We start from the raw sequence: 144,179 nt of genomic DNA on the forward strand, positions 1-144,179 counted from the left end.
ACAAAGGTCTGTCTAGTCAAGGCTACGGTTTTTCCAGTGGTCATATATGGATGTGAGAGTTGGACTATAAGTGTTGAAGAATTGATGCTTTTGAACTATGGTGTTAGAGAAGACTCTTGAGAGTCCCTTAGACTGCAAGGAGATCCAACCAGTCCATCTTAAAGTAATCAGTTCTGAATATTCATTAGAAGGATTGATGTTGAAGCTGAAACTCCAATACGTTTGCCACCTGATGTGAAGAACTGACTCATTTGAAAAGACCTTGATGCTGGCAAAGATTGAAAGCAGGAGGAGAAGGGGACGACAGAGGATGAGATGGTTGGATGGCATCACTGACTCAATGAACTTTGAGTAAACTCCAGTAGTTGGTGATGGACAGAGAGGCTTGGCATGCTGTAGTCCACGAGGTTGCAAAGAGTTGGACAAGAACAAGAGACTGAACTGAACTGAACTGAAAGGAGAGAAGAAGCCATATGACTTTCATCGGCAGTGTTGTGCCAAGTTTTACTGGCATTTTAGTTCATTGTGTCCTGATTGACAGATATAGAAGGGGAAAAAGAGAAACAGACTAGAAGTCTCTCTGTGCAATATCAAGGCAAGGAAAAGATATTTTAATGATGTCAAAATATTTACCACAATTTTTCTGTTTAACCAGATCTAGTAACACGATTCACACATAAGGCAAAGAAGGGTTAAAATAAAAACCCCTTTGTCAGACCCTATAAGTTCCTACATTTGATGTTCAGAAGCTTTGTGTATGGCCTTAAAGTTTTTCAAGTGAATGATCAATAGATATATAGAGATACGACTTTGTTTTCAGGGTAGTGAGCACTTTCATCTTGATACAGGGTAGAGTCACTCATTCATGTACTCAACTCAATGGAGTCTCATTATAAGCATTTAAATGGGCAGGAAGGAAAAGAAGCAGAGAAGAGAAATATCTATTTAATTGATGCACTGAAGCAAATAAGAGGCTAGTAGTAGTATTTAATTGATTGTTGTTGTTGCTATTTATTTGCTAAGTTGTGTCAGACTCACTGGCAACCCCCTGGACTGTAGCCCACCAGGCTCCTTTGTCCATGGGATTTCCCAGGCAAGAATACTGGAGTGGGTTGTTGTTGTGTGCAAATATCTCAGAAGAAGCCTAAACTGAGAAGCTAGAATATACCTTCTGCCATCATCTTGGTACCCATGTCCTTCTCATAACCCAAGCATCTTATCCCATTACCCATGTTTTAAGAATTTCTCTACCTGGACTGTGTAAAGTAGCCAACTACTTTATCTGTGGTTCTATTGAACAAAGAGTGCATGATTCCAATGATGGTTGAAAAATGGACATTGCTCAACTTTGTTAAGGAAGCTCTCCTATCTAAAACCTTCCAAAGGGAGTTTCAAGGGTAATTTGATGATATGCAATTGTCTTATTTATGCTCTGACCTTAGACTCTAGCCTTCATGTAAATGGTACCTTCATTTTATTTCCTAGTCTGCTCAATTGATAAAGGTTTTGGACAGATGACAGGGGCTTCCCAGGTGGCACCAAAAATAATGAATTTGCCTGCAGTGCAGGAGATATAGGTGCAATCTCTGGGTCAGAAAGATCCTCTGTAGGGGAAATGGCAACCCACTCCAGTATTCTTGCCTGGAGAATCCCAGGACACAGGAGCCTGGTGGGTTACAGTCAATAGGGTCACCAAGAGTCAGACAAGATCAAGCACACACACAACTCAATGACAGCTCATAAATGAGATATAACTGTAAGAAGCTACTAGAGCATCAGATGCAAAATATTATGTAGATAAAAAGAAGCTTGGCGCAAAAGAGAAACAGTGCAAGAGAAAGAAAATGTAGTGCTTAGAAAATATAGAAAGGAAACTGACAATAAAAATGGAAACATGAAATGAAAATCTGTAGGCCTTCTTGTACCCTTGACTCAAGTAGCAAATAGAATTGTTTCAAATATACACTTTATCTGTATCAATGGTAGTACTTTAAAGCCTTAACTTGCAGTACTCAAGTTGATCTGAGATTTGAAATATTACTAAGTTAATTGTACTCTCAGTATTTAAATAATTATAAAAAGGTTCCATAAGTTCTTCCAAGTAGAATCACTGTTTGACTAAAGGAACTTATTCAGTTTTATTTTGGCTTCTCTTAATGAAATTATGTGGGTTTCACAGGTGGCTCAGTGGGTAAAGAATCTGCTTGCAATGCAGGAGATGTAGGAGATGTGGATTTGATCCCTGGGTGGGGAAGATCCCCATGGAGGAAGGCATGGCAACACACACTCCAGTATTCTTGCCTGGATAATCCCATGGACAGAGAAGCCTGGTGGGCTACAGTCCAGGGGATCTCAAAGAGTTGGACACAGCTGAAGCGACTTAGCACGCATGCAGAGAAATAAAGTAGGTGGAACTGAGAAACATAGGAAAAATAAATTGCACTTTTCCTTTACAATAAGAATTTCCATTACTGTTTGGTAAAAACAAAGCTGAGATAGAAGAAACAGAAAATAGAAGATTAGTATCACATTCCCTTATTATGACTTTCCTGATATGAGTGCTATAGGACTTCAAAAATGGGAGATCTTAAAGCTAGGCTCTAAGAGTCAAGATCAACTTTACGGAAGAGGTCAAATTTTGATTTGGCCTTGAAGAATGGGTAGAGTGGGAATAAGCAGAGGATGGGACGCTGGGCTTTTTAGATGGTAGACAATGGCTCAACAGTAAGTCGGGAAACAGAATGCTTATCGATAACATTTGCAGAGAGTGGGAGAGAGACAGCAGAGTCTGACTGTAATTAGGGGTTCAGGTGTGGCCCCAACAACCTGTGGGTTCTCTTTATGACAGGATAGCAACCTGTTGTGGCTACACTCTTCTTTCACATCCAAATACAATACTGTGATCTGTCTCAACTGTGAGAAGCCTACCCCCTTCCCTACCTCCTGACTATTCCCAAGGTGAGGGCACTGATGTTCTCCTTCCCTGATCATGTGCCATGCATTCCCCACCTTCTTGATTCTGAATCTCCTTGCAAATTTTTGCTTTTGAAATTCATATTAATTTCTTTATCTCCTGGACTACCTGGTAGATACAGCTAATATCTGAATTACCTCTATCTATTACCTGGTAGATAGAACTCCAACCTCTTCATTCTCAGAGGAGCCAATAAATCAAGATGGGATAGAATGTAGCATATTCTAACTGAAGATTAGAGAAACAATACAGCGGTATTTGGTTGGGTGGGGGTATTACAGTACAATGGGAAACATCCTAAAATTGATATTCAGTTCAGTTCAGTTCAATTCAGTCATTCAGTAATGTCCGATTCTTTGCAACCCCATGAATCACAGCATGCCAGGCCTCCCTGTCCATCACCAACTCCCGGAGTTCTACATGTACCTATTTAAGTGTTTCAGCCAATTCTACCCCAAGAAATTTCTTCCAGATCTTCTTTTTGCTTAAAATCCAGATGGCTATGATTTCCTGATGTCTGTGTGTAACTATGTGTGAGTGTGTGTGTGTATATATATATAAACACATACATATATATTTATACACACACAAAATATGTGTCTCTATTTCCATCTTCTCCTAGTTCTAGAATATACCACTACCCCTCAACTTCCAAAAGCAGTGGTGCACAAAAGCAAAATTCTTGACACTTGATAATGCAGAGTAATTTTGCTTTCTGTCTCCACTCCCACCCTGTACTAGTCTTGGGGGCCTAATTTCGCATAATCTAAAAATCCCACCAGCAAGTTTTTCTAAACAAAAGAGTGTCTACACCAGAGCTGAATTCTGCTGTTCCCCTCTAATGCAGAAAACAGCTGCAACCATTTCTATTTTTTAGTGGTCTTTTTTTTCCTGCTTGTTACATATTATTGAAGACTGATTAGCTAAGCAAATCATTTAGGTTCGGGAAGAGGTAAAACAAACACGGTGCTTGAGGATGACAAAGCGCATTTGAAGTAGGCTCCCAATAGTGCTTGGTTCATACGTGGAGAAAAAACAAAGAGACTTTGCTTTGCTTTTCCTTTCTTTTTTTGATCTTTCCACCATATTCAACAAAATAAACTCAGCAAATAAAAAGGAAACGGCTGTATGAAAACTAGACGATAGCACTCAAAGTGCAGAGTGGGAAAAACTGGCAATGCAGATAGCATGGCTCTTTATTTTCACAAAATATTTTGCCCTTCATTGGTGACCCTTTGCATCTGTTGCCTATGGTGCTGAGCCAGGGACATTAGGAGACTCAATGGGGATAATGTAACAGACTCAGTTCCCTAATGGGAAGTTTATGCTGGTGTAAGTGTGCATTCTAAAGACATACAAACCTGTTTGGATTTTCTGTGGCTTTTAGATTTCCCTAAAAATCACCAAACTACAATCTTCATCTGGGTAATTTTTGTCTATCTTTTGGAAATGTGTTGATATCAGTCTTTCTGAAAAGGCAGGTCTGTCTGAGTAAATCGCTTGGTTTGTCCCCTACTGGTCTCTGGTCAGAGCACCGGACTGTGAAGTTGGTTTGACAAATACCTAAGTATTTGGTTAATACAGCTTCAAGGAAGTTTTTCCTTAATTCGGCTGCCAGATTAGGACCTGGATATAAATGCAAGAGCATAAAAAATTGAGCTGCCAGAAGGCACCATACAGAAGCAGGGTCACGAACCCAGAGAAATCACATGATGCAAAGTCCATCTGCCCCTCTGTTTGTCACATAGATAAAATCTAAGTAAGATGAACCTGGCTGGCAGCCTTGATCAATGAAAGTAGAGCACAAATATCACAATCTGTTATGAGTTGGAGAGAAGTGGTGTGGGGTCAAAGCCAGTTTCCAAGAGAAGGCCCTGAGATTCACGGGCTGATGCTGAATATTATGCCAGTGATGAGTTGATAGCTATGTGTTTCACTTCTTCCCAGGTCCCCAAAACACAGAACTCATTGGAAACAGCTCTGTGGTCAAGAATGAACTTGGCATAAAAACTTTGGCCACCTGTTGCTCTCAAGGCATGTCCAAGGAGCCAAGATGGGGGGAAAGTCTAAATGCCGCCTACAGAAAAAGAACTTCACTACGTGCAGACATAGTGAGTTGTAGTTAGTGTGCTTTGTCCATTTGTTTAAGCACAGTATCAATTATCCTTTAATGTCCTGAACACATAGCTGATGCCTATGTGTATCAGCTGCTTGGCTACAACTGAAAATCTTTTGTTCTAGAGAAGGAAGTACTACCTTCTCTTGTCATTAAATGTCTTGGTCTGCGTCTTGGTGTACATGACTTCATGATGGATGCACATGTAAATTCAAACTGCATGTCTTTTATGACTTGCATGCTGTTTCTCCAGCTTTTTTTTATACAGCATCCTCCTGCTTGCAATGAAAGAAGCATATTGGATTTTATATGGTTATAAAATCCCACATAAGACAAACTATACAAAAGGCTTTCTATGTAGCTTGGGACTTCACAATGCTTATTTTCCCCCTGCCACTGCCACACCTTCTACCTCCTCATACGATTTCCTTCTTTTCTTCTCTGGTCTTGAGACCTCCTATTCAAAACACTGTGGAGCCTTCTACTTTTTTTCTGTCCATTTACTGATTGCTTTTATGAGTCAATGCCCGGGAGTTATTCTTTCACTATGAAGGAGCACACTGATGAAGGTTTGTAATGACAACATCTGTTTGTCCCAAACAGATGTTAGAATAATCCCTTGGTATACACTTAGCATGCTGGTCAGTACAAATCAACATTTATCTTGAGAGTAAGGATCCTCTGGTGTTCTGGGGGCTAAGATTGATATTGGATCATTTAAATTATAAACTACTCTGGATGATAAACATCATTTGGGGGTAAAAATTTATAAAAACACTACAGTACTAAACCCCATCCACTGAAGAACTCAACTTAGTTATCTGTATAGTACTATAAATTATTTAGTATATAAAGCTACTGCTCACAGTGTGAAATTTATTCTAAAATAATATGCATAAGTTCTGCATTGCCTTGAGACTTGTTTGTTTACACAGTAAGCCCAGATAAACATTCCACTACATTACATGCCATCCTTATTAACAGTAGTCAAATATTCCAAAAGGCTTTTTTGAGTTTAAGTTAATCCATCGTTAATCATGACCTTCAAATGAAAACTTGGCTTCAGTATTATTTTCAAAAGAAAACTCCAATATCAGCCATGCTTAGCCAGTGCCAGAATGCTTACAACATCATCAGCAAGTTGCACATGTACCCTTACAAGCAGTCAAAGGGTTATAATTTAGAAGTCAGGCAGGGAATGTACTATTATGTGAATGTAATTCAAGATGCCCAGGCAATATGAAGCCCATGTCATCCTAAACTTTACACTCAGGAAAAACAACTTTCAGAAGGAAGTGAAGCTTGAGCAGAAACCTACGTGCAAGAAAGGCACCAGTCATACAAATATCTGGGGAAGAGAACAAGAGGCATAAGAAACAGCAAGTATGAAATAATGAATGTGGGAATGTGCATGAAAATAAGAAGAAGGTCAATGTTGTTGGAGCAGAGTCAGCTGGGGAGAAGATGGAAGAAAATGAGGTCAGGAAAGTAGCCCAAGGCGAGATCACAGCCTTATAGACCATTAAAAGCCATTTGAATTTTATTCTAAATGTGAGAAGCCCAAAAAACTAAAGCCAAAGGAATGAGGAGCAATTATCAAAATAATGCAATAATTATGTTTCAATGTAATTAGTACAAGCTCTTTAAAAAATAGGAACCTAGAGAAGGAAATGCCTAAAGTTTCTTAGGATGCCAAAAAGAGTAAAATTGTTTTTTGATTTGGAAGCACTTGGCTGAGAAGGGAGAAAAGGCAATTCAGATGGAAGCAACATTTCTTTGTAGAGAGAGCAATATGCATAAAAGTGGAGGAGGGGAAATATGATATATTGAAAAATAGTTTATTTGGTTGGTGTATGGAAGGAAATGGCAGGAGATGAGGTTAGCATTAGATCTTCAAGGTCTTTGCATGTCACCCAAAGGAACTTGGACTTTAACCAGTGGGCTAGGAAGCCACTGAAATATTTTAAGCCAGGAAGTGATGCAACATGATCACAGTTTTATTTTGGAATAACAAATCTGTCAGTAGTGTGAAGAATTAATTGAAGTCCAGAGGAGTGTCTGAGGTCAACACTACCAGCTGGGTAACTTGAAATAATCCATATCAGTAAGAAGAGATGAACTAGGGTTGTGACAGTAAAGAGAAATATACTGGAGATTATGGTAGAGGCTCACAGTTATTTGGATGAATGGACAAACTGACAGTCATCAAGGATAACTTCTTGGCTTGTGGTTTGAGGAATTTGGTCAATGGTGATATCATTACCCTGGAGAAACAAGTGTGATACTAAAACATCATCTCAGATTTAATTTAAAAAATGCAATTTGTCAAATAGAAGAGGTCCCCAATGGACAAAAGACCTAAAGAAGGTAAGAGGATACAGATACATGAACATAGGTGTGACTGTTAGCTTTGGCAAAGAATGAAGGGCAACTTATCTATAAAGGAGAAAAAGATATAATAGTTGATGAGAACATGGATAAATTATGAGATGGAAGGAAAAACAAGCCAAGAGAGTTCACTCAACATTACCCTCTCTCCTCCGCTTTCTCTCAATCTCCGTTAAAGGTAGATATAGATAGATAAATAGACATAGATAAGTAATGTAACTTTATATGTGTAACAACTTAATGTGTATGTATACGTCCATACACACACTAATCGTGAGAAAGGCTTCATGCAAGATACTAATATGTAAAGCTGAGTAAAGTGAAAGTCACTTAGTCATGTTGGACTCTTTGTGACCCCATGGATTATACAGTCTCTGGAATTCTCTAGACCAGAATACTGGAGTGGGTAGCCTTTCCCTTCTCCAGGAGAATCTTCCAAACCAAGGGATTGAACCCAGGTCACCCGCATTGCAGGTGGATTCTTTACCAGCCGAGCCACAAGGGAAGCCCTTCTATATAAGCTGAAGCAGACGTAAAAGGATGAGTAGACTTTACTTAGGTCAAGAACATCAGAAACAATGCTGAAATTTCAATATTGGGTGACAAAAGTATAGCGTCAACATTTGAAGCTGAGGAAAAAATTGGGGCACTATTTTGGGCACTAGCTTGTTGGTAGGAGACAGAACAATGATTAATTTCATTCCCAAAATGTTGAATTTAAGGTGATGGTAAGAAGCCAAAGGGTATATGCTCATTCTAATTGAAATTACATGACTGGAGCACAAATGGGTGGTCTGAGCAAAATGGATAAATCGGCAAAAAAGATATGTCTGCAAAAGTTAGTGGTTAATGCAGTCAAGTTACATTGGTAGCAAAAAGTGAAAATGGTAAAGGAGAAACCCTTGGACAATGCTTTCTGTAGTCAGCAAAGAGAAAGAATCAAAGAGGGAGCTGTGCTTGTCTGTAGTCTCCAGGATCTCACCCCTCTAAAGCCTCTTATACTGGTTCTGAACTGGCTAATTACTTGAGAAGGGGAAACCTCTCCTAAAAGGCAGGTGTTTTACCCCTAAATAATTCTCTAATAAGAACTGATGAAAATGGATGGACAATGCCTGCTTACAGAGAATATGATCAGAACATCACTAGAAAGATCTGTGCAGGACAATTAAAATATGAAGTAAAAATAGAAATTTTGCATAGGTTAGACGAAAAACAAAGACATCTTAGATAACTCCTGGAGACTGAGACCACCGACATTTGCAAGTTGCTGAATTTTGAAAGAAAAACAAGACAGGAAATTGACACTTAATGGGAGAAAACACACTATGTACACATATATGTCTACCCCATCATAGATAAATTGGCAGGGTTAACAGTAATTTTTTGTTCAAAGTTTTCTCCAATCAGAGTATAAGGACTGTGCATTCTAGAAAAAGAACTAACCAGCATTCAGAGATGCCAACATGCTGACATCCAATTTTCTTTATCTCTCTCTCCTACCCCAATGCTACCAAGTCTCTGCTAGTCTCTGACAATACAGATCTAGGTTCTTGGAATGTGATTTTGCCTGGGATAACTACCCTTGAGGAAGAGGATTGCCTCATTCCCCAATGTGATGGTTGTGGGGCTAGTGCTGTGAAAACTCACGTGTCCCATTAATTCTCTGTAATCTTTAAAGGTTAGAAACATCAGAGCCTTGGAAATAAGTTAACACATCTGACACTCTGAAGAAACTACACAGATCTTTTTGAAAGACAGTCCAGGTTACAGCTGCTTCTGAAACCTCCATGCCACCAGGTTGAAAATATCTCTGACTGAAAACCATGCAGAATATGAAACTGTGGAAAACAAAACTCTTTGAACTTTAAACACACAAAGAAAAAGAATTAGATTTTTTCTTTCACTTTTAACTTACAAAGTGCTGCTATATTTGTAGCTTTATTTCTTTTCAAAATTGTTATTGTAATGAGGTGGGGCTTACACTCAAATTGAGATAATTCTGGTCATGCTATAATTCTATTACACATTTTACTATTGGAATATCTTACTGGTGTTATTTAATTGATTGATGAATTTATGATATGCTGCATTGAATGATGTGACTGGCCAAAATAGAGAAACAGAACAAGAAGTGAATTTTCAACTCTGGCTAAAGACTGATCTTAAAAAAAGAAAAAGACTGATATTAAAGTTAATTATGTGTGTATGTGTGTGTGTGCTCAGTAGCTCAATCACGTCTGACTCTTTGCAACCTTATGGACTATAGCCCATCTGGCTCCTCTGTCCATGAAATTTTCCAGGCAAGAATACTGGAGTGGGTTGTCCACTCCAGGGGATCTTTCCAACCCAGGGATTGAAACTGTGTCTCTTGCATCTCCTGCATTGGCAGGCAGATTCTTTACCACTAAGCTACCTGGGAAGTCTCAAAGTTTGATTATATAACATATAATTCTTACCAGTTATATACATTTATGCGGAGTCTCAACACACACAGTTGGCCCAAGGACAAACACAAAAGAGTTCCAGTTGCCATTGAAACAGCAACTTCATGGGTGCAAGAACAGAGTAATGCTGATAGAGGCCAAATTGCTCCTTTGCAGCCACCAGTCAGTCACATCTTTAATTGACAGAAGGCTTAAGAGTTAAACTCAGTGGGTAAAAAAAACAAAAAGATGGGGAATTTTAGAGAAGGGCCTATCCTGTCCATCCTTTCACTCCTGGTTTCTATAAAAGGAGATGTGGTGAGCGGATTAATGTCCCCTTTTTCCCAAAGGTATCTATCTATAAACTAATCTTCAGAACCTAAGTATGCTACATTACAGAACAAAAAGGGACTTTTCAGATGTAATTCAGTTTAGGATCTGAGAGAGAAAGACCACTCCGAATTATTACAGTGAGCCCAACATAACCACAAGAGCCCTTGACTCAAAGAGGGGTGCAGAAAAGTCAGTGTCAGAGTCAGAAAATAAGATGTGATGGAGAAGCAGAGGTTGGGGTGAGGCAATTGTTGGCTGGGGGCTACAACTTAAGGGATGCAATTAGCTACTTAGAAGAGGAAAAAGAAGAAAAAAGAGAGCTTCCAGAAGGAATATAGCCCTGCTGACACCTTTATTTTAGTCCAATGACATTCATTTTAGACCTGTTACCTCCAAATATGTAAGCTAAATTAATGTTGTTCAAGCTACTAAGTCTGTGGTGCTTTGGCATATTATATTAGCAAGAGGAAAGGAATACAGAAGGTTTTACCTATATCTGTGGACTATTTTTAGCATTGCTCATACTTCCTGGAAGGAGAAATCCCTCCCTAGATTTGTATATTTAGGAAGTTAAAACAGAAATGTTAGGCTTAGCTCCTCTGTTTCTCTTCTAGCAAGTGTGCCTTCACAGGTTCCTCTTTGGTATTCCAGGCGTGCATCTTATCTGGGTACTTGGGTGGCCTGTCCTTATCCATGATGGACTGTGATATCTGGAGCTCAGTGAACAGAACTGTTTGCTCTCACACTTAGTCTTTATCAATAATTAAAGTACTATCTCGATATCTTCCTGGCATTTCTTTCTGGTTTTTAATTTTTAAAATCTGGGTGAGGAAGTGGGCTATGATTCACTGGGTCTTGAACTCCCAATAAATATAAAAAAGTCAGTGGCAAAACATATACAACATTGTGGGAAATGTTGAGACTAGTAAGGAAGACTAAAAAAGTCTGTTGGATTTGGTAATGAGGTTACTATAACACAATACAAACTTATCACCTTCAACCTGAAAAACAGCATTGCAATTAAAAAATGCTAGAAGCACTTACATTGATGTCAGAAGACATGAGTATCACCTTAGGCTACTATTACATAGCATTATTCTCGAGATTGTAGCCAACTCTATTAAAGAACAAAAATAAATTAGAAGTATAGAAATTACAAAATGTGAAAATCTATAAAAACTGAAACTATTACAATTTGCTGATCATATGATTAAGTACCTAAAAAAAGGAAAAAATTAAAATGATTAAGAACAATTGGTATTTTGAAATTTTAGATTTTATATATTTGCAAGCATATCTTGTGTAATATATATATCATTTCATTCCAACAATTATACTATTTTTCTCTTAATTGCATTGCCTAGGAGCTTAGTACAATGTTGAATAATGATGATCAAAATTTTTTTGTCGTATTCCTAACTTAAACAGCCAGTAAGTATGATATTGTTATGTTATTTTAGGAGTACTCTTCATGAGGTAAAGGAAGTTTACTTCTATGTAACTGTGTTTAATGGATTGTATACACTTCTGGATGTGATTTATTACCTGTGTAAGCAGATTATTGAAGCTATAAGTATGACTGGTCTCTGTACATATTTCCATTAACTGTTCTTGCCTGATTTTGATATTATGAGTTACACCAATTCATAAAATGTTTTCCTTCTTCCCTAGTCAATGAAATATTTTATTTAAAAAGAGGATTATTTTTTACTTAATATTTTAAGTAAAAAGAGCCTATGATCATATCTGAACTTAGAGATTGGGGTAGTAACATTTCTATTACAAGTCAATTTCATTGTTATGCTTTCCATATTTTAAATTACTTATTCATATTTTTATTTCTTTGTATTTCTGATTTAGACTTTGGACATATTCTTCAATAATTCATTCAATCACATTTTATTTCTTTAAATTTCTCTTGAACAGTATCACACTAGAATTGATGTAGAATATTGAGATTTTAAATTTTCAATGAACATATTTCCATTTCTATAATTTTATGTATACCTATTCACAATTCACTTGTGCTCTAATATATTATTTTTTCTTTAGACATATTTTTGTTTTATTTCCTTGAGGATCTTACATTACTTATATTTAAGGTATTTTAAGAGAGCTTTTTATTTTCATTTTTAGAAGTCATTTTAATTCTGATTTTTTTTTTCTAGTTTCAAACAAAATCCTTCAAAAACTTTTGAATTTCCAACCTTATCTAATATTACACCCTTATAACTACCCTTCTGTCTCCACTTAGCCTTCCCTTTATACCAGGTCCCTAGGTTCATTTACTCATATTCCTGTAGCTCCAGTCAAACATTTGGTGTTGTGTCCAAGTCTTTGAAACTCTGTTCCATGGTGCTGCCCAGTTACGGAGACAGTGAGAAGCTTGATCGAGGTCTTGGTTTTTGGACTGTTTGCTTCTGTTCCAAACATGGTGCTTGTAGCTAAGACTCACAATCCCACTAAATTTTTTATTTCAATTCTTCAGCGAGGATGCAAACTACAGGTAAACAGTTTTAGGCAGTGTGACTTGCTCTATTCTCTAAAACAAATGGAAGTCCACCTTTCTGCCATTTCAGCATTCTCTGATACCTTGAGGCCAGCACATCCAAAGCATTAGTCTTTTCTCACTATAGACCTTTGCTGCAGGGGTATTTATTTTTTAAGGATGGCTATGTATTTTTATAATGTATATTACAAATAATTAATTAATTAAGGAAAATTTGAAAATGTAAGCATATTTTTGACTTCAAATATTTTTTCAGAAAAGATATGTTTAATTTTTGTAGTTAATTCACATTTTTTTGCCTTTTATTCCAAATTGCATCATTATTTCTCCCTTTACTGTTATAATTGACACATCAAAATTAGTCTTTATAAAGATAAGTACTGTTGTGGTTGTATACTTTACATATGAATGTGCCTGTGTTTTCCTTCTTTTACTTTCAACTACTCAGAACTGTTGAATTTAGGCATGTCTCTTTAAATCATTATATGATTACATTTTGTTTTATTATTCAATCTGAAAATTCTTATATTTCACAGCAGTATTGATATATTTATATTTTATGTAATATAGATATATTTGGTTTAAATCTGCCATTTTAATATTTATATATATAAATGTATGAAGTATATAAAAGAATGATGATATTTATGAATGAAAGATTATATTTTATAAATTCATAAATTTTATTGTATATTATGTAAAATAATTTTATATTATATATGTATTTAAACATTTATATATAGACACTATATAGATACAAAAATATACATGTATACATATATCTTTATAATCTTTCTATTATTTAGTGTTATTTTATTGAAATCATAGCACAAATCCTTATGTTAATACAGTCTAATATAAATTAGTACTTTTACCACTTCCAGAATAATGCAAATGCTTTAAAATATTTTAACTCCACTTCTCCCCTTCTTGATCTATAGGCAGACACTGTCATTCTATGTATAAAATCCAACAATATTTATTTTATTGTCTTAAATAGTCAAAGTCCATTTGTATCTAGAAATACTTATACTCATTTTATTTGTTTTTGTTTATTCTGGGATAATTTTCTTTCTGATTGACTTTCAGTATTTCCTTTCCTGGATGATGAAGGCTGCCAATTCTTTGGCTTGTTTCTGAAAATATCTTATTTTTTAAAAAAATATCAAACACTGAATATTGAATTTTAGATCTGCAGCTATTTTCTTTTTCCTCTGGCTTCTTTTAAGACTTTTTGTTTGGTTTTCAACAATTTTACTGTAATATACCTGAGTGTTTTTCTTGTAAGTATGAGTGTGTGTATGTGTGGTTTTTGTTTTTTCACATTCGTCCTGTTTGAGGGTTTTAATTCTTCTATCATTTATATGTAATATCTTTTGTAAGATTCTTGGCCCTTTGTCATCAAATATGCTTCTTCTTTAATCTCTTTCTCATTTCCTTTTGATATTCCAAATACATGTATGTTAGGTTTTTCATTTTCCTCTTTTATTTTCTCTATCTTTTATACATTTATCTCTTCCGAGTTCAATTTGTATATTTTCTTCAACAGACCTTCCAGTTTATTAATTTTCTCATCAGCTGTCATTTCTCAAAACATCTACTAAGTTCATCTTTTAATTATTCTATTTTCAGTCCTATAATTTTTATTTTATTTTCAATTATATCTGTATTTTTCTAAAGTAGATCTCTATCTTGTTATATATTTACTTGAACTTAGAAATTATAGATATATTTAAGTCTCTGCTAATAATTTCAATTTGTGCATCTCACATGGATCTACTTCCAGTTCTCATTTTATTCTTTTCAGTTTTCAGTGAATTATTGCTTTTCAATATAATATATTATATTTTTTTGGAAAAGGAAATGGCAACCCACTCAGTATTCTTGTCTGGAAAAATCCATGGACAGAGGAGCCTGGCAGGCTACAGTCCAAGGGGTTGTAAAGAGTTGGACATGACTGAGCCACTATTACTCATTACTCACTCATATTTAGTTATCACCATTGCATAAAAATTGCAGTAAAAATGATTTTGGGACTAAATTATATTTTTCCTAATAGGATTTACATTTTCTTCTTCCTAGCAGTATATTGGGTTTCCCAGGAGGCGCTAATGGTAAAGAACCCAAGAGACACGGGTTTGATCCCTGGGTGGTGAAGATCCCCTGAAGGAGGAAATGTCACCCTACTCCAGCATTCTTGCCTGGGAAATCACACGGACAGAAGAGCCTGGAGGACTACAGTCCATGGGATCCCAAGAGTTGGACACAACTAAGCATCTGAGCACAGCTGCTATATTAGGTGTAAATCACCTTAACTCAATTAGTAATTGAAGTGATTAGAAATCTGGCTTTAGTCTTGATGATTATTCTGTTTCTGTTTCACATTATTTCTAGGATTTAGACAGTCTTCTCGGCCTTTGACCATCAAATGGCTTTCAGAATTGGTGATAAATCAAGGACGAAAATGCTCCCAAATCTTTATTCACCTTTCTGAACTTTCCTTATTTAAAAATTTTTGATCCTGAAAATTCTCACTGCCTTGATAAGCTTGCTAGTAATTTCAAAGTCATTTTTTACATAAATAATTCACACCGTTTTATTGTTTATCAATAAGAGAGTTGGTTCAGAACAATATTCCCTCATTTTTTGAAAGAAAATGCTTAAAACTTTTGTGTGGAGTCTCATTTTATCTTCAAATTCATAAAATATTTTTACTATTTGCAAATAATATCTATACATACCTATGTTTGTGTGTTTGTATAACTGCAACCCTATGGACTATAGCCTGCCAGGCTCCTCTGTCCATGGGATTATCCAGGCAAGAATACTGGAGTTGGTTGCCATTTCCTCCTCCAGGGGTACTTTCTGACCCAAGCATCAAACCCAAATCTCTTGCATTGCAGGCAGATTCTTTACCACTGAGCCACCAGGGAAACCCATATGTAGGTATATGTACATATGTAGGTATACGTTTATATATATATACATATGCTCTTTATATAGTAGCATTAATGACTAGAAAGATGCTGCCATTTAATCCTGTGGCTTCCCCTCCTCACAAACACACCAATACATATCTCCAGGAACCAAAATATCCCATTTCCTGAAGTCAGTAAATTAAGTGAAGAGTTAAGTGAGCAATGAGTGTGTTTATCTCAAAGTGTTGCATACCAGTTTTATAGTTTGAAGTTGAGTACTACAGAAATGATAATGGATTAGATTAAATTATCCTTTGTAAATATTACCTTTCCATGTCTTTTGTTAAGCTCATCAACTCAGTTGTCTACTTCTGCCTAATTATTCACATCTTAGGACTGACTCAGGGAGGAGAGAAGATCCGGAATTCACAGAGGCTGGAAGAGAGAATCAGAATATAAATAAAAATTGCATTCAATTAAACTATATGCTATGATAAATGACATTAGAGAGTTGTAGACTCTTGCAAGATATAATCTACTTCATTTGACATAATTTATGAAATTAATTTAGCACTAGATGTTGGCACATGAATAACAGTGTCATTTATTGCATGCTTAGAAGTTCCCTTTGAAAATGAAAGGGAAAACTGGGCAAAACAAATGATCTAACATGGTATTTTCCAAAATGTAGGTCAGGTGTTTCCAAAGTATGGAATTAAATAATATTAAATCACAGAATAAAGAGTTATTCCATTTGGAATTTTTTTCCAATACTGATTATCTCAAGAAAAAATCTTGGTTTAATTTTTGTCATCTGAATCTAACTGCCATCCCTCCTCTTAACAAAGAAAGTGCAGACTTCCAGCTCTGAGCATTTGGCAGGCTGAAGTATCTAGCTAGAGATTAATGGCATTGACCTTTCCTGTTTTGTTTTTATTGCATTTGTCTGTTATGTTACATTTTATTTATCACAAGCAGTACAAGTTTTCCTTTGGTGGCCGTGTTGTTGTTATTTTTTTCTTTTCACTTTTAAAGATAGTATGTTAGGTAAAAAGGGAATGGATAGAATATTAACAGATTGAACTATATAAAATTATCAGTATTCAACCATTGTGAGACATGAAAATGTCAATATTATGTCATTCAAACTAATATAATATTATAGATATTATAATACTATAATGTTATAAACCTGTTATACTATAGGTAAGAAACAATTTGTGTCAATGTTATGGGAATGTCTGAAATCTGGGAATACCGCTATCATAATGAGTTCTAGCAATGGACAAGAAGAGCTTCTTTTGACCTCTTCTTCATGCGTTCAAATCATTTTTTAACAAGAAGAGTAATGCTCACTTTGATTCTAGCCTTGGAGCCAGCAATGACTCATATAATTTCATTCTCTAATCTATCATATTAATTCAGCAGATATTAAAAAGAACTAGCCAAGTTAGAGGTTGAACTTTGTACCATGGGCCATGAGCCCAAACACGACTTCAATAGATAATTGGCTGGCATATCCAAAACTTTGAGATTATTGAGTGAATGTTACCTTATAATACAAAAGGCATAATAACCTAATTAAAACCACCATGTAAACTGTGCAAAGACCAGAGAAAAAATAAATTTGTTACCAAAGTTTATCATCATCAATTATCAAACTTCCACAAGCAAAAGCCTATTTCTATTATAATTCATCTGCTTAGTCTTATTGTTAGATGAGTTATGTCAAGAAGTTGTAGAACTTGATTCAACAACCAAAAAGCCTGGCACAGAATACAAATGGAAATAATTCAGAGCTATCAATATATTATCTCTGAAAGTGAGAATTCAGTGCTAAAATTCAAAAAGTGATGAGATTAAAAATAAAATTATAAATGCATTCCAAAAACATGAGAAAATGAAAATGGAAGAGAACTCGAGAAGTTTCTTAGAAGGGAAATAATTAACTCCTCTATCACTAGACCATCTTTTCTTGTCCATAGAATTCACCCTGCCCTTTCACCCATGGCCATGAAAATTGATGCAGTGTTACCTATACATTTTAAATGTAAAATAAAGGAAGAAAATAAATAACCAAGGCCACAGTTTCCAAACCAACAGGAAAGAGAAAATGGAACATCATAAAACTATACAAGCAAAGAGAAAAATCAATAAAATTCAGTGCAGCACATCTTCTTGCTTACTTCTGAGCACACAAAGTCTGCTCATCTGGAATGCTCCAGGGGTATGGTATGCGTTATGAATCTTTCAAGTCGTCAGAAATATGATCTATCATTAGAAGCACTGAAAAATACCAGTTGGCTTCACTAATTCTGTTCTTTGCTTTCTTCCAAACTTGGATATTGACCACCCTGGGGGCTTTGGATCCATCTTAGAGTCAACAGCACTCAAGAGAAAAGGTAGACTAAGAACAGTGTTCTTCACAAAAATTGTTTGGTCTCATTCTCTCAATCCTGATTCAATCTTCCTGATGGTAAAAGAGTTTATCATCTCTTTTACTCCTCTTGTAGGTAGATCAGTGCCATTTTTATACCCGGATATTAAGGTACCACCACCTCACTCCATCCCTGGTGATTGAATATTTTCATGATCTTAAAATTACTCAGAAGAGTGATTCTCAGGATTAATTTTCCATCAGCTTCATCCAGAAAGCTTTTTTTAAAATTAATGTAAATTTCTGGGGAAGATGGCGGAGGAATAAGACAGGGCGGCCACTTTCCCCCCTACAAAATCAACAAAACATTTGAACGCTGAGTAAATCCCACAAAAAATCTTCTGAGTACCGGCAGAGGACATCAGGCACTCAGAAAAGCAGCCCATAGTCGTCGAAAGGAGGTAGGAAATAGATAAAAAGAGAGACAAAAGAGGGAGGGACGGAGCTCCCTCCCGGGAAGGGAGGCTTAAAAAAAAAAAAAAAAAAAAAGAGAGAGAAGTTTCCAAACACCTGGAAACACTGGCGAGTGGATCCTCAGAGGGCCGCATAACTGGGAGACAAAAGACATAAATAATTAAAACTCACAGACTAAGTGCCCAGAGGAAACTCTCAGCGGAGAAGCGGCGCAGACTCCCGCGCCCCTCACTAGCAGGCGGGAGCTGGGCAGGGAGGCGCCGGCAGCAGCGCTCAGAGGGAGAGCCAGCGGCGGCGGCGCTTAGAGGGAGAGCAGGCGCCCGCGCTTGGAGGGAGAGCCGGCGCCCGCGCGTAGAGGGAGAGCCGGCGCCCGCGCTTGGAGGGAGAGCCGGCGCCCGCGCGTAGAGGGAGAGCCGGCGCCCGCGCTTGGAGGGAGAGCCGGCGCCCGCGCTTGGAGGGAGAACCGGGCTTGGGCGCCCCAGCCCCCGCCAACGCGGGCGGGGAGGGCAGCCAGCGCCGGGGCGGGGGCAGCCGCGGCCCCAGAGAGGCTTCCCGTACCAAGCTGCAGGCAAGCTTCCTTGCTGGCCAGGACTTCTTGGGTTCCGGCCGGTCGATATCCACCTGAGAAACTGCACCGGTTGTACTCCCAGAAAACCGAGCGGCGGGGACCGGGAAGGCGATAAGTCGCAGCGACTGCGCTCGCCAAACGCCTGGTCACCTGAGCTGCTAGGACCGGGGAAGGCACAAAACGCAGGCCCAGCCAAGTCTGCCTTTGTCGAGTACCCGAGGACCTGAACCTGAGCCAATCAGACCTGGGAAGTGCATGCAACCCAGCGCCAGCCGCGGACAGCTTGCAGCAGAGCAAACTAAAGCCTAAGCAGCATAAACAGGGAAAGCACACAGGCCTCGAGCGGGAGCATTCCCAGTGTAGCCGAGACACCGCGAGCACTCCCCACAGACACCAGGGGTATTTGTTAGTTGTTCCTCCCTCCCTACAGCAGGACTGAATAGGAGAGCCTGGGGAAAAAAAAAAAAAAAGTGTCCACCACCGCATCCTGGAGTCAGGACGGTAATTAGACACTGAGGAGACCAGAAAACAGAAGAGGGAGAAGCCTTGAGCCTCCTGCAAGAATAAGACTGAAAACCAGAGGCAGAGGCTTAAGGCCAAATCCTGAGAACACCAGAGATCTCCGGTTCCAGAGAACATTAATTGATAGGTACTCATCAAAGGCCTCCATACATACACTGAAACCAGGCACCACCCAAGGGTCAACAAGTTTCAGTGAAAGACATACTACGCAAGCTATCCAGCAACACAGGAGAATAGCACTGAACTTCAATATACAGGCTGCCCAAAGCCACCCCAAACCCACGGACATCTCAAACTCATTATTGGACACTTCCTTGAACTCCAGAGAGAAGAAATCCAGTTCCACCCACCAGAACATCTACTCAAGCTTCCCTAACCAGGGAACCTTGGCAAGTCACCCATCCAACCCCACACATAACGAGGCAACTACATAATAAACAGAACTCCACAGACTGTCAGAAGACAGAAAGGCCACCCGAACACAGCAATATAAGCAAGATGAAGAGGCAGAGAAATACCCAACAAGTAAAGGAACAGGATAAATGCCCACCAACACAAACAAAAGAGGAAGATATAGGGAACCTACCCGATAAAGAATTTCGAATTTTAATTGTGAAAATGATTCAAAATCTGGAAAGCAAAATGGAGTTACAGATAAATAAACTGGAGAAAAGGATGGAGAAGATGGAAGAAATGTTCAATAAAGAATTAGAGGAAATAAAAAAGAGTCAATATACAATGAATAATACAATAGACGAGATCAAAAACACTCTCGAGGGCACAAACAGTAGAATAACGGAGGCAGAAGACAGGATAAGCGAGCTAGAAGATAGAATTGTAGAAATAAATGAAACAGAGACGGAAAAAGAAAAACGAATTAAAAGAAATGAGCACAATATTAGAGACATATGGGACAATATTAAACGCCCCAACATTCGAATCATAGGAGTCCCAGAAGAAGAAGACAAAAAGAAAGACCATGAGAGAATACTCGAGGAGATAATAGTTGAAAATTTCCCTAAAATGGGGAAGGAAATAATCACCCAAGTCCAAGAAACACAGAGAGTCCCTAACAGGATAAACCCAAGGCGAAATACCCCAAGGCACATATTAATCAAATTAACAAAGATCAAACACAAAGAAAAAATATTACAAGCAGCAAGGGAAAAACAACAAATAACACACAAGGGGATCCCCATAAGGATAACAGCTGATCTTTCAGCAGAAACTCTTCAGGCCAGGAGGGAATGGCAAGACATATTTAAAGTGATGAAAGAAAATAACCTACAGCCCAGATTACTATACCCAGCAAGGATCTCATTCAAATGTGAAGGAGAAATCAAAAGCTTTACAGACAAGCAAAAGCTGAGAGAATTCAGCATCACCAAACCAGCTCTCCAACAAATACTAAAGGAGCTTCTCTAGACTGGAAACACAGAAAGGGTATATAAACTTGAACCCAAACAATAATGAAAATGGCAACAGGATCATACTTATCAATAATCACCTTAAACGTAAATGGGTTGAATGCCCCAACCAAAAGACAAAGGCTGGTTGAATGGATACAAAAACAAGACCCCCTTATATGTTGTCTACAAGAGACCCACCTCAAATCGAGGGACACATACAGACTGAAAGTGAAGGGCTGGAAAAAGATATTCCATGCAAATAGAGACCAAAAGAAAGCAGGAGTAGCAATACTCATATCAGATAAAATTGATTTTAAAACAAAGGCTGTGAAAAGAGACAAAGAAGGAAACTACATAATGATCAAAGGATCAATCCAAGATGAAGATATAACAATTCTAAATATTTATGCACCCAACATTGGAGCACCGCAATATGTAAAACAATTACTAACAATTATGAAAGGGGAAATTAACAATAACACAATAATAGTGGGAGACTTTAATACCCCACTTACATCTATGGATAGATCAACTAAACAGAAAATTAACAAAGAAACACAAACTTTAAATGATACAATAGACCAGTTAGACCTAATAGATATCTATAGGACATTTCACCCCAAAACAATGAACTTCACCTTTTTCTCAAGCGCACACGGAACCTTTTCCAGGATAGATCACATCCTGGGCCATAAATCCAGCCTTGGTAAATTCAAAAAAATTGAAATCATTCCAAGCATCTTTTCTGACCACAATGCAGTAAGACTAGATCTCAATTACGGGAGAAAAACTATTAAAAATGCCAACATATGGAGGCTGAACAACACGCTGCTGAATAATGAACAAATCATAGAAGAAATCAAAAGAGAAATCAAAATATGCATAGAAATGAATGAAAATGAAAACACAACAACCCAAAACCTCTGGGACACTGTAAAAACAGTGCTAAGGGGGAAGTTCATAGCAATACAGGCACACCTCAAGAAACAAGAAAAAAGTCAACTAAATAACCTAACTCTACATCTAAAGAAACTAGAAAAGGAAGAAATGGAGAACCCCAGGGTTAGCAGAAGGAAAGAAATCATAAAAATTAGGGCAGAGATAAATGCAAAAGAAACAAAAGAGACCATAGCAAAAATCAACAAAGCCAAAAGCTGGTTCTTTGAGAAGGTAAATAAAATTGACAAACCACTAGCCAGACTTATCAAGAAAGAAAGGGAGAAGAACCAAATCAATAAAATTAGAAATGAAAAGGGAGAAATCACAACTGACAACACAGAAATACAAAGGATTATTAGAGAATACTATCAGCAATTATATGGCAATAAAATGAATAACTTGGAAGAAATGGACAAATTCCTAGAAAAGTACACCTTGCCAAAACTGAACCAGGAAGAAATAGAAAATCTGAACAGACCCATCACAAGCACGGAAATAGAGGAAGTAATCGGAAAGCTTCCAGCAAACAAAAGCCCAGGTTCAGACAGCTTCACAGCTGAATTCTACCAAAAATTTAGTGAAGAGCTAACACCTATTCTACTCAAACTCTTTCAGAAAATTGCTGAGGAAGGAAAACTTCCAAACGCATTCTATGAGGCCACTATCACCCTAATCCCAAAACCTGGTAAAGATCCCACAAAAAAAGAAAACTACAGGCCAATATCACTGATGAACATAGAAGCAAAAATCCTTAACAAAATTCTAGCAATCAGAATCCAACAACATATTAAAAAGATCATACATCATGACCAAGTGGGCTTTATCCCAGGAATGCAAGGATTCTTCAATATCCGCAAATCAATCAACGTAATACACCACATTAACAAACTGAAAAATAAAAATCATATGATTATCTCAATAGATGCAGAGAAAGCCTTTGACAAAATACAACATCCATTTATGATAAAAACCCTCCAGAAAGTGGGAATAGAAGGGACATATCTCAACATAATAAAAGCTATATACGACAAACCCATAGCAAACATTATCCTCAATGGTGAAAAACTGAAAGCATTTCCCCTAAAGTCAGGAACAAGACAAGGGTGCCCACTGTCACCACTACTATTCAACATAGTTCTGGAAGTTTTGGCTACAGCAATCAGAGCAGAAAAAGACATAAAAGGAATCCAAATTGGAAAAGAAGAAGTAAAACTTTTACTGTTCGCTGATGACATGATCCTCTACACAGAAAACTCTAAAGACTCTACCAGAAAACTACTAGAGCTAATCAATGAATACAGTAAAGTTGCAGGATATAAAATCAACACACAGAAATCCCTTGCATTCCTATACACTAATAATGAGAAAATAGAAAGAGACATTAAAGAAACTATTCCATTCACTGTTGCAATGAAAAGAATTAAATACTTAGGAATATATCTACCTAAGGAAACAAAAGACTTGTACATAGAAAACTACAAAACACTAGTGAAAGTAATCAAAGAGGACACTAATAGATGGAGAAATATACCGTGTTCGTGGATTGGAAGAATAAATATTGTGAAAATGAGTATACTACCCAAAGTAATTTATACATTCAATGCAATCCCTATCAAGCTACCAACGATATTTTTCACAGAATTAGAACAAATAATCTCACAGTTTGTATGGAAATACAAAAAACCTCGAATAGCCAAAGCAATCTTGAAGAAGAAAAATGGAACTGGAGGAATTAACCTGCCAGACTTCAGGCTCTACTACAAAGCCACAGTCATCAAGACAGTATGGTACTGGCATAAAGACAGAAATATAGATCAATGGAACAAAATAGAAAGCCCAGAGATAAACCCACGCACCTATGGACACCTCATCTTTGACAAAGGAGGCAAGAATATTAAATGGACAAAAGACAGTCTCTTTAACAAGTGGTGCTGGGAAAACTGGTCAGCCACTTGTAAAAGAATGAAATTAGAACACTTCCTAACACCATACACAAAAATAAACTCAAAATGGATTAGAGAGCTAAATGTAAGGCCAGATACTATAAAACTCCTAGAGGAGAACGTAAGCAAAACACTCTCTGACATAAATCACAGCAGGATCCTCCAAGACCCACCTCCCAGAATATTGGAAATAAAAGCAAAAATAAACAAATGGGACCTAATTAAAATCAAAAGCTTCTGCACAGCAAAAGAAACTCTAAGCAAGGTGAAAAGACAGCCTTCAGAATGGGAGAAAATAATAGCAAATGAAGCAACTGATAAAGGATTAATCTCCAAAATATACAAGCAGCTCCTGCAGCTCAATTCCAGAAAACTAAGTGACCCAATCAAAAAATGGGCCAAAGAACTAAACAGACATTTCTCCAAAGAAGACATTAAGATGGCTAACAAACACATGAAAAAATGCTCAACATCCCTCATAATCAGAGAAATGCAAATCAAAACCACAATGAGATACCATTTCACACCAGTCAGAATGGCTGCTATCCAAAAGTCTACATGCAATAAATGCTGGAGAGGGTGTGGAGAGAAAGGAACCCTCTTACACTGTTGGTGGGAATGCAAACTAGTACAGCCACTATGGAGAACAGTGTGGAGATTCCTTAAAAAACTGGAAATAGAACTGCCATATGATCCAGCAATTGCACTCCTGGGCATACACACCGAGGAAACCAGAATTGAAAGAGACACATGTACGCCAATGTTCATTGCAGCACTGTTTATAATAGCCAGGACATGGAAGCAACCTAGATGTCCATCTGCAGATGAATGGATAAGAAAGCTTTGGTACATATACACAATGGAGTATTTTTCAGCCATCAAGAAAAATGCATTTGAATCAGTTTTAATGAGGTGGATGAAATTGGAGCCAATTATACAGAGTGAAGTAAGCCAGAAAGAAAAACATCAATATAGTATACTGACGCATATATATGGAATTTAGAAAGATGGAAACCTGAAACCTGTGTACGAGACTGCAAAAGAGACATAGACATATAGAACAGTCTTTGGGACTCTGTGGGAGAGGGTGAAGGTGGGATGATTGGGGAGAATGGCATTGTAGCATGTATATTAGCATATGTGACCAGTCCAGGTTTGACGCATGATGCAGGATGCCTGGGGCTGGTGCACGGGAATGACATGGGGGGAGGATATGGGGAGGAGGGAGGTGGGAGGGGGGTTCGGGAGGGAGAGCACATGTACACCCGGGGCGGATTCATGTCAATGTATCGCAAAACCAACCAATATATTAATGAAAGGTAATTTGCCTCCAATAAAATAAATTAAAATTAAAAAAATAATAATAAAATTAATGTAAATTTCTAAGCACCATCTTCAGCCTGAAGGTGAATGTGAATTTTTATATGAATTTTATATGAATTTCTTGGAATTTATATGGATGAGTATTTTTTAAAAATAGGATATTCTGATATAACCAGGTGGTCTTAGTGGTAAAGAACCTGTCTGTCAATGCAGGAGACGTAAGAGACAGAGGTTTGATCCTTGGACCATAAAGATCTCCTGGAAGAGGGCATGGCAACCCACTCCGGTATTCTTGCCTGGAGAATCCCATGGACAGAGGAGCCTGGCTGATGACAGTCCATAGGGTTGCAAAGAGTCAGACATGACTGAAGCACCTTAGCACGCATGCACACATTATATAACCAGTCATAGAACGACATTTGAGCAACATTATATAAAGGTATTCATCTCTTCCCTTTGTCTTTATAGTAGGCAAGATTTAATAGCATTCTTCTCTACCTTTAGGTAAAAAGCTCCATAAAACCTTCCTCCATACCCCCCAAAATATGTGAAAATACCCCATGTTAGTCTTAACTTTATCAAATATATTCTTAGAATATCTGATTCATTTCCTTTGAATGTTTTTCTAAATCCTAATGTCATGTGTTAAGTTCCTTTATAAATATTGTGCTATATAAGTAATCCCTAGTAGTGAAGGCTGGCTAGCCCTTACTGGCATATTTCTCCTAGTCTAAATATATAGCAGGAAAACTAGAAACATATTTTTACTATTGAGTCTAATAGAAAAAAAAACCTGTTTTAAAATTCTTAGCCATTGAGCATTATGAAAAAAGGCAATATTCCAAATTTCCCAAGTGGCTCATTATAAGCATTTCCCCATGTTACTTAGAGGCATTATAGTGAATTCCAATACTATTCTTGTGTTTGGATCAAGACCCTAACAGAGTTTGTTGCAATGTTTTCTGCTGCCTTCAATTTTGTCTAGTAAAGATGCTTTAGTGGGATGCTCTGTTTTGTGGTCCAGGGGGAAGTTATCAAATCTTTCCATGGTTAAGTTTTTGATCAAACTTACTGCTTTCGTGGCCCCCTCCTATTTTATCCTACCTTAAGGATAGATCATGATGGATTCAAGGTTGCAAATCATGTTTTTACTATACCCCACATTATATCCTTGGCTAGGTAGAAAATGGTATGCACGACTCAGGTGTTCTGGACTCATCTCTGTTAGTAGTGACCTATATAGCAGTGTATGTTTAACTGTCAATAGATGGCGTTGGTAAAAGGACAAGTAGCTTTAAATTATTCCTTTAGATATATAGAATAATGTATCAAACACTCCTGAAATGGAACACTAGCAAATCAATAAAAAATTCTTTCATATCCCAAACCCTTTCCCTCCCATTAGAATAGCAGCAGAGGTAATCATAATCTATCTTGAATTATTGTATATAATTATCTTGTTTGCTTTTAGAGTTTTTAAACCTGTATTTCTATCTTTTAAATTATGTATATTCTTAGTTTTATACATTTAACATTTTATATAAACAGTTTCATAATATATATTCTCACAAGACTGGTTTCCATCCATCAGTATCATTGTATCAATAGAGTCCAAAATGTAAATATCCATTCCCCTGTTGATAAATATTTGGTTTGTGTCCAAATACTGCCACAAAAATTTTTATACACCTCTCTTGGTGGCCAAGTATTTATTATTTAAAAAGTTTTAGAATCTTAGAATATACTTATCTTCAAATTTACCAATTAATGCCAAGCTACTTCTGAAAAAGGTTGTATCAATATATAATCCAAACAGAAGGGGGTAAAAATCCCTGCTATTCTAAATCTCACCAATACTTATTTTCTAGGTTTATTTTTTCAGTTTGCTTGGTTAATATTTTATCTTTCCTGCACTATATCGGTGGCAATTAGACACATTTTATTGCAAATGAAGAGTCACAGAACTCAAAATAATAATACTTACAAATCTATATTTTTAGAGAGAAAAGTAATACACAATAGCAGGACAATTAAAATAAGGATATCCATCAAAGTCAAAGGCTGCTTAACAATAAGTCCTGTGAGGTAGAATGAATTCCAATTGTCCTCCCCCTGTAAGGATCATGACAAATGCCCTTTTCTTCTAAACCAGGAACAACAAACCTGTACATACCATACCCCGAAAAAGAGAGCCCAAGATAGAGTTTCACTTCAGTTCAGTTCAGTTGCTCAGTCATGTCTGACTCTTTGCGACCCTATGAACCGCCACATGCCAGGCCTCTCTGTCCATCACCAACTCCCGGAGTTTACCCAAACTCATGACTATTGAGTCGGTGATGCCATCCAGCCATCTCATCCTCTGTTGTCCCCTTCTCCTCCTGCCTTCAATCTTTCCCAACATCAGGGTGTTTTCAAATGAGTCAGCTCTTCGCCTCAAGTGGCCAAAATATTGGAGTTTCAGCTTCAACATCATTCCTTCCAATGAACACCCAGGACTGATCTCCTTTAGGATGGACTGGTTGGATCTCCTTGCAGTCCAAGGGACTCTCAAGAGTCTTCTCCAACACCACAGTTCAAAAACATCAATTCTTCTGCACTCAGCTTTCTTTATAGTCCAACTCTCACATCCAAACATGACCACTGGAAAAACCATAGCCTTGACTAGATGGTCCTTTGTTGACAAAGTAATGTCTCTGCTTTTTAATATGCTGTCTAGATAGAATTTCTGCCCAGTCTTATTATATTTTTTTGATCAGATAGGCACAGTTCCTGTACATAATAGTCCCTGTAATTTTCTGGTTGGAAGCCAAAAGTGATATATCACATAAGAGGAACTGAGTAATATGCTTTTAGTGTAAGGTCTTCATGTTTATCTAGGAGTTAGTCTCTTTGTTGTTTGCTGTAGTTGTAAGGTGTTGGAATGTAAGATTTTCTCTAATGTCTTTGTCCCTTATGATGTTACTGGGTTTACCCAGAAACTCCTTCTTAGATGTAATCTGAGGAATCCAACTTTGCATTGTATTCTTCAGTCACTCAGTTGTGTCAGACTCTTTGTGACCCCATGGATTGCAGCATGCCAGACTTCCCTCACCATCTCCCAGATCTTGCTCAAACTCATGTCCACTGAGTCCGTGATGCCACCCAAATCTCATTCTCTGACACCCCTTTCTCCTCCTGCCTTCAGCCTTTCCCAGAATCAGGGTCTTTTCCAGTGAGATGACTCTGCATCAGGCGGCCAAAGTATTAGAGCTACAGTTTCAGCATCAGTCCTTTCAATGAATATTCAGGACTGATTTCCTTTAGGATTAACTGGTTTGATCTCCTTGCAGTCCAAAGGACTCCAAAGAGTCTTCTCCAACACCACATTTCAAAAGCATCAATTCTTTGGTGCTCAGCCTTTTTTATGGTCCAACTCTCACATCCATACATGACCACTGGAAAAAGCATAGCTTTGACTAGATGGACCTCTGTTGGCAAAGTAATCTCTCTGCTTTTTAATACACTGTCTAGGTTTGTCATAGCTTTTCTTCCAAGGAGCAAGCCTCTTTTAATTTCATGGCTGCAGTCACCATCTGCAGTGATTTTGGAGCCCAAGAAAATAAAGTCTATCACTGTTTCCATGGTTTCTCCATTTACTTGCCATGAAGTGATGAGACTGGATGCCATAATCTTAGTTTTCTGAATGTTGAGTTTTAAGCCAGCTTTTCCACTCTCCTCTTTCACATTCATCAAGAGGCTCTTTAGTTCCTCTTCACCTTCTGCCATAAGGGTGGTGTCATCTGCATGTCTGAGGTTATTGATATTTCTCCCAGCAATCTTGATTCCAGCCTGTGCTTCATCTAGTTTGGCATTTCACATGATGTACCTTGCATATAAGTTTAATAAGCAGGGTGACAATATACAGTCTTGTCATACTCCTTTCCCAACTTTGAACCAGTCTGTTGTTCCATGTCTGGTTCTAACGTTGCTTCTTGACCTGCATATAGGTTTCTCAGGAGGCAGTTAAGGTGGTCTGGTATTCCCATCTCTTTAAGAATTTTCCACAGTTTGTTGTGATACACAGTCAAAGACTTTATGTAGTCAATGAACAGAAGTAAATGTTTTTCTGGAGTTCTCTTGCTTTTTCTGTGATCCAATGGATGCTGGCAATTTGATCTCTGGCCCCTCTGCCTTTTCTAAATCCAGCTTGAACATCTGGAAGTTAGTTTAATTGAAACCCACTGCTATTATACAGAAACCTGATGATGTTATGGTAAAGTGTAGAAAGAACAGAAGCATTCTATAATCCAAAAATTAAATCTCTGTCTTTTCATGACACTATGCCCCTTGATTGTGATTCTCAAAGTGTTTTTTACGTTCTTTTGCCTTTCCATTAGGTGAGACAAGAATGCTAGAGAGAGGTTGGATTTAAGTATTCTACTTTCTAGAGATCAATTAGGTTCTGATGAAATTTAAGTTAAGTAAAGTTATGGTTAAATTGTGTCTTTTGAGGAGTGAGTTAACTCCTTTGTTTAGAATGCTCTAATGCATTTCAGAATGCTTACTTTCTCTTCCACCAGAAGTATGAGGGGTGTCTTCTCCAGGCTTCATCCTGAGGTAAAAGTGGTAGAACTCCAGCAGGTAAAATGCACAAAACTGTGCCCTCCTCCCAAGCCCAGCCCACAGGTGCTTTTAACTCTAAAACTAGTCCATATGTGGGAGAAGGCAATGGCAGCCCATTCCAGTACACTTGCCTGGGAAATCCCATGGACAGAGGAGACTGGTGGGCTGCAGTCCATGGGGTCGCTAAGAATCGGACACGACTGAGTGACTTCACGTTCACTTTTTACTTTCATGCGTTGGAGAAGGAAATGGCAACCCACTCCAGTGTTCTTGCCTGGAGAATCCCAGGGATGGGGGAGCCTGGTGGGCTGCCATCTACGGGGTCGCACAGAGTCAGACACGACTGAAGCAACTTAGCAGCGGCAGCAGCAGTCCATATGTCACCTCTAGCAATCCATCAGTCACATTTTAGGTGCTCTTATGAGTACTGGCTCCAGAATCAGGCTTCTACTTGGGCTTATGCTCTAGGCAAGCAAAAGGTAATATGATTTTTGGTACTTAATTCTCTTTCCAATTTTTAGGACACCAGTTTAACCTATGACATTTGGTGGATCCATGTGTTATCTGATGGATCTAAAGAGAAGTGTTGATTTTCAGTTTGTTCAACTTTTTACTTGTGAGAACAGGAGTTATAATTTCTAAGATATTTGTATGTTTGACCAGAAACCACATGCTTTATTTCTTCATGATTTTCTTTTTTTTTCTTTTTTATATTCCTTTGGAGTTTTACCTAAGAAATTTTATAACATCTGTGCTGAGAATGCATTCCTTGAGAGAGGATTTGCATTTGCTTTTGCTAGACCCTTGAGAGAATACTAGCCCAGGAATATTTTACATAATTTCTTGACTCAGGACTTTTGGATACTGTGGGCCTTAATTCTCAACTTGTGTGAAGGCTAATATGTAGTTAAGAACTTTTAGAGCAAACTTTTAAAATTTTATCTCATCTAAGACTCAAGGCCGGAATTTATAAGGCTCTTTGCTTTTTCCCTTTGTATAGTATATATTTTCCCACTTCCTTTTTTTTCCTGAGGAAGTATCTTGTTAGGAATATCCTTCCTCCTCTCCTCCACAAGATTGTTAAAAGAAAAGTCATAGCTTCTTGGAAATCTACAAATTCTTTTTATGAAATCTTCCATTTTATTTCTTTGTATGTGTTGGCCAAAAGTTCATTATTTATTTATTTATTTTTTGCATAAAATGGTATGGAAAAACCTGAGAAATCTTTTTGGCCAAACTAATATTTCTGTCCACCTATTTTCTGCTTCTGGACAACTTCTATTTTACAGAGTACTCCAAAATCACTATGGATACTGATTGCAGCCATGAAATTAAAAGACGTTTACTCCTTGGAAGGAAAGTTATGACCAACCTAGATAGCATATTAAAAAGCAGAGACATTACTTTGCCAACAAAGGTTCGTCTAGTCAAGGCTATGGTTTTTCCCATGGTCATGTATGAATATGAGAGTTGGACTGTAAAGAAAGTTGATCGCCAAAGAATTGATGCTTTTGAACTGTGGTACTGGAGAAGACTCTTGAGAGTCCCTTGGACTGCAAGGAGATCCAACCAGTCCATTCTAAAGGAGATCGATCCTGGGTGTTCATTGGAAGGACTGATGCTAAAGCTGAAACTCTAATACTTTGGCCACCTCATGCGAAGAGTTGACTCACTGGAAAAGACTCTGATGCTGGGAGGGATTGGGGGTGGGAGGAGAAGGGGATGACAGAGAATAAGATGGCTGGATGGCATCACCGACTCGATGGACATGAGTTTGAGTGAACTCTGGGAGTTGGTGATGGACAGGGAGGCCTGGCGTGCTGTGATTCATGGGGTTGCAAAGAATCAGACACGACTGAGTGACTGAACTGAACTGAACTGAGATATAAATATTAATATATATGATATATCTTTCCACAACTACAAAAATGTTAAAAAACATTAAATTAGAAAATCTCCATGAGTGTTCGGTTCAGTACAGTTCAATCGCTCAGTCGTGTCCAATTCTTTGCAACCCCATGAATCACAGCACGCCAGGCCTCCCTGTCCATCACCAACTCCCGGAGTTCACTCAAACTCATGTCCATCGAGTCGGTGATGCCATCCAGCTATCTCATTCTCCGTCGTCCCTGTCTCCTCCTGCCCCAAATCCCTCCCAGCATCAGAGTCTTTTCCAGTGAGTCAACTCTTCACATGAGGCGGCCAAAGTATTGGAGTTTCAGCTTAAGCATCAGTCCTTCCAATGAACACCCAGGACTGATCTCCTTTAGAATGGACTCTTTAGACCTCCTTGCAGTCCAAGGGACTCTCAAGAGTCTTCTCCAACACCACAGTTCAAAAGCATCAATTCTTTGGCGATAAGCTTTCTTCACAGTCCAACTCTCACATCCATACATGACCACAGGAAAAACCATAGCCTTGACTAGACAGACCTTGGTTGGCAAAGTAATGTCTCTGCTTTTTAATATGCTATCTAGGTTGGTCATAACTTTCCTTCCAAGGAGTAAGCATCTTTTAATTTCAAGGCTGCAATCAGCATCTGCAGTGATTTTGGAGCCCAAAAAAATAAAGTCTAACACTGTTTCCACTGTTTCCCCATCTATTTCCCATGAAGTGATGGGACTAGACGCCATGATCTTAGTTTTCTGAATGTTGAGCTTCAAGCCAACTTTTTCACTCTCCTCTTTCAATTTCATCAAGAGGCTTTTTAGTTTCTCTTCACTTTCTGCCATAAGGGTGGTGTCATCTGTGTATCTGGGGTTATTGATATTTCTCCCAACAATCATGATTCCAGCTTGTGCTTCTTCCAGCCCAGCGTTGCTCATGATGTACTCTGCATATAAGTTAAATAAGCAAGGTGACAATATACAACCTTGACGTACTCCTTTTCCTATTTGGAACCAGTCTGTTGCTCCATGTCCAGTTCTAACTGTTGCTTCCTGACCTGCATACAGGTTTCTCCTCTTCTATATTCAGCATTGTGGTTAAAAATATGAGCTTTGGTGCCAGTATTACTGAGATTGATTTCTACTTCTGCTAATAATTAGTGACCTTAGGCTAGTTACTGAAGCCATCTGTGTTTTATTTTCTTCATATTTAAAATGAATGTAATATCACCTTCCTCATAGGGTCAAATAGGAGGTTTAATGAGCCAATATATGTAAAAACACCTGAAATTGTGACTATCACATAGCAAGCATTCAGTAAACCTCTACTACACTACACTAATACCATTATGTATTTTTATTGTCTTTATTATTGCTGTTGCCTTGTGATCATTCATGGTTAGTTGTATGGACTGAAAGTTTGTGTTCCCCTAAAATTCATGTGCTGAAGCAGTAATCCCCAATGTGATGATATTTGCATATGGGAGGTAATTAAGTTTAGATAAAGTCATGAGGGTAGTGCCCTCATGATGCAATTTGTACCCTTATAAGAAAAGGAAGACACATAAGAGCATACTCTCTCTCCCCGTCTCACCAGAGCATACACTCAGAGAGGACAGCTATCTATGTCAAATAAGCAGGCCTGCACCAGATACTGAATCTGCAGACACCTTGAACTTGGATTTTTCAGCAGTGAACCACAAGAAGTAAATTTCCATTGATCAAGCTATCCAGTCTAAGGCATTTTGTTACAGAAAGTTGAGCGGATTAAGATATTGGCTGCTGCTGCTCCTAAGTCACTTCAATCGTGTCCGACTCCTAGTGACCCCATGGACTGCAGGCTACCAGGCTCCTCCATCCATGGGATTTTCCAGGCAAAAGTGCTGGAGTGGGTTGCCATTACCTTTTCTGAAGATATTGGCTAATTCAATATAATTAATAAATCTCTGTTCTTACACTAACATGCAAGAAGAATTACTTATCTCTTTGGAATATACTGCTTGACTGAATTCCTTATGTCTAGATGAACATAAGCTGGCCATACACAGGGCACCAGGAAGTAGGTACTTTTGCCAAAATAAAGAAAAAGTGAACACTTTTCTTCGGGCGCAGCTGTTTGTACTGTCCTACAAACCTACTTTGTTCAGAGCTGGTGTTTTTCCTTCATCCAAGAACAGAATTGCATATCCTTTAGAAAGTTGAGAGTTTCTGCTGTCTAGAGACTGAATACCTATACTGGACTCTCCTGGTTTAATTTCTTTATACCTCTAGGCAATAAAAAGACAGATTGTCAGGTATAATCAGTGACATGTTCCAGGGAGGCCACGTACACATCTACCTAGACTTGCACTTCCATCTTTTTTCTTAACATCACATCACAAGACAAAAGCCATCCTCGCCACTCACATTCATTTATTCACTTTGTTATTTATCAGTTTTACAATAGGTGTTGTGTTAGGCACTTGTGATAGTATGTGGGTTAACAGGAAATCCCTTCTCTCAAGAAAGTCACAGTCTAGTGACAAAACTCATCCACACAAAAAATTTACACACAGTGCCTGAGGGAGTGGAATAAGGCATCACTGAATAGAAGTGATATTTTATCTAGGTCTTGAAAGTCGAAAAGGAATCTACCTTTTGGAGAGAAAAGAATGTGCATTCCAGGCAAAGTGAACATTATATGCTAAAGTATAAAAGTCAGTCATTTGAAATAGTTTGGCTTCAGTTAACCAACCCGTATGGCTGGAGTGTAAGATGTATTGGGGAAGGAAGAAAACATAAGAGTCTAAAAGTTCAACAGAGAGCAGAGGCCTCATATGCTAAGAGGTTTAGGATGCTGTCTCCAGGTAGTAAGTCCACACATACCAGAGAGCTAAGCATCGAAGGACATAATCAAGCTTGCATTTAAGAAAAAAGAGTGGGAAATAGGATGAAGGATTATCATGTTGAGACCAGTTGGGGGCAGTTATGTGATTCAGGTCTGAGCACCGGCAAGGCAGTGAAGATGGAAATGAGAGGGAGTGATCTGAAAGACTTGAACAGGCAAAAATGACAGGATTAGGTGAGGGATTATAAATGAAGGATGAAAAAAGCAGGTCAGGGCTTCAGAAAGATTTCTAGTGTGACATATTTAACTGACAGAAAATACTAAATTGAAAGCAAAGTGCTAGAAGAGCACTCATTTGTTTTTAATTCTATACCAGGAAACACTGCACAAAGCTTGGTCAAATAACCACAACAGCCTTTGCACACTTGAATTTCTGGACGCTCTGTAGCCCAGGCTTGCTGCCATTCTGTCTCTCCTTGGAGCGGGCCTCGGGGACTCCACCTACTCTCAAGTCTCTGAAGCTGTGAACACCAACTTTATCCCTCGAGGATTCTCTCCCCTCGAGCTTCCTTGCAGAGAGTAACAGTCTCCCCAGCTTCCTCCTTCCTTCCACTCCCCAAAGACCGGCACACATGACATTTGAAAAAATGACTATTAATCACCACAGAGAAATAGAGAAAAGCAAGAATAACAAACACAAGGGAATTGCAAAGTTTAAGAAATTGTACAGATTTCTTTACCTTTCTCTTACTGAAAAAATAACAGAGAACCAGTTCCTCTGCTCCTCCCCTGCATTTTCTTAAACCTTTATTTGTAAGGATGGGGTACAGCCATCTCCTCGAGCTAGTCTAGTGTCAGTCCTTTAAGAAGAGGACATGCTCACTCCTTTATCATGAGAGCCCTGTCTTTTAAGGGACTGGCATGAATTCCTTCACATCTACACAAATATAGTTCAACAAGTTGAAACTTGCTCTCCTCCAGGCACTGTGGTGGGCCCTGGGACTACAGTAGTGAAAGTGACATAGCTCCTGCACTGGAAGCTCACCCAGTAGGGTAGAAGAAATCGACATGTATTCCTTTACCAGGCAGTGTCCTTTCTCAAACAAATAAAGTATTCAGGTAACCTCCATGGTGGCAGGAATTTTTTTAAAATAAGTTTTGTTTCCTGCTGTCTATCCCATCACTCATCCATTACCAAGAATAGAGCTCAGTGTATACCTGGTGCCTAATCAATGCACCTTGAATCATGACATAACCTCTGTCTAAAACAGAAAGCTCTTTGTACACTTCCTCAAAAAAGAACTGATTCCTCTTATGACTAAGATATTTAAAAGTAGTCCTATAAGAATAATATTCTTCATATTCAGAAAACTATCATTTAAAAAGTGATTCATTCACTGGCATTGATTTTACTTCATTCCTAACTTTTCTCTTGTTCTGTGAAGTGTATGAAGAGTATTACTGAGTTGTGCTGGGATTTATTATGTTTAGAAAACATGGGGGATAGAGAAGCAGGGCAGAAGGCAATCAATATGAGTACTTCAAGACACCACCAGGCTCCTTATACTGAGATTAGTATGTTTAGGGTCTATACTTGTGGCAGGTTGTATTTCTCAGAGGTGGCATGTTTTATTTTTCAAAACATCTTCCAATATACATGATTTTCTTTCACTGCATTTTAATTTTCCTTTTATTAAGAGGTAGGATCTCAGTTCTCTCTCTTTGAATGAGTCCGTGCTCTGTGCTTAGTAGCTCTGGCCCCATGGGCTGTAGCCCACCAGACTCCTCTGTCCATGGAATTCTCCGGGCAAGAATACTGGAGTGGATTGCCATTTCCTCCTCCAAGAGATCTCCCTGACCCAAGGATTGAACCTGCATCTCCTGCATTGGCAAGCAGATTCTTTATCCACATGAGAGGGCTGGTAGAAAAAATGATGCTACATGACTTCTGAAAGTGAAAGTTGCTCAGTCATGTCCAGCTCTTTGCCACCCTTGGACTATACAGTTCATGGAATTCTCCAGGCCAGAATACTGGAGTGGGTAGCCTTTCCCTTCTCCAGGGGTTTCTCAACCCAGGGATTGAACCCAGGTCTCCCACATTACAGGTGGATTTTTTACCAGCTGAGTCATAAGGCTAGCCCATAAAAGCACCAAAGTTCAGTGTGTTTCTCTTGAGACACTCACCAGAGTTCTGAGAAATACTGTTAGTAGTTTGGCTGCTTTCAAGTCACCATGTTGTGAAGAAGCACAATCTGGCCTTCATGAAGAGACCAAGGAGAGAATGGATGTGAAACTATTTAAAACAAAATTAAACGTTGATTCATATTGAGTCATTTTTACTCAAAACTGACCTGTACTATTGTTCAGTGTCTTAATCTTAATTTCTTGTTGTTGCTGTTCATTCATCCAGTTGTGTCCAACTCTTTGCGACCCCAAGGACTGAAGCATGCCAGGTCTCCCTGTCCCTCACCATCTCCCTGAGTTTTCCCAAGCGCTTGTTCATTGCATCATTGATTCTGTTCATTCTGTATTGAGTTCTTAATAGCACTCAAATACATTTTTCTTCTTTCTTTCCTCTTTTATCTTTCTTTCTGAAATACCTCTCCATCATCACTGTGCTTGGTCTTGGAGGAAGTGTAGGTAAACCAAAATACTGGGGTGAGCAAGGGATTCAAGTTCCTCTCAGGACATTAAATCTTGGGCAGAGTAAAATAATTACCAAGAAATAGAGCTGATTCATCCCATCCATCATGATGAGGTTATTAGTCAATGTTCTTCAGATCCCTGAAGTAGTTTTGGCTCTCATCCTATTCTAAAGACACTTTTGTGAACTTTCCTACAATCCTATAAAAATTCCTTTTCTGAAAAATCTGGCATACAATTTTTATAGATTCATAGATAATCCAAGATGAATTTTGAGTCTTTATATCCAGGAATTGACCAATCTATACAAATATTGACAAAAAACTTATGCTTAATCTCCAGCAGAGCAGCAGATCTGGTCCAGCAGACCAGAAGATCATTTTGGTCTCTGAAACATTTATTACATTTGATATTCCCTAACCAAATTGATGTTTAAAACTTCCTGGGGTCACAATCTCCTTTTGCTCTATTTTTATTGTATCATAAATTTTGTAGTATTCTGTTTGCAAATGCATGAATATTCCTTAGAAAACTTAGAAACTAATGATAAACCAAATGAAGCTTAAAAAAAGAAGAAACTTAATTTCTCCCTATTACTAAAGAAAATTACAAATTAGAAGATGCCCAATTTGAACTAATTTAGCTAAGAGAGAAATTTATTTGCAAATAAGCATATCAGTTCAGTTCAGCTCAGTTCAATTGCTCAGTCGTGTCTGACTCTTTGCGACCCAATGAATCACAGCACGCCAGGCCTCCCTGTCCAACACCAACTCACAGAGTTCACTCAGACTCATGTCCATAGAGTTGGTGATGCCATCTCATTCTCTGTCGTCCCCGTCTCCTCCTGCCCCCAATCGCTCCCAGCATCAGAGTCTTTTCCAGTGAGTCAACTCGTCGCATGAGGTGGCCAAAGTATTGCAGTTTCAGCTTCAGCATCAGTCCTTCCAATGAACACCCAGGACTGATCTCCTTTAGAATGGACTGGTTGAATCTCCTTGAAGTCCAAGGGACTCTCAAGAGTCTTCTCCAACACCACAGTTCAAAAGCATCAATTTTTCGGCAATCAGCTTTCTTCACAGTCCAACTCTCACATCAATACATGACCACAGGAAAAACCATAACCTTGACTAGAAGGACATTTGTTGGCAAAGTAATGTCTCTGTTTTTTAATATGCTATCTGAGTTGGTCATAATTTCCTTCCAAGGAGTAAGCGCCTTTTAATTTCATGGCTGCAATCAGCATCTGCAGTGATTTTAGAGCCCCCCAAAATGAAGTCTGACATTGTTTCCACTGTTTCCCCATCTATTTCCCATGAAGTGCTGGGACTAGATGCCATGATCTTTGTTTTCTGAATGTTGAGCTTCAAGCCAACCTTTTCACTCTCCTCTTTCACTTTCATCAAGAGGCCTTTGAGTTCCTCTTCACTTTCTGCCATAAGGGTGGTGTCATCTGCATATCTGAGGTTATTGAGATTTCTCCCAGCAATCTTGATTCCAGCTTGTGCTTCTTCCAGCCCAGCGTTCCTCATGATGTACTCTGCATATAAGTTAAATAAGCGGGGTGACAATATACAACCTTGACGTACTCCTTTTCCTATTTGGAACCAGTCTGTTGTTCCATGTCCAGTTCTAACTATTGATTCCTGACCTGCATACAGGTTTCTCAAGAGGCAGGTCAGGTGGGCTGGTATTCCCATGTCTTTCAGAATGTTCCACAGTTTATTGTGATCCACACAGTCAAAGGCTTTGGCATAGTCAATGAAGCAGAAATAGATGTTTTTCTGGAACTCTCTTGCTTTCTCCATGATCCAGCGGATGTTGGCAATTTGATCTCTGGCTCCTCTGCCTTTTCTAAAACCTGCTTGAACATTTGGAAGTTCACAGTTCACATATTGCTGAAGCCTGACTTGTAGAATGTTGAGCATGACTTTACTAGTGTGTGAGATGAGTGCAATTGTGTGGTAGTTTGAGCATTCTGTGGCATTCCCTTTCTTTGGGATTGGAATGAAGACTGACCTTTTCCAGTCCTGTGGCCACTGCTGAGTTTTCCAAATTTGCTGGCATATTGAGTGCAGCACTTTCAAAGCATCATCTTTCAGGATTTGAAATAGCTCAACTGGAATTCCATCACCTCCACTAGCTCTGTTCGTAGTGATGCTCTCCAAGGTCCACTTGACTTCACATTCCAAGATATGTGGCTCCAGGTGAGTGATCACACCATCGTGACTATCTTGCTCGTGAAGATCTTTTCTGTACAGTTCTTCTGTGTATTCTTGCCACCTCTTCTTAATATCTTCTGCTTCTGTTAGGTCCATACCATTTCTGTTCTTTATCGAGCCCATCTTTGCATGAAATGTTCCCTTGATATCTCTAATTTTCTTGAAGAGGTCTCTTGTTTTTCCTATTCTGTTGTTTTCCTCTATTTCTTTGCATTGATTGCTGAGGAAGGCTTTCTTATCTCTCCTTGCTATTCTTTGGAACTCTGCATTCAGATGCTTATATCTTTCCTTTTCTCCTTTTCTTTTTTGCTTCTCTTCTTTTCACAGCTATTTGTAAGGCCTCCTCAGACAGCCATTTTGCTTTTTTGCATTTCTTTTCCGTGGGGATGGTCTTGGTCCCTATCTCCTATACAATGTCACGAACTTCCGTCCATAGTTCATCAAGCATTCTGTGTATCAGATCTAGTTCCTTATACCTATTTCTTACTTCCACTGTATAATCATAAGTGATTTGATTTAGCTCATACCTGAATGGTCTAGTGGTTTTCCCTACTTTCTTCAATTTAAGTCTGAATTTGGCAATAAGAAGTTCATGATCTGAGCCACAGTCAGCTCCTGGTCTTGTTTTTCCTCACTGTATAGAGCTTCTCCATCTTTGGCTGCAAAGAATATAATCAATTTTATTTCACTGTTGACCATCTGGTGATATCCATGTGTAGAGTCTTATCTTGTGTTGGAAGAGGGTGTTTGCTATGACCAGTGCGTTCTCTTGCCAAAACTCTGTTAGCCTTTGCCCTGCTTCATTCCGTGCTCCAATGCCAAATTTGCCTGTTACTCCAGGTGCTTCTTGACTTCCTAGTTTTGCATTCCAGTACCCTATAATGAAAAGGACATCTTTTTTGGGTATTAGTTCTAAAAGGTCTTGTAGGTCTTCATGCTGCTGCTGCTAAGTCACTTCAGTAGTATCCGACTCTGTGCGACCCCATAGACAGAAGCACACCAGGCTCCCCCGTCCCTGGGATTCTCCAGGCAAGAACACTGGAGTGGGTTGCCATTTCCTTCTCCATTGTATGAAAGTGAAAAGTGAAAGTGAAGTCGTTCAGTTGTATCCGACTCTTAGCAACCCCATGGACTGCAGCCTACCAGGCTCCTCCATCCATGGGATTTTCTAGGCAAGAGTACTGGAGTGGGGTGCCATTGCCTTCTCCAGTAGGTCTTCATAGAACCGTTCAAATTCAGCTTCTTCAGCGTTACTGGTTGGGGCACAGACTTGGATTACTGTAACGTTGAATGATTTGCCTTGGAAACGAACAGAAATCATTCTGTCATTTTTAAGATTGCATCCCAGTACTACATTTTGGACTCTTTTGTTGACCATGATGGCTACTCCATTTCTTCTAAGGGATTCCTGCCCACAGTAGTAGATATAATGGTCATCTGAGTTAAATTCACCCCTTCCAGTCCATTTTAGTTCACTAATTCCTAGAATGTCTATGTTCACTCTTGTCATCTCCTGTTTGACCACTTCCAATTTGCCTTGATTCATGGACCTAACATTCCAAATTCCTGTGCAATATTGCTCTTTACAGTATCGGACCTTGCTTCTATCACCAGTCACATCCACAGCTGGGTATTTGTTTTGCTTTGGCTTCATCCCTTCACCAAATATAAAACCAGATATATAACCAATTTGATTTTATACATAGCCAAATTGCAGCAGGGCAGGGATGGTGTTGTTCTCAGGGATGACTGAGTCCAGTCATTCCATTTTCACCTGTACTTATCTAAGGAGTTGTTATACTACCTCATACATCACAACTTAGGGGTAGAAAGACTTAATTACAGGCAATTTCAGGCTGAGTCCAGTACCAAAGCATGTAGGTGACCTCCAGGCAAGAAATATGTTATCTAGCTGATTCTTAGCTTTTATCTGTAAGCTGTAATTTTCAAAATATTCTACAAATTTCTTTCTGAGTGTGAGGCAACCTGACCAACCCATATAAACTAGTTAGCATAAGGCAATTAGTTCTGTCCCCCTCAGTCACTTCCTGTGTACTCTTCAGTATTGACATGTGGACTCCAACCCCAATTCTGCTGCCATGAAAGATGACTCCATGATCATCCTCATTGTCTCGCTGGAATTAACAATTCTACCTACATTTGGTTGCTAAATTCACATGATAATTCAGAAGAAGTCTTTAGCATTCATAGTACCTAGGATCCTCAGCTACAGAAAAGTTACCACCTACAATCAATCCAAAGACTTCTCATTTCATAAGGAGGGAGAAAATGCTTATATATTAACTACCTACTGTTTGTCTTGTACTTGCTTATTTTCTGAATACATTTCTCAGTCCTTTCCCTCAGCAGTATGAATGCTCCTGATCAGGTTCAGAGACTGCCCCAAGGTATATATTAGAAGTGATAACAACACCTCCATTCTTGGGCAAGGGCCAAGTCTTCTATTATAGCTGTTGGGGTTTTAGAGGATCAAAACATAACAAATCTATTTCTCATCGAGATTTGGAACAAATTAATAGATAGACAAAAGAAGTTGGGGATCAAATTGTTAGCTTCATTGATTGGAAGACTTGGCTGAGATTTGCAAACAAATAGAATTCTGTGGCTCTCTTTCCCACGCTCATCCTTTCATAGTCTTTGCTTGGTTTAAATGCTGAGTCAGCCTAGCTGAGGAACAGTGCCCACAAAGTACTGATACATATACATGCCTAAGACAGTTGCTTCAAAACGTCTTGGGGCAACAAAAAAGAAAGCAGAACAACTCCCCAGTATTTAAATTAATAACTGTCTGTGTGTGTGTGTGTATTTTCTTTTGTCATTCTCTCTCTCTACAACCAATACCTATTTCCCTTTTCATTAATTTTCTCTTCAACTTTCACTCCAGTGATTATTCAGTATCAGTGAGCTTTCTAATCCACTGACTAAGAGATTTATCTTGTCCATTACCCACCTTCCATTCTTACATCCTAATTTACCCTCATTTCCATAGGTTGGAATAATAATTATTTGCAAAAAATACTCTTAACCTGCCTGTTCATAGGGAACTCTATATTTTGTAACAACCTATATGGGAAAGGAAGCTGAAATAGAGTGACTATATTTATATATAAATATGTATAATACATGTGTACATATAAAACTTAATCTCTATGCTGTATACCTGACACTAATGCAACATTGTATATCAACTATACTCCAATAAAATGTTAAAAAGACAACATAAAATCCATAAAAATTATGAAATTTTGCCATTTACAATAGCATGGATAAACTTGGAGGGCATTATGCTAAGTGAGATAGGTCAGACAAAGACAAATACTGTATGACATCTGTAATATGTGAAATATAAAAATTTACCAAACTGGTGGATATACCAACAGAAACATACTCACAGATTATGAGAAAAAACTACTGGTTCTCTTGTGGCTCAGATGGTAAAGAGTCTGCCTGCAATGCAAGAGACCCACGTTCTATCCCTGGGTCAGGAAGATCCCCTGGAGAAGGGAACAGCTACCCACGCCAGTATTCTTGCCTGGAGAATTCCATGGATAGAGGAGCCTGGTGGGCCACAGTCCATGAGGTCACAAAGAGTCAGACACAACTGAGTGACTAATAATTCCAATTCCAATTACTACTGGTAAGAAGAAATGAAGTTACACAGATATATTGTACTGTACAGGACAAGGAATATAGTCAATATTTTATAACTATAAATGGGGCTTCCCTGGTAGCTCAGTTGGTAAAGAATCTGCCTGCAGTGCAGGAAACCTGGGTTCAATCCCTGGGTCAGGAAGATCCCCTGGAGAAGGAAATGGAACCTACTCCAGTATTCTTGCCTGGAAAATCCCACAGACAGAGGAGCCTGGCTGGCTACAGTCCATGAGGTCACAAGAGTCAGACATGATTTAGTGAGAAAATCACCACCATAAATGGAGTATAACCTGTAAAATTGTGAATCAGTGTTGCACCCATGAAACTTATATGATGTACATTAATTATATTCAATAATAAATATATAAATAAATTAAAAGAAAAGACTGGGCATTGGCTGAATTCAATGCTCACAGTATCCTTATGCCAAAATCAAGTTGTCATCTGGACTGTGTTCTTCTCTGGAGGCTTAACTGTGGAAGGACCCACTTTCAGGCTCCTTCAGGTTTCTGGCAGAATTTCTTTTTATCATGGCTATAGACTTATGGAACTTCATTCTTCAAAGTCAACAGAAGAGAGTTTCTGCTGTCTGAAGTTTCTATCTTCAGGGAAGGCTTGGCTACTCTTTTAAAGGACTTACTTGACTAGGTGAGGCCTGTCTAGGATAATCTCTCTTTGATTAACTCAAATACACATGGTTAGGGATCTTAATTAAACATCCACAAAATCCCTTCACCATTTCTATGTTTTACTGGTTAGAAGTCAAAAGAAATGTATTATATATGAGACTTCAAGAGATCAGTTTGTGTGTCTACACAGGCCTCTCAAAGCCTCAGTCCTTATTTATATTGGCTCAACTAACCCTCTACTAACACTGTTCCTGAACTCGAACATACAAATGCTATCATTTAAAAAAAAAAAATCACTTATTTGGCTGTTTGGTCAGTCTTCAAACATATGAAAATAAGTCTTAAGTGGCTTTTTAACACTGGATGCACTTCACTAGAAAACTCTCTCTCATTTCTAGGAAGCTATTTTCACATCTTTGACTCCACCATTGGCCAATGACAGAGCCTTATACTCCAAAGAGAAGTACCTTATTCTTCTACTATCAAGTCTACCAACTCCCCATTTTATGTACCCACTCTGCCCTTTATTCTGTCTCTGCTTCTATTTAAGACCAACACTTTCCCTTGATCTTTTCCTCATGGATTGCTATCTCAAGGAATTCATTCTGTCATGATTCTTTTGTTGGTTTTTTCTTCCCCTGTTGTGTCACTTCATCTCCTTCCTTTAAAAAAAAAAAAACATATCTTAAAACACATTCTCTTAGTTGTGGCTTACAGGTTCTTAGTTGCAACACTGAAAGATCCTACATACTGCAACTAAGATTTATTGCATCCAAACTAAAAAAAAAACAAACTCCAAGAACAATCTCTGCAATTTTTCAATAAAACAATGATTCTAGAAATTTAAAAAATTATTAAAATGAAATCAAATAAATATTAATTATTAATAATTAAAAAATTATCAAAATGGAAGCAAAATTCTTTTGTTTTCTTTGTCTCCAGATCTTCTGGCTGCCTTTCAATTCTATGCTTCCTTTCACCCCAGAGCTCCTTAAGAGTTGTTTCTGTTAACTCTCTGGACATTGTAAACACCCATTTTTTTCCCTCGGTTCATCTTAATCTGTTGCCATTTTATCAGGGACATCATTGACTTTTCTTCTTACTGTAAGCAATACTTGGTTCCTCATGCTGTTGTTAAATCGTGTCCAAATCTCTGCGACCCCATGGAGTGTAGCCCGCTAGATACCTCTGTCAGTGGGATTTCCCAGGCAAGAATCTTGAAGTGGGTTGCCATTTCTTTCTCCTGGGGATTTTCCGAGCCCTTGGATAGAACCCATGTCTCCTGTACATATCTTGTAAATTTCAGGTAGATTCTTTACCACTGAGCCACCAGGGAAGTCCCAGGTCCTTCATCATTTAGAGGAGCCAGCAAAGACTAAAAAAGAAAGAGCTATAAATTGTGAGAGGAAAAAATACAATCACTAGAGTGGCTATGGTGCCATTGAATCCCAGAGGAGAAGGGTATACAAGAAGAAGGGAGTGGTTAATTGGAGATAATTACGAGGACTCCACCTTTTCTATGCAGAGGACATGCATTCAATCCAGCGTATCAACCAGGGATTTTAAAAGAGATTTGCCAGTTTTATTACATAGTGCAGATACATATAGTCTATACTTTTACTCTGCCTCTGCAGAGTTCCTTTGGTTGTCCCCTTCTATGAAGCACCCAAATTCCTTGGGTCCCCTTACTACCTTTGAATCCCACCCTTCCCATGACTCCTCACATTATTAGAGCATTTGCACTCATCCTGTATGATTTCTCCAAATTTGCTTAATTACACCCATTCCAGTGTTCAACAAAGGTCAATCCAATTGCTATGTGAAAGGGATTCTCCCTCCTCAGAAGGCACTGGTGAAGGGGTTAGTTTTTTTAATTTACTTTTTATTGAAGGATAATTGCTTTACAGACTTTTGTTGTTTTCTGTCAAACCTCAACATGAATCAGCCATAGGTATACATATATCCCCTCCCTTTTGAACCTCCCTCCCATCTCCCTCCCCATCCCACCCCTCTAAATGGATACAGAACCCCTGTTTGAGTTTCCTGAGCCATACAGCAAATTCCCATTGGCTATCTATTTTACATATGGTAATGTAAGTTTCCATGTTACTCCTTCCATACATCTCACCCTCTCCTCCCCTCTCCCCATGTCCATAAGTCTATTCTCTATGTTTGCTTCTCCATTGCTGCCCTGTACACAAATTCTTCAGTACCATTTTTCTATGTTCCATACATGTGCATTAAATACAGTATTTATCTTTCTTTCTGACTCACTTCACTCTATATAATAGGTTCTAGGTTCATCCACCTCATCAGAACTGACTCAAATGCATTCTTTTTTATGACTGAGTAATAATATTCCATTGCATATATGTACCACAACTTCTTTATCCAATCATCTGTTGATAGGCATCTAGATTTCTTCCATGTTCTAACTATTGTAAATAGCACTGCAATGAACAATGGGATACATGTGTCTTTTTCAATTTTGGTTTCCTCTGGGTATGTGCCTAGGAGTGGGATTGCTGAGTGATATGGTGGCTCTATTCCTAGTGTTTTAAGGAATCTCCATACCTTCTTCCATAGTGGCTGCATCAATTTACATTCCTTCCAACAGTGCAAGAGTGTTCCCTTTGCTCCACACACTCTCCTGCATTTATTGTTTGCAGGCTTTTTGATGATGGTCACTCTAACCAGTTTGAAGTGATATCTCATTGTAGTTTTGATTTGCATTCCCTAATAATGGGAGTTGGTGATGGACAGTGAGACCTGGCGTGCTGTGATTAATGGGGTCACAAAGAGTCGGACACGACTGAGCGACTGAACTGAACTGAACTGAATAATGAGTGGTGTTGAGCATCTTTTCATGTGTTTGTTAGCCATCTGTATGTCTTCTTTGGAGAAATGTCTATTTAGGTCTTTAACCTACTTATTGATTTGGTTGTTAGTTTTTCTGGCATTGAGTTGTACGTGTTCCTTATATATTTTGGAAATTAATTTTTTGTCAGTAGTTTCATTTGCTATTATTTTCTTCCATTCTGAGGGTTGTCTTTTCACCTTGCTTGTAGTTTCCTTTGCTGTGCAAAAGCTTTTAAGTTTAACCAATTCCCACTTGTTTACTTTTGTTTTTGTTCTGTTACTCTAGGAGGTGGGTCACTGAGCATCTTGCTTTGATTTACGTCATCAAGTGTTCTGCCTATGTTTTCCTCTAAGAGTTTTATATTTTCTGGTCTTGCATTTAGGTCTTTAATCCATTTTGAGTTTATTTTTGTGTATGGTGTTAGGAAGTGTTTTAATTTCATTCTTTTACATGCAGCTGTCCAGTTTTCCCAGCACCATTTATTGAAGAGGCTGTCTTTGCCCAACTGTATATTCTTGCCTCCTTTGTCAAAAATAAGGTACCCATACGTGCATGGGTTTATTTCTGGGCTTTCTGTCTTGTTCCATTGGTCTATATTTGTTTTTGTGCCAGTACCATACTGTCTTGATGACTGTAGCTTTATAGTATAATCTGAAGTCAGGAAGATTGATTCCTCCAGCTCCATTCTTCTTTCTCAAGACTGCTTTGGCTATTTGGGTTCTTTTGTGTTCCCATATGAATTGTGAAATTTTTTGTTCTAGTTCTGTGAAAAATGCCATTGGTAATTTGATAGGGATCACATTGAATCTGTTGATTGCATTTGATAGTATAGTCATTTTCACAATATTGATTCTTCCTACCTATCCAGGAACATGGAGTACCTCTCCATCTGTTTATGTCATCTTTGATTTCTTTCATCAGTGTCTTATAATTTTCTGTGTACAGTTCTTTTGTCTCCTTAGGAAAGTTTATTCCTAGATATTTAATTCTTTTTGTTGTAAAGGTGAATGGGATTCTTTAATTTCTTTTTCTGATTTTTCATTGTTAGTATATAGAAATGCAAATGATTTTTGTGTATTGATTTTGTATCCTGCAAATTTGCTAAATTCACTGATTAGCTCTAGTAATTTTCTGATACTATCCTTAGGCATTTCTATGTATAGTATCATGTTTCTGCAAACAGTGAAAGATTTACTTCTCCTTTTCTAATCTGGGTTCTTTTTATGTCTTTTTCTTCTCTGATTGCTGTAGCTAGGACTTCCAGAACTATATTGAATAATAGTGGTGAAAGTGAACACCCTTGTCTTGTTTCTTATCTTAGGGGGAATACTTTCAATTTTTCACCATTGAGAATAATGTTTTCCATAGGCTTATCATATATGGCCTTTACTATGTTGAGGTAGTTTCCCTCTATGCCCATTTTTTTAAAAGTTTTAATCATAAATGGGTACTGAAGTTTGTCAAAGGCTTTTTCTGCATTTATTGAAATTATCATATGGCTTTAATCTTGCAATTTGTTAATATGGTGTATCACATTGACTGATTTGTGTACATTGAAGAATCCTTGCATCCCCAGAATAAAGCCAACTTGATTATAGTGTATGAACTTTTTGATGTGTTGCTGAATTCTGTTCGCTAAAATTTTGGTGAGGATTTTTGCATCTGTGTTCATCAGTGATATTGGCTTGCAGTTATCTTTTTTTGTGGTTTCTTTGTCTGATTTTGGTATCAGGGTGATGGTGGCTTTGTAGAATGACTTTGGAAGTGTTCCTTCCCCTGAACTTTTTTGAAAGAGTTTCAGAAGGATAGGCATTAGCTTTTCTCTAAATATTTGATAGAATTCCCCTGTGAAGCCATCTGGCACTAGGCTTTTGTTTTTTGTGAGATTTTTTTTAACACAGCTTCAATTTCAGTGCTTGTGATTGGGTTGTTTGTAATTTCTCTTTCTTCTTGGTTCAGTCTTGGGAGATTGAACTTTTCTAAGAATCTGTCCATTTCTTCCAGGTTATCCATTTTATTGCTAAAAAGTTTTTCATAATAATCTCATAATCCTTTGTATTTCTGCATTGTCTGTTGTAACCTCTCCTTTTTCATTTATAATGCTTTCAATTTGATTCTTCTCTCTTTTACTTGATGAGTCTGGCTAATGGACTGTTAATTTTATCTTCTCAAAGAACAAGTTTTTAGTTTATTAATCTTTACTATTGCTTCTTTCATTTCTTTTTCATTTCTTTTTTCTTTCAACTTATGATTTCTTTCCTTCTATGAATTTTGGGGTTTTTTTGGGGGGTTTCTTTTTCCAGTTGTTTCAGGTGTAATGATAGGCTCTCTATTTGGTGGTTTTCTTATTTCTTGAGGTAGGATTGTATTACTATAAACTTCCTTCTTAGAACTGTTTTTGCTGCATCCCATAGGTTTTTGAGTTGTTGCGCTTGCATTGTCATTTGTTTCTAGAAATTTATTATTTCCCTTTTGATTTCTTCAGTAACCTGTTGGTTATTTAGAAACGTGTTGTTTAATCTCCACGTGTTTGTGTTCCTTACAGTTTTTTTTTCTTGTAATTGGTATCTAGTCTCAAAACATTGTGGTCATAGAAGATGCTTGATATGATTTCAGCTTTCATAAATTTACTGAGGTTTGATTTGTGACCCTAGATTTATTTGGTCTATCATGGAGAAGGTTCCATGTGCATTTGAAAAGAAGGTGTTTTCTTCTTCATTTGGGTGGAATGTTCTGAAGATATCAATGAGATCCATGTCATCTAATGTATAATTTAAGACTTGTGTTTCCTTATTAATTTTCTGTTTTGATGATCAGTCCATTGGTGAAAGTGGGGTGTTGAAGTCTCCTAAGATTATTGTATTACTGTCAATTTCTTCTTTTATGTCTGTCAGTGTTTGTCTTATGTATTGAGGTCTCCTATGTTGGGTACATAGATATTTACATTGTTATGTCTTCCTCTTGGATTGATCCCTTGATCCTTATGTAGTGTCCTTCCTTATTTCTTATAATCTAGTTTATTTTAATGTCTATTCTGTCTGATACAAGGATTGCTACTCCAGCTTTCTTTTGGTTCCCATTTGCATGGAATATATTTTTCCATCCTCTCACTTTCAGTCTCTATGTGTCTTTAGGTCTGAAGTGGGTTTCTTGTAGACAACATATATATGGGTCTTGTTTTTGTATCTATTCAGCCAGTCTGTGCCTTTTGGTTGGAACATTTAATCCATTTACATTTAAAGTCGTTGTTGATATATATGTTCCTATTGCATTTTCTGTTTGGGATTGATTTTGTAGATCCTTTTTCTTCTCTTCTATTTTTTGACTAGATAAGTTCCTTTAACATTTGTTGTAAAGCTGATTTTTGGTGGTACTGAATTCTTAACTTTTGCTTGTCTGAAAAGCTTTTTATTTCCCATTAATTTTGAATGAGATCCTTGCTGGGTACAAAAATCTTATCCTTGCTGGGTACAAAATCTTATCATTGCTGGGTACAAAAATCTTGGTTGTGGATTTTTCCCTTTCAGTACGTTAAATATATCCTGCCATTCCCTTCTGGCCTGCAGAGTTTCTGCTGAAAGATCAGCTGTTAAGTGTATGGGGTTTCCCTTGTATGTTACTTGTTGCTTCTCCCTTGCTGCTTTTAATATTGTTGCTTTGTGTTTAGTCTTTGTTAGTTTGATTCATATGTGTCTTGGCATGTTTCTCCTTGGGTTTATCCTGTGTGGGATTCTTTGTGCCTCTTGGACTTGATTGACTATTTCCTTTTCCATGTTGGGGAAATTTCCAACTATAATCTCTTCAAAAATTTTCTCATATCCTTTCTTTTTCTTTTCTTCTTCTGGGACCCCTTAATTCAAATGTTGGTGCATTTGATATCGTTCCAGACGTCTCTGAGACTATCATCAGTTGTGTTCATTCTTTTTACTTTATTCTGCTCTTCAGAAGTTATTTCCACCATATTTTATCTTCCAGCTCACTGATTTGTTCTTCTGCTTCAGGTATTCTGCTATTGATTCCTTCCAGTGTATTTTTAATTTCAGTAATTGTGTTTTTTGTCTCTGTATGTTTATTCTTTAATTCTTCTAGGTCTTTGCTAGTTGATTCTTGCATTTCATTTTCAAAGTTTTTGATCATCTTTACTATCATTATTCTGAATTCTTTTTCAGGTAGTTTGCCCATTTCCTCTTCATTTACTTGGACTTCTGTGTTTCTAGTTTGTTCCTTCATTTGTATAGTGTGTCTCTGCCTTTTCATTATTTTTATTTTTGGAACTTATTTTGTTTGAGGTCTCCTTTTCCCAGGCTTCAAGGTTTAATTCTTTCTTCCTTTTTGTTTCTTCCCTTCTAAGGTTGGTGGCTCAGACAGTAAAGTGACTGCTTGCAATGCGGAAGACCCAGGTTCGATCCCCAGGTCAGGAAGATCCCCTGGAGAAGGAAATGGCAACCCACTCCAGTACTCTTGCCTAGAAAATTCCATGGATGGAGGAGCCTGGTGGGCTACAGTCAATGGGGTAGCAAAGAGATGGACACGACTGAGTGACTTCACTTCACTTAAGGTTGGTCTAGTGGTTTGTGTAAGCTTTGTATAGGGTGAGATTTGTGCTGAGTTTTTGTTTGTTTGTTTTTCCTCTGATGGGCAAGGCTGAGTGAGGTGGTAACCTGTCTGCTGATGATTGGGTTTGTATTTTTGTTTTGTTTTGTTGTTTGAATGAAGCATCCTGCACAGGGTGCTACTGGTGGTTAGGTGATGCTGGTTCTTCTATTCAAGTGGTTTCCTTTGTGTGAGTTCTCACTATTTAATACTCCCTAGGGTTAGCTCTCTGGTATTCTAGGGTCTTGGTGTCAGTGCTCCAACTCCAAAGGCTCAGGGCTTGATCTCTGGTCAGGAACGAAGATTCCACAAGTGTTTTTTTATAGTATTAAGTGAGATTAAAACAAATATCCAAAAATGGAAACCAAAGATAAACTCAAGACAGGTGGCAGTTACAAAATCAGGCAAATAATAATTAAAATAATGGAATATGCACATATACATATATACCCATAAGCAAAGTGAAAACAGTCCAACAGAAATAAACTGCAGTAGATTGACCCAGTGAACAAAGAAAATAAAAAATTTATATTTACCAGTTAAGAACAAAATAACTAAAGCACAAACTTGAAAACAAAACTAAACCAAGGTGCCAAGTGGGGAATAAAGCAGTGAAAACAAAACTAACAAATAAGTTGAGAGGAAAGGGAAGAAAGAAGGAAAGAATAGATAAGCAAAGTTAAACAGAGATAGATGAAGAAGATTTATGAACATTAAAGATTAACTGCCTGGGAAAAAGAACAGTTGGAAAGGCAAACAAAGGCATAAAGGTAAAAAAAAAAAAAATAGGTTTAAAAAAATTAAAAGCATAAAAAAGAGGGGAAAAAACGGAAGAAGAAAGAAAAAAGAAAAAAAAAAAAGGAAATATACACAAAACTGCAAAAGTCCAATGTAGAGGCAGAGGTTTATAACAACAATAAAAAGTGTGACTGTATGTAAAAAATACATATGCGCCCATAAGCAAAATCAAAACAGTTCAACAAAAACAAAGTACAATAGATTGACCTGGTGAACAAAGGAAACCAAAAATTATATCTACCAGAACAAAACTAACTAAAACACAAACTGGAAAACGAAACTAAAGCAAGGTGCCAATTGGGATAAAGCAATGAAAATAAAACTAACAAAATGTTGAGAAAAAAGGAAAAAAAGAACAGATATACAAAGTTAAATAGAGGTAAATGAAGATTTATATACCTTGAAGATTAGCTGCAAGAGGAAATGAAGAGTAGGAAAGGCAAACAAAGGTATAAATTTAGAAAAAAATATAATAGGTTTAAAAAATTAAAATTATAAAAAAGAGAGGAAAAAAAAAACGGAAGAAGAGTAAAGGAAAAAACAGAAGAAGACTCCATAGAACCACAAAAGCCCTGTGTGGGGGAAGAGGTTTATAGCAACAATAAAAAATGTGACTGAGGAAAAAAAAACAAAAATCCTCAAAAGCTTAATTATATTTCATAGTGACAATAAAATTGACAACTACAACTCAGGGGGTAAAAAGAGGGGAAAACAAAGAAAAAAATATCCAAAAGAATCTACAGAACAAGTCAAAAAATAATAATAATAAATGTTTTTCTTGAGTCACTGCTGTTAGTGTCCTTTCCTTCTCTGGGAGTCACAGTCCACCTCACCTCCCTAGGATGCCCAACACTGTCCTGATCTCTGGACCTGCTGTGGGGGTAGCTCAGATTCTAATCTGGTCCTACTCTTGTGTGTTCTTGCCTCCAATGTCCACAGCTATCAGAACAAGTGTGTTTTCTTTTGTGGGAGCTCTCAATGACCTTTTATATATTCCATAGACACAGAGTCTGCCTAGTTGATTGTGTGGATTTAATCTGCAGCTTGTACAGCTGGTGGGAAGGTTTTGGGTCTTCTTCCTTAGCCACACTGCCCCTGGGCTTCAATTATGGTTTTATTTCCACCTCTCCATGTGGGTTGTCCACTGGTGTTTAGCTCCTGAGGCTGCCCTGGAGGACCTGGGTTTGTCCCTGTGAGGGTCAGGTGTGGAGGTGGTGCAGCTGCTTTGGTCGCAGGGGTTCTGGAAACACCAGGTACTCAGGTGGGTTGATGGCTATGGTAGCAGAAAGTATATTGCTCTAGAAGGGTATGGCAACCAGTATTGGCTAATACGCTCCAGTATTCTTGCCTAGAGAACTCCCCGTCCCTGATAGAGAAGCCTGGCAGGCCACAGTCAACAAGGTCACAAAGAGTTGGACACGACCAAAGAGACCCTGTGCACATATAGCAAGAATTTTTGCCTGTGGCAGCTCTGCCTCGCTGAGAGTTAAGCATGAAGGTGGTGCAGCTGCTTGGCTTGTGGGGACCCTGGCAGTGCCAAGTGTGCAGGGACACGGACTGCCTCGGCCCCAGGAGTTATGACCCTATCAGAGTCTTTTTTCAAGCTGGCAATCAGAAGGCCTCTTTAGCCAGTCTTTCTCTGAAGTTCCACCCATTCAGGCACATAGAGGGACCCCCTGACTGGGGTCCTACTCTGTAGATTGACATACAGAGTAGGGGCACCCTGTGTGGAGTTCTACTCTGTAGATTGGTGCATCAGTCATTAAAGGAGCACCCTGGGTGGGGTCCTGCTCTGTAGTTCAGTGCATCAGGCATTTGACGGGCCAGCCTATCTATTGTTCAGCTGCCGATGCTGGCATGTGGGGAGAGAGGCTATGGTGATGGCTTCAACCCCTACGTGTAACCCAGCAGCATCGCCTAGTTTCCATGGCTGCCCAGCTTTCCTCCACAGGCATTTCCCACCACAGTCTCCTCCCCTAAATCCCCCTGATCCATCTCTCTGCAGTCAACAGCAGCCCTCACCCTGGGATTGTGCCACAACCCCTAATCTCCAGCTCCAAGCTGCTGCACCTTCCAGGGGACCTGCATTCTGTCCAGGGGTATGTTTGGCTGTGACAAAGACTGTGTGATTCTCATTCCATTTAGGCTGCCACAGATCACTGTTTCACTCTCAGCCTTAAATGTTTCTCCTCTGACTCAGACAATTGCCCCGATGTGGGGATTGAACCCCTACTTCAGTTCCCCCACTCACCAAGGGCAGGTCTAGTCCTACTGCTGCTGCTGCTGCGTCACTTCAGTTGTGTCCGACTCTGTGTGACCCCATAGACAGAAGCCCACCAGGGTCCCCCATCCCTGGGATTCTCCAGGCAAGATCACTGGAGTGGGTTGCCATTTCCTTCTCCAATGTGTGAAAGTGAAAAGTGAAAGTGAAGTCGCTCAGTCGTGTCCGACCCTTAGCGACCCCATGGACTGCAGCCTACCAGGCTCCTCCATCCATGGGATTATCTAGGCAAGAGTACTGGAGTGGCTTGCCATTGCCTTCTCCGCTAGTCCTACTAACACTCTTGTTTTTCCCCCTAGTTCCTTCATCCTACTGAGTTTTGCGTAGTTCTATATATTCTTTTCTTCTGGACAAGAACTCCTGTCCGCTCTCAGCTGGTGTTCTGCATCCACTTCTGTGCCTGAAGGCTTATTCCTAATGTATCTGTGGAGAGAGATGTTCTCCAAGTCCACTTACTCCTCCACCATCTTGTTCTCTCCCTAATTTTTAAACTGTCTTAGAGTTAGAATATTGCTACTTTGTAGTTCCTTCATTTACAGTTGCCCTTGTCTCACTACATCAGTTAGGATAGTTTGGATTTCAAGTTACAGAATACTCACAATCAAAATGCCTCACAGAATAAAGAAATTTGCTGGTACTTTCCTGGCAGTCCAGAGGTTAAGATTCTACTTTTTCTGTGCAGAAAGCATTCATTCAATCTCTGCTCAGGGAGTAAAAATCCCACATGCCACATGGAGCAGCCAAAAAATAAAAAATTCTAATTTTTAAAAAAATTTTTTACTTCATCCCTGAAATCTAGAAATCAGGTTCTATGTTCTGTGAAAGCAAAATTGTTGTCAGTAGCATTCTTCATCACATTCTTCCTTGTTTACAAACAGTGGAAGAATGTGAGAAAAACTCCATTCTTTTAACTTGACTGAACCATTTCAAATCACATGCTGACTGTCTTGGTCGTATCTTAGGTGGCCATCAGATATTTTCTAACGTTACTGGAACAACAGATGCAAACCCGGAGAAGTCAAAGTAAACTCAGACATATGTCCACTCTAGTAATACTTCCTAAATTAATGTCCTATTCTGACTTTAATTTTGCCAAAAGTGAGTTTATTTTGCCATTCTTTAGTGTGAAAACTTCCTGGTTTTCCTATTTCCTGACTTCTCCTTTAAAGCTTTCTTTGTCTATCTGTTAAATATTAACTTTTTAAAGATTATGCTTTGAGCCTTTCTTATGTAGCATCTTCTCTCTCTGGATAATCTAGTTTACTCTAATTGCATCATTTATCATGTATATATTCAGTTCAGTTAGTAACACCAAATCTTTATCTCACCCTACACAACACCCATGAACTACAAATACACACTGGTGTATGCAAAACATGTTGGACATCAATGCTCCACAGACACCACTGAATACCTAGTATTTGAGTACTCACCATGTACCAGGTACTGTTCTAAAACATTTATATATTTTAACTTATTTAATTTTTCTAGTAACTGGATGAATATATACATATATATATATTGGCCCATATGACTATGGAGACTGGCAAGTTTAAAATTTGCAGAGTGGGCCAATAGTTAGAGATTCAAAGAATAGCTGGAGGTGCAGTTCAAATCTAAAGGCGGTCTGCTGCAGAATTTCCTCTTGTTCTGGGAAGGTCGGCATTTGTTTCATTGAAGCCTTCAACTGGTTGGATGAGGTTGAACACTATGGAATACAATCTGCTTTACTCAAAGTCCACCAATTTAAATGTTAATCTCATCCAAAATATTGTCACAGAAAAGTCCAGAGTAATGCTTGATCAAGTACCTGGGTATTGTGGCTCAGTTAAGTTGACACATAAAATTAACTATCACAATTAACTAACAACATTCTAAAGATGAAGAAATCAAGGTATGGGGAAGTAATTTACCCAAGGTCACACAGCTAATAAACAGTAGAGCCAGGATACAAACCCGACAGTCTGGTTCCAGAGCCCATTCTGTTAATTACCATGTTATTTCAAATATATTATCTCCAACGTTGAACTTATGTTATTGGATCCCCTCAAAACTTGGCCCTCCTTGTGTACATTATGCCACTGGAAAGAATGATTCTACTCAGTCACCTGTCTAGAGGTTACTGTTAACAATTCTCTCATATCTAATCAATTCTTATTGTTTCCACCACCTAAATATATCCCTACTCCAAATTTCTTAAACTAGTACCTTAATTTGAGCCTGCATCTGGTCCCATCACTTCGTGGGAAATAGATGGGGAAACAGTGGAAACAGTGTCAGACTTTATTATTTTGGCTCCAAAATCACTGCAGATGATTGGTCCAGTGCCTATCGTCTGAATATGCCTCTATTCTTCTCACATATTCACTACATATCTCTTGAATCTGTAATATCTGACTCAGGTCTGCCATACTAAAATACAGGTCTAGGTAGATTAACATATAGCATCATGAAAAATGTAAGGAAAATGTGCATTGCTTCTGAATGTTTCAGAATTACACCCATATATTTTTATGACCAGGTATCACTTCATGGGAAATAGATGGAGAAACAGTGGAAACAGCATCAGACTTTATATTTTTGGGCTCCAAAATCACTGCAGATGCTGATTGCAGCCATGAAATTAAAAGACGCTTACTCCTTGGAAGGAAAGTTATGACCAACCTAGATAGCATATTAAAAAACAGAGACATTACTTTGCCAACAAAGGTCCATCTAGTCAAGGCCATGGTTTTTTCAGTGGCCATGTATGGATGTGGGAGTTGGACTGTGAAGAAAGCTGATCGCCGAAGAATTGATGCTTTTGAACTGTGGTGTTGGAGAAGACTCCTGAGCGTCCCTTGGACTGCAGGGAGATCCAAACATTCCATTCTAAAGGAGATCAGTCCTGGGTATTTACTGGAAGGACTGATGCTAAAGCTGAAACTCCAATACTTTGGCCACCTCATGCGACAAGTTGACTCACTGGAAAAGACTCTGATGCTGGGAGGGATTGGGGGCAGGAGGAAAAGGGGACGACAGAGAATGAGATGGCTGGATGGCATCACTGACTCGATGGACATGAGTTTGAGTGAACTCCGGGAGTTGGTGATGGACAGGAAGACCTGGCGTGCTGTGATTCTTTGGGTCGCAAAGAGTCGGACACGACTGAGCGACTGAACTGAACTGAACTGAATGTGCAGAGGGGTTTCCCTTGTTTCTCAGCTGGTAAAGAATCTGCTTGCAATGCAGGAGATACTGGTTCAATTTCTGGGTCACGAAGATCCCCTGAAGAAGGGATAGGCTACCCACACCAGTATTCTTTGGCTGCCCTGCTGGCTCATATGGTAAAGAATCCACCTGCAATGTGGGAGACTTGGATTCCATCCCTGGGTTGGGAAGATCCCCTGGAGAAGGAAATGGCAACCCACTCCAGTATTCTTGCCTGGAGCATCCCCATGGACAGAGGAGCCTGGCAGAATATAGTCCATGGGGTCACAAAGAGTCAGACATGACTGAGCAACTAAGTACAGCACAGCACAATGTGCAGAGAGTCAATACTTCGATTCATAGAACTACTGAATCAGACTCAGTGAGGAAGGTATTGAATTTCATCTAGATTAATGAGCAAAGTATGCTCAAGAAGAACACAATTCAGATTGTCAATGAAAACCTAACTGAGCAGGTTATATGAGAAATGGAAATGGGAGCCCCCAGATGGAAACAAGAGTTTCAGGTCTTCTGATGAGGTTGGTGTGGTAAAAGGAGAAACACGACCAGAGTCACAACCAGAGGAAAGGAATGGAAGAAGTGGACAAAGATGGAAAAGGTCCAAGAATTTTCCCTGTGGATAGTTACTGTTTTAATCATTAGAGAACTGAAATTTAGGCAATAGCGAAGGCAGGATCTCATGACTTGAAAATGTTTATAAGCATAAGGCAGCCTACTGTTCGTGTATGGCTGCATCATGATGGCCCTGGCCAGAGATTTAGGTCTAAACAACATTAGTCCCAACTGACTCATAAAGTTGTGAGTTGAGCCTATCATTGAAAGACAGACTGAATGGTACTGAAATCCTCCATAGAAATCTGTTTTTTTTTTTTTTTTTTTTTTTTGATGATTTTGCCCAGAGGTTATTGCTGATCAGAAATACATAAGAAGTTATTTCTCTTTCTGACACTTTAAAATAGAGTTTGCCTATTATCAAAGCTTATCTTTCAACAGCTATTTGAAAGTCGGTAGTTGAGCTTGGGCAAATTACTCAAGATTTCTGTGCCTGGTGTCCGTGTTTGTAAAATTAGGCAGATAAAAGTATTTACAAAGCAGAATTATTGTGAAAATCAAGCAGTTAGTTCATGTGAAGTCTTGGAAGGGTAGAATACAATAAGCTCTGTATGGTATTAGCTATTATTTTTCAGAATTCAATATACTTTCAAATGTTGAATAATACTTTATATATCACTCTAGCACACTACAGTAACACTGATTTACTTGAACATTGTCCCACTGTGTTGGGAGCTCTTTGAGGGCAGGTAAAGCAGAGACATTACTTTGCCAACCAAGGTCCGTCTAGTCAAGGCAATGGTTTTTCCTGTGGTCATGTATGGATGTGAGAGTTGGACTGTGAAGAAGGCTGATCGCCGAAGAATTGATGCTTTTGAACTGTGGTGTTGGAGAAGACTCTTGAGAGTCCCTTATACTGCAAGGAGATCCAACCAGTCCATTTTAGAGGAGATCAATCCTGGATGTTCATTGGAGTGACTGATGCTAAAGCTGAAACTGCAATACTTTGGCCACCTCATGCGACGAGTTGACTCACTGGAAGAGACTCTGATGCTGGGAAAGGTTGGGGGCGGGAGGAGAAGGGGACGACGGAGAATGAGATGGCTGGATGGCATCACCGACTCTGTGGACATGAGTTTGAGTGAGCTCTGGGAGTTGGTGATGGACAGGGAGGCCTGGCGTGCTGTGATTCATGGGGTCGCGGAGAGTCGGACACGACTGAGCAACTGAACTGATCTGATCTGATCTGATTATGTTCTTTGTTCTCTTGAGTGGATGGTCATGCTGGGTACTTATCATATGTGAAATCCAACATTTATTTCTGCTTTATTGACTATACTAAAGCCTTTGACTGTGTGAATCACAACAAATTGTGGAAGGAAAGTTATGGTCAACCTAGACAATGTATTAAAAAGCAGAGACATTACTTTGCCAACAAAGGTCCATCTTGTCAAGGCTATGGTATCTCCAGTAGTCACGTATGGATGTGAGAGTTGGACCATAGAGAAAGCTGATCGCTGAAGAATTGATGCTTTTGAACTGTGGTGTTGGAGAAGACTCTTGAGAGTCCCTTGGACTGCAAGGAGATCCAACCAGTCCATCCTAAAGGAGATCAGTCCTGGGTGTTCTTTGGAAGGACTGATGCTGAAGCTGAAACTCCAATACTTTGGCCACCTCATGCGAAGAGTTGACTCGTTGGAAAAGATTCTGATGCTGGGAGGGATTGGGGGCAGGAGGAGAAGGGGACGACAGAGAATGAGATGGCTGGATGGCATCACCAACTCAATGGACATGAGTTTGGGTGAACTCCAGGAGTTGGTGATGGACAGGGAGGCCTGGCATACTGCAGTCCATGGGGTTGCAAAGAGTCAGACATGACTGAGCGACTGAACTGAACATGAAAAGTACGTTTGTGAATCAGTTGTTTCCTGTGAAATATACAATGTCATTTTCTGTGTCTTCCAATGTGTAAAAGGGACACACTATATTGTTACAACTTCTTAAAAACCTGAAATAAATGCAGGAATAGAAAAATCCTTCTCAAACACCTGGGTCCAAACCACCATGAGCAAACGGGAGCACTTCCAAATGTGATTCTGAAGTTGCTTTTGCTTTATTTAAAGTCTCAGTGTATTACAATAACTAAACTGCTTCATGACCTCATTGAAATCCTGTAAGGCTTAATTAATGTTTGTAAAGCCCTTTACAATCCTTAGATGAGAGGCACCAGGAAAGTGTAAGGAATCATTATTATTATCACTGATGCCATCTTAAATGACTGCTAACAGTTTGCTTCGTTTGGATTTGCTGATTAAAGCCTAGCTATGGCCATGCAGAAACACAAGGAAAATTCACTTTCACTTGTCAACTTGTCATATTTAAAAGGTCATAGACAGATGTAAATAATTTTAATGCACTGTTTTTTAGAGTGGAAATACTTAAAATGATGATTTTTAAAAAGGAATAATGTTAAAAGCAGGAGAATAGGCCAATGGCAGGAGAATAGGCCATTGTACCATTTTATAAAGTGTCTCTCCATGAACTCTGGAGTCAGACAGATCTGGGTTTTTGGAGTCAGGTAGATCTGAGTTGGAAACCTGGCCTTATAACGTAATTTCTTTGAAACTTTGGGAAAGTTAATGTTTTTTCCTCCTCCATAATCTGGAAATTCTGTGGGGAGCATGGGCTCTGTCTAGGCAAAATTTTTATCCAGTGCTTAGCATATGTGTTCAATGTATTTGTTTAATGTATAAGTGATTCTATATATAACTATTCATATGAAATAGCTAAAATACAATATTACCAGCATTTAAAAGATTGATCACCTTCATCTTTTTTTTTTTTAAAGACGTATTCACAATTTTATTTTTCTTTTTTTTTTTTTAGGTAATTAATTTATTTTTTATTGGAGGCAAATTATTTTACAATATTATATTGGTTGGTTTTGCCATACATTGATATGAATTTGCCCCGGGTTTACATAAGTTCCCCCTCCTGAACCCCCCTCCCACCTCCCTCCTCCCTTTATCCTCCCTCTGGGTCATCCCCGCATGCCAGCCCCGAGCATCCTATAACATGCATTGACCCTGAACTAGTGATTCGTTTCACATATGACAACATACGTGTTTCAATGCCATTCTCCCAAATCATCCCACCCTCACCCTCTCCCATAGAGTCCCAAAGACTGTTCTATACATCTGTGTCTCTTTTGCTGTCTCGTATACAGGGTTATCATTTGCATCTTTCTAAATTCCATATATATGTGTTAGTATACTGTATTGGTGTTTTTCTTTCTGGCTTACTTCACTCTGTATAATAGGCTTCAGTTTCATCCACCTCATTAGAACTGATTCAAATGTATTCTTTTTAATGGCTGAATAATACTCCATTGTGTATATGTACCAAAGCTTTCTTATCCATTCGTCTGCAGATGGACATCTAGGTTGCTTCCATGTCCTGGCTATTATAAACAGTGCTGCAATGAACATTGGAGTACACGTGTCTCTTTTAATTCTGGTTTCCTCGGTGTGTATGCCCAGGAGTGGGATTGCTGGATCATATGGCACTTCTATTTCCAGTTTTTTGAGGAATCTCCACACTGTTCTCCATAGTGGCTGTACTAGTTTGCATTCCCACCAGCAGTGTAAGAGGGTTCCTTTCTCTCCACATCCTCTCCAACATTTATTGCATGTAGACTTTTGGATAGCAGCCATTCTGACTGGTGTGAAATGGTATCTCATTGTGGTTTTGATTTGCATAATCTCTCTGATTATGAGGGATGTTGAGCATTTTTTCATGTGTTTGTTAGCCATCTGTATGTCTTCTTTGGAGAAATGTCTGTTTAGTTCTTTGGCCCATTTTTTGATTGGGTCATTTATTTTTCTGGAATTGAGCTGCAGAAGCTGCTTGTATAATTTGGAGATTAATCCTTTATCAGTTGCTTCATTTGCTATTATTTTCTCCCATTCTGAAGGCTGTCTTTTCACCTTGCTTATAGTTTCCTTTGCTGTGCAGAAGCTTTTGATTTTAATTAGGTCCCATTTGTTTATTTTTGCTTTTATTTCCAATATTCTGGGAGGTGGGTCATGGAGGATCCTGCTGTGATTTATGTCGGAGAGTGTTTTGCCTACGTTCTCCTCTAGGAGTTTTATAGTTTCTGGTCTTACATTTAGCTCTCTAATCCATTTTGAGTTTATTTTTGTGTATGGTGTTAGGAAGTGTTCTAGTTTCATTCTTTTACAAGTGGCTGACCAGTTTTCCCAGCACCACTTGTTAAAGAGACTGTCTTTTCTCCATTTTATATTCTTGCCTCCTTTGTCAAAGATGAGGTGTCCATAGGTGCGTGGATTTATCTCTGGGCTTTCTATTTTGTTCCATTGATCTATATTTCTGTCTTTATGCCAGTACCATACTGTCTTGATGACTGTGGCTTTGTAGTAGAGCCTGAAGTCCGGCAGGTTAATTCCTCCAGTTCCATTCTTCTTCCTCAAGATTGCTTTGGGTATTCGAGGTTTTTTGTATTTCCATACAAATTGTGAGATTATTTGTTCTAGTTCTGTGAAAAATATCTTTGGTAGCTTGATAGGGATTGCATTGAATGTATAAATTACTTTGCATAGTATACTCATTTTTACAATATTTATTCTTCCAATCCATGAACATGGTATATTTCTCCATCTATTAGTGTCCTCTTTGATTGCTTTCAGTAGTGTTTTATAGTTTTCTATGTACAAGTCTTTTGTTTCCTTAGGTAGATATATTCCTAAGTATTTAATTCTTTTCGTTGCAACAGTGAATGGAATAGTTTCCTTAATTTCTCTTTCTATTTTCTCATTATTAGTGTATAGGAATGCAAGGGATTTCTGTGTGTTGGTTTTATATCCTGCAACTTTACTGTAATCATTGATTAGCTCTAGTAGTTTTCTGGTAGAGTGTCTAGGGTTTTCTGTGTAGAGGATCATGTCATCAGCGAACAGTGAAAGTTTTACTTCTTCTTTTCCAATTTGTATTCCTTTTATGTCTTTTTCTGCTCTGATTGCTGTGGCCAAAACTTCCAGAACTATGTTGAATAGTAGTGGGGAGAGTGGGCACCCTTGTCTTGTTCCTGACTTTAGGGGAAATGCTTTCAGTTTTTCACCATTGAGGATAATGTTTGCTGTGGGTTTGTCATATATAGCTTTTATTATGTTGAGGTATGTCCCTTCTATTCCCACTTTCTGGAGGGTTTTTATCATAAATGGATGTTGAATTTTGTCGAAGGCTTTCTCTGCATCTATTGAGATAATCATATGATTTTTATTTTTCAGGTTGTTAATGTGGTGTATTACGTTGACTGATTTGCGGATATTGAAGAATCCTTGCATTCCTGGGATAAAGCCCACTTGGTCATGATGTATGATCTTCTTAATATGCTGCTGGATTCTGATTGCTAGAATTTTGTTAAGGATTTTTGCATCTATGTTCATCAGTGATATTGGCCTGTAGTTTTCTTTTTTGGTGGGATCTTTACCAGGTTTTGGGATTAGGGTGATGGTGGCCTCATAGAATGAGTTTGGAAGTTTCCCTTCCTCAGCAATTTTCTGGAAGAGTTTGAGTAGAATAGGTGTTAGCTCTTCTCTAAATTTTTGGTAGAATTCAGCTGTGAAGCCGTCTGGACCTGGGCTTTTGTTTGCTGGGAGATTTTTGATTACAGTTTCAATTTCCGTGCTTGTGATGGGTCTGTTCAGATTTTCTATTTCTTTCTGGTTCAGTTTTGGAAAGTTGTATTTTTCTAGGAATTTGTCCATTTCTTCCAGGTTATTCATTTTATTGCCATATAATTCCTGATAGTATTCTCTAATAATCCTTTGTATTTCTGTGTTGTCAGTTGTGATCTCTCCATTTTCATTTCTAATTTTATTGATTTGGTTCATCTCCCTTTGTTTCTTGATAAGTCTGACTAGTGGTTTGTCAATTTTATTTACCTTCTCAAAGAACCAGCTTTTGGCTTTGTTGACTTTTGCTATGGTCTCTTTTGTTTCTTTTGCATTTATCTCTGCCCTAATTTTTACGATTTCTTTCCTTCTACTGACCCTGGGGTTCTTCATTTCTTCCTTTTCTAGTTGCTTTAGATGTAGAGTTAGGTTATTTAGTTGACTTTTTTCTTGTTTCTTGAGGTGTGCCTGTATTGCTATGAACTTCCCCCTTAGCACTGCTTTTACAGTGTCCCAGAGGTTTTGGGTTGTTGTGTTTTCATTTTCATTCATTTCTATGCATATTTTGATTTCTCTTTTGATTTCTTCTATGATTTGTTCGTTGTTCAGCAGCGTGTTGTTCAGCCTCCATATGTTGGCATGTTTAATAGTTTTTCTCCCATAATTGAGATCTAGTCTTACTGCATTGTGGTCAGAAAAGATGCATGGAATGATTTCAACTTTTTTGAATTTACCAAGGCTGGATTTATGGCCCAGGATGTGATCTATCCTGGAAAAGGTTCCATGTGCACTTGAGAAAAAGGTGAAATTCATTGTTTGAGGGTGAAATGTCCTATAGATATCAATTAGGTCTAACTGGTCTATTGTATCATTTAAAGATTGTGTTTCCTTGTTAATTTTCTGTTTAGTTGATCTATCCATAGATGTAAGTGGGGTATTAAAATCTCCCAGTATTATTGCATTATTGTTAATTTCCCCTTTCATACTTGTTAGTAATTGTCTTACATATTGCGGTGCTCCTATGTTGGGTGCATAAATATTTATAATTGCTATATCTTCATCTTGGATTGATCCTTTGATCATTATGTAGTTTCTTTCTTTGTCTCTTTTCACAGCCTTTGTTTTAAAGTCTATTTTATCTGATATGAGTACTGCTACTCCTGCTTTCTTTTGGTCTCTATTTGCATGGAATATCTTTTTCCAGCCCTTCACTTTCAGTCTGTACGTGTCCCTCGTTTTGAGGTGGGTCTCTTGCAGACAACATATATGGGGGTCTTGTTTTTGTATCCATTCAGCCAGCCTTTGTCTTTTGGTTGGGGCATTCAACCCATTTACGTTTAAGGTAATTATTGATAAGTACGATCCCGTAGCCATTTTCTTTATTGCTTTGGGTTCGAGTTTATACACCCTTTCTGTGTTTCCTGTCTAGAAAATATCCTTTAGCATTTGTTGGAGAGCTGGTTTGGTGATGCTGAATTCTCTCAGCTTTTGCTTGTCTGTAAAGCTTTTGATTTCTCCTTCATATTTGAATGAGATCCTTGCTGGGTACAGTAGTCTGGGCTGTAGGTTATTTTCTTTCATCACTTTAATTATGTCTTGCCATTCCCTCCTGGCCTGAAGAGTTTCTGCTGAAAGATCAGCTGTTATCCTTATGGGAATCCCCTTGTGTGTTATTTGCTGTTTTTCCCTTGCTGCTTTTAATATTTGTTCTTTGTGTTTGATCTTTGTTAATTTGATTAATATGTGTCTAGGAGTATTTCGCCTTGGGTTTATCCTATTGGGGACTCTCTGGGTTTCTTGGACTTGGGTGATTATTTCTTTCCCTATTTTAGGGAAGTTTTCAACTATTATCTCCTCAAGTATTCTTTCATGGTCTTTCTTTTTGTCTTCTTCTTCTGGGATTCCTATGATTCGAATGTTGGAGCGTTTAACGTTGTCCCAGAGGTCTCTAATATTGTTCTCATTTCTTTTAATTCGTTTTTCTTTTTTCCTCTCTGTTTCATTTATTTCTACAATTCTATCTTCTAGCTCGCTTATCCTGTCTTCTGCCTCTGTTATTCTACTGTTTGTTCCCTCCAGAGTGTTTCTGATCTCATCTACTGTATTATTCATTGTATATTGACTCTTTTTTATTTCCTCTAAGTCCTTATTAAACCTTTCTTCCATCTTCTCAATCCTTTTCTCCAGGTTATTTATCTGTAACTCCATTTTGCTTTCAAGATTTTGAATCATTTTCACCACCAAAATTCGAAATTCTTTTTCATGTAGATTCCCTATATCTTCCTCTTTTGTTTGTGTTGGTGGGCATTTATCTTGTTCCTTTACTTGCTGGGTATTTCTCTGCTTCTTCATTTTGCTTATAATGCTTTGCTTGGGGTGGCCTTTCCCTCTTCTGGCCGTTTGTGGAGATCTCTTTATTATGTAGTTTCCTTGCTGTGTGTGGGGTTGGACAGGTGACTTGTCAAAGTTCCCTGGTTATGGAAGCTTGTGTCGGTGTTCTGGTGGGTGGAGCTGGATTTCTTCTCTCTGGAGTGCAATGAAGTGTCCAGTAATGAGTTTTGAGATGTCAGTGGGTTTGGAGTGACTTTGGGCAGCCTGTATATTGAAGCTCAGGGCTAGTTTCCTGTGTTACTGGAGAATTTGCGTGGTATGTCTTGCTCTGGAACTTGTTGACCCTTGGGTTTAGCGTAGGTATGGAGACGTTTGATGAGCTCCTATCGATTAATGTTCCCTGGAGTCAGGACTTCTCTGGTGTTCTCAGGATTCGGGCTTAAGCCTCTTGCCTCTGGTTTTTTGTCTTATTCTTGGAGTAGTCTCTAGACGTCTCTATCTGTCATTTCCAAGGTGGTTCCCTCTGTTTTAGCTTCTGTCTGCTGGTCTCTTCAGTGTCTAATTTCCACCCTGATACAAGGGGGTGGGTGGACACTTTTTAAGGCTCAGTTGTTCAGTCCTGTTCTGGGAAGGGAGGAACGCTGCAGTCGAATATTTCTGGCATCTGTGGGGAGTGCTCGCAGCGTCTCGGCCACACTGGGTTTGCCCCCACTTACAGCACGTATGCTGTCCCAGTCTATACTGCACAGGCTCTAGGTTGCTCTGCCAGGAACTGTCCGAGGCCGGCACCGGGTTGTATGCACTTCCCAGGTCTGAGCGGCTCAAGTTCAGGTTCTCAGGTACTCCACAAAGGCGCAGACTTGGTTGGGCCTGCGTTTTGTGCCTTCCCCGGTCCGAGCAGCTCAGGGGACCAGGTGTTTGGCGAGCGCGGTCTCTGCGACTTATCGCCTCCCCAGTCCCCACCACTCAGTTTTCTGGGTGTACAACCGGTGCACCTTCTCAGGGGGATATCGACCGGCCCGAGCCCAAGAAGTCCTGATTAGCAACAGGCTTGTGTGCAGTTTGTATCAGATGCCTTTCTGGGGCCGCGGTTGCCCGCTCCGGCTCTGGCTGCGCTCCCTGCCTGTCTCGGCGGGGGATGGGGATGGGCCGACCCGCAGCCAGCTCGCTCTGCTCAGTCCTTTATTCTGTGAGTGGGGCTGGCTGATCATAGGTTAGAGCTTTCCGCCTTTTCGTGGGGAAGCTATCCCACAGTCTGCTTTTTTCTCCCTAGTTCTCTCAAATTGTTCTCATGGCATTCAAGCCCAGTCCTCTCTCTGAGCAGATCATCCGGCTCCTCCCTGCCCAGCCCCCACTTGCTAATGGCGTATGCAGGCGTCTGTGCTGCTTCTCCGCTGGGAGTTACCGTTTGGCAGGTAATCTGTGGGTTTTAAAAAAATCTTAAAAAAAAAGAGGGTTATGTGGCCCTCTGAGCTTCCAAGGCTCACCACAGATTCTCCAGTGAGAGTGTTTCCTGGTGTTTGGAAACTTCTCTCTTTTTAAAGCCTCCCTTCCCGGGACGGAGCTCCGTCCTTACTTCTTTTGTCTCGCTTTTTATCTTTTATGTTTTTTCCTACCTCCTTTCGAAGACAATGGGCTGTTTTTCTGGGTGCCTGACGTCCTCTGCCAGCATTCAGAAGTTGTTTTGTGGACTTTACTCGCGTTCAAATGTTCTTTTGATGAATTTGTGGGGGAGAGAGTGGTCTCGCTGTCCTATTCCTCCTCCATCTTGTTCCTTTACCTGATCACCTCCATCTTTTGAATGGCCATCATTTCATCATCCAGAATGACTTATTCTTCAAGCGTTTTGGATAACTGGATTTTACAATGATATTTCCATGAGTAAAATTCTAATTTTGAAGGCCTCTCAATTGTAACACCATACAATGGCTTTACCTAACATGTTCTGTTTATCTACTGTTTAGTTCTGTTCATTTATTATCTATTGCTATCTATTAAAGCACCTTAAAATTAAGTGGTGTAACACCTCCATTTTTATAATGATCATAATTCAAACAGGGAATCTCTTATCCTTGCTCCCTGATGATTGGGAGTCAACAAGGACTGGCTCAAGTAGTTATATTTTGTTGGGACAGCTTAATGAGGGCTGTATTTTAAGGACTTATTTTATCAGTTACATTCTTCAATTCTTCTTCACATTGTGTCTCCTGGGACAACAACATCCAAGATGGCTTTATAATTCAAAAATCAGTCCCTAGATTGGGACGGCTGAAATAGCTGGGTCTGCCCGTCATCCCATTCGCTTCATGCATGCAGCTATCTTGAGTTTCCCTAAAGAATGGTGTTTTCAGGATTCCTTACTTGGAATCTAAGCTTTCCAGAGGCATAGACAGAAACTACACAGGTTATTATGACTTCACCTAAGAAAGCCAAAATATCACTTCTAGCACATTCTATCATTCAAGCAAATCACTGCTGCTAAGTCACTTCAGTCGTGTCCGACTCTGTGTGACCCCATAGATGGAAGCCCTCCAGGCTCCCCCATCCCTGGGATTCTCCAGGCAAGAACACTGGAGCGGGCTTCCATTTCCTTCTCCAATGCACGAAAGTGAAAAGTGAAAGTGAAGTCGCTCAGTCTAAATGAACCCAAATTCACAGGGAAAAATTAGTTGACTCCACCTCTCAATGATAGGAATTGCAAAGGATATATATTCATCTTTTTTCTCCTTCATAAGAGAAAAAAAAATCTATGCCTTTATTCTTAGAAATCTGAAATCACCGTAAAGAATTCTATCCTCTTGGCTTTGCGTCTTTCCAATGGGGAGCTACCTGATCCACTTCAAAAGGTTGGGATAGATGGGTTATCAGTTTGGTTCCACCAGTTATTAACTGTGTAACTTTGAACATATCTTTTAATCTTTCTCATCTTGTTTCTTCATCTATCTCAGAGAAAAATAATATCTCTTTTATTCTTGTCACTGAGTTGTGGAGAAGATGAGATAATAGAAAGATAAAGAAATCCTACATAGCTACTAATGTCATTGTTCATAAAATATATAAAGAAAGCTTTAGTCACTAGGCTTTCTGAGCCTAATTAGAAGAGTTAGTGTGTTAGCTGTTTTGAGTTCCTGGAGTTGTTAAGACTGACACTGATAGGTATCCAGAGACCAAGTCATAATTCTTTCAATCTGGAGGTCAAAGTTTAACTTCAATGTTGAAGTCTTGGTCATAGGTTTAACTAATCAAGGTTTTTGTGTCTCCCCATTGTGCTGCATCCATCTCAAATGGAAAGATGAACAATGTGATAACTGCCTGTGTAAGCAACAAGTTGAAGAGGGAAATGGCAACCCACTCCAGTATTCTTGCCTAGAGAATTCCATGGACAGAGAAGCCTGGTGGGCTACAGTCCACGGGGTTGCAAAGAGTCAGACATGACTCAGTGACTAAGCAATGAAGTAACAAGTAAAACCATCCAACCATTTGTGTTTCTTTATTAATATGTGTGTGCTTGCTTAGTCGCTCAGTCATGTTTGACTCTTTATGACCTCATGGACTGTAGCCTGCCAGGCTCTTCTGCCCATGGGATTCTCCATGCTGGAATACTGGAGTGGGCAGCCATTCCCTTCTTCAGGGGATCTTCACAACCCAGGGATTAATTCTAGGTCTTCTTCATTGTAGGCATTCTTTACCTTCTGAGCCACCAGGGAAGCCCCTTTTATCATTATAAAGTTTTTTAATTATTAAAATTAACTCTTAATTATTTGATCATGTGAACAGAAAACCGTTAATTCTCTAATTCTTTCTAGCAACAAACGAGGGAAGAGAAAATATATCTGATTGAGCTGTTTAGCAAAAAATTAAAGTATAGCTGCTACCATGGCCCCTAAAGTCTATTTGGGTTTAAAATGGTATTGGGTATGGTTTTCATGGAATGGGTCTCCCCTTCATTTTTTGCTTCTGAGCATGTTTTTCAAAAGTTGCATATTCTGGGATTATCTCTAGAAAGATAGAGATTTTCATGAACAATGTTTAAACACAAATATTTGAACCTAGTAAGGCAGTGTGGTACAGAGCAGCAGCCCCCACCATTTTGACACCAGGGATCAGTTTTGTAAAAGACAATTTTTCCACGCACCTGGATGGTTTCAGTTTTGCCCACCGCTTGCCTCCTGCTGTGCGGCTAGGTTCTTAACAGGTCAGTGGCTCTGGGGGCTTGACAAACCCTAGTATGGAAAATATGTTACCAGTCTAGACTCGGTACTTGGTAAAGTGCTTTGAACTTTGTTTTCTTTTGAAGACAATGAGGTCAAATTAGTCGAACTGCAGGGACTGCTACAAGGCATGATTCTGGAATCCCGTTTTTCAGATATGTAGCCACTATAGATTTTGAAACTATGTAATTAAAAACTAAGTCCAGATTTAAATTCAAACAGTAAAATTGTCTGGCAAATTTCTACTGTGCTAGAACACCATGGGCTCTGATTTGATAGAAACTTTCCAAGTGGTAAGTCTACCTTCAATTATGTTCTGAAATAAGTTAAAAAAAAACAACTGAATTTCAACAAACCCCCAAGCCTCCAACATGTAGATTCTACCAAACTCTCATTTCTTGTCTCTTTTAATGCAGCAAAACTATTCCCAGACTTCTTGCCATTAAATCCCATGTCCATTCATTCATGAAAATGAATCCAAGTTCATTTTCACTATCGTTTGGCAGCATTTGACCCTGGTCACAGGATTCTCCTTATGAAACCTTCCTTTAGTTTTATTTTTGAGACACAACCCTCCTGATTTTCATCCTACTGCTATGGCTAAATTTTCATAGTCTTCTTCATGGCATTTCCTTCAATTGCCCAATCCTGAAATACATGTGTAATATAAGCCTCTTCTCTACACATGCTTCTGGAATGATCTCACTCATAATTCTTAAGTCTTCAATTATCATCAATATGACATGCATAACTCATAAATGCTCATTAAACTTTACGTTCCTGTTACAAATCTATATCTGGCGGATTAGGTGGACACTGGATTAGATGTCTGTTTCTCTTACACAGGTGATGGTCTAAAGTCCCTGAAGCAGAAATTTCATCTCACTCGCCTTTGTACCCCCTGTGCCACAAAAAGCCTACAGTACACATGTTTGTGGAAGCAATGAATGAATGAATATTTAACCATTCAACTGAATGCCATGCAGGCAATGCCGTGCAGCTGCTACATCTTTGTAAAGAGGAAATTGTTTCAAATTGGTGGTAGTGGTGGTGGGGGTAGGGGACAGTTAAACAACAATCTAGGTTCCTTCTTAGGATCTTAAGATCTGAATCTGTTAATGGAATTGTAGGATTGTCAGAGGGAAAATTACTTGTATCAGACACTGTAGAACCTCTATAGCATCAGAAAATCTTAAGGTAGCATTTTTCAAACAAGACTTAAATAATTCTAAGATATTTTTTAAGTCTTGTATTAAACTTGGATGATATAAACATGATATATTGTAAGAACATGCCAATTTATAATTGTGTAATATGAGTTTTTAGTACCAATATTAGTTTTTATGTAATTCTTGTAGTTTTTGTGTGCTGATGAGAAAGAAAAGAAATGGAGAAATTTATTTGATACATAAATATTGCTTTAATGTAATGTGTAAGCCAAATTACATCAAGGTGCACTGCATGAAAAAAGTACACAGTATTGCGAAGAATGGAAAACAATTGAGGACTTTTTATTCATGCTACTTTAAAAATAAGCCAAAACTGTGCCATAGCTCATCAATGCCATATTCTCATTACAAGAATTTAGTTTCAGCAAAATGGCATCATCCATTACAGTACATCATGCTATTAGTTTTAGATTTTCTTTGTTTGCATTTAATTTATAAACTTATTTTTGCTTTATAAGAGCCTTAAACACAAATATTTAAGAAAAAAAACATAATAAAAATAACAGCATAATGATAGAGTCTTGAGAGATTATTTTCTTTAAAATAAATCACACTTTATTCAGGATGGAAAAAGACTGTGTTAATAAACTAAGGATCAGGGTGTAACAAGCTTCAGTTCAGTTCAGTCGCTCAGTCGTGTCTGATTCTTTGCGACCCCATGAATCACAGTACGCCAGGCCTCCCTGTCCATCACCAACTCCCGGAGTTCACTCAATCTCATGTCCATCGAGCCGGTGATGCCATCCAGCCATCTCATTCTCCATCGTCCCCATCTCCTCCCACCCCCAATCCCTCCCAGCATCAGACTCTTTTCCAGTGAGTCAACTCTTCGCATGAGGTGGCCAAAGTATTGGCGTTTCAGTTTCAGCATCAGTCCTTCCAATGAACACCCAGGATTGATCTCCTTTCGAATGGATTGGTTGGATCTCCTTGCAGTCCAAGGGACTCTCAAGAGTATTCTCCAGCACCACAGTTCAAAAGCATCAATTCTTCGACGATCAGCTTTCTTCACAGTCCAACTCTCACATCCATACATGACCACTGGAAAAACCATAGCCTTGACTAGACGGACCTTGGTTGGCAAAGTAATGTCTCTGCTTTTTAATATGCTATCTAAGTTGGTCATAAAGCTTCACTGTCAGAATAAAATGATTTATATCTTAGTCTAGCATGTGATTACATACACATATACCACACACACAACCTCATACACATAATCCAGATATATACCACAAAAAAACACACAAGACACACTTATATCTATATGTACAGTGATACACATGCAACACACAAATACGTAGGTACCTGCATGTATCACAAATAACCCCATGCACACACATACACTTCCTCCATAAATTCATATCAGCATTCTATAAAGAGAAAATTAACACAAACTGAGAAAGCTAGAGTTTAGCATAGCATTTTTAAGAAGGGGGCTTCAGAATTAGACTGCCAAGCTACCAACACCAGTTCTGCCCCTTCCTAGCAGAACAGCCTTGGACCCTCCTATTTCATGCTCACTCCCTTACTATCTCTGTCATTAAATTGAAAAACATAGTGAGTACCTAGCTTGCAGAATTGTTCAGGGAATTAAATGCACTATTGCATGTTAAGAAATATAACACTGTTAGCACACAGGAAGAAGTCGATAAATGATGACTTCTTAAAAAGAATACACACACGCACACACAAATATAGAGGTCTGTGTTGGAATCCTATGAGAGTTGTGACACCAAAGAGAGTTTTTCCCTTCACAGTCAGAGAAAGTGAAAAACCTGGGGGTCATCCCTAACATCTTGCAATCCTTCATCGCCCTCATTCAGTCTATCACCAGCCTTGTTGACTTTTTCCCTCTGAAACTCGAACAGATTGATGCCTCTCTCTTTACCTCATGTGAGCTAAAGCCAGAGGCTTATAACTGCTTTCCCTACGTTTATTCTTTTTTCCTCACTGAGACTATACAGCCCCTTTTCAAAAAGCACACAAGACCGTGTACTTCCCATAATACTTTTGAGTCCCTCTTGCTTTTAGGGTAAAGCTTTGCACAATCTACCCCTTCTCTACCTCTCCATCTTTCCAGCCGGGCCAAGACACTGTTCTATATTGTGTGACACTCCGCTACTGAAAACTGATGGTCCATTTTAACCATTGTCTCTTCATCACATAGTAGAGCCTCTCTAAATGCTGATTGGCTGGATGAAAAGAACACAACACTGCTTTGACACTTCAGCAGAGGGAGGTGAAAGATGGTGCCCCACAGGAAAGACAATGATGCCTGATATGGTAGGATAGCACCCCATGGTACATTTCAGTGTCTGGTGAAAATCAGTAGTATAAAGTGGTACTACCATGGTACGCCACTGATGGTTCATCATCAGGGTATGTTGGGAGTGAATGTAACCAACAAAATTGTCAGCAATGCCCAATAAACTAATGGTTTTCAATAAGAGAAAACAGATTAAGAGAATAGATTTTTATTTGCTCGTTTGTTTATTTGTTTGAAATCTGTGGTTTCTGAAAATACTTACCTGTGAACACAAAGGTGATTCCTCCTGGCTTTTCTTAGTTGTGTGTAGTGAATCATTACAGCAGAATAGAAGGGCTATAAGATCCTGCAGTGTGGTTGCTACATAGCTGTATCTCACTTCTTATCAAATGAAATGAAAGGTGTGTGCTGGTCTGGTTCCCTGGCTTGCACGCTAACAACAACAACAACAAAAACTGAACTCACGTATCACAATTTTGCCAATTATTGAGGTCACAGATCCAAACCCAGAATCAGCACAGTTTCACATGTCACTTAGCTCAGATCACAGAATTGAATAAGGATAAAATGTCATAGGCTCATCAAGTTTAGCTTCCCTTGAAGTCAAGGAGACATACTCACAAAAGACAAGGGAGTCTAAGGAGGTTTAGAATAACTTATTGCTAAGTTTGAGAGGCTGCTCACAAGTTTCCTAACATATGCCCTTTTTTGATAGGAAAAGCATCGATGGCTTTTACCTAAATATGTTCAACTAAATAAGATATGTATTCAGTTTGCCAAATATTAGTCAGTTTACTCACTATATTCCACTACAGACATCATCTTATAGTGTATCATAAATTGAATTTCTGTTAAGCGTGCGTCCTTTTATCCATTGTCTTATGTTATTTTTTCTAACATCTTAAACACTTATTTCTGGTATATAGCCAATTCAAAGTAGTTCCAATAATCCATTTTTGTGTATTAATCTCATTTTCTCTCTAGCTTAACCTCATCCTATAAAGTAGTTAACAATCTGATAACTAACAGCTGAATGCACTGGTAAACTCTGATATTTCAGTAATTCCTCTGTGAACTTTCTTATAAAGTGAACAATCTCCTTGCAATAAAAATGATCCTCCCCAGTTATTGTTTTGTAGATTTTCAGAAAGAGGGAAATGTTTTTTTAAAATAGGGCGAAAATAGTGGATTTTCTTTAACTGACTAGGTGCATACTTATTCATGAAAGTTATTGTGAACACTATATATAGATTACTGATTTGTTCAGAATTGACATGTTTCCTTTTGATACTAAAATAGTAAGATAACTGTTTTGTTCTTGTTGTCACTTCATAATGCTACAGAATTTGGGAATCAGCATTCATATTACAACAGAGAAAAAAATGGGTGACATTTATTTAGATACTGTTCATCAGATTTTTTTGCAAGTAGGGGGCATTTGATGATTTCCTAAGAATGATTGTGTTGTATGATCTGGTAATTTTTTTTCACATAATATTTAGCTATTCTTCAAGTAGTACCAATAATTAATATAGCCTTTCATCTATTCAATTATTCAACAAATATTTACTGTGCAGTTACCATGGACTAGGTATTGTCTAACAGCTTTATTGACTGTTATAACTGACAAATAATAAACTACATATATTTTAAAAGTGTATAATTTGATAAAACCTAACACACACGTGTCCCGGTGAAGCCAGCACCACAAAAACAATAAGCACGTCCATCACCCCCAAAAGTTTCATTTTAAGCATGCTATCATTCCATCCCAATTCCCATCACCAGAAACCCACTGATCTGTCAATAAAGATTAGCTACACAGTCTAGAGTTTTACATGAATGGAGTTATAAAGTATTTAGTGATTTTTTATTTCTTTTTTCTTTCCCTCAGCACAATTTTTTCTTTTAGATTCATCCACATTTTTGAGTGTATCAATAGCTCAGTCATTTGCACTGTTGAATAGTGGTCCTTGTGTGGATTTACCACAGTTTATTTATTCATTCACCTCTGCTGGACATTTGGGTTAATTCTAGATTTTAACTATAATAAATAATGATGCTATGAACATTTAAGTCTTTGATTGAGACTCAATTTTCTTAGGTAAATGCTTAGCAGTAGAATGACCATATAGTAAATATATATTTACATTTTTCAAAATTGCATTTATTTTCCAAATTGGTTTTAACATTTTACATTCCCAAGATCAGTATATGAAATTTCACTTGCTTTTCATCCTCACAATGTTTCATATAGTCAGCCTTAAATTTTAGCCATTTTAATATATGTGCAATTGTATCTCATTGTGGTTTTTATTTGAATGGACTGAAAGGCTGACATTAAGCATCTCTTCATGTGCCTTTTTGCCATTCTTATTTTCTTCCCTGGTGTAGTATTTATTCAAATATCTCCCCATTTGTTACTGGGTTGTTTGTTCTCCTGTTTTTTAGTTTGAAGAGTCATTTATATAGTCTTAGCACAGTCTTTTCAGTTCAGTTCAGTTCAGTTCAGTTCAGTCACTCAGTCCTGTCCGACTCTTTGCAACCCCATGAATCACAGCACGCCAGGCCTCCCTGTCCATCACCAACTCCCACAGTTCACTCAAACTCATGTCCATCGAGCCGGTGATGCCATCCAGCCATCTCATTCTCTGTCGTCCCCTTCTCCTGCCCCCAATCCTTCCCAGCATCAGAGTCTTTTCCAGTGAGTCAATTCGTCGCATGAGGTGGTCAAAGTATTGGAGTTTCAGCTTCAGCATCAGTCCTTCCGATGAACACCCAGGATTGATCTCCTTTAGAATGGACTGGTTGGATCTCCTTGCAGTCCAAGGGACTCTCAAGAGTCTTCTCCAGCACCACAGTTCAAAAGCATCAATTCTTCGGCGATCAGCTTTCTTCACAGTCCAACTCTCACATCCATACATGACCACGGGAAAAACCATAGCCTTGACTAGACGGACCTTGGTTGGCAAAGTAATATCTCTGCTTTTTAATATGCTATCTAGGTTGGTTATAACTTTACTTCCAAGGAGTAAGCGTCTTTTAATTCCATGGCTGCAATCAGCATCCGCAGTGATTTTGGAGCCCAAGAAAATAGTCTGACACTGTACAGTCTTTTACTGGTATATAATTGGCAAACATTCTACTAATCTGTAGTTTTTCTTTTCCATTCTCTGAATGATATTCTTCAAGGAATAGAAATCTGTATTTTTGATACAGTCAAATACATTAATATCAATTTTCCTTATATTGCTATATAATATTAATAGCAATTTGCCTGTTTTTGCTATTGTATATAAGAAGTCTCTGCCTATGCATAAATCACAAATATTTCCTCTTATTTTTTTTCTTAGAAGTTTTAAAGTTTAGGTTTTCTATTTGGGTCCATAACCCATTTTTATCTTCTGTACATGGTACAATGTATGGACTAAAATTTTCTCACTGGAGGCACATATATATCCATAGTCCAGAACAACTTATTGCAAAAACTATATGTTTTCCCTTAAAATGCCTTTGTATCTTTTTTTAAAAAATAAGTTGTCCATATAATGCGGACCTATTTCTGATCTATTTTGTCCCACTGATTTATTTATCTTTATATAAATACTAAACTGGCTCAATTACTATAACTTCATAATATGTCTTGGCGCCTTTCCTTTCAAAGTTGTTTTGACTATTTTGAGTCCTTCACGAAAAGTCAGAACTTTAGAATTAATGTCTCAATTTCTACAAGACAGAATGTTGGGGTTTGGATTAAAACTATATTAAATCTACTGTTCAATTTAGAGAAAATTTGTATTTTGACAATATTGAGTCTTCAGAACTATGAACATAGCATTCAGTTCAGTTCAGTTCAGTTGCTCAGTTGTGTCCGACTCTTTGCGACCCCATGAATCACAGCACGCCAGGCCTCCCTGTCCATCACCAACTCCTGGAGTTCATTCAAACTCATGTCCATCGAGTCGGTGATGCCATCCAGCCATCTCATTCTCTGTCATCATCCCCTTCTCCTCCTGCCCCCAATCCCTCCCAACATCAGACATATCTCCTTCTAATTAGGACAACTTTATCTCAGCAGTGTTGTATAACTCCCATGTACAGTTACTACACATAATTTTGCAGATTTTTTTTTCTGTTTAATGTGTCTTCATACTATTCTAAATACACATTTTTATAATTGTGTCTTATAATTGAAAATTATTTTATAATTTTCATAAAACTACAAATACAATTGAATGTTGTCTTTGATTACATATACTATACCATGTTAAACTCACTTATTTGTTCTAATAGCCTTTTGGTATGTTTAATATTTTCTACACAGCTCATTATGTCAACTAAGAGTAAAGCTTCCTTTCCAATCTAAATGTTTCCATTTATTTATTTATTTTCATTTTGCCTTATTATACTGATTCAGACACACATCAATGTTGAGTAGAAAGTATACCTTCCATTATTCTCATCTTAGTGGTTAAACCTCTAATTTTTCAATGTAGGTTGTGATGTGAACTAGAGATTTTTCTTAGATACCCATTATTCAGATTTGAAAGTTGCTTTCATGGCTGAGAGTTTTGTAGCTGTTTGTTGTTGTTGTTTAAATAAGGATGTTGGGCCCTGTCAAATAATTTTTTTTCATGTGTTGAGATGATTGTATGATTTTTCATTTTTGCTTAGTTAAAATTTAGATTGATTTTCAATTGATAAACCAGTATTTCCATTCCTTAAATAAATCTCATTTTGTATATATTTTCTTTTGATATTTTGCTGGGTTCTATTTTCTTAAACTTTTTAAAGACTTTTTGCACTAATATTTATTGAAGATAGTTGTATACAGTTTTATTTTCCTATAATGTTCTTGCATAGTTTTTGAACTAGGGTATTACTGGTCCCATAGAATGAGTTGGGAAATATTCCCTCATCTTCAATTTTTAATAGAGTCACTGTAGAATTGCTGGGGATGGGATGGAGTGGTTTTTTTTTTTTTTTTTTTTTAATGCTTAGAAGAATTCAGCAATGAAGACATCTGGGTCAATAATTCTTTTTATGACTACAAATTTATAATTGAAGTAGATATAGTTTTATTCAGGCTTCCCAGTGGCACTAGTGGTAAAGTACCCACCTTCCAATGCAGGAGACACAAAAGCTGCGGGTTCAACCCCTGGGTGCAGAATATTCCCTGGAGGAGGGCATGGCAACCCACTCCAGTATTCTTGCCTGGAGAATTCCATAGATGGAGGAGCCTGGAAGGTCCATAGAGTCCCAAAGAGTCGGACATGACCGAAGCAATAATTCTATTCAGGTTATCTATTTCTTTTTGACTGAGATTGGTAGCCTACATCTCTTAAATAATGTGTCTGTTTTACCTAAGCTAGTAAATGTATTGGTATAAAATTGTTCAAATCACCTATTATAATTTTAATATCTGTTGAATCTGTAGTACTATCATCTTTCTTATTTATAACATAATAAATTTGAGTCTTATCTTTTTTCTTTTTCAGTCTGTCTAGATGTTTATCAATTTTATTCATCTTCTCAAACAACCAGCTTTTAGCTTTATGATTTTGCTTTAACATATACTTTACTTTTCAGACCAATTACTTCTTAGAAGTTAATAACTTTTGATAAGATGTGAACCCTATGAATAGTATCATATTTTTACCCTATTGGCTACTCTTTCTGGTCCTCATTATTTCCTGGTGTCGATCCACATTTCGATCTAGTCTCCTTTGTTTTCTACTTGAAGTATTTCCTTTAACATTTTTATTATCAGGGTGTTCTATTATTCTAGCTTTTGTATGACTGAAAATCTCTTTTATACTCACTTTTTAAAATACAGAATTTTTTATTTATAGCTTTTATTTCAATTGGTATTTTAAATTGCATTGTTTCTGAAAAAAATATTTTCCATTATCCTTATTTGTGTTCTTCTGCACATACTTTTTTAAAATAATTTTTTTTCAATTTACTAAAACATGCTGATATAGAACAAAAGTTTCCATGTCCTACGCACACCTGGTTTCCTTTATCATTTATATGTTATCATTACTATGGTACATTTAATACATTTATTGGACTGAGATAGATGTATTATTATGATTAAAGTCAATATTTTATTCAAAATTCATTAATTTTTGCTTAACGTCTTTTTTGTTGTTATTTGAGGATCCCTTCCAAGATATCATATTGTATTTATTATTGCTTTTCCTTTGGATTCTCTTGGGTCTGATAATTCACATGCGTTTTTCCTGTTCATGCTGATTTTAAATTTTTTCTTTACCATTCAGTTCAGTTCAGTTTACTGTCCGACTCTTCACAACCCCATGGACTACAGCACACCAGGCCTTCCTGTCCATCACCAACTCTCGGAGTTTACCCAAACTCATGTCCACTGAGTTGGTGATGCCATCCAACCATCTCATTCTCTGTCATCCCCTTCTCTGCCTGCCCTCAATCTCTCCCAGCATCGGGGTCTTTCAAATGAGCCAGCTCTTCGCATCAGGTGGTCAAAGTATTGGAGTTTCAGCTTCAACATCAGTCCTTCCAAAGAACACTCAGGATTGATCTCCTTTAGGATGGACTGGTTGGATCTCCTTGTAGTCCAAGGCACTCTCAAGATTCTTCTCCAACACCACAGTTCAAAAGCATCGATTCTTTGGCGCTCAGCTTTATAGTCAAACTCTCACATCCATACATGAGTACTGGAAAAACCATAGCCTTGACTAGACATACCTTTGTTGGCAAAGTAATGTCTCTGCTTTTTAATATGCTGTCTAGGTTGGTCATAACTTTCCTTCCAAGGAGTAAGTGTCTTTTAATTTCATGACTGCAATCAGCAACTGCAGTGATTTTGGAGCCCCCAAAAATAAAGTCTGACAGTTTCCCCATCTATTTGCCATGAAGTGATGGGACCAGATGCTGTGATCTTAGTTTTCTGAATGTTGAGTTTTAAGTCAACTTTTTCACTCTCCTCTTTCATCAAGAGGCTTTTTAGTTCTTCACTTTCTGCCATAAGGGTGGTGTCATCTGCTTATCTGAGATTATTGATATTTCTCCCGGCAATCTTGATCCCAGCTTGGGCTTCCTCCAGCCCAGCATTTCTCATGATGTACTCTGCATATAAGTTAAATAAGCAGGGTGACAATATACAGCCTTGACATACTCCTTTTCCTATTTGGAACCAGTCTGTTGTTTCCATGTCCAGTTCTAACTTTTGCTTCCTGACCTGCATACAGGTTTCTCAAGAGGCAGGTCAGGTGGTCTGGTATTCCCATCTCTTTCAGAATTTTCCACAGTTTCTTGTGATCCACACAGTCAAAGGCTTTGGCATAGTCAATAAAGCAGAAATAGATGTTTTTCTGGAAACTTCTTACATTTTTCATGATCCAGCGGATGTTGGCAATTTGATCTCTGGTTCCTCTGCCTTTTCTAAAACCAGCTTGAATTTCTGGAAGTTCACGGTTCATGTACTGCTGAAGACTGGCTTGGAGAATTTTGAGCATTACTTTGCTAGTGTGTGAGATGAGTGCAATTGTGCAGTAGTTTGAGCATTCTTTGGCATTGCCTTTCTTTGGGATTGGAATGAAAACTGACATTTCCAGTCCTGTGACCACTGTTGAGTTTTCCAAATTTGCTGGCATATTGAGTGCAGCACTTTCACAGCATCATATTTTAGGATTTGAATTAGCTCAACTGGAAGTCCATCACCACTAGCTTTGTTTGTAGTGATGCTCCCTAAGGCCCACTTGACTTCACATTCCAAGATGTCTGACTCTAGTTGAGTGATCACACTATCATGATTATCTGGGTAGTGAAGATCTTTTTGTACAGTTCTTCTGTGTATTCTTGCTACCTCTTCTTAACATCTTTTGTTTCTGTTAGGTACATACAATTTCTGTCCTTTAATGAGCCTAGCTTTGCATGAAACGTTCCCTTGGTATTTCTAATTTTCTTGAAGTGATCTCTAGTCTTTCCCATTCTTTTATTTTCCTCTGTTTCTTTGCACTGATCACTAAGCAAGGCTTTCTTATCTCTCCTTGCTATTCTTTGGAACTCTGCATTCAGATGCTTATATCTTTCCTTTTCTCCTTTGCTTTTCACTTCTCTTCTTTTCACAGCTATTTGTAAGGCCTCCTCAGACAGCCATTTTGCTTTTTTGCATTTATTTTTCTTGGGGATGGTCTTGGTCCCTGTCTCCTGTACAATGTCACGAACCTCCGTCCATGGTTCATCAGGTACTCTATCTATCAGATCTAGTCCTTTCAATCTATTTCTCACTTCCCCTATAATCATACAGGATTTGACTTAGGTCATACCTGAATGGTCTAGTGGTTTTCCCCACTTTCTTTACCATTGGTTTTGAGCAATTTGGTTATGTTGTGTTTTGGTGTTTTCTTACTTAAGTTTTTATTTTATTTTCTAACTTGGGGTTTGTTGAGCTTCAATAGTGTTTTTTATACTTATTTTTAAATTGGAAAATTTGAAAAATCATTATTATCACAAATGATTTTCTGTGCCTCACTCTCTCTTTCAGAGACTCAAATCAGAGTCCTCTCAAATGAGAGCATATTCAGCTGATTTGATGTTAATGTTTATTTTTCCTTTGTATTCCTTTCAATAATTGTTACTGGTATATCTTTAAGTTTACTGCTAATGTTTTTTTACAGGGTTTAATTTTCCATTGATTACATAATGTGTATTTTTATTCTCACAATTTATCTCTAGATTGTGATTTTGATCTTTTAAAAACATGCATTTTGTATTTCTACATATTATATTCAATTCTTTAGCTTTATGAACATATGCAGTAGAGTTATATTACTTATTTTATTATCCTTGTCTACTAATTCAAACATCTGTGTCACTCTTGTGTCAGTTTCAAATGACACAAGGATGAGATGGTTGGATGGCATCACCAACTTAGTGCACATGAGTTTGAGCAAACTCCAGGAGTTGGTGAAGGACAGGAAAGCCTGGCGTGCTGCAGTCCATGGGGTCACAAAGAGTCGAACACAACTGAGTTGACTCAACAGCAATAAGGAACTATTCTCTACTTCTAAGACAGACCCTTCTGAGAATTCCACCCAGGGCCTTGTGAATTGTTTTTTGTTTTGTTTTTTCTTCTCTTTTACCACTTTACGATTCTCTGTTAATACTGGAGGACCTCATGAATCTCGTCTCCTTCTTTTGCATTATTCACTTTTATGCTGTTATCTTTTGTTCCCATCTATATGCTGTGCTGTGCTTAGTCACTCGTCATGTCTGATTCTTTGAAACCCCATGGACTGTAGCCCACCAGGCTCCTCTGTCCATGGGGATTCTCCAGGCAAGAATACTGGATGGGGTTGCCATGCCCGCCTCCAAGGGATCTTCCCAACCCAAGGAACGAACCCAGGTCTTCTGCATTGCTGGCAGATTCTTTATCAAATTTATATCTCTAACTTGTATATCTTCTCTAAAATACATATTGAGATATTCAAAATATTGTTTAAATAGGTACTTTAATCATAATAATTAAGACAATATATTCAAATCTGAATCATGATCTTCTTTTTTCTTCTCAGAAATCTGCTCTTCTTGAAATCTTTCTCATCTCAATTAATGGTAACACCATCCTTCCGGTTTCTTATGCTCAGAACCATGGAGAAATCCTTGAATCAGTTTTTCTCTTATACCCTCTAATGCTTTAACAAATCTGCTGATTTTGTTTTCAAACTATATCCAAAAACTATTTTTCTCTACTTCGTTTGCAATCAATATTATCTCATACCCTTGATATTATCTACTTAAAGACTCATTGTTATCTGAATATAATGTAAGACTACTTCCTTAAACAGAAATGTTACAAACGAATTAATTTCAATGGAGAGTGTGTATGGCAATGAAATCCACAAATAAATGTAAAAGTACAGAGCACCCACAAGAGCTATATATCTTAAGATTCAGACACTTGACAAATTATTTCCTCAATCAATTTGAATAAACATTTTATTTTGAAATAATTTTAGATTTATAGGAAATTTGTAAAGATTGTCTGAATTATGCATTTACACTATTTACCCACTTTTAGTTTCTCCTAATATTATCATTTTATACTATCATCTTACATTTGTCAAAGCTAAGAGACTGACAATCCTATATTACTCTTTAACTATACTCCAGTTGTTATTTGAATTTTGACAATTTTTACGTTTTCCCTCTTGCTTCTGTTCTAAGACCCAAATCAGACTCTACATTTAGCTGTCATGTCTCCTGGTTTTATCTGTTCTGTGACATTTTCTTGGTCTTTCCCAGTTTTTCATTACCTTAATGGTTTGGAGCTATACTGGTCAAGTACTTTATTGAATATTCCTCAAGTGTGGCTTATCTGATATAGTCTCATAATTAGAATGAGGTTATGAGTTTTGGGAAGAAACACCACAGAGGTAATGCCTTTCTTATCATAGCACATCAGAGAGTACATGACATTTGCATGATGTCATTGAAAATATAAATCAATATATCTACAGGTTTCTGCGCTACAAAATTACTATTTTTTTCCCCTTTTTATACCCTATTCTTTGGAAGTGAGTTACTAAGTCCAATCCATCCTCAACAGTACGTCAACATTCTGTAAGGAAAATTTGTCTATTCACCTGCATTAATTTATTTAGTCATTTATTTGTATCATTATGGACATAGTTGTATTTATTTTATACTTTGGCTTATAATTCAATATTATAGTATTGTTCAAATTGTTCTAGCTTTGGCCCTTGAGACCTCTTTAAGCTTGCCTTCTATGTCCATTTGATTTTTGGCCACTTTTCTAATATTTCAGACATTTTACTTTCAAAGAATAAAAAAAAAATAACAGCTAAAAAATATTTAGATTTTTCTAACACCATGCCCTTTGTGAAAGCAGAACATTTGTCATTGGTTTCAATTACTTACTACAGCAAAGATGCCTGGGGATAGCTATTTAATTGGGTTAAGATGGTCTGTTAAAGTGTTTCTTTTCAGTATAGCTCAAGGCTGTCTGATGCTTCCGAATTTCCCAAGACCAATCTACATAATTTCTTTGAATTCCTTACTCTTTTATAGACACCACTGGTATACAGCAGAACACAAGAAAATCTATCTGAACATGCCCTTTCTTACATTACTGTGTATATCTATCTTTGACTAATTTTTTATATTTAGTTGTACTATTCTTCAGGGAAGCTATAATTTTCCAAAACATTTTCTTCTAGCCAATCATAGATATATAGAAAATGAGACACATATAAAAGAAAGTTATGTGTTACAATGGTTGATGGGAAAGTCTAAAGTGAATTAGAAAATAAAAGCACATATGGTCGATAGTTTTATATTTGTATCTTTTCTAATGTTCTTATGGTTCATAATATATGAAGATCATTAGGAGCCAAATCATGACTCTGTGTGTGTGTGTGTGTGTGTGTGTGTGTGTGTGTGTATGGGCTTCCTTGGTGGCTCCGTTCCGTTCCGTCGCTCAATCGTGTCCGACTCTTTGCGACCCCATGGACTGTAGCCTACCAGGCTTCTCGGTCCATGGGATTCTCCAGGCAAGAATACTGCAGTGGGTTACCGTTTCTTTCTCCAGGGGATCTTCCTGACCCAGGGATCGAACCCGGGTTTCCCGCATTGGAGGCAGACGCTTTAACCTCTGAGCCACCAGGGAAGCCCAAGAATCCACCTTCCAGTGCAGGAGAAGTTGGTTCAACACCTGGGCCGGGAAGCTCCCCCAGAGAAGGAAATGGCAGCCCATTCTAGCATTCTTGCTGAAAAATCCCATGGACAGAGGAGCTTGGTGGGCTACAGTTCATGGGGTCACAAAGAGTTGGACATGACTTAGCAGCTAAACAACAAAAACAATATGTATGCATGAATATATATATATATAAATGTGATATATAAATATACATGTATATATACATATAACAAATATGGATTTGTAATATGAAAATTTTACATGGGTAAAATCTCTTGCATAGTGACTCAGAAAATACAATATAGTATTTAAGATTAAACTAAGTTAAAAAATCAATATTGGCCACAGTCATTATATATACTTATTATTTTTATATATACTTAGAAAGTTTTCCATTAAACTGTATAGTTACCTATATTAACATTACACAACACATTTTCAGAATAGACCCTTATCCCATTCCATTTTATTTAGTCAAATGCTTTGGTTAATATTAACATTAACCAATTCCAGATGTCAACAATTAAGTTCAATGCAACAAAAACATTTAGTCAGGCACTTTCCTCAGACTGAGAATAAGAAGACTTTACATAAACATGTGTAGTGGATTTTGAGTCTATCTTAAGATAAAATAGTTGTGTTTAGTGACTAAACATATCATTACACAGATGCCTGATCCTCTTTTGCAGCTGTTCTTGCTGTTTTGGGTCTACATAGCCCCTCTGCTTGTCTTTCTTGTGGCTCTCACTTAGTGCTGCACTATTTGGGGGGAAATCTGCAGATAAGGGGTTCTGGCTGATTTTGTAATGTGCCTGCAGAAAGCTAAGCTTGCATTGTAATGAGGTCAGATTTCATTTCTAAGCAAGGTCACACTCCCTGGTTGGTAGAACTCCAAGGAAAATCAAAGTGCTGACAGAAACATCTAAAAGGTGGTGATTCAGTAGGTGGCACTCTTTCCTCCCTGCAAATCCTGTTGTCAAAGCTCAGGTTCAGTTTGCCTTTGAGTCGATTTACATGTCTTCTTTTGACCATTAGGGAACCTAGTATAGAACAGTTTATTTGGGGAGTGGTGGGAAGGCAATGTTGGCTTATAGTTTTCCTCAGAAAACAAGGATTTGCCTTTAATCTCTGTGTCCTAGGTATACATGACCTCTGTAATTTTGTTTTGCTTTACCTAGAATTTTATCTTTAAGGGCTGGGATAACTGTACAGGCATATATGATGCTGGAAACCTTTATTCTGCTAGGAAAACATTTTCTTATCTGCATATGAGCTTTCTATTTTCTGATTATTTATGAAATTCTCACTTAGTTCCCAGAGTTGCATAGACCACAAAATTAGGTTGCCTTGTAGAAGCTTCAAATTTTAATGACTACCAAAAGCTACTATACAAACACTGATTTCTTTGCTCTTTCTTCATGAGCTTGAGACAGCACTTTTAGCTTTTATTAAACTGAATGTCAACTAGGATCCAGAGGATAGATTTATTAATGAATTAGACATCTTTCCAAAACTCTTCTTTTCTCAAATGTAAAAATAAAAAATGAAGCTGATACTTTTCCACAACAAAAGTCAGATTGGTGCACATTTATCCCCCACTTTATATAGAACATGCTGAAACTACTTTGAGAAGCCATTCATAATGTGTCATTTAGATTGAAGACTAGTGATGGAGAAATTGGAACTCCCTCCTTACCCAGTAACACAAAGAAAGTGCTTGACAAGACACATAAAAATAATCTGAGTTGAAAAAAGAAATTGTAGTTTCTGCTATCAGATTATTACATTTTCTTTTTAAATGTTTCTTCTTTCTCTTTCTCTGCTTACATTATTGCGTTATCTCTGCTTGTCATGTGACTTGGTTTTTGTTAAAGTGTGTAAAGAATGTCAGGTGTGATTAAACTTGGTACTTGCAAGAGCAAAGGAGTATAAGTAAATTCATTTGAGGTTCTATTATTTCAACCCAGAGAGTTTGTCTGGGTGTGAGGGTTTGATCTTTACTGAGTCCCCACAGAATGTTGTGAAGTAGAAAAGAATTCACACACATTCGCAGGTTCACATGTACACATATGTGTACACACACACGCACACACATAGACACACTGTAGGTTTCCACTGAATCAGATCAACTTGATTGTCTCCAAATATAAATAAAAGATACAGATTTCCCAAGAATGTGATAAACCATTTCTTTCCTCTAGCAATGTTGTTTGAACCCCTTAAAGAGTTTTATTTGGACCCCCTCAAATCCTCCCACCAATTAAGTTTTAACACACCAACCATTGCCAGCCATAAACTCCAGTCACAAAATTACATGATCTGCAAATCTCCCTAAACTCCTTTGGCTCCTATTCCTAGAACAATACTGTGCTGTACATAGTATTAATTGTTTCTGATGACAGGGATAATTTTAGAGAGAACTTGGCTGGCTCCTCCGGTCTCCTTATTTGCACTTCTTTGTGACAAGTTCTGGAAGAAGCCAGGCATAGATGCTGTGAATTCCCCTATAAAGCTAACTCACAGTCCTGAGGTAATACGCCTGCATGGGAATCCTGCATTCTTTACTCTTGCTTAAACAGGTCAAGAAACGCAAAGCCGGCTTAACTGGCATTGTTTGTATTTGACTCGATATAGCTTCAATCATCTTTGGATCTTATGATATAGAGATTTTGAACAAATCTTGACCACAAATAAGAAACAGCCGCAGGTTCTTGTAGCTTGAGAAGATGAAAAAAATCATGTTTATATAGTGAGACACAACATCATATCAGAGTGTATTGAATGATCACCTCCATGCTCCCTTGAAGTTTCCTTTCTAGCAAATCTTCACTTATGCTTCAAGCTTTTGTACATTCTTTTCTTTCTCTCCAAGATGCTTTCCCAAATGCCTCCCTAATCTACTTTCCTACCAGCAAACTTTTATTCCTCTTTCAAAATCCAGTGCAGACATCAACTCATTAGAGAAGATTTAGTTTACTCCCCACCAAGGCAACTGAGTTCATCTCTTTATTCCCTGATCAACGACTGGGCTTCATTAATTGAGTCTCCAGGGCCATAAAAATCCACACTACTAGAGAATGGTGATTAACATTGTCTTCTATATGGATGGTGCCTTTGAAGTTGTGAGAAGAGGCAGAACTTGCCTAGAAACTACCACAATGCCTGCCACGTAGAATCTACTCAATATAGGTTGCTTGAATTGAATTTGTCTAACATAAAACCAAGAATTTCAGTCATGAATATGCTGGAGTTGAAATGAACTTCAGATGTCATTTGGTTCAAACCACTCAACCTATAGATGAGTGAAAGACCTTCAAATCTATGAATTGACTAATTTTTGCACTGCTAGTTGGTGGCAGATTGACTTGAATTAGATCCCAGTTTTTATGAAGTCCTTCTTTCTGCAGCAGTGGGCTGCATCACAAATCACTGAAATGAAAAAGTTACTCTTCCAACAGGGGCATATTGATAGTATAAAACCCCACCCTTGGAAAGCATCCCCATCGGGAGATTTACATTTCTTCCAGTGTGTTGGATGACTGTGGCTCTAACTAAATTGAGCAGTCTCTTCGTCTGTTTTTTGTTCTTGGGTTGAATAGGGTTTTGCTCTCTTTTCCTTGTAAGATCACAGAGTTCTTTACAGGTACTAATTAGGCCTCATGACACTCTCTGTGAAAATGATCTTACTATTATGACTAAAATGGTACTGAAGACCTTTAAGGTGTTAACCTAAAACTGAAGAAAAGGCATCAAGTAGTCCATCCCAGGTTCCTGGTACTGAAAGCACTGCAGTGCCAAGAAACTTGACAGTGTGGCCTGAGGCAAACTGAAGAAGCAGAATAGCAATCTATTAAGGATACATTTTGCTCATATTTAATAATTATATCAAGTAAAGAGTGATGATTTTCCTAAGAAATATGCACATCTGGATGGAATTCAAAAGGTAGTAGTGTGACCAAGGAAAATCCAACCTCCTCTTTCTCAGAGACATTGTAGGCAAGGTCACTCATGGAGGACTTGACCATCATGTGTGGGGAAACTGGAATTTTATAAAACATGTAACAGAATTTATGGAGAAAGAAAGACAGGTTAATGTTGGCTGAGTCAGAATCAACTCTAACCTGTCAAATCTTTGTAGGAGAATTTGTCCAGCAAGTATGAGAAATGTAGCGTGCAGACTCAGAAAAGAGGTCTGAATGGAAGAGGGTACATGAAAATTAACTCACAACAAGGCAGGACCCATGACATTATATCATGCCTAAGAAGGAAAAAGGGCAGAGGAAGGAAAGCAGAGAAAGCTGCGGACTGATCTTTAATCTTCTAATAACTAACACTGACCTTTGCGGGTGTTTTATATCTTTAAAGGAAAAGTTATTATATATATTTGTATTATCTATTAATGAATTGTAATTTTGTCTCATACTTTATAATTTGCAAAGTTAGTCTTTAGCACTTTCCTATGAGGAAAGAATCCATTATTCCCATTTTGCAGAAAAATAAGTTATATGTATTATGCATTTGCTGTCACATGGACAAATAGCAAAAACCATGCTTTCTGACACCAGCTGATATTCTCATTTCAAACACTGTTTATTAACATCTTATTTTTAACCCCAATTCTCATTTTTCTCCTACATTCTTTCCTTAAAAAGTTTTCATTTCTGTGGAAGGCAAAATGGATGATTTTATGATCATGGATGATTTCGAAGAGAACAAATTGAGTTGAAGGGCTGAGATCTTTGCCCAACCCTAAGGAGTATGTGTGTGCTACGAAAATGGAGACAGAAAATGCAAATTACCTTCTGAGGCACTTTGATGCTGAAACAAAGCAAAATAAGACTTTCTCCACAGGATTGGAAAAGACATTTTTCTAACATATAAAAGATCTGAGAATTGTTAGGAAAATGATTATATAATGTATTAGAAGAAATGGAAAAATACAAGAAGGGAAAGGAAAAACAGAAGGAGAGTCCTTGAGGAGACAGGAGAAAATGGAATCAAGAAGATTAGCTTGGAAAAGCAGGAGGACCATAGAAGGGAAGATCAAAGTCTACCTAAAGGTAGAGAAAAATGCAGAATGGTTACACTAGAGTTGTTGATAAACAATGTTAGAGAGAAGAGAAGAGAAGTCACCAGCCCCAGATAACTTCAGACTTTTCAAAAAAAAAAAGACATAAGGAGGAAGGGAAAACAAGATCTATACTGAATTACAGAAAATGTTTAAAAGGAGCCCTTGTAAATGTTACCTGACACCAAAGGTGATGAGTAAGACAAATTTAATCTGTGGCTTAGTGGCAAAGAATCCCCTTGCAATGCAGGAGACACAGGAGATACAGGTTCGATCCCTAGATTGGGAAGATACCCTGGGGAAAGAAATGGCAACCCATTTCAGTATTCTTGTCTGGAAAATCTCATGGACAGAGGAGCGTGGCGGGCTACAGTTCATGGGGTTGCGAAGAGTTGGACATGTCCTAGTGACTAAAATGACAAAACTTTAAAAACGGAGTCTTCAAATGATTGAGAATGAATCTAACTCATTGTGTCCACTCTTTGGCATTTAGTTATCATTCCTTAGTAAAAGGAAGTAGAGTTCTTTGGAGAGATGACTAATTCCAAGGGGAAGAGGTAGGCAAAGATAACGCAAGACAAACCAGAATATCTTGCTACACCTGAAAATAAAAAATGCTCAAAAAATAATGGACATGTAACAGTACAAAGGAGGCAGATTGAAGTGGTTCCCAGGAGGCAAATCTGAAACAGTTTGAGCATCAGCATAAATGATGTTATAATCCACTGAATAAAATAAGAATACCCAAACCCATACTGATCATAAATGAATTAAACATTCAGGGAGAGGGTGAAACAACATGATAGTTATTAAATATAAAAATAAAATAAAATAGCAAAATCACCATTGTGTAATCACCGTAATAATAATGGAATCAAACAGAAATCAATAATGGGAGCCTATCACGAATGTGGGAAATTTTTCTGAGAAACATAATATTTGCCAGGTCTTAAATTATCTCCCCACAAATTATTGATTAATTACAGGGAAAGTAGTAACTAAGTGGGGAAACATGATAGTCATCACTTTAACCAGGAAATCAGTTAAAATTACCCAAAACGGGACAAACAGATTGATATTCTGTGTCTCCTAATGTGAGGCTCTGAGGACGCATAATTACATCTGTGGCGTTTCTGCCTGAAAATGCACACCTTAAATCTAATCATTAGAAAGCATTAGATACACCATCTTGAGGAAGATTCTACAACGTAACTGCTCTGTATTCTTCAAAACCATTGATATGATGAAAGACAAAGAAAGGGTAAGAAACTGTTCCAGATGAAAGGAGACTAAAGAAACATGACAAGTCAATTAAATAGATGCACTTGCGATGAATCCTGATTCAGGAAAAAAAAAGTCTATGAAGAACCAATTGGAAAAATTTGAAGACTAGCTATAAATAAGAGTATTTATTAATATTTAATTTCCTGACTTTTATAACTTTACAATTATTACTTAAAAGTGATTTTGCTCTTAGGAAGTATAAACTAAAGCTTTCAGAGGGGAGAGGTTTGATGAGTATAATTTGCTCTCAGGTGGTTCAGGAAAAAAACCAAAAAAACTAGAATGCTTATATCAAGAGGAAGAAAATGATTTAAAGCAGATGTGGTAAAATGTTAGCAATGTGTAAATCAGGGAGAAGGGAGTATGAGGTTCTTAATGCACTTTTTGAAATTTTCCTGAAAGTATGAAATTATTTCAGAGTGGAAAATGAGAAAATAATAGCATTTGCCACCAAGCTAGTACAGTAAGTCCTCTACATATGAACTTTCAAGTTGCAAACTTTTTTTTTTGAGTCCATGGCATTTAAAAACAACATCATTAAAGAAAGATAACAAAAATACAAAGTCTTAAAACAAACTTTCAAAGAGGTGAATGTGTGTTCACATGTTCAGTCGTGTAAGTTAGCCATCAACGTCAAATGTGCATAAAATCGCAGCTTGTCTTTCATCTCCTGTTGCTGACGATCCTTCAGTTCTACCATCTCCCACTTCCTCTTCCTCCTCCAGTCAGTAACACTTCTTACCTGTCACTCAATGCTAGCCCTGTATGCCAGCTGTCGTACGGTAGTACTGTACTTTTCAAGGTAATGTACTATACTGTAAGATTAAAAATATTCTCTTCATTGTGTTTATTTTCTATGTTTTATGTGAAAAGTATGATAAACCAATACAATATTGTAAAGTAATTAGCCTCCAATTAAAATAAATAAATAAATAAAAACATTATAGTACTAATAGGTGATTGTGTTAGAAGTGTACGTGGCTAACTTTATCGCACTTACAAAAAATTTGGACTTATGAATGTGCTCTTGGAACAGAACTCATTTGTATTGCTAGACTTACTGTAATTAATGAGCACCTATCAGACATCAGGGAGCGGTACTAGAAATCCAGAGCGCTAATACACAATTTCTGGTCTCAAGTGGTTCCCAGTTTACAGCAAGGGACAGAGGAGCCAGCACTCAAGACACTGCAGTCAGTGCTGGGTTGAGGAGAGAAGTGGAATGGGTTTACACACAACCCTTAAGCTGGAAAGTGAGGTCAAAAAGTAGGCTGCTTCATTTCACTTATCTATCAAAACTTTCAAAGAGCCTCCCAGTGCTTACCAAAACGAACAAAAAAGACTTCAGTGCTTTAGCTCAGTGGGTTTTATCTACTCTGGCAAACTCAGTTGAACTGTCCTGGCTGCCTCTCAGATACATTCTGAGGCCATGGCACATACTGAGGTACAGGAGCAGCGCCTGGCACGGCACCGTGGATCTGGGATCACTGTCCATTATTAGTTTGCTAGGGCTGCTTTAACAAAGTACCACAAACACTGTGGCAGAAACAACAGAAATATGTTGTCTCACAGTTCTGGAAGCTGGCAGTCTGAAATTATGGTGTGAAGAGGGTTGGTTCCATCTAAGGGCGATGAGGGGAAATCTGTTCCATACAGGTCTGCTAGTTTCTGCTGGTTTGCTGGAGATCTTTGATGTTCATGGCTTGTAGATCAGATATCATGCTGATCTCTGTCTTTATATTCACCTGGCATTCTTCCTGTCTGTGTTTGTCTCTGTGTCTAAATTTCCCCTTTTTATATCGAATCAGTCATATTGAAGGGGGGAAAACCTTCACGCCCTTAACTCTTCTTGATCACTGGCAAAGACACTATCTCCAAATAAGGTCACAAACACAGGTACATGGCGGTTCAGTGTTAACATCTTTTGAGGGGACATAATTCAACTCATAACACTGCCTTACCATGACATTTACAGCTCTCAAAGAATTTCTCCCAAACTATCTTTTCAATCTTATTTCCTATTCCTCCCTATAAAAACACCTATTCTAGATAAGCTGCTATAAATGCCCTTGGAATACTTTGCCCCTAGAGCTGATCGTAGCTAACACATTCTTCTTCCAGCCTGATGGTTGCACATTGAGTTACTCCCCTAACACATCATGTGACTTGGTTCTCTTTGCGGAATTTGTACTTTGATTTTATTTATGTGTTTACTTATTTATAGTCTACCTCTTGCCACTAGGTTGCACGCTATGAAAAGGTGAGCATTCTGCCTGTCAGGGTGACTACCGTAGCCTCACTGCCAAGTTCAGTGCCTGGCACTTAGTAGGTGCTGAGTATTAATATATCTGCAAGTGTAATGAAGACAGGGGCCATTTCAGCCTCTGTTATATATCTTTTTCTTATTTTGACCAGTCCTGCTTCATTAACCCAATGTAGGCATTCTAGATTTTAAATAAGTATACAGATTGAAGAGACCTAAATGACAATAAGAGATTCATCAGAACCAACAAATGTCCAAAGAAAGACATTCTTTTAGATAGAAGGCAAACCAAATGAGCCTCTTTCCATGACTATAAATAGTAAAGAAAAAACTCAGTTGGAAGTAAATTGTAAATGTAAATATAATAAAACAAGGAAACCACCACCACCAACAACAACAAAATCGCTAAATTGGAAAAATACTTCAAAGTACATAAAAGCTTATAGATCTACCTTATCATATACTCACTATGCCAACAATGGAAAGAACAGTGACAGAAAATATTTAACTTTGGATTATTTTGTTGTTGTTTTTGTTGCCCAACCTGCTTTTGAACAACATTCTTTTTTTACATGTGCATTCAGCCTTTGTGCTGTTGTGTATATGTGTGTGGTTTGGGGTTTGCTTTTCTGTTTGTTGGTTTGACTTTTTCTTTTAATCCCACTAATTAATTACCAAGTACATACAAAAGCAACTTATTAAATCATCAAATGATAGCAATTGAAACTATTTATTATTATTTGTCTTCACAATATATGTATATATGTGGGAGGTGGAAAAAGAACACCATTTTAAACATGAGAAAATGCGTAAAGGTATCTAAGGTAAGTCAGGGCTAGAATGAGAGTCCAAAGAGCACCCTCTTTCCCTTGTCTACAACGTCTCTTTAGATTTGTTTGTTCAGTCACAATCCAGAGCCAAACTCTTTGGGGACAGAGCGCCTAGGGTCCCGTTTCACCTGCCTCTCTCAGACTCTCACTGCCAAGCTGTAAGGTTAACTGGTGTCTCAGCTGCCTGCTGTACCGCCAGTTGATAGAGTCACATGGCCAATCCCTCACAGGCAAGGAATGTCACCATTCCTAGGTTAATCACCTGTGTGTGGGCATAGCAAAAGGGCCCCAAAGGTAAAACTGCAGTCACACTGGCATAATTACTCAGCTGTTCTGTCCACGCACTGTATAGCAAAAGACAGTGGGACACCGAAAAGCAGAACTGACGTGACACAGAAAAACAAGCACGGTGGCAAATGCATCCTAAGATGACAAAGAGAAAACACTTGACTTGAGTCCGATTTTCAAGCAACTACTCATCAAAAGTGGCCATATTAGTTGTTCCATAGAGGTGGAATACATTTTAGTTATGCTGTGTTTGTGTAAAAAGTAGATGGTGGACTGTCTTGGATTACAACCTTGAGAATATGCTAAGCTCCTTTCTAGGGAAAAAAGGATAATGCATGTCCCTTCCACAAAATAAGACATCCATGGTTGAATATAAGCTACATGGGCAACAACATATTTATCATCCCCTCCCTGCCATCCATTTGCATCTCTCCTCTTAGCTTCTTGGTGGCCTTTTGCATAATGGTGAGCAATGCATCGCTTACACATTTGAAACAGAAATATATACTTTTTTAACATGCAAGTCTAATGGTTCCATTTGATAAAAGAAACCCCAGTGATCTATATTGCCTCTTAAATTGATCCAACATATTCTAGTATTCAGGCTGAGTTGCTTGCTAATAATATCTTACCAGAAAATGGAAACACAATAGCATTAGTAAATCAAACCAAAGGTGTGATTAAATGCGGGTTGAATATCAGGCATTTGTTTCGGTTGCACCAGCCTGACTCCATCACAGCCCCACCGGGGAGGACGTTGTGTCATTTGCATGCTACAGCAAGGTGCATTATACAAATCATCCTAAATTATTGACTGCTGTGAGGAAACTGGCTGCTGCAATATAGCATTCGTATATCAAAGGCAACCCCCACCCCATGAGGACACGCCTTGATTTCTTATTTAAGATGATACACTTTGTTGCCTTATAGTACTTGCCCTTCCCAAAATACAACGGCACTAACTTCCAGTCAGATTTTTTGAGGTTTAGCCACCATGGCAAACTGGCAATAACTACTTGCTTAGCAACATTTATGCTTTCTGATCTTTCTCAACACTATAGGCATATCTCTGTCATCCACTTCCACAGAGTTCTGGGTTTTAAAACTAGTTTTTATTCTTATCTATAACTGGAAATCACACGAGATCCAGTCATCTTTTTTGTGCTTGTTATCTTGGTATGAAGGATCATTCCCCCTTTTTTCACTTTTGAGTTTTGACTCGTTGGGTCAAGGATGCACCTGAATTCCATGCTGCTGTGCTCTATGGAACCCCTCTCTATCAGTGATCCATCCATATGCCAAGTGTCTGGACTCTCAGAAATGACACGAGAAATCCAGGTGCAGGTCTCGAAGTTTGAAAACTCATCATTCCTTTCTGTGGCAGAGTACCCTCCAATTCTTCCTGAGGATCCCTGTTTCAGAGTCTCACAGAAAGTCTGGATTCAGGGGGTAAATCATTTACTGACTGGGCTACAATATATCTGCTTATTCATTTGTTCATCATATATATTTTGGGCTATGAAAAAATGTCCAGACAGCTTTAAGTGGCCAGTGCCAAAAGTTGATACAATTGTAATCCTATGTTTATGACCAGTTGTTATCCTGCAAACATGACTGTCTCAATTTATTTGTTTAACTATTTTAGCTAAATAATAAGAAGATGACTAGCCCTCATGCTGAACCCATCACCTGTTTCCTTATGTCTACCAATTTGCTTGGACCTAACCCTTTCCCTTCTGCTTTCACAAGGCATTGACTACCTACATATTTGTATTTCCTTGCTTTTTAAAATCATTTTTAAACAAAGTATTGTTTAGTTTTGTTTTTGAATTTTGTAAAAAAGAGTACCATATGCTCTTCCAGGATGTCATTTTTTTTTTCACTCAGAATTATTTTACTGAGATTTATTTTTCTAGCTGCATGTACAGTTGATTCTCATTATTTGCCACTCTGAATACTCAATTAGCCAATATTGAATGATTACTCCTAGCAGAAATGCAGGTTAAGTTCCTAGGAGCCTTTGGTTACAATATTTTTGTTAACTGATTAATACCTAATCTTGTTTTGTGTGTATTTTTGTTTTATGACAGCTATTTAACATATCCTGCTGATTCTTTGGGCTTCCCTGGTAGCTCAGAGGGTAAAGCGTCTGCCTGCAATGCAGGAGACCTGGGTTCAATCCCTGGGTCAGGAAGATCCCCTGGAGAAGGAAATGGCAACCCATTCCAGTACCCTTGCCTGGGAAAATCCCATGGACAGAGAAGCCTGGTAGACTACAGTCCATGGGATCGCAAAGAGTTGGACATGACTGAAGCGACTTCACTTTAACACTGACCTCTGAGCCAACAGGACCATAACTCATGCCTGGTCAAAGCTTATATAACATATGCATTTTCTCTGTAAGTCATATGACCACCTTCTTGCACTTAGGACCATTTGGAAGAACTTTGGCAACTACACTTGGAGGCCATTTAAACAGTAAAATCATCAAAAGATGTACAAAAGTGAGAAAAGTATGGCATGGAACAGACTGTGAAAAGGATACACATTTCCAGAATGAGAACTGAAATAAGAAGGCAGAGTATCTTGTGTATCAGTCAACTCAAATTTCACACTCTATGTGTCCAAAGGTGACCCGAAAAGTGTCACTTGTATTTGTTTTGGGGCTATACAAACAAATTTTAGCAAGGTGGAAACATGCAATTATTGAATCAGAGAATAACAAAGGTTGGCTGTGGTTATCTTTCATTCATTTTTATTGCTGTATAATACTTCATCTTGTAAAGATTTGAAAGAACTACACTTTTGTTAGTGAACATTTGAGATTTTAGGAAGAAATTTTTTAAATAAGTTTAAAGTTTTCCTTCCTTGTACTTGAATTGATCATGCTACTGAAATGATTGTGCAGTGGAAAGTGTTGTTTTCATGTAAATACAATATTCTGTACTTACATGGCAAAATGCTGACAGCTATCTGATATTAGTCTAATTATTTACTATATATATTTAACACTTGACTTTGTAACAAAAACAGAGATGCCTTAGATGCAGTGTAGTTTTTATCACAATTTTTTAAGACAAGTATTTATTCTATGTTAAAAATATGTGTGTGCACTGTGATAAACTCTGAAAACAGAATTAAAAGGATGATCATTGTCCTCCATGATTTCCAAGTCTGTGTCAGGTGACATAAAATTACAAATAATAGTATAAATAGCCAAAGTAGAATAGGCTTTCCAAAACTGAGTACCAAGAATGTTGATCTCTGCATCAAACTATCAGATAAAGTTTCCAGGAGGAGGTGGGGATGATGTTGTTATTTGAAACATGATGATATCTACACTAGGATACTTTCGTGACACTTTCCAATGGAAAATTTGCAAAATATCTGGGCCTTATTATTTCTTGTCTTATTTGAAATACAGAGAGACTAGATTTGGTCTTTACACATGATCTTTTCCGTCAACTTCATATAGTCTTCTCTGTTTACAGTAAATAAGGGCTTTGTATGCTGTGAACTGGTTTTGGCTGTGGTATGTTTTGATGAAATAGAATTTATCCTCCACTATACTGGTCCCATCACTTCATGGGAAATAGATGGGGAAACAGTGGAAACAGTGTCAGACTTTATTTTTTGGGGCTCCAAAATCGCTGCGGATGCTGATTGAAGCCATGAAATTAAAAGACGTTTACTCCTTGGAAGGAAAGTTATGACCAACCTAGATAGCATATTAAAAAGCAGAGACATTACTTTGCCAACAAAGGTCCATCTAGTCAAGGCTATGGTTTTTCCCGTGGTCATGTATGGATGTGAGGGTTGGACTGTGAAGAAAGCTGATCGCCGAAGAATTGATGCTTTTGAACTGTGGTGCTGGAGAAGACTCTTGAGAGTCCCTTGGACTGCAAGGAGATCCATCCAGTTCATTCTAAACGAGATCAATCCTGGGTGTTCATTAGAGGGACTGATGCTAAAGCTGAAACTCCAATACTCTGGCCACCTCATGAGAAGAGTTGACTCACTGGAAAAGACTCTGATGCTGGGATAGATTGGGGGCGGGAGGAGAAGGGGACGACAGAGAGTGAGATGGCTGGATGGCATCACCAACTCGATGGACATGAGTTTGAGTGAACTCCGGGAGTTGGTGATGGACAGGGAGGCCTGGCGTGCAGTGATTCATGGGGTCACAAAGAGTCGGACATGACTGAGCAACTGAACTGAACTGAACTGATACATCCTAAAGGAGATCAGTCCTGGGTGTTCATTGGAAGGACTGATGCTGAAGCTGAAGCTCCAATATTTTGGCCATCTCATGCAAAGAGTTGATTCATTGGAAAAAACCCTGATATTGGGAGGGATTGGGGGCAGGAGGAGAAGGGGACAACAGAGGATGAGATGGCTGGATGGCATGATCAACTCGATGGACATGAGTTTGGGTAAACTTCGGGAGTTGGTGATGGACAGGGAGGCCTGGCGAGATGCGATATATGGGGTCGCAAAGAGTTGGATAGGACTGAGCAACTGAACTGAGCTGAACTGATACTGCCGTAATCTTTGGTTACATGTGTACTACATTTGTGCTACTTCAGAATTTCATGTTTCAAACACGATTGGCCCCTCTTGTCTGAATAGTGTCAGTTCCTCTTCACAGGCACCCAAACCTTGTCAGTATGAGCTAATGCTTTCAATGTGCAGTTCTCAAACCAACCCTCGTTAGAAAAAAATCATTCTTCACCCTCACGCTATGGCTTCCCTGGTGGCTCAGTGGTAAAGAATTCTCCTGCTAATACAGGAGACTTGGGTTTGATCCCTGGGTTAGGAAGATCCCCTGGAGAAGAGGATGGCAACCACTCCAGCATTCTTGCCTGGGAATTCCCATGGACAGAGGAGCCTGGCGGGCTACAGTCCATGGGGTCGGGGTGGCAAAGTCGGATGCAACTAAACAACAACACTCTCATCCCAGACCTAATGAGTCTGAACTTCCTAGGGTGGGTTCCTATGGTCTGTGATTAAAGAAATCTTTCAAGTGATTCCAATGCATACTAAAGTTTGAAAACAAGTGCAAAAGGATATCTTTATTGATTTCACCTGTCCCTAAACATCGGAGGCCTGGCGTGCTGTGATTCATGGGGTCACAAAGAGTCGGACACGACTGAGTGACTGAATTGAACTGAACTGAACTGAACTGAACTGAAACATCAGATTTTGTCAGGACTGTGAATTGATCAAAGAATGTTTTCTGGCTGTATCTAAAATAAGGACTTAGGGTAAGAATTAAGAAAGAAAGTGATCAGAAGATTCTAAGTTGTAAATCACAAAAGGTAGGGCATAAATGCATTACATGGGTTAGAATTGAGAAAGCACTTAGATAAATGAAGAAATATCCCATTGTAGCCAAACCCACATGTCAGTACCTGGAAGCAGCACTTAAGTCTGTTTCTTTAGATCCACCCAAATGGATTTATAGATCCATGGCACAAGTGTCTGTGCTCATTCTATATAAAATATGATCCACCATTCAGCAATATTGAAGTCATCTGGGTACTTTAACAACTAAAGAATCTTGGCACTCTATCCCAGACTCATTGAACAAGATCTGCTTCAAATAAAATCCCCAAATGACCAGTTGCACATAAAGTTTTGAGAGCATTGGTCTAATCTTTTGTGCAATAGGACATGGTATATGTTGCTTCTTAATTTTGAGTTGATGAAAGAATGAATAAAACTGCCATAAGTCATGTAGCCTTTAGATATTAGACAGAAACACAGTTAATAAAAGTAAGCACTTGTCTAGCTCCTGTGTGCTGAGCCTCATTTACAAATGTTGATGTTGTTTAGTCACTGAGTCACGTCTGACTCTTTGCAGCCCCACGGACTTCAGCATACCAGGTACATACACAATGGAATATTACTCAGTCATAAAAAGAGCAAAATAATGCCATTTGCAGCAGCATGGGTGGACCTAGAAATTGTTATCCTGAGTCAAGTAAGTCAGGCAGAAAAAGACAAATACCATATGATATTGCTTATATGTAGAATCTAAACATGGTACAAATGAACTTATTTACAAAACAGAAATAGAGTCACAGATGTTCAAAAAAAAAAAAACTTATGGTTACCGGGGGGAAAGAAGAGAGAGGAGGGATAAATTGGGAAATTGGGATTGACATATACACACTGCTATATATGAAACAGACAGGAATTCTACTTAATACTCTGAAATGACCTACACAGGAAAACAATATTAAAAAAGAGTATGTGTATGTATATATATATATATGCATGTATGTACATGTATAACATTCACTTTGGTGTACAGCAGAAACACAATATTGTAAATCAACTGTATGCCAATAAAAATTTAAGTAAATAAATAGCTAGATATGTTAGATACATTGATTCATTTAAGCCTTATAACAACCCTATAAAGTAGGTATTGCTATATCCACATTTTATACATTGAAGTTGGGTCACTTATTCAAGGATATTTATTTAATATGGGAGAGAATTACGTTCTAAATTTCACTGATTTAGCCCCTCACGTTGTAATATTCCTAAGGCTCTTTCCAGTGATTCTCAAATGAACAGAGAACTATAATGCACTTGATTAGATTAAGGAGTTGTGCTGGTTTTCTAGAATCTCATAACCAGACTATGGACAATGGCACAGATTATATCCAACTGGAATCTTTTCCCCACAATCCTCATTATTTCTTTTAGAGAGAGACTTCTGGACTCTTAGGCTCCCTAAGTTTTCTGACAGCTAAATCTAGGATAAAGACCTGGGCCCATTATGGATCAGCTGCTTCTGGGTTCTCTTGGTGTCTCCCTATCTAGAGAGAAACTTTATCTCTTTCAAATAAACCCAGAGAAAGGGTTTGTATCTGTTTTGTAACACCTAGGGTTTTCTAGCCTTACTCAGTGCAGAGGGTTAAATTCTTCATCTTAGGAAACACATTCTTGCTGGACATCTGAACTGCCTCCTTCAATCCACCCATTGTCACCAATTAACAAAGATAGTTTAGTCTATACTTCATTTAATATAGCTGATATCTTAGTATGTTCTGGAATCAAGTATGGATTCTTTTCCCTCTTCAAAACCATTAAGATGCACACACCAAGGGAAACAAGACTGCCTTTTCAGAATTTTCATAGCAAAATTACTCAGTAACTATAATAGCCATAAGTATAATCTAATTAAACTGCTTCCATACAGTGAAGAATTTAGACTTCTGTGACATTGTACAAGCTCTACATTGGCTATTTGGAAAAGTCTTGCTCCTCTTTTGAGATAAACTCACCTCTCCAGAAGATCCCTTTGTCTTATAGCTTTCCATGGCCTCTCCAGAGATCACTTGTTTTCGCTCATCCTCTTCTTCTCAATGACCCTTCTTGATACCTGTATTCTAATATTCACTCCCAGGAAAAAAGGCCGTGAGGACGGGGGCTACTTACTCTTCTTTGAAAATAGCTAATACAGTTATGCCTGGGCACACAGTAGATGAAATAGATATTCATTCAGTGAGTAAATGGATGAATAGCTTGGACTTGCAAGGTGAACCTATTTTGGCATTACATGTGGATTAGTGCAATCTTTGCACACAAAATAAGAATTATCATAGAGATTCATAAAGAATAGCTATTGGAGTTGGTTAAAAGCCCAACACCAAATTGAAATATAATTGTGTTATTTTAGAATACTTACAGAAAATATGGTGATTTATAGCCTAGAATTTTGGAACAGCATCAGAGTGATAAATTTAAGCCTTTTAACCCAATAAGCACACTCACAGGAGAGAGAATATACAGCCACAGGGACAACAATTCAATCTACTCTTGCTCTGCAGCTTAGTGGGTGTCTTTAGGGAACCTGCCGATGTGTCCAGGTAACACTTGGCCTACAGGTGGCTTGGTGGGAAGGTACACATTGACACAGTTGGAAAAAAACAGCTCCCAGGAGAATCTGAGTATTTTCCACAGTTTCTCCTCCTCCTTCTGATCTGTTTTGCCTTGAACTTGCACAATCAAGGGAGGGTTGGTTATGCAAATCCCCGTCTGAATTACCACAAATTTCAAATTGGAAGGATCTGAATTAATGAAGTTTTTACCCAACTGTATTCCATTTCAGCTCTTCCAGATAAAATGTGCTATGGAAAATTTGGAGGCAGTCCAGAAGACAGCAACTAAAATGATGAAAGGTTTGACTAATATCCCCTCTGAGGAAAGGCTAAAAGAGTTTATTTAGCCCACAGAAAAGAAGGCTGAATAAGGAATTAATAATAGTTCTCAAGTATATGAAGAATTGTGTGAGTGACAAGAAGCAGATTTCCTTACTTCTAATGAGTCCAGAACAAGAGGAAAATGGCTCGAGACAGGGGGAAACCATGTGTCATCCTTAGAAAGCCTTCCTGGCTTTACAAGACTCAGAACACTGACACCATAGGGACTGCTCCAGTGGATGTCTTATGAACAACCTAAACATTTACCTTTTTCCATGGACTCCTGTTAAGTCTTGCCTGAATGCAGGTGGCGTAGACTAAGTGACTTCTCGGCGTCCCCTCTAACCTGGAGATTCCATTTGATGAAAGGTCATTTGCTTGAATTGATTAGAAAGTTAAAATTGCACTCCTGGATCAGTGGATTTGTACTGCAAGAGAGAACCTTTCAGTTCCGAATGGCCAGTTTGAATTTCATCCTGTTGGCAGCAACCCAAAGTTATACCACACTGCCAGCACATCCAGGCACACTGCACTATCCAAAGGAATAAGCTTTGTCGGCATTGCACTGAGAGTATTCTATCTTGCTTTTGAAAAAAATGTTTCAGGGCTGCATGAACAACCAAGCCACAGTATCTTTTAGATTTACCTCAGGTACTAAAACAGCAAAACCTCTACAAAAAAGCATTGTGCCAGAGGAAACAAGATGGTCGAGGCTTTAACCCCCACGGACTCTAAAGGCTCTGAAACAAATATGATAGGATCAGAATAAGGATTCTCAGAACATGAGTGTCAAAGATATATGTGAAGGACTTGCAGTCTCCATATTTTCATCTAAAAGACAGGACAGTCACAAACAAGGGATCCTAAAGAGCTACTGTAGTAAACCGAACAGTGAAAAGTCTTCCTGAGAAATTCAAGCAGTCCCCTAGACCTGAAATCAAGGTGACATTCTTGATTCCTGTCTTCCTTTCCACAACTCCCTCCCAAATCCATAGCCAGTTACTCACCTAGCCCTCGACTTCTTCACTCTGTACATCTCTTGTGCATAGCCCTTTTTACATCTTTGTCCCTACCCTCTAACGCATCTTCATTCCAAGCATCAACTGTAGCCTGAAAGAAACCTCCTCACCAGTCTGCCTGCCTCTTTCCACAGGCAAATCACTCTACACACAATAGCCAGAATTTCTAAATTGCAGATCTAATCATACACTTACCTGCTTGGGGGTTCTAGTTGAGTCTCCTGAATTCCAAAATACACGTCAGACTCTATCCCAGTGAGATGTGAGAGACCTTCATAGCCTAACTTCCTTGTGTGAGTGTGCGTGCTTAGTTGTGTCTGACTTTTTGCACCCCTGTGGACTGTAGTCAGCCTGGGTCCTCTGTCCATGGGATTTTGCAGGCAAGAATACTGGAGTGGGTTGCCATTTCCTCCTCCTTTACTTAGCCATATTCATATCCCCTATGGAAAAAGTAATTTCCCATTCTTTCAACAACTCATGGGTTTTTAAACCTGTGTGGATTTCAACACATATTATTTCATTCATGTAAAATGCCTCTTGATTTCTCACCCTAGCTTCCTGCTACATACTTCACACAGATAATTTGTTTTCATATTTCCATTAAAGCACCACTTCCAACAGAAAAACTCCTAAATCCCTCAGGGCTCTTCCAGTGCTAGCACTGTATACTTCTACATTCTCCTGACATAGAGTTATTTTAGTGGTCACTTCTGTTTTGTTTTTTTTTTTGCCTGCTCAAAATTCATGCCCTCTTTTTCTAATTTTCTTTTCTGAGTGATATGAATTCTTGGGTGGTTTGCCATCCAGAATGCCCTGCTTTCCCCTAGCGAACTGGTGAGTTGAGATAAAGCTAGTCCAACTGAGCTTACTCTCTTGGAAACTGAGATCTTGAGTGGAGAGCCATGAGGGTGGAGAATGGTTAGTGCTGATTAATACCAGGGCTGGTGACCTGACAAAACCACTGACTGGTCCCTGACTTTTATCACGGAGTCCCTCTGGCTGCTATCCATTTGGAAGCCTTAGTTACTCAGATTCCCTTTTAGTACTGTGAGCAACTCCACAGCCTTCACATAAACTTTAATTAAATTAACTAGAGCTGACTTCTATTGATTACAACCAAAGACATCCTCACATTTTCAGCTCTTTTGAGACTTATCTTTTATTTGTCTCACTCACATTAGAGGCTGTTTTCTCTTAAAGGGCGGGGAGCAGGCACTTCATGTCCTTTTATACTCATCATTTAATATAATGTCTGTCTTATAATAGGTGCTCATAAATAAGTGAATGAATGATTTACCTTATGGAATGAACATGGGCAAGAAGCAGTGATTAATACCAGTGTAGTGAAAAGATACTAATGTCATTATTCTGGTTTGCATTTTTCGTCAATGATTGGAAGATTTAGCTGGCATACATATCATCATTGGGAGGGATAGAAAATATATTAAATGATGACATCAGGTCCTCAAATGCTATAAGCAATCTAAAAGGATGAGTTACACATTTAGAAAAAGTTTTATTGAGATATAATTCACATACCATAAAATTAATTTAAAATATATAATTCATAGGTTTACAAGGTAATTACAGTGAAGCCATCGCTAAAATCGAGCTCTAGAATATTTTCATATTCTAGAAACAAGACCTCATACTCACTAGCAGTCACTCCCCATCCCCCACTCCCATCCTCAGCTCTAAGCAATCACTAATTTACCATCTGGTTCCATAAATTGGTCTTTTCTGGACATCTCGTATAAATAAAATCATACAATATACTTACTACATGTGTGACTATCCTCTTTCACTTAGCATGAAGTTTTCAAGGTTTATCCATGTTGTAGCATGTATTTATACTTCATCCCTATATTTTCTGAGTAAATAAATATTTAATTGTGTGAATAAACCACATTCTGTATATCCATCCATCAGTAGATAAACATCAGGTTTGTTTTAATTTTTGATAAGTATAAATAATGCTGTTGTGAACTATACAAGTGCTTTGTTGCTTTATGATTTTCTTTTTATTTGGTGTATATTAGAATTGGAATTGCTAAGTCATATGGTATGCTTATGTTTAACTTTTAAAAACTACCAAACTCTTTGGAAAAGTGACTGCATTTCCACCAAAAATGTGCCATGCTTTCAATGTCTTAGAAAAGTATTCTGCCATTTTTAAAAACTGGGTGTCTTTTAATTATTAAATTATAAGGGTACTTTATATTCTGGATAAAAATCTCTTACTGGAAATATAATTTCCAAATTTTTTTCCTCCTGTTCTGTGAGTTGTCTTTTCAAACTCTTAATGGTATCAGAACAAATTTTTTTTTAATTCAGTTTTTATTCGTTTGTGCTTTGGATACCATGTCCAATCCAAGGTTACAAAACCTTACTTTTAAGATTTCTTCTATGAGTTTTATAGTCTTAGCCCTTATATTTAGGTTTATGATCCATTTTGAGTTAATTTTGTGTATATGATGTGATGTGTGTGTTCGATTTTATTATTTTGCATTGGGTATATAGTTGTTTCATATCACTGAAACACTCTTCTCCCTCTATTGAATTATCTTGGTACCTCTCCCAAAAATCAATCAAGCAAATGTGCATGGCTTTATTTCTGAACTCTCAATTCTATTTCATTGAACCATATATCTATCCGTATGTTAGTACTACACTAAGGTTTGAAATTGGAAAGTGTGAGTTCTCTAACTTTGGTCTTTCTCAAGATTGTCTGGCTTTTCAAGGTACCTTGCATTGCTATATGAATTTTAAGATCAGCTTGTAAACTTCTATAAAAATAGACAGCTGGGAGTTGGATGAGTTATATTTTATATTAATATAATAGATTAGTGAAAGTGAAAGTCACTCAGTTGCCTCCGACTCTTTGTGACCCCACGGACTATACAGTCCATGGAATTCTCCAGGCCAGAATACTGGAGTGGGTAGCCTATCCCTTCTCCAGGGGATCTTCCAAGAAACCAATGGGGATCTCCTGGATTGCAGGTGGATGCTTCACCAACTGAGCTATGAGTGAAAGCAAAAGTCGCTCAGTCATGTCTGACTCTTTGTGACCCCTTTGACTATACAGTCCATGGAATTCTCTAAGACAGAATACTGGCTTGGGTAGCCTTTCCCTTCTCCAGGCAATCTTCCCAATCCAGGGATCGAACTAGGTCTCCTGCATTGCAGGCAGATTCTTTACCAGCTGAGCCACAAAGGGAAGCCCACAATGAATTAGGGAAGCCCATAGTAAATTATAATCCATTTAAATACTTAAATGTATCATTAGTGAGTGAGGACAGGGTAACTTAAGGTCCTTGTCAGCTCTGGAATACCAGAATTCTGAAAATTAGCCATGGTAAAGAGAATAAATGTCTAAAACACAAGTGCAAAAAATAAATGAATTAATTTAATTCTTAAGGTAAACATTTCCTTTATCCTTTTGCCAGCCCCAAACTTGAAGTCTTTTTTTTTTTAATTTGCTTGTGGTTCATTATTTTTATTACCATCAGACAGTAATATTTGTAGCTACTGATGATTGAGCTCATTATTGTGACTTTAGCTAACTTAAAAGTATAATGATAATTTCTTTTGGAGAAACAAGAAAGTTTCCAATCCTCAGAGGATGGAGTCAATACTCTATTCCACTTTATAGCATTAGCATTAAGTATCCAGTAGCTGCTGTCTATGGAGTCGCACAGAGTCGGACACGACTGAAGCGACCTAGCAGCAGCAGCTAACATCTAGCACTAGTAGGGGAGAAGGAAATGGCAACCCACTCCAGTATTGTTGCCTGGAGAATCCTGTAGACAGAAGAGCCTGGAGGGCTGCTGTCCATAGCGTCGCACAGAGTCGGACATGACTGAAGTGACTTAGCATGCATGCATGCATTGGAGAAGGAAATGGTAACCCACTCCAGTATCCTTGCCTGGAGAATCCCAAGGACAGAGGAGCCTGGTGGGCTGCCGTCCATGGGGTTGCACAGAGTTGGACACGACTGAAGCGACTTAGCAGCAGTAGCAGCAGCAGCTAGTAGACTTCAGATTTCCCAGACTAAACCTAATATATAAAAATGTTAGTTTACAACAGCACCAAATGACATTCATTTGGTTTTTTCCCCTGTAGATTATATGCAGATTATTGCAATGCCTCTAAATGTGTTTCTTAAGAACTTTTCCCAGTCCTTAACTGACCTTTAATGAAAAGCCCAGAAAACGCTCCTGGATGGCCATCAGGATCATCTTCTTGGTTATTAAGCATCATCTGTCACTTTCCTGTTATTCAGTTCTAGCTCTATGGAGAGGTGTATGGGACTTCAAATGCACAGAAATTCCAAAATAGTCTGCACAGCTCTGGGGACAGTTCTATGCCATCAATCTACAGCTCAGTTCCATTCTCAAAACTACTACGCTACATTCCCTTGAGGTCTTTTGCTTCTCCACACTGAAAGTCTTAATAATAGTAGGAAGGACTTTAACGCTATTGCTAACAGTAATGATTTATTGATTTTATTTTCTATTAATTCCATATTTGCATCTTTTAACTAGTTTTTTTTTTTAATTAGTTACTTTTTTCTTATCTTGTCTCTTTGGCTTGCAGGAGTTTCTTTTATATTCAATATTAATCCTATGTTCTTTTTTGATGTTGGGAGTAATTTTCCCAGTCTACTATCTATCATCAACCTTATCAGTGGTTTCCTTAAGAAGAAATTCTTTATTTTTAAGTAGTCACAGTTACCTATTTTTCTTCTTATGTTTTGCTTTTGCTGTCTTGTTTGGTCTCCTATTTTTGATCTAAGAGCTTTATAGATTTTTCTTTCACATTTGAATGCTTAATCCGCATGTGATATGGGGTCTTTTTTATATTATATAAGCAAGGAATCAAGGTTTCTTTTTATCTTCTATAAACTGAACCAGTTTTCCTTCCTCAATGATTTAAATCAAATTATAATATATAAATGGGATTTATTTTAAACTCTTTTCCCTAGATTCCTGTTTTATCACAATGTTTATATATTTTTCTTTCCCCTCCTCTTTTTTTATGATGGCTTTGCAACGTAACTTTCCAGAACGAATTTTCTCTTATTGCTCTTCTTTTTAATACACTCTATGTAGAGCTCTCATCTTTCTTTTAAATTTGGAAAAAATGTTTCCATTATGTCAAAATATTAAGTCAAATTTTTTAGGATTATATTAAATCAATTGATAAAATTTGGAACTGACCCTTTAGACATGAGTTTTAGTCACCCAATAGCATACACTAATCTTTCTACATGTTTTAGACTTTTTCTTTTAGGTTTGCTTTGTAAAAATATTTTGCATTCTTTGGAAGATTATCCTGGATATATTTCATTGGGTTTTATTGATATTTTAATGTTATATATTGAATAGTACTTTTTAGGCAAATATTATTGATTAATAAGGGATACAGTTGACTTTTATAAATTGATCTTTTATCAGGTAACCTAACAGACTGCATATTGCATTTCCTACATGGATTATTTTACCTAAATCTTAAATTGTGTTTATAGTTTTCTAATCTTTACATTTCTTCTTTCTTCTTTCTCATAGTGTAAATCAGGAAATCCAGTACTATGTTAACAAGAGTGGCTATAAAAAATTATTGTTTTATTCATAAACCTATAAGAAGTATGACTCAAGTTTTTCCACTAAATAAATTGTAGGTTTTAATAATAAGGTTTTCATTAAGTTAGGGATTGGGCTTTCCTGGTGGCTCAGATGGTAAAAAATCTGCCTACAATGCAAGAGACCCAGGTTGGATTCCTGGGTTAGAAAGATCCCCTGGAGAATGGAATGGCTACCCAGTCCAGTATTCTTGACTGTAGAAGCCCATGGACAGAGGAACCTGGTAGGCTACAGCCCATGGGGTTGCAAAGAGTCAGACACACTCATTTTACAAGTGATTTTCTGAGTCTATGTCAAAAATAGACATTGAAATTAAATAAATGATTTTTTTGTACCCATTAAAATCATTGTATGATTAGTTCTTTATGTGGTAAAAGACAAATGGATTTATAAATGCTTTATTTTGTATTCTACTTATCCAACTTGAAAATCAATATTATACTAGACTCATAAAAACTTGGGTGTCTTTCTCTCTCTCTCTTTTTGTAGTTTTCTGAAAGATTTTTAGAAGACAGGAAATATCTGTCTCTGGAAAGTACAGAAGAACTCAGTTATGAAGCTATTTGGAACTCAGGTGTCTTTGGAGGAGAACCTGAAATTACCATTTCAATTTCTCTAATGGTTATTAGTCTACTCATATTTTTATTCCCCTTGCTTCAATTTGGGCTTTTTTTATGGTTTTATACAAATATCTCTCTTCTTTCTAGGTTTTCAACTATTTTAGTGTAAAGTTGTTATACTAATTTTTTTATTACTGCCGAAGCTTTTTTGGTATATATATATACACACACACACACACAATATTTTTTATTCTATGTTTTGTTGATTAGTATATTTGCTTTTCTATTTTTCCTAGATGATTTTTGCCAAAGATATCTCTCATAGGAATCCTTTCAAGAAAATTCACTTTGGAAAATATCTTTGTGTTGTTGGAGTTTACTTATCCATTCATTTATTAAATATGTACATGCGACGAGTTGACTCACTGGAAAAGACTCTGATGCTGGGAAAGGTTGGGGGCGGGAGGAGAAGGGGATGACAGAGAATGAGATGGCTGATGGCATCACCGACTCTTTGGACATGAGTTTGAGTGAACTCCGGGAGTCGGTGATGGACAGGAAGGCCTGGCGTGCTGTGATTCATGGGGTCGCGGAGAGTCGGACACGACTGAGCGACTGAACTGAACTGAACTGAACTCTTATTTCTTCTTTTGTTTGTTTTTTCCCAACTTTTTACATTGGGTGCATATGAATACCCCTCTATAAAATGCACTTACTTTATCACTAAGTGCTATTAATAATTATGGTATGTTTTAATTTCTTTTATGATTCCTTCTTAAAAATACATTGTATTTTTAATCTCCAATTATGCCTTAAAAAAATCCACTAATAAACTATTTTATACTTTCTAATAACTGTATCTTCCTCTATAGAGTCCTTTCTTCTTTGGACAGTAAACTTGAATGAACTACTTACTTACATCCCTAACTGGACTACTTACATCCCTGATGTTATTTACGTATTATATCTACTTCTCTATCTATTTATATATCTATATCTTTCTCCTCTAAGATTTCTCTTCTTATCCAGGTATTTTCTCCAAAAATATTCTCAGAGAGGATTATGTGGGCTAAACCTATTAAGAATGAAAATAGCTTTGCTTATGCATATTTAAATAAATTTTAGCTTATTAAAAATTTTAAGTTTGATTTTTTCCAGCAGTTTGAAGATATTACCTCATTATCTTTCCTTGTTTTGCTATTGAAAACCTTAATGTTCAATGATTTTTTTTTTACCTAGAGAGTTTCATTATATTTTATTTTTGCCATTTTTTTAATTCTTGGCATTCACCACAAGATGTCTATACATAGGGGTTTTTTAATCTAATTATTTGTTACTCTATAATCCCTTTCAAATTGAGGTCTTTTATTATCCACTAACTCGCATAAATTCTCAGGTCTCATTTCTTAAAATACATTTTCTCCTCCATTTATGAGCTTTCTTACCTTTAAGGAATCATATAAAAAGTTAAAACTGCTAATCCTATTCTCCATATCCTCCAACGCTTTTTTTTTTTTTTTTTTCATCTCTCAATTTCTTTCTGTATTCCTTTGGTGATATCCCAAATTCTGTTTTCTAGGTCAGCAAACCCTTTTGGATGGTCCATGTTGCTATTTACCTTTTATGCTGAGTTTTTACTCTTAATTCATATTTTTATTCTTTGTATGTGGATGGCACTGGATTTTGTCCACCTTAGCTTGCCCTTTGCTCCTCTTATCAGTTAAAAATGCTTCCTATGGCCTTGAGACTATCCACATTTTTAGAATTGCTTTGTGTGTTTAGATACTTCTCTCCTTTGTATTTGGTACTATCAGACAGAACTTCGGGGGAGGGGAGAGCAGTATTCTCATTTCCAATCTTGTCAGGAACTAAACATCAAGCTTATTCTTTTATATCAAGAGTAGCAAGCAGGAAGGGGTTGAGAATTCACATGTGAACCTAGCACCATAAGCCATGGCTAGGATGGCTCTGTTTTAAGAATGTCCCATATACCACATCTTCCTCGGACCTGCCAGTGACTTGACCATGTCTGAAGAAGATTGAAGACTTGAGGAGAGTGACATAAAAATCAGGCAACAGAGAACTGAATTTCAACAACAAATAATATTTTGGCTGAGAAACCATTATCACCTTCCAGTGATCAATATTCTTATTTATACCTACAAAGGCAGTGATTGAAAGACAAAAAGAAAATATTCTCTGCTCTCACCTAGACAGTCACCCTGGAGGGTTTCAGAAGGCACATGGATCGATCCTTAGCAACTGGAAGCCTTCAGAACTTGATCTCTTCTTTCTTCTATCTCCTTTCTTCTCCTTTCCCTTATTTACACACGCACACACACACACTCCCATGGACAGAGAAGCCTGGTAGGCTACAGTCCACGGGGTCGCATAGAGTCGGACATGACTGAGTGACGAAACAGAACAGAACAGAACACACACATACACACCCTACTTCTTTATTTCTCCCTGAATTGTACATTACTTGAAAACTGATTCCTCAAGAATAGGTTGTCACTACTGATTTTGCATTTTCTCCCACATTTTCTGCCAGCTATTGTGAAGAGCATCTTACTAGGTATTCCGAAAGGATATATAGTACATATAGTGGGTTGCCATGCCCTCCAGGGGATCTTTCCAACCCAGGTATCGAACCCAAGTGTCCTGCATTGCAGGCAGATTCTTTACCTACTGAGCCACCAGGGAAGCCCAAGAGTACTGGAGTGGGTAGCCTATCTCTCCTCCAGGAGATCTTACCAACTCAGGAATCAAACCAGTGTCTCCTGCATTGCAGGTGGATTCTTTACCAGCTGAGCTATCAGGGAAGCCCAGAGTAATATGTGTTTACTATATAATAATAAAATATTAAATAATAGTATTAACATAAAATGGTATACTATAATTATGTATATATTAATACTTGCATATGTAACATATTAGCATATTGCATATTATAATAATTATTATCATTTTCTATTATACAGCATAATAAAAACCAGGGATCTCTGTTTTTCTTCTAATGTATTTTCTAAGTGTCTTTGGAACACTTAGTAGTTTTCCATGTTAAAGATGCTCTTGTTGAAAATCACCAGTCCCACATATTCAAAGCCCAATCTTATGATTTCTTATGACATTTGAGGGGTGTGGGAAACACAGAGGAAAAAAAAAAGCAGAACTCCATAAATGCCCAAGGTCTCTCTTAGATCCCAAGCTTTGTGGGTGGTTGGACTTTCTGGAATCTGAATCACTGGAGCCTTATTAGTGTCCTACCTGGCCATCAGGAAGCAAAGATGTGTTACTTGAATCAAATGTGTTAATAAAACCAGATTGTACCACTAAAAAGAAAAGTCAGCTACCAGTTGTCAGGTGATTTTTTACAATTTGTATTTTTCTCTGCCAAAATGATACATCTTTTCTTTCATGTGTTCCCAAGGCAGAAGAAAAGGAAAAGTTAAATTGTATGCTAGGTCAAGGTGGGGTTGCTGCGCTGGATGCAGGCTAGTATTTAGGTAGTCGCTGTACAAGTCAGATACTTTATAAATATTACAGTGTTTTATATTCCCACCAACACTGTTAGATGTATGTTATTATGAACCCTTCACAGATGATCAAATTGAGCTTAATGACATTCAATATCATCTCAGTTTCACCAGTAACAATGGAAACAGTCGATTTTCCAGAAGCATGTCTGCATCTAAAGTGTGTATTCGGTTCACTCTTACAGAGAAGAGAGGATTCGTGACTTAGAGCAGGGTTTGCCCTTGATTAACTATGAAGCTGCTTAAGAATACCTATGATACCTCCACTTATAACATTCCTATTATAGATTCTATTTTCTCCTTGTAGTACCCAACTCTACTTTAGCATTTAGGCATCCAGAGCTTTTAGCCAGTATCTGAGTTTCCTAGAAGTGGACCATCTCTGATCTAATTTTTACTTAGGCCTTCTTTGTTGTTACTTTCAGCTTGCTTGTTGTTTAGATTGGTTTGTGTTTGCCTTACCTAGAGAACCAAAGATAAAGAAAACATTGTTTCTTTCCTATCTGCTATTGTTTAATTCAAAGAAATGAATCTCTGAAGGTAGAGTTTCATTCTCTCAAATCTAAGAACAGACCATGTAAACACTAAATTTGCTTTTATCAAAATTCAGTGAAATCTAGCCAATTATCAGTGTCCCATGGTCCATTTAGAACCAGAAGATTTACCATCTAAAAACACAAGAGAAAATAAGTCAGGTGGTCTTGAAAAACATTCCCTTGAGACAATCAAGGCAAAAATAAAGAAATCTCAAAAGTTTGGTGTGTGGATGTTTATCTTGCTAGATAATGTCAGTAGTTTCCTGTAGCTGCTTATTGAGCTGGCTAATGTTTAATTTGAGTAACCTTGTGGAAAGACCTGTTTAAGTGGCACTATCAAACAATAGCAGCAAGAGGAGAGATAAGGAGAAAGTATAAACGGATTATTAAAGAAATGCTGGGGGTGGAATTTATCTCTCCAAACAAATCAGTGTGTTCTGGGCTTAATAGAAAAATCCTGTAATGGGTGGACAGATAGGAAACTGTTATTTTCCAGAATGTAGTAACATGTGAGTGGTTTTACTCTGATGTTGTGGAAGAGAATTGGGGAGGAGAGATCAACTTTCAACATATTTTCTAAGCTCTTGACATCCTAAATACTTTTGTTTTTCAACACAGGGTGAAAGTGATGGGAGGGGCAGGAGCTTGAGAATGCCTTCTATAACTGTCCTTCTATAATGTAGCTGTATGGGAAAGACAGCTTTGTTGTTCCCTAATGTATCTCACAGATGTATAAGGATGTATCCCACTCAGATAAACTTCAGCCAGTTATATCAGAGTGGTTTTTACTAAGCAGCCAGATTATAAAAGAGAGACAGTGAGTAGAGAAACTAATTACTAAATAGAGTCTGAGTTTGCCTTTCTTTGCCCCTGTTACCTAGCCAGACACAATAAAATTTCCAACATAACGTGTTCCTTGTATTTCTCTATCACAGAAGAGAATTAATAATGTGCATGTATTGATTTTTTATTTGTATAGTTATTGAAGCAAAGGGGTTGAAGTAAAGAATCCAAGATTCTATTTGGCCAATCACCTTATATTTGTTAAGAACTTAATAAGCAGTCACCTCTGTGGGGATTTGGAGAAGGGCTATTAGAAATGGAGTGACTTTCCTTTGGGTGCTTACAGAAGGGAGGGGCTGACAAGACATACACATGACAATCAGAACGATGAAGCAAGATGCTAAAGCTTTGACTAGCTTCATTTCCTCTTCTGTGTTACCTAGTAATACATATCAGAAATTACTGATATTTTCCATGGAAATAAAGATCTAGGACAAGGGTTTGAGCAGCTAGCTGTGCATCACAATTGCTTGTGAATTTCTAAAAATTCAGATGGATTCACTCCATCCTAGGTGAAACAAATCAGAAACTCTCTGGGTAGGTGTTACAGATTAAATATTTGTATCCTCTCAAATTTCATATATGGAAATCCTAAACCCTTATGTGATGGCATTTGGAGATGAGGCCTTTGGAAATAGATGAGGGTGGTATTCTCATCATAGAATTAGTGTCCTTGTATAAAGAGACGCTGGATAGCTTGGTCTCTATGCCATAGTACACAAAAGGTTGTGTGAATACACAGTAAGAGGGAGGCTGTCTGCAACACAGGGGAGCATTCTCACTAGAGCCCAACCATGATGGCATGCTGATCTTAAATTTCCAACCTCCAGCATTGTAAGAAAATAAATTTTGTTGTTTACAACACCGAGTCTGTGGTATTTCATAATGGTAGCCAAGCACACTAATACAATAAGCCCTGGTGTTTATGCTGAACCAAGTTCCTCATCTTTTTACTTCTGCTAAAACTACTTTTTCTACATAGTAATTAAATTTTTTTTTTTTCAAATTTTTCCTCTTGTCTGATTGTCCCCTAAGCACTTAGCTGTGGTCACCACTGTCTCAGTAGAAGAGTGGATATAACCCAGGGGGCATTAAAAAAGAAAAAGGACTTAATCATGTGGGTTAAATGATGCCCCTCCCCCAATTAAAAAAAAAGAAAGATATGTCGAAGTTCTAACCTCCAGTACTTCACAATGTGACATTATTTGGAGATAGGGTCTTCACTGGGCTAATGAAGTTAAAATGAGGTCCTTAGTGTTGGCCTTAATTCAAAACCACTTATATCCTTCTGAAAAGTGAAACTTAAACGCATAGACATAGAAACACTGTGTGAAGATTGAATTACGCTGTCCCAAGCCAAGGAATGCCAAATGTTATCAGTAAACCACCGAAAGCTAGGAGAGGGGCATGAGACAGATTCCTGCTCACAGCCCTTCAGTTCAGTTCAGTTCAGTCGCTCAGTCGTGTCCGACTCCTTGCGACCCCATGAATCACAGCACACCAGGCCTCCCTGTCCATCACCAACTCCAAGAGCTCACTCAAACTCATGTCCATCGAGTCGGTGATGCCATCCAGCCATCTCATTCTCTGTCGTCCCTGTCTCCTTCCACCCCCAATCCCTCCTAGCATCAGAGTCTTTTCCAGTGAGTCAACTAGTCTCATGAGGTGGCCAAAGTATTGGAGCTTCAGCTTTAGCATCAGTCCTTCCAATGAACACCCAGGATTGATCTCCTTTAGAATGGACTGGTTGGATCTCCTTGCAGTCCAAGGGACTCTCAAGAGTCTTCTCCAGCACCACAGCTCAAAAGCATCAATTCTTCGGCGATCAGCCTTCTTCACAGTCCAACTCTCACATCCATACATGACCACGGGAAAAACCATAGCCTTGACTAGATGGACCTTTGTTGGCAAAGTAATTAAGTAACTGTTCCTAGGGTAAACTGTCAAGAAGTGGAGGTAGAATAGAGAATGAGATGTTAAAATAAGAAGCTAACCCAGTCCTGATACTGGAAGAGAACTCTGGAGTGGAAGTTACACCATAGGGTTGTCTTGGTCTGAGTAGGGTTAAGAGAATTCCCAAGTGCTCTCCTCCAAGAAGGGAGCTGCCTGATAGCCATTGGAAGCCAAAACATATCAAAACTAGGGGAAGAATGGAAAGCAATGATAAAGAGTAGTCCTCTTAGTCTGCTTAGGCTTCCATTACCAAATAGATCGGGTGTCTTAAACAACAAAAATTCATTTTCTCACAATTCTAACTGCTGAGAACTTTAAGATTAAGGTGTCAACCAATTCAGTTTCTGGTGAAATATCTCCTTCTTGGGTTGCAAATGACTGACTTCTCATTATGTCCTCAGTGTGAGAGAAAAAGAGATGTCTCTTCTCACTGAAAGAGTACTAATCCATCCTTAGGGACCCACACTCATGACCTAACCCCATTACCACCCAAAGGCCTCCGTCCAAATACCACTACACTGAATGTTAAAGTTTCAATATATGGATTTGCAGGGAACACAAACATTCAGTCTGTAATAGGAGCCAAGGAGATATGACAGAAATATGGACAATAGCATCTACTATGATATGTCTTTCTTGTCTGCTTTGACTCTTTCCTGATGCTGACCTCAATCAGGGTCACTTCAATCCATTAAATATGTTCTAAATATTTGGAAACTCCTACACCGGCTTAAAGACTCTTTCATTTCTGCAAGTTTTCCTGCTTGCTCAACCCTTTATGGTTATGTGTAGGGAAGAGCTGGAGGAGCCTGGTAGGCTGCAGTCCGTGGGGTCGCTAAGGGTCGGACACGACTGAGAGACTTCACTTTCACTTTTCACTTTCACACACTGGAGAATGAAATGGCAACCCACTCCAGTGTTCTTGCCTGGAGAATCCCAGGGATGGGGGAGCCTGGTGGGCTTCCGTCTATGGGGACACGACTGAAGTGACTTAGCAGCAGCAGCAGCAGCAGCAGGGAGGAGCACCAAAGACTTACTCAGCATGAGCTTGAGCCCTAATAGGATGAAAAAGGCATGCTTCAGATGCATTCCTTTTGCAGACGAATCATGGACTTGTGCTACATTTATTTAACTGAAATATCATAGAGGTGACTCTCAGGGCAAAGGAAGTCTACTATTAAGGAAGCATCTGAGTGTGTAACTCAGAAACAGACAACAGACAGTAATGTCAAGATGGCAGTTTTCCAGCGTAAAAAATAAAATCCCTTCCTTGGAAAGCTACAATACACCAAAAATAAAATCAAGTGAATTTATCTCCAAAGAGCAGGAAAGATATTTTTCTGGAAAAGCATTTTAATATTTTTTCCCCCTGCACTGTAGTTCAATTCTTCCCTGAAGCCTATTCCAAGCTAAGGATGGAAAAGAATCCCCCAAGAGGTCAATGAGAACATCATCCCTTGCAGAAGGTCCCTTTATCACTGAGCTTGCTGACTTTACAATCTTCTTTCTTGCACTGTTCCTGGTATATATGTATACTTACACATGTGTATTTTTACATAAATATACAGACATGTATGTATACTTGGGGCTTCCCTGCTGGCACTGACAGTAAAGAATCTGCCTTCAATGCAAGAGACCAGGGTTCGATCCTTGGGTTGGGAAGAACCCCTGGAGAAGACTCTTGAGAGTCCCTTGGACTGCAAGGAGATCCAACCAGTCCATTCTAAAGGAGATCGATCCTGGGTGTTCATTGGAAGGACTGATGCTAAAGCTGAAACTCCAATACTCTGGCCACCTCATGTGAAGAGTTGACTCACTGGAAAAGACTCTGATGCTGGGAAGGATTGGGGGCGGGAGGAGAAGGGGATGACAGAGAATGAGATGGCTGGATGGCATCACTGACTCAATGGACATGAGCTTGAGTGAACTCCGGGAGTTGGTGATGGACAGGGAGACCTGGCGTGCTGTGATTCATGGGGTCTCAAAGAGTCGGACATGACTGAGCAACTGAACTGAACTGAACTGAACCCACTCCTGTATTCAAGGCTGGGAAATCACATGGACAGAGGAGCCTGGCAGGTTACAGTTCATAGGGTTGAAAAGAGTAGGACACGCCTGAGTGACTAACTTTTCTTTTTTATATACATACACATAAGTATATATATAACAGATTATATCTGTGAAATTTCACCTCATGCTTGGTGTACAGTTATGAGTAAAATAAATATTTACTATTATTTATGATTATAAAATAGCAGTATTTAAAAATAATCTTAGGTAATACAGGAAATCTTAGGTAGTATGGTAATCTTGGGTAATATGGGAAATAAAGAAGGCCAAGAATATTGATGCACGTGCTTAAACCAAAAACAACCTATTTCCTATTAATTCAACTACTGTGTAAACATATTTTTAATAGAAATGAGTCACTCTGACAATAAAGTTTGTAGAATGAACACATTCTAGTGTTTGAAGGAAACTTAGAATCAAGTATTCTTCACTTTCATATGATCAAACTAAGTTACCAAAAGTGCTCTGACTTTTTCAAGGTCAAACAGCCACGAGGCAGAGCCAACTCTGAAAGACAGTGCTATCATTCTACCACCATCTATTTGACCTCAATTCATATTTGCTGAAGGAGTGGATCAGTCTTTTTAGAATTCATAGATGTATACATTTATAAAGCTGGTTCAGGACAGGTAATTCCATGTAACATGTCATCCAAACAACAGAGCATTGGTTTGACACACATCATTTCTAGCCATCAAAAAAGTTTACGTTGATGCCTGAACACATTCCAGAGTCTTGGAAGCGGAAGAAAAGGGTTTAAAAAGCAAACAAACCTTAGTCATGCTGCTAAAGGACACTTGCTTTGGAATGGAACTCTGGAGTGTTTAATTATCAACATGTGCCTTTCCATCCCTGGCCTATTAAATCATCTGGCCTGCTAATAATAGCCTGTTTAGCCATCAGGAGAAGATGGATGAGTTTTAGTTCCCATTTTCAAATCCGAGGGATCTGCCCTGTTTCTGAATTATCTGCAGATGAAGATTAGTCACTGAGGCATCTGTAGGTTGTACAGAGGACACTGGAGTCTTGGCTTGCACATTTATCCTCACCAGAGCACTCCTGCCTCTCCTCTGGGCGTCCACTGGTGAATAGAGACCAAAAGAGCCAAGGTTAAATGCAAGGAAGGAAACCTTAACAATTAAAAACGCTTTTTAGATGGCAACCCACTCCAGTGTTCTTGCCTGGAGAATCCCAGGGACGGAGGAGCCTGGTGGGCTTCTGTCTATGGGGTCACACAGAGTCGGACACGACTGAAGTGACACAGCAGCAGCAGCAGCAGCAAACTGGATTTAATTGTGTCCTGTTTTTAAACCATCCATGAATAGATCCCTTTAGCTTGGCAAGGGAAATCGTACAAGTAGTATGACTGTTTTTACAGACATCTTTTTTTATTCTTCGTTCTTTTAGATCTGTATCTAGTGTGCCCATTACCTGTTGATGTATGGCAAGCTATCTTAAAATGTAGTGGCTTAAAACAACAGATTACTTGGATCATGATTTTGTGGATGAGGAAGTCAGGAGGGGATTCACTGGGTGTCTTCTCTCCACTCCATGAGATGTTAACTGGAGTGGCTTGACTGGTCCAAGATGGTTCACTCACAGGACTAGCAAATTGGTGCTGATGCTGGCTAAGAATTTAGCCTAGTCTTTTGTCAGGGTAACTTGGTTGTGTTTCATGAGGCCCTGTCTGCAGTCTGGTTGGACTTCTTTATAGCAAGAACAGCTGTGTTCCTAAAATGAATGTTTTTTCAGACCAATGAAAGCTACAAAACAACTTTTGACCTAGCCTTAAAGTACCAGAAAACCACTTTTGCTATATTCATTGGTCAGATACATCACTTAAGGGAGGCTTAGATTCCACAGGATGGAAAATAGGTTCCCTTTTCTTGAGAATAGGACAGCAAATTTTGCAGACATCTTTACTACAAGGAGGAAAATAGTAATCATTCCATTTACATCCACACCTCCCACCTTACAAATAATCTGGTGTTTCTCAGAAGCTTAAAAGTATTTTTAATTTATTCATCAGACCTCCCTTGCTCATAATATTTAATATTTACCTTAATAAATATTTTGATTCATTTATTAAATTAATTTATTTAATATTTAATTTAATAAACATTGTGTGATGTTTTAAAACAATGATTTCAATCAATCAGTCAATCAAATTCCATTTATTTGTCTGATGATTACTTCTTTTCTTTCTGAGCCCATTTCCATATTGATAATAATACTTCAAATGCCATTCTGGATCTGAAATAACTAGTTAGTTACAAATAATGGAAGCTTCTACACAACATTTTCTGTGAAAGCAAGGCAGACAAGTAAAAAATAATTAAAAAATACTTTCCAAGCTAAAGAAGAATCTTAACAATGGCAGAGCTTTTGAGATATTTAGGTTGTTTTCACACTACCCTTTCTCTTTTATCCTCCAAGGAGTAAGGATACAAAAAATCAGTTTTGCAGATCTTATCAGTAGACCCCAAAGTAGAAATTAAATAGTAGTAAAAATCTCATATATTGAGTCCCTTTTCATTTGCATATATTTGCATATGAATAATCAACTAATTGTTGTGAAGTAACAATTAAGAGAACAATAGAAGAAAGAAAAGGGGCTTGAGGCTGCAACAGACACCTGGGAGACTGTATTTAAAAAGCTTTTTAAATATTTGAATTTTTTTTCACTAAAGACAAAGGCATTGAACCATGCATAATACACTACCAAAAGAATCAAAATGGGAAAAAGTTTGTGACCTACTAATACCATTTTTTGATGGAGAGAAGTTGAATTTTTCCCCTTTCAATCTTGAATATCAAGGCAATATGTTTCAAATCCACGGCACTATGTAACGATAACGCAGAAGCAAGTTCTAAGTTCCTACTGCCAAGCTTGCACGTAAATTTGTACTAGCCTTGTTTTCAAACTGAGATTTTAAAATAGTTGTTTGATGTTCCTTTAGTAGAGAACTTGTTTACTGTGCTTGGGACAAGGTGGCCTTCCTTTTTCTTGGTCACCCTGAACAGTTCAGCTCTAGCCTCAAGCTGGCTTACTTCACTCAGCAAAATTAGTGACTGGCATTGAATCCTTTCCACTCTTCTTCAAAAGCAACTTTGCAAACAGCTGTGCCACCCTGAGCACAATCTTTGTGGGATTTATCTTTACAGTAGATTGTTTTTTTTCTTTAATTTTGCCTGCCTACCACCTATTCCCTCTTCTGAAAAGAGAGCACTACTTTTTCTTTATACAACTTTATCTCATATTCTCAGTCATTGTGGCTTCTGAAGAGTCTCATACCCTCAGCATTAAGAATAGAGACAAAACAAAGGGAGGTATAGTTCAGAGACAGAGATGGACCAAAGTAGGTTGAACATAAGAAAAGAAACAGGAGAAAGAAAAGAGAGAAAGACAAACAGAAAACACTGATGACATCACTTGAGATCATGAATCCAACCACATCCCAAACTATATATTCAAATTACATTGTTATTTATTCGCTGAGTCATGTCTGACTCTTGCTACCCCATGGACTGTAACCCACCAGGCTCCTCTGTCTGTGAGATTTCAAAGGCAAGAATAACGGAGTAGGTTATCATTTCTTTCTCCAGGGTATCTCCCTGACCCAGGGATCAAACCTGCATCTCCTTCATTGAAGGTGGATTCTTTACAGCTGAGACACCAGGGAAAATTTCAAGTTATAAAAGCCAATTAATATTCTACTTCCAACACACACACACACACACACACACACAAGCATTTTATTAATTTATACAAATATCATAGTTATTGTTTTGCTTAAACTCGTATGATTTGTGTTTCTGTCACTCAAAACCAGGCTTTATTAATAGTGAAAGTGTTAGTTGCTCGGATGTGTTTGACTCTTTGTGACCCCATGGACTGTAGCCAGCCAGGTTCCTCTGTCCATGGAATTCTACAGGCAAGAATAATGGCATGAGTAGCCATCCCCTTCTCCAGGGGATCTTCCCAGGAATCAAACCTGGGTGTCCTACATTGCAGGTGCTCTTTACTATCTGAGCCACTGGAGAAGCCCACTTATTAGAAAATCTCTTACCAAACCCAGTCTCTTCCAACTATTCATAGTACTGCCCTTGAAAAGGACTGTCAAATCTAGACTCAAATGTTAAATTCATTCTATTGACTTTCATGTAATAAGTGCAAAACTCACCCCTGGAAGTCTTTCCGAATTACTTATATCTTATATGAGATTACAAAACATCATAGTCCGATAACTAAATTATGCAATATAAATTTAATTGATTTATCTAGACAAAACTTTCCTCTTAAAATATATATACACCCCCACACATTTCTTTTCAGTAAGGGTTAAAGGTCACAATACTCCAACTCACTGGGTAAGTATACATCCAATTAATATCTCCCTTTATGTGCATATTTGGTAGCTTTGTTGGTCAAAGTGTGTGTTACCTGCTCAGTTGTTTCCAGCTCTTTGTGACCCCATGGACTGTAGCCTGCCTAGCCTGCCAGGCTTCTCTCTACATGGAATTCTCTAAGCCAGAATACTGGGGTGGACTGCCATTTCCTTCTCCAGGGAATCTTCCCAACCCAGGGATTGAACCAGGATCTCCTTCAATGCAGGCAGATTCTTTTACCACTGAGCCACCAGGAAAGCCACCAGGGAAGCTTTGTTGCAGTGATGAAGAACTCCAATATCTCAGGGTCCTATAGCACAGAGATTTATTTCTAACTTACATTACATGTAGGCTTTAATTCAGTAGAGTTCCATCTGTCTTGTCTACTAGACCTCCAGACTATAGGAGCAACTTCTACTTGGAATGTGCCATTCTCGGAGCAGAAATCAGAAGCCAGAGACTATAAGGGTTCTCCTCCAACATGGCCCACATCATGTTCACTCAGATTACAGTGGGCAAGTCTTCCAATGGGACAAGAAAGTGCATGCCACCTACACACTGGCATGGTAAGTTACACAACAAACAAAAAGAACATATAAACTCCTCTCAAAAATGGGAGCAAATTGTTTTGAACAATAATATATTCTGACACAATAGACATCATCAGAAGCAATAGATTTGTGTCAGATTTTATTACTCTCTTAACTTAGTGGTGTTGGAGAAGACTCTGAGAGTCCCTTGTACCGCAAGGAGATCCAACCAGTCCATTCTAAAGGAGATCAATCCTGGGTGTTTATTGGAAAGACTGATGCTAAAGCTGAAGCTGCAATACTTTGGCCACATCATGCGACAAGTTGACTCACTGGAAAAGACTCTGATGCTGGGAAGGGTTGGGGGCAGGAGGAGAAGGGGACGACCGAGAATGAGATGGCTGGATGGCATCAACGACTCTGTGGACATGAGTTTGAGTGAACTCCGGGAGTTGGTGATGGACAGGGAGGCCTCGCGTGCTGTGATTCATGGGGTCGCAGAGAGTCAGACACGACTGAGCGACTGAACTGAACTGAACTTAGTTGCCCTCTCAGACACTTTTATGGCTTGAATCAAGATGCCAGGCTTTCCTTAGATTTCTAGAGTCTCTAATGAGAAAATTTACCTTCAAGACTTAGCACAGAGAAAAACCATATACTTTTGCACAAGCTGTAGAGCTATGAAAGCTTTGGCTGGAATGGAAAACTCTTAGGGATTTTGTATCCCACAGCAGGAGAAAAGTTACCTTTCTATAATGGGCTCCCCAAAATAAAGCTTGTTCAGAAAGTTATGTGAAAATGAACTAACCCTAATGTGTTGGTTTTAGATATTATTGGCAAATATTTGACCCCACCATCCTGTTCCTCCAACTCTAGGTTTCGTTTTCTTATTTTTTTGCAAATATGCAAAATACACACCCTTCAAATGTTGATACTATTATGCTTCCTGCTCAGGATCCTGGAAGGATGTGGCTGTATTTCCTTGCGTCTGTGCAGGGCTGGCCAACTTGACAAAGAAGTTGTCCTTGGTGGCCTGTGGTGTGTGACAAGTTCACATGTCACCCCTGTGGGGTGGAGCGGGAGAAGGGGCCTGGCTTGGTGTTTTGCTGTGGCATCTTGGGAACTTGTCTCATCTGCTTGGAGAAGGAACAAGATGGCAGAGGAATTGGACGGCGAGACCACTCTCTCCCCCACAAATTCATCAAAAGAACATTTGAACGCAGAGTAAAGTCCACAAAACAACTTCTGAATGCTGGTAGCGGACATCAGGCACCCAGAAAAGCAGCCCACTGTCTTTGAAAGGAGATTACCCGCCAAACGGTAACTCCCAGAGGAGAAGCAGGGCAGACGCCTGCATACGCCATGAGCAAGTGGGGGCTGGGCAGGGAGGAGCCGGCTGAACTGCTTGGAGAGAGAGGACTGGGCTTGAATGCCGCAAGAACAATCTGAGAGAACTGGGGATAGCAAAGCAGACCGGGATAGCTTCCCCACGAAAAGGCGGAAAGCTCTAACCTAAGACTCTGCCAGCCCCGATCACAGAACAAAGGACTGAGCAGAGCGAGCCAGCTGCGGTCGGCCCATCACCCATCCCCCACCGAGACAGGCAGGGAGGGCAGCCAGAGCCAGAGCGGGCAACTGAGGCCCCAGAAAGACATCCGATAAAAACTGCAGGCAGGCTTGTTGCTAATCAGGACTTCTTGGGCTCGGGCCGGTCGATATCCCCCTGAGAAGGTGCGCCGGTTTTACACCCAGAAAACTGAGTGGCAGGGACTGGGGAGGCAATAAGTCGCAGCGACCGTGCTCGCCAAACACCTGGTCCCCTGAGCTGCTCGGACCGCGGAAGGCACAAAACTCAGGCCCAACCAAGTCTGCACCTTTGTGGAGTACCCGAGAACCTGAACTTGAGCCGCTCAGACCTGGGAAGTGCATACAACCTGGCGCCGGCCTCAGACAGTTCCCGGCAGAGCAACCTAGAGCCTGTGCAGTGTAGACTGGGACAACACGCGCGCTGCGAACGGGGGCAAACCCAGTGTGACCGAGACGCTGCGAACACTCCCAACAGACGTCAGAGATATTCGTCTGCAGCATTCTTCCCTTCCCAGAACAGAACTGAACAACTGAGACTTAAAAAGTGTCCACCCACCCCCTAGTATCAGGGCGGAAATTAGACACTGAAGAGACCAGCAACAGAAGCTAAAACAGAGGGAACCACCTTGGAAATGACAGATAGAGTAGTCTAGAGGCTACTCCAAGAATAAGACCAAAAACCAGAGGCAAGAGGCTTAAGCCCAAATCCTGAGAACACCAGAGAACTCCTGACTCCAGGGAACATTAATCTATAGGAGCTCATCAAACATCTCCATACCTACACTAAAACCAAATACCACCCAAGGGTCAACAAGTTCCAGAGCAAGACATACCACACAAATTCTCCAATAACACAGGAAACTAGCCCTGAGCTTCAATATACAGGCTGCCCAAAGTCACTCCAAACCCACTGACATCTCATAACTCATTACTGGACACTTCATTGCACTCCAGAGAGAAGAAATCCAGCTCCACCCACCAGAACACCGACACAAGCTTCCATAACCAAGGAACCTTGACAAGTCACCCGTCCAACCACACACACAGCGAGGAAACTACATAATAAAGAGAATTCCACAAACGGCCAGAAGAGGGAAAGGCCACCCCAAGCAAAGCAATATAAGCAAGATGAAGAGGCAGAGAAATACCCAGCAAGTAAAGGAACAAGATAAATGCCCACCAACGCAAACAAAAGAGGAAGATATAAGAAATCTACCTGATAAAGAATTTCGAATTTTGGTGGTGAAAATGATTCAAAATCTTGAAAGCAAAATGGAGTTACAGATAAATAACCTGGAGAAAAAGATTGAGAAGATGGAAGAAAGGTTTAATAAGGACTTAGAGGAAATAAAAAAGAGTCAATATACAATGAATAATGCAATAGATGAGATCAGAAACACTCTGGAGGGAACAAATAGTAGAATAACAGAGGCAGAAGACAGGATAAGCGAGCTAGAAGATAGAATTGTAGAAATAAATGAAACAGAGAGGAAAAAAGAAAAACAAATTAAAAGAAATGAGAACAATATTGGAGACCTCTGGGACAATGTTAAATGCTCCAACATTTGAATCATAGGAGTCCCAGAAGAAGAAGACAAAAAGAAAGACCATGAGAGAATACTTGAGGAGATAATAGTTGAAAACTTCCCTAAAATAGGGAAAGAAATAATCACCCAAGTCCAAGAAACCCAGAGAGTCCCCAATAGGATAAACCCAAGGTGAAATACTCCAAGACACATTTTAATCAAATTAACAAAGATCAAACACAAAGAACAAATATTAAAAGCAGCAAGGGAAAAGCAGCAAATAACACACAAGGGTATTCCCATAAGGATAACAGCCAATCTTTCAACAGAAACTCTTCAGGCCAGGAGGGAATGGCAAGACATACTTAAAATGATGAAAGAAAATAACCTACAGCCCAGACTACTGTACCCAGCAAGGATCTCATTCAAATATGAAGGAGAAATCAAAAGCTTTACAGAGAAGCAAAAGCTGAGAGAATTCAGCATCACCAAACCAGCTCTCCAACAAATGCTAAAGGATCTTCTCTAGACAGGAAACACAGAAAGGGTGTATAAACTCGAACCCAAAGCAATAAAGAAAATGGCTATGGGATCGTACTTATCAATAATTACCTTAAACGTAAATGGGTTGAATGCCCCAACCAAAAGACAAAGGCTGGCTGAATGGATAAAAAAACAAGACGCCCATATATGTTGTCTACAAGAGACCCACCTCAAAACGAGGGACACACACAGACTGAAAGTGAAGGGCTGGAAAAAGATATTCCATGCAAATAGAGACCAAAAGAAATCAGGAGTAGCAGTACTCATATCAGATAAAATAGACTTTAAAACAAAGGCTGTGAAAAGAGACAAAGAAGGAAACTACATAATGATCAAAGGATCAATCCAAGATGAAGATATAACAATTATAAATATTTATGCACCCAACATAGGAGCACCGCAATATGTAAGACAATTACTAACAAGTATGAAACCAACATCCACTGGATCATCGAGAAAGCAAGAGAGTTCCAGAAAAACATCTATTTCTGCTTCATTGACTATGCCAAAGCCTTCGACTGTGTGGATCACAAGAAACTGTAGAACATTCTGAAAGACATGGGAATACCAGACCACCTGACCTGCCTCTTGAGAAACCTGTATGCAGGTCAGGAAGCAACTGTCAGAACTGGACATGGAACAAAGACTGGTTCCAAATAGGAAAAGGAGTGCGTCAAGGCTGTATATTGTCACCTTGCTTGTTTAACTTATATTCAGAGTACATCATGAGGAACGCTGGGCTGGAAGAAGCACAAGCTGGAATCAAGATTGCTGGGAGAAATATCAATAATCTCAGATATGCAGATGACACTACCCTTATGGCAGAAAGTGAAGAGGAACTCAAAAGCCTCTGTATGAAAGTGAAAGAGGAGAGTGAAAAGGTTGGCTTGAAGCTCAACATTCAGAAAACAAAGATCGTGGCATCTGGTCCCATCACTTCATGGGAAATAGATGGAAAAACAGTGGAAACAGTGTCAGACTTTATTTTTTGGGGCTCCAAAATCACTGCAGACGCTGATTGCAGCCATGAAATTAAAAGGCGCTTACTCCTTGGAAGGAAAGTTATGACCAACCTTGATAATATATTAAAAAGCAGAGACATTACTTTGCCAGCAAAGGTCCGTCTAGTCAAGGCTATGGTTTTTCCCGTGGTCATGTATGGATGTGAGAGTTGGACTGTGAAGAAAGCTGATAGCCGAAGAATTGATGCTTTTGAACTGTGGTGTTGGAGAAGGCTCTTGAGAGTCCCTTGTTCCGCAAGGAGATCCAACCAGTCCATTCTAAGTGAGATCGATCCTGGGTGTTCATTGGAGGGACTGATGCTAAAGCTTAAACTGCAATACTTTGGCCACCTCATACAACGAGTTGACTCACTGGAGAAGACTCTGATGCTAGGAAAGGTTGGGGGCGGGAGGAGAAGGGGACGACCGAAAATGAGATGGCTGGATGGCATCACCGGCTCGATGGACATGAGTTTGAGTGAACTGTGGGAGTTGGTGATGGACAGGGAGGCCTGGCGTGCTGTAATTCATGGGGTCGTGGAGAGTCGGACACTACTGAGCGACTGAACTGAACTGAACTGTTGAAAGGGGAAATTAACAATGATGCAATAATAGTGGGAGATTTTAATACCCCACTTACATCTATGGATAGATCAACTAAACAGGAAATTAACAAGGAAACACAAATTTTAAATGATACAATAGACCAGTTAGACCTGATATCTATAGGACATTTCACCCCAAAACAAGAATTTCACCTTTTTCTCAAGCGTACACGGAACCTTTTCCAGGATAGATCACATCCTGGGCCATAAATCTAGCCTTGGTAAATTCAAAAAAAATTGAAATCATTCCAAGTATCTTTTCTGACCACAATGCAGTAAGATTAGATCTCAATTACGGGAGAAAAACTATTAAAAATGCCAACATATGGAGACTGAACAACACGCTGCTGAATAATGAACAAATCATAGAAGAAATCAAAAGAGAAATCAAAATATGCATAGAAATGAATGAAAATGAAAACACAACAACCCAAAACCTCTGGGACACTGTAAAAGCAGGGCTAAGGGGGAAGTTCATAGCAATACAGGCACACCTCAAGAAACAAGAAAAAAGTCAACTAAATAACCTAACTCTACATCTAAAGCAACTAGAAAAGGAAGAAATGAAGAACCCCAGGGTCAGTAGAAGGAAAGAAATCGTAAAAATTAGGGCAGAGATAAATGCAAAAGAAACAAAAGAGACCATAGCAAAAGTCAACAAAGCCAAAAGCTGGTTCTTTGAGAAGGTAAATAAAATTGACAAACCACTAGTCAGACTTATCAAGAAACAAAGGGAGAAGAACCAAATCAATAAAATTAGAAATGAAAATGGAGAGATCACAAGCGACAACACAGAAATACAAAGGATTATTAGAGAATACTATCAGCAATTATATGGCAATAAAATGAATAACCTGGAAGAAATGGACAAATTCCTAGAAAAGTACAACTTTCCAAAACTGAACCAGGAAGAAATAGAAAATCTGAACAGACCCATCACAAGCACGGAACTAGAGGCTGTAATCAGGAATCTTCCAGCAATCAAAAGCCCAGGTCCAGACGGCTTCACAGCCAAATTCTACCAAAAATTTAGAGAAGAGCTAACACCTATTCTACTCAAACTCTTCCAGAAAATTGCTGAGGAAGGAAAACTTCCAAACTCATTGTATGAGGCCACCATAACCCTAATCCCAAAACCTGATAAAGATCCCACAAATAAAGAAAACTACAGGCCAATATCACTGATGAACATAGATGCAAAAATCTTTAACAAAATTCTAGCAATCAGAATCCAACAACATATTAAGAAGATCATACATCATGACCAAGTGGGCTTTATCCCAGGAATGCAAGGATTCTTTAATATCCGCAAATCAATCAACGTAATACACCACATTAACAAACTGAAAAATAAAAATCATATGATTATCTCAATAGATGCAGAGAAAGCCTTCGACAAAATTCAACATCTATTTATGATAAAAACCCTCCAGAAAGCAGGAATAGAAGGAACATACCTCAACATAATAAAAGCTATATATGACAAACCCACAGCAAACATTATCCTCAATGGTGAAAAACTGAAAGCATTTCCCCTAAAGTCAAGAACAAGACAAGGGTGCCCACTCTCACCACTACTATTCAACATAGTTCTGGAAGTTTTGGCTACAGCAATCAGAGCAGAAAAAGACATAAAAGGAATACAAATTGGAAAAGAAGAAGGAAAACTTTCACTGTTCGCTGATGACATGATCCTCTACACAGAAAACCCTAGACACTCTACCAGAAAACTACTAGAGCTAATCAATGATTACAGTAAAGTTGCAGGATATAAAATCAACACACAGAAATCCCTTGCATTCCTATACACTAATAATGAGAAAATAGAAAGAGAAATTAAGGAAACTATTCCATTCACTGTTGCAATGAAAAGAATTAAATACTTAGGAATATATCTACCTAAGGAAACAAAAGACTTGTACGTAGAAAACTATAAAACACTACTGAAATTAATCAAAGAGGACACTAATAGATGGAGAAATATACCATGTTCATGAATTGGAAGAATAGATATTGTAAAAATGAGTATACTACCCAAAGTAATTTATACATTCAATGCAATCCCTATCAATCTACCAACGATATTTTTCACAGAACTAGAACAAATAATCTCACAGTTTGTAAGGAAATACAAAAAACCTCGAATAGCCAAAGCAATCGTAAGGAAGAACAATGGAACTGGGGGAATTAACCTGCCGGACTTCAGGCTCTACTACAAAGCCACAGTCATCAAGACAGTATGGTACTGGCATAAAGACAGAAATATAGATCAATGGAACAAAATAGAAAGCCCAGAGATAAATCCACGCACCTATGGACACCTTATCTTTGACAAAGGAGGCAAGAATATAAAATGGAGAAAAGACAGTCTCTTTAACAAGTGGTGCTGGGAAAACTGGTCAGCCACTTGTAAAAGAATGAAACTAGAACATTACCTAACAACATACACAAAAATAAACTCAAAATGGATTAGAGAGCTAAATGTAAGACCAGATTCTATAAAACTTCTAGAGGAGATCATAGGCAAAACACTCTCCGACATAAATCACAGCAGGATCCTCCAAGACCCACCTCCTAGAATATTGGAAATAAAAGCAAAAATAAACAAATGGGACCTAATTAAAATCAAAAGCTTCTGCACAGCAAAGGAAACTATAAGTAAGGTGAAAAGACAGCCTTCAGAATGGGAGAAAATAATAGCAAATGAAGCAACTGATAAATTATTAATCTCCAAAATACACAAGCAGCTTCCTGCAGCTCAATTCCAGAAAAATAAATGACCCAATCAAAAAATGGGCCAAAGAACTAAACAGACATTTCTCCAAAGAAGACATAAAGATGGCTAACAAACACATGAAAAAATGCTCAACATCCCTCATAATCAGAGAAATGCAAATCAAAACCACAATGAGATACCGTTTCACACCAGTCAGAATGGCTGCTATCCAAAAGTCTACATGCAGTAAATGCTGGAGAGGATGTGGAGAGAACGGAACCATCTTACACTGTTGGTGGGAATGCAAACTAGTACAGCCACTATGGAGAACAGTGTGGAGCTTCCTCAAAACCTGGAAATAGAACTGCCATATGATCCAGCAATCGCACTCCTGGGCGTACACACCAAGGAAACCAGAATTGAAAGAGACACATGTACTCACTCCAATGTTCATTGCAGCACTGTTTATAATAGCCAGGACATGGAAGCAACCTAGATGTCCATCTGCAGACGAATGGATAAGAAAGCTTTGGTACATATACACAATGGAGTATTATTCAGCCATTAAAAAGAATACATTTGAATCAGTTCTAATGAGGTGGATGAAACTGGAGCCTATTATACAGAGTGAAGTAAGCCAGAAAGAAAAACACCAATACAGTATACTAACGCATATATATGGAATTTAGAAAGATGCAAATGATAACCCTGTATACGAGACAGCAAAAGAGACACAGATGTATAGAACAGTCTCTGGGACTCTGTGGGAGAGGGTGAGGGTGGGATGATTTGGGAGAATGGCATTGAAACATGTATGTTGTCATATGTGAAACGAGTCACCAGTTCAGGATCGATGCATGTTATAGGACGCTCGGGGCTGGCGTGTGGGGATGACCTAGAGGGAGGATAAAGGGAGGAGGGAGGTGGGAGGGGGGTTCAGGAGGGGGAACTCATGTACACCCGGGGCGAATTCATGTCACCGTATGGCAAAACCATCAATATAATATTGTAAAATAATTTGCCTCCAATAAAAAATAAATTAATTTAAAAAAATTTTTTTAAAAGTTGATACTATTAAGATGTGGTTATCAGTGGGATTTATATTCAATAAATTTATTCATACATTCATGTACTCTAAAGCATTCTAGTAAATACAGTTTTCTCCATTTTGCTGTATTATTTCCAATGATGTTTCAAGGATCCATGCTGCTGCTCCTGCTGCTAAGTCGCTCTGTGCGACCCCATAGATGGCAGCCCATGAGACTCCGCCATCCCTGGGATTCTCCAGGCAAGAACACTGGAGTGGGTTGCCATTTCCTTCTCCAATGCGTGAAAGTGAAAAGAAAAGTGAATTCGCTCAGTCGTGTCCAACTAGTAGCAACCCCATGGACTGCAGCCTACCAGGCTCCTCTGTCCATGGGATTTTCTAGGCAAGAGTACTGGAGTGGCTTGTCATTGCCTTCTCAAGATGGGTATTATTCTAGTAACAGTGGCTATTTAAAAAGCTACCCCAAAGCTTAGTGACTTAAAGAACCAATGAATATTTATTATCTCCCAAGATACACATGAGTCAGAAATTTAGGTGCAACTCAACTCTGTAGTTCTGAAGTCATAGACTAATGGTGGCTAGAGCTCAGTAAGTTCAGTCGCTCAGTAGTGTCCCACTCTTTGTGACCCCATGGACTGCAGCACACCAGGCTTCCTTGTCCATCACCAACTCTTGGAGCTTGCTCAAACTCATGTCCATGGAGTCAGTGATGCCATCCAACCATCTCATTCTCTGTCTTCCCCCTCTCCTCTTGCCTTCGATCTTTCCCAGCATCAGGGTCTTTTCCAATGAGTCAGTTCTTTGCATCAGGTGGCCAAAGAATTGGAGTTTCAGCTTCAGCATCAGTCCTTCCAATGTATTCAGGACTGATTTCCTTTAGGATGGACTGGTTGAATCTCCTTTCAGTCCCAGGGACTCTCAAGAATCTTCTCCAACACCACAGTTAAAAAATATCAATTATTCGGCGCTCAACTTTCTTTATAATCCAACTCTCACATCCATATATGACTACTGGAAAAACGATGGCTTTCACTAGATGCACCTTTGTCAGCAAAGTAATGTCTCTGCTTTTTAATATGCTATCTAGGTTGGTCATAGCTTTCCTTCCAAGGAGCAGGCATCATTTAATTTTATGGCTGCAGTCACCATCTGCAGTGATTTTGGAGCCTCCCAAAATAAAGTGTCTCATTGTTTCCATTGTTTCCCCATCTATTTGCCATGAAGTCATGGGACCAGATGCCATGATCTTAGTTTTCTGAATGTGACTAGAGCTAGTGTCATAAAAACTTCATCACTCATGTGCATGGAATTTCAGCTCAGAACACTTGGATATCTGGGGATACCAGGGGTCCTCAGGTATATTTTGTCACTCTGTGTTGTTCTATGTGATGTCCAGCATGAATTACTTACATAGTTATCAGATCTCCAAAGGTATAAGTACATACAGTGAAAAAGAAAGAGAGAGAAAAGGGCTTCAGGTGAAGCTATATTGTATTTTATAACCTAGCCTCAGAAGTCAGGCAAGTGTCAGTTTTCACCATGTTTTCATGGTGGAAGCAGTTACAAAATATGCTGAGGTTTAACTGGATGGAACAGGGACTTCATCTTTCATTAGAAGATTGTCAGCATCACTTTGCAAGAAGAGTGTGTCAGATGAAATTAATATTTGTTTGACCATCTTTGGGAAATCCAATTTGCCAAAAATACCCTGGCTTTCTTGCCCCTTAATCTGGTTCTGATGAGATATATTGAACTAATTTTAAAAAAAAAAATAGTCATAGCTAAAAGGAAAAGACCATAAAATAATCTCATGCAACTTTTTTCAATTGGCAATTCAAGGAATTTAAGCGATTGCCCAAGATAAGACAGACAATTAGATATAAATATAAAACAGACTAGGAGCCCCTATACCAAGTCCTTTTCACTAAATCACAACAGCATGGTTCATTTTACTGGACTCTCATTTTATAAGTCATGGCTATGGCATAGCTATGGAGAAGGCAATGGCACCCCACTCCAGTACTCTTGCCTGGAAAATCCCATGGATGGAGGAGCCTGGTAGGCTGCAGTCCATGGGGTCGCTAAGGGTTGGACACGACTGAGCAACTTCACTTTCACTTTTCACTTTCACACATTGGAGAAGGCAATGGCACCCCACTCCAGTGTTCTTGCCTGGAGAATCCCAGGGACAGAGGAGCCTGGTGGGCTGCCGTCTGTGGGGTCACAGAGTTGGACACAACTGAAGTGACTTAGCAGCAGCAGCAGCAGCATGGCATAGTTAAAATGATAAAATCTGAACTTCAAGTTGTATTGAACTGCAAATCAACTGTTATCTGGTCTTGGATATTTAGATTTTTTAGATTTGTTAGCTAGTAGTGATTCATACTAAATCGTTGGTCAAAAACAGAAAAAACTTCACATGTATTCAGAATTAACCCCAAATGCACCATTGATTTAAGTGTAAATAAAACTTTCAGGAGGAAAAAAAAAAACACAGAATATATTATCAGATTACTAAAGAACATAAAATGTAAAATGATACTTCATATGATTTTTAAAATTTCTTAACTCTCAAAACTGTATGAAATAAGCAGTATTAATTGGTTTTATAAAGTCTTCAAACTCAATTGCTTAATAGTTGGATTCAAATTCCTGAATAGGTCTATGGTAATTGCAACCATATATTTCATAATCTATTTTATATTGGATAAGTATTGGCTGTTTGTTTTCTTTCAATAAAATAATTTATTTCATCCAAGTTTTCAAATTATATGTGAAGAGTTGTTCATAATATATCTATATTTTTTTGGTACATATGCAGGGTCCTAGTGGTATCCCCTGTATCATTTCAAATGTTTGTAATTATTTTCCTTTATTTTTTCTTCTTCAGTCTTGCTAGCTCTTTGTCAATTTTATTGATTTTTTTGAAGAATAATCTCTTGGTTTCATTGATTTTCTCTATTGTGTTTCTGTTTCCAAGTTCACCAATTTCTGCTCTGATTGTTTCCTTCCTTCTGTTTGCTTTGGTTTTATTTCGTTCTTCTTTTCTGGGTTGAAGTGGAAGTTTAGAGTATAGATTTGAGACAGTTTTTCCTAATATGTGAATTTAGTTGTACATATTTTCTCCTTAGCACTGCTTTATCTGTCCCACAAATTTTAATAATTGTATTTCCATTTTCATTTGGTTAAATGAACATTTTAAAATTTCTTCTGAAACTATCCTATTGACACATGGATTTTTTTATAGATATGCTGCTTAGTTTCCCAATATTTGGAAATTTTTTCTGTAAATTCTACTATTGATTTCTAGTTTGGTTCCATTGTGGTCAGAGAATAAACTCTGTACAATTTCACTAGTTTAAATTTTTGAAGTTTCTCCATCAGGATATGATTGCACTGGGACATGATTCATGGGCACTTGAAAATGATGCATGTTCTGCTGTTGTTGAGTTTTCTGAAAATATTGAGTAGATACGGCTGTTTAAATAGTGCTATTCAGTTTTTCTATAGCCTTGCTGATTTTCTGTCTAGTTTTTCAATAAATTGCTGAGAGAAAGGTGTTGACATCTCCAATTATAATTGAGTGTATGTTTTTTGTTTTAGTTTTATCAATTTCTGCCTCAAACATTTTACAGATCTGTTGTTTGTACATGTACATATAAAATTTGTGTCCACTTGTGGGCTTATCCTTTCATCATTTTATGTTGATCTTTTATTCCTGTAATATTTTTGCTCTAAAATCTACTTTATCTGATAATAATGCATCCATTCTTGCTGTCCTTTGATTAATTTTTGCATTTTATATAAATATAATAGATGGATTATGTTTTATAAACCACTCTGCCAATATGTCATTTAATTGGTATATTTATGCCATTTACATTTAATATAATTATTAATACTTTAGGATTAAACCTGACATTTTATTTTCATTTTTGTTGTTCTCTTTTGAACTAACTCTGGGGGATGGTGAAAGACAGGGAACCCTGTCATGCTACAGTCTATGGGATTGCAAAGAATTGGACACAATTTAGTGACTGAACAAAACAGGTTTTATTTCTGTGTTCCTTTTCCTGACTCTCTATGGGTTACTTAAAATTTTTAAGAATTCATTTTTATTTATCTATAGTTTCATGTTGTATATCTCTTTGTGCAGCTTTTTAGCAGTTATTCTAGGTATCACATTATACCTAGAATATTATAGTTATGTATGTGAGATATATATTTATATATCATCTCATATGTATATGTATATATATCACTTAAGCCTATTATAAACCAAATGTTCCCTCCCTTTGACTTCCTTTGCACTCCCTTATTTATAACATAGTTGGCTTACCTATTTCCTCAGCCAGCATTTAGAACTATATTATACAGTGTTAAAAGTTTTGTATCAATCATCAAAAAATTGGAAAATTCAAGAGAAGAAAAATTTTTAATGTTTTCATTTTGCTATTTTCTCCTTTCCAAATTTCTAGGGTTCCTTTTTAAAATTTCTTTTCTGTTTAGAGAACTTATTTTAGCCACTTTTATTAGAATAAGTCTGAGAGTGAGAGATTATTTTAGTTTTTCTTCCTCTAATGCTAAAGCTGAAGCTGCAATACTTTGGCCACCTCATGTGACGAGTTGACTCACTGGAAAAGACTCTGATGCTGGGAAAGGTTGGGGGCAGGAGGAGAAGGGGACGACCGAGAGTGAGATGGCTGGATGGCATCACCGACTCTGTGGACATGAGTTTGAATGAACTCCGGGATTTGGTGATGGACAGGGAGGCCTGGCTTGCTGTGATTCATGGGGTCGCGGAGAGTCGGACACGACTGAGCGACTGAACTGAACTGACTGAAAAATATCTTTATTTATCTTTTATTCCTGAAGGATATTTTTGATGGCTATGCTTTGCCAGGTTGACAATTATTTTCTTTCACTGTTTGAAAAATATTGTCCACTTTATTCTGGTCTCCAACATTTTTGATGTGAAATCTGCTATCATTTTGATTTTTCCCTACAAATAAAGTGGCATTTTTCTCTGACCACTTTCAAAATTTTTTCTTTGTCTTTTAGTTTTCAAAATACTAATTAAAATCTTTGCATGGATCCCTCTCAGTTTATCCTGTTTGGAATTTACACAGCTTCTTGAATCTGGAGATTTGTCTTTTGACAAATTTAGGAAGTTGTTTGTCATTATTCCCATGTGTACTTTTTTCATCTCTTCTCTTTTACCTATTTTTCTTAAACTCCAATAGCAAAAATGTTAGGTGTTTGATTATAGTCCCACGGATTCCAAAGACTTCATTGATTTTTTAAGTCTGTTTTCTCTTTGCTGTTCAGCTTGGATGATGTCTATTCGTCTATATTTCATTCACTGTGATTTCTCCTGTCCCCTCCATTCTGTGATTGAAGCCATTCACTGAGCTTTTTATTTCAGTAATTTTACTCTTTAGTTCTAAAATTTTTTTGGTTCCCCTTTATATCTTTCATTTCCTTGCTGAGATTATTTCTTTGCTGAGGCTTTTTATTAGTTAATTTGTTAAAAGTACGTTGGTAATTGGTCAATAAACTATTTTTTATTTTGCTGCTTTAAAATCTTTGTTTGATAATTTTAACATCTCTGTCATATCAGCATTGAAATCTCTTGATTTTATTACATTTAGTGTGAGATACTCCTGTTTCTTGATCTGATAAGTAATTTGTATTGAAACATGGATATTTTTAAATTATTTTGGACAATTCTTGATATCTTTAAATTTCACTTTAAGTTGGATTTTGGGGTATGACCTATGGAGGGAAAAGGGGAGTATTATCTCTTTACTGCCACATGGAATAGAATAGTGGATTTACCACTTGTTGTTTAGTCGCTAAGTCATGTCTGACTCTTTGCAACCCCATGGACTGCAGCACACCAGGCCTCCCTGTCCCTCACCATCTCCTGGAGTTCACCCAAGTTCCTGTCAGGTGTGTCTGTAATGCCATCCAACCAAATCATCCTCTGTTGCCCTCTTCTCCTTTTGCCTTCAATCTTTCCCAGCAACAGGGTCTTTTCCAATTTGCCACTTAGCCATCATTAATACTCATGTTGGGCAAGGCTCCTCATTATTGCTGGGCAGAGGTGAAAGTTCTGACTTCTCATGTCTCCACTGACAGCAGTGGGGGGTGGCTTTGTTACCACTCTCCATTAGCCTTCCTCTGATGCCATTTGAGTGGAGATTAAAAGCATTACTGACAAGTATGAATAGAAATCTAGCCTGCCAGGTGTTCTGCACTGACACTGTAGTTGAGGAACTTAATACTGCCAGTAGGGAATAAAATTCTAGCTCTTTACCCAACCTTCAACTCCATTGCAGCGGGGGTGTTATATTTTCTCCTTTCATCCTTGAGTGGATGCCCACTCAGCCTTTGCTGGCAAGGGTAGGGTGGGGCCAGACTTTTTTCTGTGTTGTCTAGCTGGAATGGAGCAGTCATTATCTGAAGACTTTTATGCCTTTTCCTGGTCCTTTGGCTAGAAAGAGCGGGTTTTTGGGGGGGAGGGGGGAGCATATTTGTCTGCACTGGCTGATATTTCCAGGTTGCTGGCTTTATCAGCTCTCACTAACAATGTATGAGGCAAAAAGAAAGCTTGGGTAACTAACCATCATGTCATTCCCTATGTCCTAAGTTTTCTTGACAGTCTGTCACCTTTTTTCTATATTTCAGAGTCTTATATTAGTTTTATATATAGTGTTCAGTGTTATTAATTGTACTTAGTGTGATGATAAGGGGAGTATGTCTACTCCATTTCCTAGAAGCAAAATTCTCATTAACAAAATTTCAAAAAATTTTCATTTATATTATTTTAAATTAAAAAATCCACCATCTAGCTTACTTGAGAGATAGCCCAGCAAGTGACAGAATCATAAAAATAATATTTGCTACTGTGATCAGCCAATCCTAGAAAGTTAACTCAAAAACTACTTAAAATATTGTTACCTACGCAATCCTTAGTTCCCAAATAGAAAGTAATGTATTTTTGCCTTCAGGTCATACACTGGGACAAGTACACGGACCAGTCACATCAAGAAAAACCTTGGGGCAGATATTAAGACCAAGTAAGAAATAATGGTCACTGGTAGACAGACCAGGGAGAAACAAGTTTGCCAGTAGTCTTTTACTATCGTGTCATCTCACTTCATCTTGACAACAGCCCTTGGAAGCAGGTACTATTATTGATTTTCGTTTTATAAAATAGGAAAGAGGCACTTAGGGACTAAATAATTTTCCCAAGGTCACGGCAAATAAGTGGAGGATCTATTCTTCAAAATGTGTGTCTCAAAATGTGACTCTCAAATCTAGGCTCTTAACTATTAGAAGTCAGAGATGCTCAAATGAAGTGACTTAATACTAGTATTTCAGATCAGAAGACATGACAATGATAGCCAAGGGTCTCAATAATCTCCAATCTCAGACAAAATGATCTGTTAAGATAGTGATCCAAAAAGTAGCTACGGATTTCCAACAGATGAGCTTCCCTGAATGGAATTCCAACGCAAATCCTCTGTAAGAGAAGCAAATCAGCTAGTAGCATCAGAAAAACAGTCAGCAGAAAAAAGCCTGAGTTCATGGATCAGGATCAGAGTAAAAAATTCTGGACCCATTTGAAGGGACTTGACAGAAATGTAAGGAATAGACAAGCTCATTAGGAGAGGGGAGGACTGTCCAAATGACTAGAATGCTGATATAATCAATCACATTGATAATAATGACCATCAATTATTGAGTGCCTGACTATACATTAGGCTGAACTAGATACTGAAATGTTTCAATAATTAGAAATATTATAGCAGAGACTCAGACTTGAATTAAGTGTTCTTAGTTCCTTTTATCAGAATGGAGGCCCCAGAAAGGATTCAGTTGGAATCCCACAATTCAGCCCTGGGGATTTTAGAATCTTTATCAAGAAAGACAACTATGTAAAAAATTGATGAATCAGAGAATGGGAATTCTTATGTACTTACTTCCTGTCTCAAATCATGATCATTTTTAGAACACAGGATGCAATTAAGTCTGCAGCTGAACAAATCAATGGTCTGTGAGGTTGGAAATTTTTTTTTTAAATCTTAGGCCTAAAGTCTCTCACCTTACGAGGGACACATATATTGTTCCAAATTCAAAGGGGAAAAAATCAGTAAAAGATAGCTTTTCTGCAATTCATTCACCTATCAAACATTCATTCAGTCGTTCAAAGACTAATTACTAAACATCTACTCTATGCTGGAATCATGCTAAAGTCTTCTCGATACAGAAAAGAACAAAACATGTCGGCTTTTTGCCTCTGGTGGGCTCACTGCCAAACACCAGAGAACACTTAACACAATACATTGATTGATTAATCACAGAGAACACATAAAATGGTGGACTAGCTGTTTAAATGCAGAATTTTCCTTATTATGAAGGATGTAGCAAAAGCGTAAGGCAGAGATACATAATCTTGCCCAGGGAAACAGAAAAGCCTTCCCAGAGGAAGTGACATTTAAGCCTCAACTTGATTTTGAGTGAAGTGAAGAAGGTAAGTGTTAGGGAAGTTTTAGTTAGAGTGAATAGTCTGTGCAAAAGCCCTGAGCCTGAAAGTTGTTACCTCATGCTGAAGAAGTGGAACAAAGGCCAGAGTGGCTGGAGTCTGGTAGGGAAGAATTCACCTCTGTGACTATAGAGAAGCAGGAGAGAATTTCTTAGAGGTGGAGCAGAGTGTAGGCTGAGTGGGCAGCACAGGAAGTGTCTCTGAAGCGGCTGGCTCAGTTGGGTAACTTTATGGGTGACAGGAACCTCTCTCTAAGTCTCTGCCCACTTTTAATGTCTTTGTACTTAGGGTAAGGGCCTCCCAGGTGGCACTAGCGGTAAAGAGCCTGCCTGCCAATGCAGGTTAAATGGAAGAGGCAAAGTTTGATCCCTGGGGCAGGAAGATCCCCTGGTGGTGGGTATGTCAACCCACTCCAGTGTTCTTGCCTGGAGAATCCTGGGGACAGAGGAGCCTGGAGGGCTACAGACCATATGATCACACAGAGTCAGACCTGACTGAAGCGACTTAGCACGCAGCACACACATGTACTGAGTGCAAAGGGTGAAGACATGAGAGGACTTCTCTTTATGTCCTTAAACCTCGTCTTCTCCACAGCAGGTGTTCTCAAATGGCCCCAAGTTGGTATTTGGAGAGCCATATTAATTCTGCCATTGTGAAGAGTTATCTATGAGCAATGAAGTTATTTCTGCATCAGCTCCTCAGATCAGAGTCAGCCGGGCAGCCAGGATCCACATGGCCTTATCCAGGTTGCCATGTAGCTGAGGAAGAGAGGATTGGGACTCTGCCAGCTATAAGATCTAGTTCTGAGAAGCCAAATTATGTGTTTTAAGCTGCTTCAAAATCTGTGGACGCTTTTTCCTCCTTTGCAAATCATTACAGCACCGAGCTAACCACTAGTAACCCCACCAAAGTCTAATACCAAAAGGTAGTCAAGAGGTATAATTTTTCAGCCAATTCAAGCATCATGTTCTGCTAAAACCTATATCACTATAAAATTACAGAATAGAGTATACTGTATATTTCTTCCCCGTTTATATTTGGAATTATTTTGGCTGGATTTTGTGCATTTGTTTCTTTGTTTATTTACACCTAATAGTCATAATTTTGATAGAGTAACTACCAACCCTGTGTAGGTAGACTTACTAAATGCATAGGCTTATTTTATTTATTTGATAACTATTGATTGCTTCCAATTATCTTTGAGGCACACTTCTACAGACCAGAGTTCAATGGGAAGAGAGATATACAAAGTCCTTATTCATGCTGTTGCTAAGTCGCTTCAGTCCTGTACGACTCTGTACGACCCGATAGATGCAGCCCACCAGGCTCCTCCATCCCTGGGATTCTCCAGGCAAGAATACTGGAGTGGGTTGCCATTTCCTTCTCCAATGCATGCACGCATGCTAAGTCGATTCAGTCGTGTCCAACTCTGTGCAACCCTATGGACAGCAGCCCACCAGCCTCCTCTGTCCACAGGATTCTCTAGGCAAGAATACTGGAGTGGACTGTCATTTCCTTCTCCACCTTATTCATGTGGTGTTTATAATCTAGAGTTGAGACAGTAGCCAGCTAAAGGAAAGACAAAGGAAGAAAAGAAAGAGAGGGCAAAACTAAAAGGAAAGAAGAGAAAAGGGAAGGAAAGGAAGAAAAAAAGAACAGTAGTGTTAACTGGTAGAAAAGTGTGATATGATAAACCAAACCATACTTGGCAATTGTCCGGTTCACTAGTACTTTGCAGCACAACCCTCACATACTTAGTGACTTAAAACAACATAGTGTTTTGTTTACAATTTTTGTGAGTTTAGAACTCTGGAAAGATTTAACTGGGTAACTTGTCCCTGGTTCACACAGTGGCAGCTGGAACAGGATGGTCCACTTCCAAAACAGAGTTTTTCATTCACAAGTCTAATACTCAGAGCCTCTCTCTCCTGCTTTTATCTCTCTCTCCATTTCTCTTTTCCCAAGGCATTTCATCCCCCATCTTTCTATGTGGCTTGGACTCGTTACAGTATGGTGACCAGAGTGAGTCACCCTATGCTTCTAAGTGTGAGTGAAAGTTGATCATCTCTTTTCACCAAAGCCCAGAAGAAACTGGCAAGGTCTCTTTGTGTGAGCAGTCACAGAGCCCACCCAGACTCAAGGAGATGCTA

General features: G+C 38.4%; 1 long non-coding RNA gene across 1 annotated transcript; it reads left to right on the top strand.

The window, feature by feature from the left end:
• Window positions 1-6,290: 6,290 nt before the first annotated feature.
• LOC148777828 (uncharacterized) lies at window positions 6,291-106,113 on the top strand. The gene is made up of 3 exons (XR_016037434.1): window positions 6,291-7,457; window positions 50,906-51,112; window positions 97,246-106,113. It is a non-coding gene; the product is annotated as an uncharacterized LOC148777828 (long non-coding RNA).
• Window positions 106,114-144,179: the final 38,066 nt, after the last annotated feature.

The sequence above is a fragment of the Moschus berezovskii genome, chromosome 5 (genome assembly GCF_049115385.1).
Source record: "Moschus berezovskii isolate FMDL1 chromosome 5, NW_MosBer_1.0, whole genome shotgun sequence".
Classification (NCBI taxonomy): domain Eukaryota; kingdom Metazoa; phylum Chordata; class Mammalia; order Artiodactyla; family Moschidae; genus Moschus; species Moschus berezovskii.